The sequence below is a fragment of the Balearica regulorum genome, chromosome 2 (genome assembly GCF_011004875.1).
Source record: "Balearica regulorum gibbericeps isolate bBalReg1 chromosome 2, bBalReg1.pri, whole genome shotgun sequence".
Taxonomy (NCBI): domain Eukaryota; kingdom Metazoa; phylum Chordata; class Aves; order Gruiformes; family Gruidae; genus Balearica; species Balearica regulorum.
The window spans coordinates 8,691,213-8,815,750 of record NC_046185.1 but is presented as its reverse complement, the minus strand read 5'-3'; the positions used below and the strand labels follow the sequence as shown (position 1 = coordinate 8,815,750).

General features: G+C 44.4%; 1 protein-coding gene across 1 annotated transcript; it reads right to left on the bottom strand.

Moving 5' to 3' along the window:
• Positions 1–40,666: 40,666 nt before the first annotated feature.
• Positions 40,667–121,504, bottom strand: ST3GAL1 (ST3 beta-galactoside alpha-2,3-sialyltransferase 1). Its single transcript, XM_075743269.1, has 8 exons — positions 121,369–121,504; positions 67,247–67,504; positions 66,688–67,215; positions 57,355–57,551; positions 53,951–54,130; positions 49,207–49,252; positions 45,993–46,112; positions 40,667–44,183 (listed from the first exon to the last, which is right to left on the bottom strand). The coding sequence occupies exons 3-8, from the start codon at positions 66,982–66,984 to the stop codon at positions 44,010–44,012; spliced, it is 1,014 nt and encodes a 337-aa protein (XP_075599384.1). The 5' UTR covers positions 66,985–67,215; positions 67,247–67,504; positions 121,369–121,504; the 3' UTR covers positions 40,667–44,009.
• Between the last annotated feature and the right edge of the window lie 3,034 nt (positions 121,505–124,538).

The following is a 124,538-nucleotide window of genomic DNA, read 5'->3' as shown; positions in this document are numbered from 1 at the left end:
AGAGATCCAGATGCTACAATTTTTTCTCCTGTTACTAACAGCTGATTTCAGTGATACGATATAATTACTAAAAGCAGAACATCACTCATTAAGCATGAGTAAGGTGACCAGCGCTGCGTATGACACAGACAGTCCCTGCCCCAAATGCTTATGATCTCAACAAGACAGTCACAGAGCAGACAGTGAAAACATGACGAAGGAGCTGGCTTAAGGGACAAATAGCTATAAATTATTATAATAGCTATTATAATAATTTGCAATAATTACGCAAGAGACCGTTACCTGTTTGACGATACAGCAAGCATTGGTTTGTTCTCTGGTCAAAAAATAAGTTAGGGACAAAAGAGTATCCTAGCTGTCTTTCCTGGCTTGTAATGCCAACGGTATCTATTCAGCAGCTGACTCTAATAAAGTCATCTGGCTTTTTGGAAACAAGCAGGAGGGGAGGGCAGCAGCTTGATGGGTGACCTCAATTCACTGAGCTGCAAGGCCAGTTTTTTAGACTCCCCTTTTATAAATGCTGCAATTATCTTCTGTTCATAATTCCAGTTACAATTCTGATTGGAAAATGGAGCTGCTTAGGGGAGCTTACAAGACGACATCTGTTCAACAACAGACATCTGTGCCAGAACAGCAAACCAGGGCTGCCTGAGGCGGGATGCTCGAGTGAGATACATGCACAGACCCACATCTGTATCTGCTGCCATGGACCAATATTTGTTCTTCTTCCAGCAAAACCTGTTTGTAATCCAGACCAAGTTCACTCACACTCTCTGCCCCATCTCAAAAGGCATCCTAACTTCAGTCATTAAGGATTTCTTTTAAAAAAATCTTATAAAAGAAACCTCCTTGACTGTCAAGTCCAGCGATTCCTTAAACAAAACTACTTCCACAGATAGCTTTCCCTATCCAGAGAAGCAGCAACAGGCTTTTACAACTAGTTTTCAAGTATCTTTTGCTGAGTCTTCGAACTTATTTAATCCCTTTTTGCTGGTAGATGATTAGTGAATGAGTCCTGAGCTTCTCTGTCTGTATTTTGAATCTTCTTGCTCATTGTAGTATGTCGCCTAAGTAAAATGAAACATATTCTGCTCTCCCAGTCTTTCCTCCTCCATCCCCTCATAACCAACAGAGAGAAATTATGCCATGACTGTTTGTCCTTATTCTGGCAAAAGTCACAAAATCTGCTCCTAAGCAAGCAAGAACTTTTAAATGAGGAAACCAAGGACAACCAAGGATAAGGAAGCAGAAAACCAGAGAGAAACACCTTTAATACTAATGCACTTTTGCATAGAAATATTATAAAATGGCCAAAATTGTTATTTATATGAAAAGACATTGATCTAAGGACTCTCATCACATGGGATCAATGAGTTTCTTTTTCAAGGCTAGTTGAGAGGTGCAGTCTAGAGCACACTATCATGCACAACAGAGTAGTACTTGGTGTAGTGGATAATATGAGGAAGTTTCATGATGTGCACTGTCAAGAAAAATTGTTTAACTGCCTGAAGAGTCTGTCCTGCCCCACACCCTCTCCTTAGAACCAATCAGCAATGAGTGGCTCTAAAAGTCACAAATCATGTCACGGCACATATTCTATCATACCTGACCCACCTGCTCTGCTTCAGGTGTACTGCTGGCTGGCAGTGAACATGAAATTCAAAATATTGGAGAGACTTGAAATGTGAAAGTGCATCACTGGACTCACCCCTGCACTACCTGCTCAAATAAATTCTTTCTGAATGCAATGTGCCAAATTTGGACAGATGTTTGCTTATGCCTTCTGGTGGACCTGAAACCTCCTGAACACAGAAAATGGGGAATGGGGAAGGAAGGAAAGATTGTCTTTCAGTTCATTTTAGTCTTCTTCCCTGTCTGTTTGGTGCTCCTACAACTGGGTACAGCCAGGGCTGCGAGACCAGTCTTTGGCCAAATGTCCATGTTGTCTACATGCTTCTGTTTCACTTTAGTGGCTCTCCTGAAAAGGTCTGTTTGCTGCCATTTCCCCATAGTATTTACCATGGGCACTACAATTGACCTTAATCAGGACCAGATCCCATTATATTGGGCTCTGTGAACACCTACAAACAACAATTCAGGACTGGAGGAATTTGAAATCTCTGCCAACCTGAATGCAAGGTTATCTGCTGCCAACAAAAAGTGAATTTCAAATGATGGTGGTCTGGTTTGCAAATACAAGCCCTCTGTCTCCAAAAGTGGGCAGATCCCCTTTCCTAGCACCTAACCAACCCAGCCAGTACTACTCCCTCCAAATTTTGGAGCAGGATCCCCTGCAAAGCCAAGTGCAAGAGTGGCCAAGACGATAAGGTCTCTCTGAATCTTACCTCTGCCAAGAGACTGTAGAAGATTATTTGTGGACCTGAACTTCAGATGAGTTAGATGTCAGCCAGCAGATTCACTGTACTTTTTGGCTGGACCATTGCCCAGTTGCCTGCAAGAAACTGGTTATTATACTGTCCCTAACTCAGCCTCAAGAGTTTGGAGTGGAAGTGATTAGACATGCAAGCCGTGGGTTGGGAGACATACTCGCTGTCTGCCAAGGGACGTGCAGACAATCACGTAAAGCAGAAATGCACACACTCGCGCAGCACTGCGGTTACCGAAGAAACTCCTATTGCAGCAACTCCTATTGACTCAGAGCAGCATTTGCATATCCTAGATGAAGAAAAAATAAAAAAAAGGACCTCTAGCCGAAGAAGGGCGGGATGATTAGGGAACAACCAAGAAGAAGAAAGGCATATTTAGAAGTGGGTGAGGCTTTCCTCCCCTGGGACGTGCTGCTTTGCACCTGGAAATGTCTGCCTGGGGAACAGCTCACTCTCCTCCCCACGTGCAGTACTCCCGTGCAGGCTGATACAAGCAAGCAGGGGCTGCGGGATCTGGCTTTACCTTGTCTGGGTGAGGTGTGTCTTTTGGGATCTGTATTTCGGCAGGAGGGAATTATGCACATAATGACAGTTATCTACACACATATTTTTATACCATTAAACTCAAAGATGGATGTTTAATTTCCCCTTACTCTGGTTCCCAGGAGTTGGACATTATAAGGCTGTTGACTTTTGAGATTTGCTGTTAAAGGCATAATTGCTGAAACCGCATGAGGTTTGAAACAAGATACCGTATTATTTTCACACACCCACATACACACAAAGCAATTTTACTAACTGAAATTAAGATTGTTCCCCTTAATTAACAGAGCCCATAAAAAGAAGGTTACTACTTAAAGTGTAAATTGAGACGGGGTGAAAATAACCCCATTTGGAGTCACAAATAAATGTTGCAATACTTTTAAAGGCAGCTCATTTGTTTAACAATGAGATCAGGATAAAAGGGACACTTTCGCATCAGTGGAAATTCTTTCTCCCTTACCGTGGTGACAGACACATATGTCCAGCTACAGAAACATGTAACCGAAGATGCTTATGTTGAAAGAATTCATGAGGAGCAATGAAGCATGTTTTGTTTCTGTTCCTAACAAAGGGACTGAATCCAACTTACAGCTGGAAATCTCATCACCAGCGATGCCTTTCGGAGGAAGGGTCCAGCCCTGCCCTGAGGGGGAGGGAAGGATAGACAGTCATCCCAGAAAGGTTAATTAAAGCAGTCTTCTGAGGAAGGAGAGGCAAAGTCCAGTGAAGAGGGCATCTGAGAAGTTTCTTTACACCACTAGTATCTTAATGCCAGGTCTGGATGGAGATGTCTGCCCCAGAGTGTCCTCACATGCCCCAAGATGAAGCACCTTGCATGTCCCAGGATGAAGCGCCTGAGACCTGGACTAGCTAGAGTGATGTCCGGGGCGACAGGGTTAGCTGGGCAGCTGGGGAGGCTAAAGGACACCTGTAGAAGACCTGAATAGGTTGACCTGCCTCTCTGTGTCCTTCTGGACTGGCTAGTAGGGCTGCATGCTAGATCCCCTTATAATCAGGGAAAAGGGGCTTGTGAAGTGCCTCAAGCCTGTGGTCACTGTCAGAAACCATGCGAGTCCAGCAAGAGGCTCCAGCTCCATGCTGCAGCAGGTTTCATTCCTGCAGAATAAGCAGTGGTTTGCACATGCTGTCAAGGTTTTCTGGGTCAGGACTGGGTGCTCTGTGATAGAGGTACCATGTGAGGGTTTCAGTGAATCCACCTCAGCTTTTTAGATCTTCTCCAGAGATATCAGGAGACCACAGCCCTTAAAAAAAGCAACCCTCTGATATAAATTGGCATCCTACAGCTGCTGTGGTGTGAGGGCCATAGGGTCAGACAGCTTTCAAAGCACTCTTGGCAAAAAAGTGTACAGAGCAAATGTGAGAAAATGATTTTTTAAGCTATCCTAGAGAGTTTATCATGGTAGTAACTGAAAACTGGCCTCACAGCCTTCCTGTGAGATACTGATTTTTTTCTTTTTTTTTCTTTTTTCTTTTTTTTTCCTCAGATGGCCTTCTCAAGATCATCTTACACATCCATGCTGGAGCAGACAACAAAGGTTTTATTATTCCCACATTCTCATTTTTGCTGTAGGCCCTGGACACACATTCTTTTGCCTCCCAATTTAAGTAGGTTAGCTTTATTTCGTAATGTTAATGCAATCTTTGCTGTAAAGGAATGTTGCAACTGGATATTGGTTTGTTTAAAAGAAATAGGACAGGTCATTTCTATTCTTCATAAACCTCATCTTCCCTGTTGCTTCAGCAGAGCTGGAGGATGGAGGATCTCCTCTTTGTCTCACCACACTCCATGTTTCTTCTCAGCCTCCTCTGGTGTCAATCCCTTCACTCCACTGTAGTAATCTTTCTTATTTTTAGTGGTTTTTTGATGGTCTCTTCCTTTTCTGTGGGTGGCAGGCCTATCCCTCTCTGTTCTCTTTCTGTTCTTTTCCTTCTTTCCCTTTCTAAGGCCTCTGAGAATAATTTTGGCTGAAGACTTCTACAAGAAACTCAAATTGAATCTAAAACCTCAAGAAAAACAAACAAAAACTCTTAAGATTCAAAGCTCAAGGTTCAGACTCATTTAAGGCATGGAAACAACATGGAAAATTGCAGCCCAATGCCCTGAAATTTAGCAGCATTCCCAATAACTGGAAAGAAGGTTTTAGAGCAAAAATGCCAGGTCAGTGTGAAAAAACAGAAGTGGTCCCAGCTCAACCCATCACTGTTTCCATGCAGTTCGGTGGAAATGCCTGCTCTCCTGGGTCTGATCACCCAGCACACGAGCTGCCTAATTTTACTTGGGAAGCTGAAGCAGAAACTGTGACAGTTCATTTCGGCACCTTATCGTTCTCATCCTCTACTTGTTGTTTGCTTCAATTTTTTTCATATATAACAGTCCTTTCCATTAGACTTTTCTGTTTGTCATGTAGGTACTTATTAACCAGTCAAAACTAATCATTTGGACATCAGCTTGGTTTTTTATCTTGTACATATATTGTGATCACATTTCACATGAGTATACGAATGCACAGCAGAAAAGCCGATCTTGCGAAGTCTGGAAAAAATACTTCCATTTACAGGCAACGTGCATGCAAGCCTCCCTACTAACGCACGTTTTCACCACAATTTTGCCACAGTTTCTTCACAAGAGGAGAAAAAGATCTGAGGCTGCTTCCTTTTTAGATGCACAGTTCCCACCAAGGACTCAAGAGCCACAGACCAGTTAACAGTCAGTCTAAAAGGCAGCTGTGGTTTGTTAGTAAATGTCTGTGTTTCTGCAAAATAGACATTGTAAAAATAGCACTGTGCACGTGGAGTTTTGTCAGCAGATGCTCTGTACCATAAAAGCACTTGCATGCTGGTGGTCCTCAAGTCTTGCCCATCCTCCATCAAAATAGTCAAATCTCACAGCCTAGGCCAAGATTATGGACTTCTCCCTTGTAATGTCCCATACTCCACCATGCATTGCAGCACTCTACTCTGTTCTCATCCTTTTATCTCATGTGCCAAGATAATGGATCCTGTAATTAGGCCATCAGCCACCCCAGGGAGTCATACCTGACTAATCAGGTAGGTGGTCACATGCAAGGTGTCATCTCTTCAAGCTGGGAGGGAACAGGGCAGTGTGCTGCAGGTGAGACCTACCACTTCCAGTCAAGCCCTTTGCATGAACCAACCCTTCACACATCTGCCTTGCCACATGGCTCTGTGTCCCACATGCCACAGTGGGTCCTTTGGCACCTTCCATCAAACTCTTCTGCATGGTAACTGAGGCTCAGAAAAACTGCTCATTACGGGGACAACCACAAAAAAAGTGGAAGGGTGTGAGGGCTGAGGGCTGAAGAGAAAGATGGAGAGGGCACCAGAGAGGAATGCCAAGCAAAGCACCCCAGACAACATCCATCAGTGCTAAGATGTCCAGAGATGCTCTGCTCAAAGACGTGAGCGGAACCAGATCTGTGGCTGCTGCAAACACAACTCCCCTCCTGATGGATACCCAGCTCAGCCAGGTCTGGCAGGAGGCTGCTGAATAGGTTGTGAGTAAATGGGAGAATTCAGCATCTCTAGTTGTCTACCAGGCTCCTCTTGCCGAATTCTCATTAAGAGTGGCAATGCTTTGGCTGCCTGTGTGCTCGGGAAGAGGCAGCTGGTGCTCCGAGGGCTGGCCAGACCTGTTGGGGCATTGCAAACCTGCCATCACATGGAAATCTTCCCTCTGAGGGAGGGCACGTCTGGTTGCGCCTCTGCTCTCTGATTCCATTCTCCACTCAGCACTGGTTCCTGAAAAGGGATCACATGTGTGTGAAGGTATTATTATTAGTAAAGCTAACTACATTTTTTCCAATTAAAAGATTCCTTTGAAAAACCTCCTTTGCACGCACACCTCCCCCTCTCTACATATCTTTGATCAAAAATTTTCAGTGATTTTCTCTTCTTAAATAGCAGAATGCTTCATTTTCAATTCTGGAATCCCAAAGAGTAATTTTCATTACATTTTTAAAACAAATATAATAGACAATGCAGATAATATTGGGTGCCAGATCTGCTTGTCAGGATTATGTTGTATCTGTCCTGCAATAGCTCATTTATGATCAGCCTGAGGATACCTCTGAAGATGGAAACTGGTGGTCCACTTAAGCTCTTTCACAGATGATTACGGCGGTACTGCTGAAAGCAGGATCTCAAGGTCTAAGCTAACAAAACTCATTTGAGTGAAGAAAAGCATAAAGAGCAATGTGACACAGAGATTGCTGTTTATTCACTAGCGCTGTTCAGGCTAGTCAAGCATAGCTGTTGGATTTCCATGATGGATGCAATCAAGACGGCGGATCCCATCAAGCTGTAAACCAGAGTTGTGCAGACTGAGCTGGCTGCTGCTGGCAGGTTGAATCTGTGCAGCCCTTGGACAATTACCCACCTTCCTACAACCTTCAGAGCATCAAAGGGGGCACAAATTAGTACAAAATACATTGTCTATGCAGAACTAATAATAATACAAAGAATGCAAATGTTGACCTCAGGTTTCAGACACCATGGGGAAAAATAGTAGTGTCAATGGGAGATGTAGTGTCTGATCGATATCATTTCAATCACTGTACTAGGAGAGCAAAAATAAATCCATAATATTTGCTTACAGCGGTTAGTCAGGTACCAAATAATAACCACTTTCAACCTAAAAAAGCACATCATCTGTGACTGCAAAGGCACATAGCTGCAACTTTGAGGCTCATGCTTTTGAAATACTTTGTAATTCCAAAAGAAAAGCAGGAGGACTAGCCGACACACACAGACTTGGTTCATTTAGCCAGTGATGACACAGTTCTTGTTGGCAAAAACATTTGATCAAATCTCCTCCCATCTTGCATCAGTTATAAATATATATCTATAAATTTATATATATAAATATATTGCCTGTATATCTTGCATCTCCATGGAGAGCTTTGCGGGTGATACTGCTATGTTAGTTCACACTATGATTCTTTCCCACTCTACATCAATACAGTGACATCAGCAAATCTTTGTATTTTAGATCTGCCCTAACCTGGAAGTGCTGGGGAGAATGGGGATGTCTCCTGCTGCGCGTGGATGCAAGCCACGTCTGGTCTGGCCCCAGCTTAGATGTGCTGGCCTTTCACTTTAACCCTGCAGTTGCCAAAAGTCAGAGTTTTGGAGACTGGGCGTAGCTCTCAGCTAACATTGAAATTTCAGGTAAATTTGTGCAGACAGTTTCCGATGGCGTTTTGCTGTGCTGTATGGATCCAGGATGCTGGCCAGACAATGTCCAGCATTGACCAGAAGACCAACCCCTATGCAATGATCACATGATTTGAAAGCGCTCACTCAAATCTATTTGTTACATGAAGCATCAATGTGTAATTCTGTTTCTTTTGGATTTTGCTCCTCATGCTGTTTATAATGAAGATTAAGGAAAGAATACCGTTTTAGCCAGGCCACAAGGAATCTGAGATGCTTATTTTTATCATAGTCCTCCCTACAGGTTTGCAAATATTTTTGCTGGCAAAATTTGATTTCAATTTTCTTTTTAATGAAAGAAGGAAAAAGCCTATTGCACTTCATATTTTTCTTTGGAAAGTGTCAAAAGCCCATTATCTTGTTCTACCTTCCTGCTACATGCTGAGTGTTCATGGTGAAAAAGAGTTGTAGAATATCAGATCTCAGGGAGAAAGTGAATTCCAGGTGCCTTAAATACTTTTTCCTCTTTAAAAGTACAAACCCATCCTCTGATACATCATTTCTCAAAACAGGATAAAAAAGTTTTGGATGTACCATTGAAAAACTTCAGCTATTACCTCATGCTTTTCCATGCATCAATTAGTTTGCTGATCAAAAGAAATTCACTTTTTATGCAAAAACTGTGTCTTGCGTAGGATGTGGAGGTTTCTCAAATAGGCATGAAAAATCAAGGTCCATCATTTTGCTTCCTGTCAAGTGACGGGGTCATTTAAATACAGGAACAGCACTTGCAGACAGCAGCCAAAAAAGTGGCCCTTATCCGAGCTGAGATGTGATGGAGATCGTGTCACTGGCCCCTATTCAGGTGTGTTCACTGTGGTTTGCCATGTACTGGCAACGCAGAGCATTGCTTCTTGGGGAGGATGGGTGCTTCCACAGCCTGTGATGTCCCCGATTTTTGACTTGGTGAGCTGATGACATTGTCAGTCTGGCAAACGTCACCGCTCCTCCAGCTGTTCAGCAGTTTAACCATTGCACAATGTCACCTTCTACTCCAGATGACCTCATTTGGCTTCCCAAAAGGATTTGCTCCATAGAGTGTAAGAGAGAAAATAGCCAAATAGCAGACCAAAGACTACCAAACCAATGAATCATAATGTCAAGCTCTCTGTTTTAATGATAATTAATTATTGCATGTACAGTGTTACTGATTAAACACAATTGGAGCAGTTGTACAAGGGAATATCCTGTAGACTACTAATTAAAATACTCTCTGGGCAAGGGTGAACTCTTCTGAGAAAACAGGCGCACAAGACTAGATCACACTAATCAGTGGGCTTCTGATTAAAGAGCAATGGCAGTTTGGATGTGATTAATTTCCGCAGTGTTTGACCAGCTTTTTAAGCTGGCATCGAGTTTCAAAAAGCCAAAAGAGAGACATTTCAATGTGATGATTCATGCCAAATTGAGGAGAGCAAACAGACCACAGAAATGAAGGGGGAGGTAAGAGCAAAACAGAGAGCAAGAAGTGAAAGGGACGAGGAAAGGGGCAGAGCCAAACCGTAGGAAGCTTTAATTCCAAAAATGTCACAGGGCAAAGTAGGAGGATCAACCATGGAGAGGTCAGGGATCCTGGTTGGGCAAGTCCCATTGCAAACTGCCAATGTACGGCTGTCTCCTGCATGGTCAAACCCCACAGCTGAGAAAAGCAAAGTGGGTCTTCATGGGGCTTATATTTGAAATGACCCACTGAGCCCCTTCTGAGCAGAAGTCTAAATCGGACAGCAGATAGATCGTGGAAAGCATCAAATGCCAGAAGCTCTAGGTGTCTTCAGACACAGAAAAAAAGTTTTTGAGTGTCTCTTGGCACTTGGACTGTGTTTTCTCCTTGTGTTTATAATCAATAAATTGAAAGAACATCTAAACTTTAAAAAATATCAGTAGCCACCCTAAACTGTGGTTGCACAATCCCGAAGGCAGGCTTTTACTGTCGATGAAATAAACAGCTTTGCTAACTATAAACCCTCCCTTTACAAAACACTACCAAGAATGAACTGTTTGTGGCAGCCCTCGGGTCAGGTGAATCTATTTAATGAATAACAGCTATAAATATGCACTCAGCAAAATTTCACGTAAAGGCAAAGGGTTTAGCCCTTCCCAGGACAGAGGCAGTGGGGGAGTTGTAATGTTGACAAATGATACATGGTCAGATGTTTTTCCCATATACTGCTGAGACAGCTGAGCTGCAGTGCAGAGTTGGGAGAAGTGAGAGTAGCTGGGCATTGTCTCTTTTTTGGACCTCATCTGTGTGATTTAAAAGTGGGATTCATTTCTACTAAGAGACAGATCAGTCATTTGCAGGAAATGTGGAGACACCCATGCAAGGTAATCCATCCCACCCTTAAAGAAGTGTCTATGAGGGGTTGAACTGTCCTCCCATGTGTTTACTTTCTCCACTGATTACAGAGGGAGAGTACAAGATTAGTTTGTATTAGATATCACACATTTAGGTAGGCAAAATTAGGTAATAGCATCCTTGAGAGTCCTTCTATGAACTACGGAGGGAGATAATCTGAACCTCTTTTGTGAGAGCAGATGTTATAGTCAGACCTAGCAGCTAGTTTATAAGAGGTGTGTGGAAAGCCTTTACCTACTCTGGCTTAAAAAGTCTGAGCATCCCACAAAGTGAGAACAGAGTGAAGCCCACCAAGTCCTCCTCTGCATGTCCACAGTAAAGAAGCACACTGTGCCAGTCCAAGGGTGCCATCCTTCAGCATTTTCACGACAACTAGGAGAGCCAGATCCTGGGCTGTGGCTGGAACTGTGAGGCATGACCTCAGTACAAATTAAAAATTAAGATCCAATCAGCCACGGGCTCCAAGTATCTCATAAAGAAACCAAGCATCCCTTTCGTAAAGTTAGAAAAATAAAGAAAAGCCCAAGTGATGATATTAATACTTGTTTGTGCCTGTATTGCTACTGGCAAGAAAAAACAGAATCTGTCTGAATCAAGCTGCCAGAAGTCAGACTGTTTTGACTTTGCGCAGCAGGGAGTTGCGTGGATTTTTTGTGTCTCTGCATGGAAACTTACTTTACTCTCAAAAAACCCAAGCCAATTTCAGTTGCTCTTCTTCAAGTGCAACACTGCCCACCATTCAGGAAAAAGTAGATGAGCTTCTGTGTATTGACCATGGGATAAAAGTCACCATCTAGTTGCCACAGAGGTGCTGGAGTGCAGCACCAGCGCACACCTACATGTGCCTCCAAGTATCAACCTCACACGCCCACCTGAGCTTGTGGCTACTGCAGGGCCAGGTGTCGCGTGGGACCTAGGGATGAACGTCTGCTATGAATTTGGTGCGGTATCTCCTGGGAGGGGTCTGTTTGGGAAATCTCCTGCCACAGTCCCTTCGAGATAAGTGGCTAGAATTAGGCTGCTGAAAGTCCTTCAGAAGCATTTTTATGTCCCTCCTTTTTGCAGGGAGGGCAGAATTCCCTTCCCCTCCCACTCTCTTTATGGTATTTGCACAGATGCTTGAGATGAGGGTTTTGTTAGATGCCACCTCTATTAAAAAAACACCCAAGAGTACTTATAAACTCAGTAAAGTTTAAAAAAGAGGAAAAAAAGTAAGCCTTTACCTGGACAAAATTAGAGTAAAACATTCCTGTATCTTATCTCAGGTAATAAATAAACAAGCACTTTCTTAACTTAATATTTTTAAGAAGATGAACAAATTTGAACGATAATGGCAGTTTGTTAATTTGTGATGTGTAATGTTTTAAGAACAGTCTAAAAACAATTGTTATCAAACCTCATTTTTTTAACAATAGATTTAGTTTTTTAACTACATTTTGTTTTTATAGTTAATTTGTTTTATTTAAAGTATATTAAACACAGGATTCTCTAGTCCACTAGGAAAAAAAAAAAACAAAACCAAAAAAACAAACCACACGTAAAATTAAAGCATAGTAAGATTCCAAATGGTTAAATTAAAATTAAAGATGGACATGAACTGAAATCTTGGATCTGTATATAATAGGCTGTAAGTAATTATTTTGGCTCCTTTTTTTCAGTAAAGAAACATCAGAGCAAATATCCTGAAATTTGAATTCCTTGATCTAAATATACCTAAAAGCCCCTCATACCTCAGACACTAAGACTGAAGAAAATTTGGATTTAGAATCATAGAATCATTTAGGTTAGAAAAGACCCTTAAGTCCAACCATTAACCTAGCACTGCCAGGTTAAGTACACCACTAAACCATGTCCCTAAGCACCACATCTACATGTCTTTTAAATACCTCCAGGGATGGTGACTCAACCACTTCCCTGGGTAGCCTGTTCCAATGATTGATAACCCTTTTGGTGAAGAAATTTTTCCTAATATCCAATCTAAACCTCCCCTGGCACAACTTGAGGCCATTTCCTCTTGTCCTATCACTTGTTATTTGGGAGAAGAGACCAACACCCACCTGGCTACAACCTCCTTTCAGGTAGCTGTAGAGAGCAATAAGGTCTCCCCTCAGCCTCCTTTTCTCCAGGCTAAACAACCCCAGTTCCCACAGCCGCTCCTCATAAGACTTGTGCTCTAGACCCTTCACCAGCTTCGTTGCCCTTCTCTGGACGCGCTTCAGCACCTCAATGTCCTTCCTGTAATGAGGGGCCCAAAACTGAACACAGTGCTCGAGGTGCTCAGGTCATCCTTTAATATTGTAATCCTGAATGGATACCTCCTTGTTTGACCAGTGAATGACCTCCCACTCCAGCCCAAACAAGTATGAAGTTTTCATCTCTGTGGCAAGAACATTTACTATTATTAGTGCCTTAGAAATGTTGCTTTTGTTGTGTATTTACTTAGAGGTACAAGCAGAAGGGTGTGAGCAGGTATATGTGGGTTTGCATGTGTGTGCATGCAAGAGAACTCTTAAAATTAATTGCCTTGGCTCACAAAACCTTCTGGATCTATTTACATTCCTGAGGCAACTTCCATAATATATCTAGACTTAAACTGTTCCACAGCCTCTAAATGCATGGCTTTGGTATGGTACCCACCTTCCCTACGCAGGGAATTGCCGAGAACATTTAGTGCCTGCTGAGAATAAACGTGCCCCTGATGCAAACACAAGGCCAATGTGTTAATACGCTTTGCTAATGCTACTTAATCCTTTGGATAATGTATGGGATTTTCTGCATATGATCTTAATATAGCATGGGAAGGGGAAATTGTTTGGTTTGGAGAGTAGAGAGGTGGGCAGGATGAGGAGGAGGGAAGGGAGTCAAAAGTGTTTAAATAGCTTCAGTAATGACCTCAGTGCTGATGGGGGACCCCCACTAGCATAAGGAGTTATTCCGAGTGTTTGAATTGAGCAAGATTTGGCCCAACGTGTCAGATAATTTGTAGTGTTATGGGCTGGGCAGTGCTCATTCAAGATAGCGGTTAAGAAGCAGTTGTACTCCTACAGGAGAGCGGGTGGGGGGCTCCTTCCCCAGCCCTTGAGGCCATATCAGTGCTGTTTCCAGGGACCTTTCAAGGCCAAAAGTATTAGCTGAAACGTAAAGGTTTGGAAAAGAGCAACCAGCCTTGCTCATGCATCCCCAATTTTCTCACAGCAACCTGAGAGCTGACCCTTTTCCATATGGATTTGCAGATCAGGACAGGGCAGTCCCATGAGGGCCATGATGTCCTATGGCCTTAAATAACTGAAATGGGGACCTCCATCTGCATGGCTGTTATATGCGCAGCACAGGACAAAGGTCCATATGGGTTCTCCTGGGTCTGGTGTGTGAAAGAAAACAAAAAGTCTGGAGAAGATGAAAGAGAAGCAAATCTACAGCTCCAAACAGTGGCTTGAAGAAAACGCAGGAGACAGATGCTTTTGGCAGAGTGCTGGGCTGGAAATGCAAACATGGGTCTGCACCCTTTCCTTTCTGACTCCTCTTACTTTGATATGTAGGATCACCTCTCAGGAATACCTTGTTCCATCATCAGTGTGATGAATCACATCCCCCATTTGGCCAAACCTCTCAGGTAAAGCCAGTAGCAACATGTTACAACCTCTCAACAGAATGTATATATATATGTCTGTTTTCTTTTCCAAAGTAAAGATCCCATCAAAAGAGTCAGTTACGCAAGAGATATTTCAAATGTAGTAGCAATGTACTGCTGCAGATTATTGTATTCAGCTTACCAGGCTTCCTGGTGTTGGAGGCTAGAATTTGGAAATGTGATGTTCACCAAGATGGTGAGTCACTGGAGTTTATGCAACAAGTGCTTTACGTAACACCTTGCCTGTTTTTTTCATGCAAGGTAAAGAAATGAAGAAATCACTTCAGCATTATGGATGTGTATATTTTGGGGAGAAAAGGTCACTTATATCTCAAGGGTTTTTTTGAGCATTTGTGAGACTAAACACTTTTTTACTTCGTATCGGTTATTTTTGTACTGGCAGAGCTCAGAAACTCCCACACTGCTGAGGGCTTCATGGTGCAAACTGCAGGAAGGGCTCTACAGTATCTCTCCAGGCCTTTCTGGTTGCTCCACTCAACATATTGCAAATCCATGGTCCCATCTTCAGAAGCAGTGGCAGCCACTGGGCCTTTCACATATGGTTACAGCTCCAAGCTGCTTCCAGCAGCTCCCTGTGCCTCCTTTACCCCAGCCTAGTGCTCCTTCCACTGCATCATGACAAAAATTGAGCCAGATTGAACATTACCTGTTCACAGTGATCACAGCTTGGAATAGCACCATGAGGAGAGTGGTTGGTCATAGAAAAAATACCACAGAAGAAAAATAAGCAACCAGGCCTTCAACAGTGATGAAAATCAACAGAACTGATGGACCCTAAATGTACCCCATGCGTACCTAAGGGAGGAAAGCTTCTCTTTCACAAGATGTGTGTTTGTAGCCACAGCTTAAAGGACCTGTGCAAAAGGAGGAGGAGTTGACTGAGATCATGCTAACTACAGACTTGAGCCTCCTCCTTTTGGGACCGACATCTGCATTGCACATCTCCAAAATTAGAGCTGCCATCTTGACACCAACCAGGAACAAACTACTGTTCCTGCTACTGTTCAGGAGACACTGTTTACTAGCACACTTGGACTCACTTTCTTGCATGTGTTTATTCAGAGCAGTCATGTGCTTGAGCAAAGATCAGTGGTGATTTGTGATGTCTGCTGAAAACCCCCTGAAAATCAGTTATTGATTAAATTCTCATTATCATTTGTAATAGATTGCTGTGCTGAGGGAGCTCTCAGGCACTCAATGCGATTTGCCTGGGGATATGGCAAAGCTTGGTCAACACCATCCTGAAGTTAAGTACTGCTTTATTGTACTTTGCTTTCTGCTCAGCAGGCATTTATGAGGTTCAAAATGTAAACATGAAATTTTTACTTCAGATAAGAAGACCTATCCAGAAATACACGGTAACTACTCAGCCATTTGTGTGCATCTGCCATCCTGTTCCTTTGTCACTTTGAAACATATGTCTTTATCTCTCCTTTATGTTTTAATAATGGCCATAATAGTAACCGCTCAGCTCACTGCATAGAGCTGTGTGCAGGGAGCACGTCGTTCAGTGCTGAAACACACACAGTTGTGCAACTGCAACACTGAGAGGGATGAATAAGATGATAGCAGAAAAATTAAACTCTAGGATAGATTTAAAATGCCACAACTCCGCCACCGGTGCTGCAACTTGGACCTGTTACCCCAGGACTCAAGCTGGGAAGGGATGAAGGAGGAAACAAGGTCAGATGGACTCCAATCTGAGCAGAAGCCAGGTTCACATCGGTCAGTGTCCCTGTCACAATGCAAACAATATCAGCCTGTAGTCAAAAGCCCACACCGCTTACCCAACCAAACTGCTCAGCTGCACCATTTGCTGGGACAGCGCTGCCTCCAAGGTCTCCATCATCCTGCACAGACTGTCAGGGTCTGACCAAAGATAATCTTTCCTGAAGGACACTAGTATTTTGAAACCTTAGACAGCTGCTTGGTCTGCCCGCTGACCTTTGCTGAGAGGCCTCTTGGGAGCGGACACACATTTATTGAGAGCTTGCGCTGCATTTCTTAGAAGCTGCAGTGCCCTGTAGCACCATTCACCATTCTTTAAAAAAGCTGCCTCAGGGTGACTCAGTTAAGGGGAAGTATTGCTTCCCCCATGCTATTTTTAACTAAAACAATGAACATCATTATACCCTGTTCTGGCTCTGGTAAGTATGAGTGGGAGAAAGCAAGTCACAAGTTTTACGTACTAGACGGATTGTTTGATTCCCTCTTAAAAACACCCCTAAAGCTAGGATAGCAAAGCTGCAGCCACAGCTGTCTTTCAGGTTTTGCATTCCTCCAGAAGAGGAATTATCACTTGCGCTGACAGCAGATGGACAGGTCACCACTGAGACCCGGAGGGTTACTCCTTTTGCCTTGTTTCCCACAAAGGCACAGGACTAGGAGGATACTTTATGTTTTAAAGTGTGCCTCTGTGATTTGATTTCTAAGGTGTATTTTAGAGTTTAGAAAGACAAAAGTAAATAAGTAAATAGATAAACAAACAAACAAACAAATAAATAAATAAAACCAGAATGCGGGAAGCAAACACACCAGCTGAAGACTTCACGTGTGGCCATGCTGGTGCATTCATTTCTAGGTAGGGAAAGTGCTCTTAGGAGTTTCTGTGGCTACAAATGTCGGAGTGTCATTTCAGAAGTGATATGACATCCATGCAGGTCTTTGAATATGAGTGAGACAAAGTCAGTATGAAGAGGTTACATTTCTACCTAATGCAGTTGGGTAAACCATACCAACCTTTGCAGTCCAGAAGAACCTTCTACCTTTTCCAGCTGTGTCAACTAACCTGATAAAGCCCGTCTGCCCTTACACTCCTTGTCTCACAGTCTAATTTTGTTGTTCCAGCATCCTTCAAAAACAGCTGCAAGGCTGATCTTCCCTATTTACCAGTCCGTGCCCTTTCCCCCATCCCTCACCCCATCTTCACGCTCCTGCCCAGAGGTGTCCTGCTTCACAGGGCAGGGCAGGCTGAGACAGGACCTCGCCGTGACAGCTGTGTCAGTCTTGTCTCTGCTCCTCCTCCTCCAGCTGCACACCAGTTGCCTGATGAGTCATGCTTGTTCTACACTAACAGGCTGCAAAATGCTTCTCTTCCACTCCCTTCTGACAGTTTCTACCCAGAGGTCCCCCAGGCTGGAAAGTCTCTGCTAAAGTCTCGGTGCTGAGACATTGGCCAAAATTCAGCAGGGGAAAAGGTCCCTGGATCTCCTGGGACCTGGGTCTCGATCTTTGAGGGCTTCCTGCTCAGGTGTTGCACAAAGCATCCCCAGCTCCACCACTCAACTCTGAATTATGAGAGAAAAGGCCATTTGGAACTTGGAATCCTGATTTTTTTCATTAGAAAATAAAAAAAAAAACTTTTCATTTGAGGTGATGGGTAAGGGTTTTTTTTCTTGGCACTTCTGTCTGAAATGACAAATTCTTTAATCACCCTTTCTGAGGATACATTTTGAATTTATTTGCATGGGTATTTTCCCATGAAAGATGAACATTTCTCAGGAGATTATCAGCAGGCTGTAAGCACAGCCACACAGTACCTGAGGTCTGTTGCAGGTGCAGAGTATAAGCACACTTCCCCCAGCATGCATACGCATACACACACACTCCCCTCTCCCCCACCACCCCCCAACAAATGGATATTTCTCCTATACACTACAAAGAAAGATATTATTAATATAAATTTATTATCAAATATCAATAATTAATATTTAATGCCATGTCCTTGTGGGGATGGAACTAGCCTTAAAAGAAGCTTGGTAGATGTCTCGTGGTAGGCTGGATTAGGAGTTGATGCTAGTGGACACATCCCACCCCAGTGGGATTCTTGGGGAGCAGTCACTGGAGGGAGGCATTACCCTGGGTAATATGGCACCAGCAGCATCTTCCTGGCTGCTCCCAAAGAGTAGGAAATCCCAGATAAGGTACGAGAGGAGAGCATAGATACCATACCCTACAGATACCATACCAGATAACGCTGGAATCCTTTACATATTCAAGCAGGATGGACCCCAGGATAAGTTTGATCCACCCAACAAGTATTTCAGGAATGCACTTGGGATCCTGCAGGGAATAGCCCAGCCCTCAGCAGGGGAGGCCCAACCTGCTTTTAGTGGGAAAAAAACCTGAGACAGAGTCCCTGGGTGGGAGGCCAAGGCACTGGAGCCTGAAGAAAACATTGCAATGAATTGCAAAGGATTGCTCTCGGCAAATAAATCCTGTAAGGTCTTATGGAAAATTATACACCTGAAAGGAGGTTTTGAAATGTCTTCTAGGAATTTACCTTCTTGCTATATATTTCACAAGAAGCTGGATAAGGTACTGCATTCTTGCCTTGCTGCAGAGAAATGCTCTTGAAATCTCTTGGAGTTTTGTCAGGGAGGGCAGAAAGATAGGATTTTGTATCAAGTTATCATCTTTAGTGCACTACACAGTGTCCACAGAAGTGACTTGTTCTGTCACAGCTGGGCTTGGTAGGATGCTTCATGCTAGAAGGCGTGGTAGGACCTGCCTGCTGGTGCTGAGTAGGACTGAGATGTCCCAAGACCCTGGATGGAAGGCAAACCTGCAGAGGAGGGTGGGGAAGAAGGATTTTTTCCTTCTCTTGACACAGCTTTTCAGTTTCTTTGGGTGGAGCTCTTAGGAGGGATGAAAACAGCATGGCTGCCAGAAAACTTGTGAGAAATCCTGCTGCAGGCTGGATTTACTTGCTAGATAACATCTAGTGTAGGTAACTTGCAGCCTTCCTTACACTGAAGGTTAAACATTTCTCTGTCTGTCACTGAAATTCAATTTACAGGAACACTAATTAATCCTAACTGGGACTCTCAATGCAAGCTGAGAGACTTGGGGCCATATTTTATATCTTTTATGCTCCCAGAGAGTATTTACATTGCAAAAAGGTCAGGCTTCTAACAACTAACACTGAGGAAGCTTTGCATTTCTGAAGGATTTGAATAGTGCTATTCTAGCCCATTTGCTGCAGGTTTTGTTTCCACAAAAATGACATAATCATCATAAATAGAGTTTTTTGTATGGTATTGTGTATGCCGTGGATTCATATGGTAATTCCCTGAAGCATCTGTTCCTCCATATTCATAGGTCCTTTAAAGGGTCCCTGTCTACATGTATAGATCTTTGCATCCTAATATTTCCTGAATTCTGCTGTAGCTGAAGAGCATATTTCTCATATGCATATCAGTGAAATATGGAATATATTAAAGACACCTCAGCTAGACATCCTCTGAAAGATATTCCTAACTCTGTCCTCTTGAAAGGACTTTTTGGAGGACAGGGTAGAAGGAGTATGTAAAGTACTTTGTGAGGAGCTAGGTGGTATTAAGTCTGCAGCTGTCTTGGGAAAATCTGGCATCCAGAAGCAGTGTTGGCAATGCTGACACAGACTGATGCTCTCCAGAACCTGGTTACAGTGCTTTTCCTCTCCAACAGACCTTTTCCAGGCATAATTTAGACTGGAACTACTTGCATATTTAAAAGAAATCAGACTGCTGTGTAACAGCGACTTTCCTGACACTGGTTTCCAGTACAACTGCTGATTTAAGACCTTTGGTAGGGTTTGTCTGGTTTGGAGGGTTGGTCTGAGCTGGGCCCTGCAGTGCTTTAATGAAGAAACAAAAGGAAAGAAAACACTTGGCAACTGAAAAGCTCCTCATACATCAGTTGTTAAAAGAGAAGTTTTATGCCAATAGCTGAATTAATACAATTCATTGTCCTGGGCTTCAACTTGTCTTCAACGGAGTTGGTGCTGTAGTTATGTGTTTGGGCACTTGTAGAGCAAGGGGAAACCTGGGCTTCAGCCTGGGTTCCACTGAGTGCTGTGCAGTTTCACATTGTCATTTCTGAATTACAGTAACACCCAGTCACTCAACTAGTCTGGTCACAAGGCCAAGACTTCCCACCCCAACTCACACAGGATCTCTGCTTTTCAGTAAAAAAAGATTTTTAGTGCAGGCCAGCAGCAAGAGTGATAACAACATGAGTTTCATCTGGAGAACATCTGCTTTCCTTTCAGTATAAAAGGACATAGAGCTGGGGATGGGAGAACAGACACATCCTCTTGCTCCATGTCTGGAACATCAATAATTTTGTTATGCTCTTTTTGGGGATGGAGCATATTCAAGACTTGGAGAAGCCAAGAAGGTATTTTCTTGGTATGTGGAATCATGGCTGATCCACTCTAAACTCAGAGAGCTCCACTCATTCTACAATCAAATCTACAATGTGCAACTAATTCCTCAGGCTCTTCAGAAATCCCATACTCCTCTGCCATACTCAGTCTCCCTGCTGCTAAAGCAAGACCCTACTCCTAGTTATGACCCACCAGGAGGCACTGTTTGTGGGGGGGGTTCCATGTCTTCACTCTCCATTATCTTCTTTTTGTTGTTCTGTGAAGATGGCGCCAAACAGAACATTTCAGTTTTGCTCAACTGTTTTTCTATCAAGTGATCAACTGTACTTCTTTGTTGTGAACCCACAGCAGGGATTTCCCATTCAAATCCTGGGCAGGTCTAAGCTTAGCTTCTAATAGCAAGAGTGTTCAGAGCATTAAAGACAAGCTTTTCTTTCTTTCTTTTTTCTTTTTTTTTTTTTCTTTTATTATAAATAGCAGCAAAAAAGGAGATGGTACTGCTATGTCTATGTGTGAAGGGTGATACTCTCTGTTCACTACTGGCCCCTGTACAATCCCTATGATGTGGCTAAGAGACCTATATCCTGGTCCACACTCACTCCCTTAAGAAGGTGATCACCTCTGTTCCCCTTTGTCATGTACTCAGACAGATTTTTTTCTCTCCTGTCCTCAGGCCTGTAGATTTCAAGGAAGGGATTTTCAAAAGTGACTTAATCTTGAATAATCCTAACTCTCTTAGTCTGTTAGCTCTGAGTTGCAGTGTGCTGTGCTGTTTTGAGTATCAGGATATGTGCACCACGTAAATGATAGGAATGGTTCTGGTATGAGGAAGCTGATCTGTAAATCAAGATTTTTCTCCGTAGCCACCCTTAATGACAAAAGAGTGTCTTGCTTGCCTAGAGGAGCAAGGTGAGTCATTGGATGTGATGACTTCATTCCACACACACACGAGACAGTGTGGGCACAGGTCTTTTCCTTTCCTTGTGTGCTGGAAGGCAGCTTGGACAGTGAAATATCTCCCACATGAGTCAGGGGAATACAGGGAGTTATAAAATAGAAGAGAGAAGGAATTTACAGAGATTCATAGGAATCACTTAGCAGAAGAGGGAAGAGATGAATGTTCTTTTATCAAGACAACAAACTAATATTAGAGAAGGTGAAAGGCATCTGGGAATTCAGAGAACTCTCATGGAGGACATAACCTGAAGCCACCAATTTTTTACTTCCTTTGAGTCTTAGTTTGCGGTTTTCATCATACCAATACATGAGGAGAAATGACGAATTCAGAAACCTAGTGTGAAAGTCCTGTGTGTTGGTGCACGTGCGTGTGTATGTGTTGTATACTCCCCTTGTGCACCTCCCAGAATGACAATGGTGGTAAAAGCTACATTGAACGCACAGGGCAATCTGAGGGCTCCTCACCAGGCACAGCAGGTGGTGTATGTACAAATACTGAGATTATATTAGGCCTTTGCAGGTGTGCCTAGAGTCCAAGGCAAGGCTAATGCTGAATTTCTGCTGAGAATCCACTTTAGCCTAAATCAAACTGAGGTTTGGGGATACCTTGGATGGTGAGTGTCTGATCTGGGGAAGAGGATGAAAACTGGACCTGGAAATGCCCTTCAGGTTGTTATCAGGAGCATTCATTCCAGACTCCTGTTCTTGTAGTCCTAGTCCTTGTAGGTGTAAATGCACAGTTGGGAAGTTCTGTGTCTGGCATTGGCAGGAACTGGAAACTTGTTGGCTGATCAGTTTTCCCCATGTCTGTTTTCAGCTTTCCAGAAATAAAGAAATGATTAGTAGCACAGGAAAGGAAGCAAGGAGAAAAGTGCAGGCAAAGTTGAAGGTTAGCAGATTATAAACCTTGCTAAGCTTGGTGAGCTCAGGGCTGAGCTGTGTAGTGTTAGGAAAGTAAAGTAAAATTTTAACCTAGAGAAAAATCCCAGTGGTGAATCAGCAACTCATTCTCCAAAATCACATCCCTGCAAGCACGTCCATCTAAAACGTCCCTGCAAGCACGTCCATCATGTCTCAGAGGTGTGGGTGATACCCTTTCCTGGGACACACACCTTTCATGTGATGTTTCTGAGTTCAGTGCTAAAAGAAGAACAATGCTGCCTGGCGTGTTTTGACCTGCAGGAGCTCTGAGCACATCATTGCCTCTGATGAACTGTTCTGTGTCATTCTCCCTCTTTCCTTGATTGTTTTTGGAAATTGAGGTCTATGACCGTTAAAGGTGCTTATGCTCAAGTCCTTTGACTACAAGTCCGGGTGTGATTTGTTTCCATGTGAACATATTGATATACTCCTGGAAGAGAATGCCTTTTCTTGAAATGCAGATAAAAAGAGTACCTGTCTTCAGGCAAGGCAAGCTATGAAGCAAAACTTCCCAAACACAGCAGATTAGCTTTCCTGATTTGTAGGGATTGTGTGCATGTAACACCTGGATCTGCCATGAACACTGCTTATCAGAAGATTTCAGAACAAATTACAGCGTAAGGACAGCTATTTGGGAAAACTTACTGGGAAATCAGTTGGAAAATAAGGCACAGGGAGTTTACTGTCTTGACCCTTGGCTGTTGCAGCCATCCAGCCATTCTCCTATCTCCACTGACAGCATACAGTCCATATGTGCTTATCTGACCTGCAATCACGTGACCTGCCAGAAGTAATGACATATCAGTAATTGAGCAGAAAACATTAATTGGTTGCAAAAGCACTAGCTGAATGTAGATAGAAATGTACAAAGTCATTACTAGCTTGTTAACAATCATCAAATAGGGCAACACGGTGGTGGTTTAACCACTGGCCTTTCCCAGCCATCAGGAAGGCTGATGCTACATGCTCAGGGTCTGGGCACCTGGAGGGTCCCCATAGTTACAACCTTGAGTTTCTCTGTGCCCTTGGGCCAGGTTCTCCCCTCAATGCTGGGCCTCTCATTTCCTCCTGCAAGTCTTACTATGGGAAAGGAGAATGAGTGATCGGTTCTCCACCATCCCTGTACAGAAGTGCAGCCTCCTCTTCTCCATCCAAGTCCCCAAGAAGCAAGGAAGCTGCAGCACTGCAGGGTGGCTTGTGCATTGTCACCCTCTCTTCAGATACTCTGCAGAGTTCCTTGCAGTGATTTCTACCTTGGACAAGGAGGACACAGCCGGGAGCCTCCACAGTAAACACACCAGCAGCAGCAGCCACTTGGGATATGGGCTGCAAGCAGTCTGCGTTGGGGTGTAGGCAGCACAAAGGATTTCACAAGGGCCTCAGCTTCTGCTTCCAAGCAATTTCTGTTGTCACAGGAATGAGGTGACTGACCCAAACCAGTCAGGGTGCTACCTCCTACCCTAGTCCCAGGAGTGCTTGTTGGCCTTAGGTCCTGTCTTGCATTCACCATGCCTCGTTTTCCAGGGACCAGCCCAAAGAGGCAGGCAGCCACTTGCAGCACAATGGTAAGGCAAGAGATCTGCCTTTTGGCATGTTTTTGGGCACATGCAAACAATAAGGTAATTGCCAGTTCAAGCTTGGATGCCTCCATTCAGTGAGGTGCCACCTAGGTATATAATTAGAAAGCACATTTGAGCTATATGAGAAACTTTGTGGTGCTTTCAATGACATACAAAATACTGCACTTCAGGTAAATGTGCATGCCCTCACTGTTGTCTCTTACCACTATGAATTCAAATCTGTAGGTAAATATGTGAAGATAGAGGCAGCAACGGTTTTAAGGTTTAACACCTTGGAGAGCCCGTACAGCGTTTTACACCTGGACAACACCTCGGCAGAGAATACAGTATTTTGCAGTTGACCACTTTGCACCTGCAGAAGGCTGGTTCCCTTGATTGCCTGAAGCTTCGTAGAAAATGCTGAAGAAAACTTTTTATGCAGGGATGACTTCGGCTTTCATGTGAAGCTTGTTTTTCCTAAGAACAAAGCTCTTCAGCCTGACCAATGACTTTGTGTGGCATGTGGCTCAACAGGAGACGTGCTAAGGAAGACCAGTCCATGCAACACCATTAGCCTCTGACTGTGGTCACAGGTTTTCTTGGCATGTTCTGTGAAACCTGATTTCAGCTTATGCTGCAGACTATGGAGCTTTGCTTATTGTTTATTGTTCTGTTGTCCGTGACTAAATTGCTACTCCACCTCCAGAAAATAACAAATGGAAAATTACTGACCCCCTTTTTTGGTGGGACCTCTTCCTCTTGGTTCCCCTTTTCTTTTGCCTCTTTCACCTCACTGCATATTACTGACAGAATTAAGAAAAAAATTATAACATAAAAATATCATTCCCTCTTGTCTCACTAAGGAGCTTGGGCTTTGCAGGCAGCTTAATAAATAGTACTATGAACCTAGGGCTGTTTTTTTGCAATAGGTGGCTTTAATTAGTGTTTAATTTAGGCTGGAAGGAGAGAGGGAAATTTCGGAATCAGTGCTAGGAAGCTAATAACATCATTGCCAGGTCAAGAGAGTTTCTTCTCTTAAAAGCAACCACAAAATTTGCCCTGTGGAGTTCCAGATTTGTTGTTTCTGGCTGTGGTCAGACTTTTTCAGTTTACAGGAAGAATATGTCCATCAATCCATCCTTCAGTACCAGTCCTTTAAACTCTGCCTGGACTCTTGGCATCCAGCTGTGTGCTTTCAGGCACAGCCGGCATCAGCAGGAGTAAAAGCTGCAGAAGCACTGCTGCTCTCATTTACTTTTATGCCCCTGGATTTTACTTTCAGTGCGCTCAGGCCCATGTTCACAGCCTACTTCTCTGCTGGAGGTGAGATGGGTGAGTGGAGGCTTCAGGGCAAAGACAGCCCTAACTGGGAAGATGGAAGTGAGTTAAAGAGAGCAGCTGTAGCACTTCTGCTGGGCAAAGAGGAGTTAAACCTGGCAAAGCATGCGGCTATCAGTAGCGAGAAGAGTGGATTATGCATATGCACAGAATATGAACTTTTTTAGCAGCCACTTTAAAAGCTGCGTTTTGAACACACAGAGAGAAAAGTGACCAAACACAGCGAGGACTGTGGGAGAAATGAAACACAAGAAGGAATTGGAATGATAGGGTGGGAAGGGGCACGGAGAGGTCAGCACATCCCTTGTACAGGAAGAATTGCATAAAAAGATAGCAATGCTTTATATTGACTTAATAACGGTCTTTTATAGATGTCCCAAAACTTCATACTCAGCTGATTTACCATTGCAGTGCTCAGAGAGAGACCACATTGCTTCAGGTTACTTGTGAACAGGCAGGGTTGTGGACTTGTGCACATTCACACAGGTAGCAATGACAAAATTTTGAACAACAGCACTGTGTCCTCCCCTATAGAAAGTACCTAGTCCAAAATTCACTGTACAACAAGATTTGTTCACTTCCTTGCTCCTCTCCCAGTAAATAGAAGCAGTGGTATAGAGCAAAGGGAAGATATCTGGACCAGATAACCTCCAGAGATCCCTCCGCTCCAATTTTTTCTGTGGTTCTGTGTGAACAGGTGGAAAGGAAAGGACAACAGCAGGAGATGTTGAGAGAGCATACAAGGTGTAAAGTCATACCAGGGTGTACAAGGAGACGCATGCCTGCAGAGCGGCACTGAAGCTGGGAACATGCCAGACTAGGCAATAGTCTGTACTGAACAGGCTGAATTACTTTTTCTCTAGAAATGCTTGAATTTTCCTTTCTATGTCTCAATGAATGTGGGATACAGCTGCTTACAGTCAAAATAGCAACCACCAAAAAGTCCCAATATGTTGATAGAACAGGTGTATTTAATCCCCTTCCCAGTAGTTACTCATTAAATGAAGGTAAAAAAACGAGGCTGGTATTGCAAGGGAGGAATAAATAGTTAAACATGCAGGTGATAAACATCTGAGTTACTGATTAACTCCTGGCTTTTGTAACCCCAGCAGTTCTTAAGTTGGTTTACCAGGAGACCAAAACACAGAGCTCTGCCAAAAAGGCTTCAACCCTTAATAATAAGTATTACACTTTATCTCTACTTGCAACACGTCCCTGGGCTTGACAGTGAGGACAGCATTGCCCTCTATTGACAGGAAGAATTCAGACCTGTTTAGGATTTAGACGTGCAACATTGGGAGTAGAGAGTCAAAAAAGCAAGATAAATCCATGTAGGACAGTATGGATTCAAATATAACCTCTTCCTTGGAGTGTCAGCTGCCAGAGGTTGAGAAAGAAGAGCGGGAATAATTGACTTGCTCTGTGTGCACCTCTTCAAGCATCTGCTCCAGGATGTTCATTACAGATGGGGTGCTGGGGCAGCTGAGCCTTTGGGCTGACACTCGGTGGCCAGGCTTATGGTCTCGGGGTAAAGTCTGGTCTGGAAAAGAAAGGGGAGACTTAGACATTTCAGGAGCAATCACAGTTAGTGAAAGCAATTCGGAATGCTTGGCAGGATGGAAAACAGGCTGATGCTCATCTGTGAGTAAGAAAACAGTGATTTCAGATGTCTTATTCGGCTTCTTCCATCTGGAGTGGCTTGTTTACCCTCCTGCACCCAACCAGCTCCATCCAGTCTAGAGTGTCGCCTCAAGCAATATCTCTCCCTCACTGTCATTCTTGATGTTGTCACTTGTTATTGCAGTCTGTCACTTGGTTTAACAGAGAACATGCTGGTTGCCATCTGCAGGAAAGACTGAGAAGTAAGGTGGCAATAATCACTGCAATTGGGGGTTCAGTTGAGCCTCCTCAGAAGCTGGTTCTCCCTTGTGATGGATGACCAGGACATCCTGAGCTCTTGCAGTGATGTGAGGAAACTCCTGAAGATGTATGTCCCTAAAGAGGGACAGCTTTGGAGCAGAGGAAGTCCTTCCCAAGTTTAATAGTTGTATTTTTAACTAATACAGCTAGTGATTAAACAAAATTGCTCTGGCAAGGCACTCAGCCTGCAACACTCCAATCTTTGCTTCACTCAGAGGAATCCGTATTACATGTAGGACTTGATATATCCCCACCACGTAAAGAGGAAGGGAGAGGCTGCAAACTGGGAGTGGGTGATAGACCATATTGAGCTGAGCCAAGGAGGGCCTGGTTGTGTCTCTGGGGACAAAAGCTGCTCTGTGAATTGAGCTTGAAAGGATACAAGTTTGGTTTGGATTCTGTCTTATTTCTGCTCAGTCTTTACTAATACCCCTCATTGCTAAGGCAAAACCAACAACAGCCATTAAAAAATACCAACTCTTGTTCATCACCACCAGCTGTCACAGAAGGCAAAAAACACCCATTTGCTGGGACCAGCTCATTCTGCTCCTTGACCTGCCTTTGCTATGTTCAGCTTTAATTTTTTTCTTTAACAATTTCACAGTAAGGCTCTATTTTCCAGGTCCCAAACAAACAGCAGGGTGCATACTGAACAATAGTGAAGACTTTGGCAGCACGCAAGTTCCTCGGCTGTGCCAGAAAAGCTTCTCTGATGGCCCTGAGTTCCTCTTTATCCCCCTCTGCCAGGGGCTGACATCAGGGAAAGAGAAAATACAATTGAAAGCCATCAAGAGTAATGTCCTGTTTATTTTCCTGCTAACAGAATTATTTTCAGGACATCTCAGAAATGGGAATGGGGGTGGGGGGAGGTGGAAAAATCAGAACAAGCACATGTTAGCTGTTAGAAGAGACTAGAATGAGGACCAAAATGCAGGTCAGGGACAGGATAAATGGAGCTGTGCATATGTCATGTGTCCTTGTTTACCCTCCTGGGAGAAGACCGTAAAGAACTGGAGAGGTTTCTGTGCTGGAAGCAGGACGACGTAATCTGTTAATTATGTTTGTGACCATACACCAGTTTAGTTATTGCTGGCCCCTATAACTGCATGGGATGGCCACTCCAGAGTGGCTAACACCAGCACGGACTTAGCGGGGGAAAAATAAAAGGAGATTTGGGCTCTTCATAAGCAGTGGTTGCTGCTGTTTGCCCTTGTGTCAAATGTTGTGGTTGTGCAGCTGCACAGCCTCTTCCTTGCTATTAGGGTGAAGTTACACAAAATGGGAGAGCCAGGCTAGCATCTCTTGGCTGCTGAAAGAGGCAGGTCTCACACCCCCTCTTTTCACCTCTCCTCCTTCCCTGTCCATAGTTGCAGCAGCATAATCCTACTCTCTTTCACCAGCTCTGGCTCTGCTTGGATGGGAAGGGGAAAAAAACAGCATCGGTGTGGTCAGAGCTCTACCAGCTTCAGTAAAAAAAAGCTTCTTTTTTTTGTTCAGTAAGACTTCTGGGTTAAAACCTGCTTCTTTAGCTCTTAACAGTGAAGACCTTAGGCTGTTCTTGTTCAGTAAAACTGTTCTGACTTAAAACTTGCTTCTTTATCCCTTAAAAGGGAGGATCTTAGGATGCTGAGCTTTCTTATCCAGCACAGAGCAGCAGGACACATGGACGACCCAGCTCATCTCAAGGGTTAGTGAGATGTGCTGTGTGACACAAACGTCTTGTGTTAGCAGGGTCTTCTTGTCCAAATGCTATGCGGCTGTCAGACATGCTCAGTCCTGCCTTCCAGGACCTTCGATCAGTCCCTGGGAGTTCAAGGGTGTTCTGTGCAGGCCAGGAGAAATGAGGTGGGACACCCATGTGACAAGGTGTGGGGTGAGGAACATGGGGTGGCCTCTGTCCAGGTGTAGTTTGCGAAGTGGAAATCAGAGGCCAAGTATGCTGACCATGCAGTCGGTGGACCACCTCTGCCTACTCCTGTATGGGAGATGTGCCTCTTCTGGTAACCACCACAGGTTACGCTGTTCCCACTGGTCTAATTGCAACTCCCATCTCTGCAATTACAACTGCTGTAAGTGACGTGGATCGATAACAAACTGATGAGCATCAGCTTTTTCCTGAGGCTACTGCATGGAGCAGGGGACAAGGAATGGAACAGGAGCTTTCCAGCTTTCAGTTCACTACGTCCTATCTAGCCAAGGTCAGTAACAACCCAAAATCAGGCAGAGGGAAGGGCTGACTCAGCAGGGACCTCCCGCTGGGGTTGCTGCCTTCTCCCCTCTGAGCCTGGCAACAACCCTGCAGGTCTGGTGATGATGGGGAAGAGAAGGTATGGGTGGACCTTTTACCTCCTCCTGATGTCAGGCTGATATTGGCTATGGACTCAATTGGGGATGGGGTCAGGGGTAGGATGGGAGACTTGACCTCTCTCTCTCTTCCACAGGCCAGTTCATGGATGTCTTACCACAGCTAAACGTGCTATGAAATGAACAGGCAATTTTTCAACAGAAGTAGTCCTTTCCATAGGAAAGAGTGAATGAAGCCGTGAAATGACATTTCTGTCCTTTAATACAGCATTGAGACCCACACCTCAACTAACCTTTTAACACGGACAAACTGCTTTACTAATCTGTGTACTGTGAACTCCCTTCCCTTGCCCATTCCCATTTTGATAGAGACTGTGTTCATGGTATCTTTTTCTTTCTACAACTACTTCCTAGCATAAATCGCTTTCCATTGTTCCAGTCCAACCACCCAGTGGAAAAGCAAACACACACAGGCTTTGATTTTCATCTCTTGCTAGTATAGGAGAAATGCAAAACCTGGTCTCTGAGCCAAAGCTAACAGGAGATGGCCAACACCTGCTCTGCAGCGGAGAGAAATGGTGATGATGATGGTGACAAAGAACGTGAGGGAAGCTTTACCTTCCTCTAGCAGAGTGGTCTTTCTCATTGCTTAGGAGTGCGTAGGTGGGATTTGGGTTTGAGCTGCCTCAGGTTTGGCCCATACTAATAAATAAAACAACGCACAGACTGAAGCCCTGTCCCACAGTTGTCCCTTCTGCTTAGCTGCTTGCACATTTGCTGGCCTGGTTTTGGGGGTCATTCCCATGAGGCAGCACCTGGTACTTGGGGCTAAATGCAGCAGGCTGGGTGGATGTGAGCTCTGCTCCGTCTCGTAGCACCAAAGCCAGGGAAAAGTCCATGACTTCTGTTTGCTGGCATCACCTGCAGTCCTAATCCAAACCCACTAAAGAAAATGGAAAGATCTCCCAGTGACTTCAGTAGTGTCTGTGTCATGTCCTAAACTGAATTCAGGCCAACACGGGATCAGACCAACTTCACATAAGCAGCTTTAGGCTGATGTCAGTGAAGCTGTTGATACGAATTTTCAATAGCAGGGTTAGCATTGAGGGCTGAGGGCTTCCTGAAAGCCAAGTCTGCACGTGTTGTATCAGGTCTATGAATTTATAACTGTGAGCATGACGCAGTCCAGTCAAAGCAAGTTTTAGAAATGTGGCCTGGATAATGGTTAATGACTGACCTACAGAGCAAGAATAAATTATCGTAGGATGAAATCTCTTAACCCATGCTTAAAGCAGCCTTGCTGTACTCTCCCTCAACACATAAGGATTCTTTCAAAAGGAAATGGGACTTCATAAATCATTAATTTTTTCAAAGAAATTTTTCACTTTGCTCCAGTGCTTTTTGCTACATTGTAAAAGCAGGTGCTTTTTACTTTTCTCTAACTTTCGAAATTCTTCTTAACTCCTAAAAATTTGGAAGAGGAAAAAAAAATTGGGACGTGTTAAAAAAAAAATCCAAACCCAAAAGATAGGTGGATATTTGGTGTGTAAATACATGCATATGTTTATATGTGTCACTCTGTATATACATATACATTAAGTGTAAGATAATTTTGAAAATTGTCTTGTTATAAATGCCATTTCTTGATTATTCTTGGAGTGGACATATTCAATACTTGCCTTGCCTGTATATCTTTGGGAAAGGAATTAGTTTTGTCCTGAGTTTGTATGTCTCCTGGAACAGAGGACAGGTACTACGTTACTGAAACTCCTGGAGACTTGTGCTACCACAACAAAGACTCACTATGTCACTATTATTTTAGTGATGACTTGTGCCCCTGCTGCATGCCATTCAGTGACATGACTTTTAGGAACCTGTTGAGGTGCAGAAAAAAGTTGGAGTGGCAGACAGGTCTTGCTGGGCTCTTTTTTTTTTTTTCATGACTACTGAGCAGATCAAAACTCTCTGATCAAGGCTCAGACCCTCCTGTGCGAAGCACTAGATAGAGGTGTGACAAAAGACAAGCTCAAAGAGCTGAAGGGTGTGCCAGGGTATGGCATATCTATAAATCCAAGGCATTTACATAAATCCAAAACATAAGAAAGTGAAATTCACAGAGAGAGTGTTCAACTGTGCTTATTTTTTCTTCTGGGATGTAATGGAAAATCCTGCTGAGTGGTATAAACTGATGTAGCTTTGACCTCTGGGAAGAGGAGCTGATCTACATCCACTGAGAACATGGCCGGGTAATAACCTGCTGCCTTGATCTCTGCACTAAGCAGATCTGTAGAGCTGGTGAGTTTGGTTTGTTTGGGGGGTTGGCTTGGGTATGCTGTATGATTGCACAGGAGAGGAGGGTCTGAAGGGCACTGTTACCAAAGGAAGTGATTACCTGACACACAAAGAGCTAAAGCTGTTCTGTACCAGCCATGAGGAAAACCCTCGCTGTTGTAAGAACAGTAACATTTATGCCCTTCCTGAAAAATACAGCTTCTCCCCAAACAGCTGGATGCCAGGGACTCTTTGCTGATGGGTTTAAAGAAATCTTTCTGTCTTCTTTTCAAAACTCTGCAATTTCAGCTGGCTCACCAGATCGGGTCCACTCCCAGAGAGGCACACTGCCCAGACATAACCCCAGTCTTGCAAATCAATGGAAAAATACTGCAGAACTGCAGTTCACCAGAGATTCCTAGAAGCTTTGGCTGCAAGGACTCTCAGAAGGTCTCTAATCCAAATAGGAATCCCCAGCGCTGGATCAGATCAGCCATAGCTTTTTTTAGCCAAGTCTTGACATTGTCCAAGGACAGAGGTCCCATTTCTTCTCTTGGCTGACCTATTACCTTCTCACCCTCCTAGTGAGAAAGATATTTTTCCTAATGTCCAGTCTGAAGTTCCCCAGCTGCAATGCATGGCTGTTGTTACATCTACTGTCATTGGACACTACTGAAATGAACTTGTCTCAGCCATCTTTGTCTCTCCTTAACACAAGGGCAAGGACATCAATTCCTTCTCAGTATCTTTATACATTGATTTCTCTTATTGTAGAAAAGAAGGGACAGGGTGTGCAGACCAGGGACTATTTAGGATCAAGCCATGTCCTGAGATCATCCACGCTGTTTAGTTTGTAGTGTATTCCCTGGCACTCTTTTAGCCCCTGACATCTCACTGACAGTCAGAGGGCTGGAGCACGTCTCCTACGAGGACAGGCTGAGAGAGTTGGGGTTGTTCAGCCTGGAGAAGAGAAGGCTCCAGGGAGACCTTATAGCAGCCTTCCAGTACCTGAAGGGGCCTACAGGAAAGCTGGAGAGAGACTGTTTACAAGGGCATGTGGTGATAGGACAAGGGGTAACGATTTTAAACTAGAAGAGGGTAGATTTAGCTTAGATAGAAGGAAAAAAAATCTTCACTGTGAGGGTGGTGAGGCACTGTGGAGCAGGTTTCCCAGAGAAGCTGTGGATGCCTTCTCCCTGGAAGTGTTCAAGGCCAGGTTGGATGGGGCTTTTGGCAACGTGGTCTAGTGGAGGGTGTCCCTGCCCATGGCAGGGGGGTTGGAACTAGATGATCTTTGAAGTCCATTCCAACCCAAACCATTCTGTGATTCTCTGATTCCCTCCCAGAGGAAGCTCAGGCCCAGCGTGAGGCATAGCATGAGCCAAAGACTGTTCCCTAAAGGTAGTATAGATGAAGCCATCCAGTATTTTAAGACTCAGAGGTTTAGCTGTACAGGCATACTCCATGGTACATCTGTGCCCTCAGTCAGAAGAATGAGACTTGACTTATTATATCCTACTTTTGTGTTTATATATTTACATATACAAACATCTTCCAAAACATGCCTATTGTTAAATGCCAGCTGCCAGCTTACCCTTTGTGCTCTCCAGCACTCCCTTCATGCCAGTTCTGGGGATACAACATAAAACATTTAGTTTTGCATCATAGCAATCCCACTCTGATGGTGCTGCTGCAGCAGTCATGTTATTTCACACACTTTTACTTGAAATACCTATCTATTTTAGTAATAATTCTTTTTTAGATTACAGGGACAGTACTTGGGGCAGACAAGAGATGCAGGGTTAAGTGCTAAGCAGAATAGATGTGGTCAGTCAGCTGGAGAGTTGTCAGCACTGCAGGTGAGACCACCTCCAGGAGATGATGTACTGGCAGTGCTGATGTAGCCACAGGAATGAATAGTGGGTTATTCATGGACAGGTGTCTAGAATTGGTGAGTTGACCCTTATTGCGCTTTCCATCTTCATGAAGGAATCATTGAGCAAACAGCTCAGCAGGGTCACCATCATGCGTCCCAGGTGCCCTTAAATGCAGATGACCCAGGGCAGGATTATTCTGAATGAGGTATACACTCAGAAGGGAAAAAATCTCATTACAAACCTCAGTGCATCCTACCCGCTCTGTGATTTTGCTACTCATGGGCTATGAGCAAGGATACCACACCACTGAAAACAACTGGAAGCTGAGTAAAACAATAGTGGCTAGAGCATCTGCAAGCTGGGCTGGCCAATTTTGCCCTGGGCTGTAATCCTGCTTCACTCGTGGTCAGTTTTGAGGATCTGACCAATGAGATGGGAGTTTTTTGTCTTGGTGAAGGACCTCACACCCATCCCAGAGATGGGCAAAGAAGGAGAATAACAAATAAAACCTCTACAGCTCAAAATGATGAGTGGACTGTGGAAGTTATTCAGCAGAAGACGTGAAGTGGAACGGTTGTTCACTGTACTGATATCACAACGTTGAAAACCCAAGGCCTAATGAAGTATTTGAATAGGAAATTTTAAACTCAAGGCAGTGGCTGTTCAAATGGCACAATTTTAAACTGGACTTACTGCCACAGCCCCGGGAAGGGCCCAGCATTGCCGTGGGAGGTATGTCTTTCCTATGTGGGCTGAGCACACTGCACTGGGTCAGTCTCTTTAGTCAGTCTCTTGTGCTTGGCACAAGCACCTCCTCCCACAAGGTGGGTGGGAGGCAGCTCTGCATCCATGTGAGGAGTGTGATGGGTGATGCCAGTGCAGCCCAGCCAGCATTGTTCCTGGGACTGCCTGGGATGGGTACACTTTCCCCTGCAGCGGACAGGTGATGGGACTTGGTGTGGTCACCCAGCAGAGCCCTCCTGGAGCCCAAGGCAGGAGCCAGAACCCCTGGGTCACCACCAAGCGCTCTGCCAAGTCATCCCCACGGCTCCCCACGGGGCATTCCTCTCTGCGCCGGCTGTGGAGCACGGCTGAGGCATGAACATGCACACTGCTGGCAGTCAGCAACCAGATAGGGCTTCTGCTCTCATTGAACCCAGCTAATTAATTTGCAGCATTGATTGCTTTTCAAAATATATCTACCCCTCATTTAACATCTGGGTGCTGCAGCTGAGAACAAACAAATCCAAAACTACACAAGTTGATTGTATTGGTAGCATAACATACAAGTCCTGTTAGAAACAATTGAGTTGCCTTTATGGTCCACAAAGGACATTTTGATCTGCTATAACTAAAGTCTTTTACATCCCCAACTAAAAAGATTTGAGCATTACCACATAGCCAGGACTCCCAAATACTTGTCCCTGGTCAGGAAATTAAGTTTCAAAGGAAGAATAATTTTTTAATTTTTTTTTTTTTTTCAATTACAAACATTTCTACAGGGTCAGTATAAAAGACAACACATACATAGCTGGGAGTGTCATCCCCTTTCAAAGCAGGAAAGGAAAAATGCAAAAATGCACGGATAACAGCACTGATGTAAACCCTCAGGGCGTGAAGCTTTGCAGGACTTCTACCATCTCATGCTCCCCCATCCATTTCATGGCCAGGGGACTCCTGCATTCAGCTCTCATCCAGAGACCAAAATACATAGATTTAGCAAATAAATCCCAAGCCTTAGAGCTGTGAAGACAGCAGTGTCAGGAGGGAACGAGCTCTGAGCCCGTGATGTGACACACACTAGTATGAGGGAGCTGTGTGCTCCAGAAGCCACCGGATAACTCATGGGAACAGGAAAATAGCACGCTCTAGTGGGGAAATTATTAAAATCTATTAGAAAACAAATCACTGCACTGAGTGCTCCATGTGAAAGCAGCTGTTGCTTAGTATCTCTGTCCAGTGTTTCTTCTCCCTTCCCTGTGCATCTCTGGTCATTTGTCGCTCATACTCATTAGCCCAGGGAGGTGGACAATACCTCCAAGGCTGTCCCACCTACTGTCGTCCAGCTTGGGCTGATTTCTTCTCTCCCTCTGCCTAGCTGAGGTGTTTGGCAAATCCCACGTGTACCCATGCCAAGGGGTTACAAGGGGGCAGGGAGGACAGTTGGGTCAGTGACAGTGATGGTGAGGTGCCCCGTTAGCACAGTAATTAGAGGGCTCCTTCCCTCTCCCTCCCTTTCACCGTCACCCAGTGGAAAACTCCATTTCCATTAAGAAGGAGAAATCATTACTGGTGAAACAGAGCTGCTAATCAGATATTAGTTGTAACTATTAATGAAAAAGCTAATGTGCTGAGACCTCCAGCTCTGACTGAAATGAGTTAATCACATCTCACTGCTCAGAGACCCATTAATCTGCATGCATGCTGATATTTCCCATTCCTTTGCTTATTATAGGAAATAAAAACATTGTTGCAGCTTCATTTACTTGCATCTGCTGAATCTCCCTGTGAAGCTGTAAAGTAGCTGTGGGCCAGACTTGCAACCAGTGACAAGCAGTGAAATTCCCTTGGCCCCAAGGAGCCACCGTGGAGACAGCTATCACTGGTGGGATGGCGCACACCTTCAGGGAAGGAAGCATGGTGCTGACCCAGGGAGGCACGCAGCCACACTAAACAGCAATTTCTCATTGCCCCTGGCTGGTTGGAAATGATGGCATAAAATATTATTCCAGCTCCTACAGTAGCAAGAATTAAACTGCCACCAGTGTTCCTGGCTTCTTCCTCCTGAAGAAGCTCCTAATTTTTTTCGGTTTGGATCATGTCATTCCTGCTAGTGGTGATTAGTGATCTCATCTGATTCTAGTGGGTTATCTGTGGGAATAACTAGTAACAGAGGAAGTTTGGTGTAAATTTGACCTAAAGATTTATCTCAGGTGTCATTGGTATTACCTGCTCTCAGACTTCAGGAAAGGTCTTAGCACCCCTTGAATCCATGGACTTCTTTAAGTCTCTAGTTTATTTTAGTCTGGATGGAATGGAGTTAACTTTCTTCACAGCAGCGCATGTGGTGCTGTGCTTTGGATTGGTGGCTAAAACACCGCTGGTAACACCAAAGTTTTGGCTGTTGCTGAACAGTGTTTGCACAGTTTCAAGGCCTTCTCTGTTTCTCGCTCTGCCCCCGCCCCGCCCCCAGCAATGAAGCTAGGATGAGCAAGAGGTTGGGAGAGGATGCAGCCAGGACAGCTGACCCGAATTGGCCAGAGGGTTATTCCATCCCATGTACTGTCAACCTCAGCAATAAACTGGGATGGAAGGAGAAGAGGATGGGGGGTTGTCCTCCAAGGTGGCTGTCGCTCAGACAGTGGCTGGACATTGGTGTGCTGATGGGAGGTGATGAGTGATCGGTTGCCTCTACATAGCTTGATTTTTTCTTCTTCCTTTACTGATTCACTCCTGGCTCACCTACTTTGATGGACCAAGCAAATGGTTCTATTGACTTTATTTTTCTTTAGCCTGTCTTGACCTTTACTTGGCTGGAGCACGTCTCCTATGAGGACAGGCTGAGAGAGTTGGGGTTGTTCAGCCTGGAGAAGAGAAGGCTCCAGGGAGATCTAATTGTGGCCTTCCAGTACCTGAAGGGGGCCTACAGGAAAGCTGGTGAGGGACTGTTTATCAGGGAGTGTAGTGACAGGACAAGGGGTAATGGGTTTAAGCTGAAGGAGGGTCCATATAGATTAGATGTTAGAAAGAAATTCTTTACTGTTAGAGTGGTGAGGCACTGGAACAGGTTGCCCAGAGAGGTTGTAGGGTCCCAGTCCCTGGAAGTGTTCAAGGCCAGGTTGGATGGGGCTTTGGGCAACCTGGTCTAGTGGAGGGTGTCCCTGCCCGTAGCAGGGGGATTGGAACTAAATAATCTTTGAGGTCCCTTCCAACCCAAACCATTCTATGATTCTGTTTATTTATATTTTGTTATCTACCTGTTGAAATCAAACCCTCTAATGACAGAGCCTGTCACCTTGCAGAACTTCTTCCCACAGACAACTCTCTGATGTCTCCAGAGATGAACCATTGGTCAGCAGTTGCTTCCATGACTGTGCCTGTGACTCCACTGCTGCAGGCAGAAGCTTGATGCCTCATCAGCATCTTCGGGATCTTGCTCACAAATACCCACTGTCTGAAATCTGAACATGAGGATGTGTTATACAAAGGAGAAATAGGAGTGGAAATCACTCTTTGCATTATTTTCTACCATATGAAACCCACCAGGCATGTGTGCAGGATGAACATGTGAGGTAGCTGCAAACTGGACATGCTTCAAAGCACAGCTCAAGTATGGCCAGTCAGTCTGCGGGTTTGGGGTGGGGCTGGGGGAGCAATGTGCAGCTCTCCTGGATGGTGACAGCTCTTTGGGGCTGTCCTGGTTTCAGCTGAGAAGATTGATTTTTCTTCATAGCAGCTAGTGTGGGGATACATTTTGGATTTGTGCTGGAGACAGCATTGATAATATAGAGATGTTTTTGTTCTATGGACCTATTGTTGAGCAGTGTTTACGTGGGGCCAAGGCCTTTTCTGCTTCTTGCACTGCCCTGCCAGCGGGATGGCTGGGGGTGCACAAGAAGTTGGGAGGAGACACAGACAGGACAGGTGACCCAAACTGACCAAAGGGATATTCCATACTATATGACATGATGCTCAGTTTATAAGGAGCTTGGGGGAAGAGGGGGCGGGGGGCGGCAGCGTTCGGAGTGATGGCGTTTGTCTTCCCAAGTAACCGTTACGCGTGACGGAGCCCTGGTTTCCTGGAGATGGCTGAACACCTGCCTGCCCATGGGAAGTGGTGAATGAATTCCTTGTCTTGCTTTGCTTGTGCGCGCGGCTTTTGCTTTACCTATTAAACTGTCTTTATCTCAACCCACGAGTTTTCTCACTTTAACTTTTCCAATTCTCTCCCCCATCCCAATGGGGAGGGAGTGAACGAGCGGCTGCGTGGTGCTCAGCTGCCGGCTGGGGTAAAACCATGACAGGGCCCAACCCCAGAAAAGCAAGGAGGGGAACACTACAATCCACATGGGGAGAAACTGCTGTAAGGGGCTCCTCGACGTAACACTTTATTTGGAGGCATCCTTGGAGGAAGGCAGGATGCAGCGTTAGTGGTATAAGCCAGGATGCTTTCGTTACTGATTTAGTGTCTCGGTGGCCAGGGAGGCAGCTGGTAGTGCAACTATTGGCATGGTGTGTAACACTGGAGTCTCCGAATATGTGGAAAAAGTTACTATTCTGGGAAATGTCATGTCTTAGTAGGAGTGTTCATGTCACAGGTCTGGCCAAAATCCCCTATAGCTGTATTCATATTCTAGCAGCCAAAAGTTACTGTAGAAACTAAAGAGTAAAGCAGCTTGCTACATTTCCTATAGGAGAAAATGAAACTGAACACACAGAGATTTACCTTTGCACAGAAGTACCTAACCTTGAAGAACTTTTCACTGTGTGAACCACATTTTATTTCACATTGCCTGAAGATAACTAAATGTAATGACATCTCTTCCCTGAAAGTCTGTAGGAAAGACGAGTGAAAACAGAGATTTTAGAGGTGGCAAGGGACTACCTTGCCTTTTCATCTGTTGGGTTTAATTGCTATGCTGAATGTGAGCCATCAGAAGAACCCATGCCATGAATTGCAGCCATATTGTTCCCCTATGGGTACTTTCTTTCTTCATTTGATGGTATAAGCAAAGTCCTTTGTCCAACTCCTGTGGTCGGTCCATCTGTCTGGATGTTGCTGTTGTCGCTGCTGCATGTCTTACTGATCTCAGGGGGTCTTCAGATTGTGATTCTATGCAAATTACTTTGCTGACAAAATAATTTCAAACCTGGAAGCTGCATTTCAGTGTGCTTCTTGTGAGTGGACATGAAGCAAAATGATTTTCAAGACCGAGCTGTTCCCCAGTATTCTTTTGCTTTGCTGAGGATGACAGAGGATCAAATGCTTTGCACCTCCTCTGCACAGTGACAAGTCTGAAGGTACAGAGCCACTGTGAAGCACAGTTCAGTTCCGTATCCATCCTAGGTTAGCACTCCTACTTTCTCTCTTTGGAACAACCCTGTGACCAGCCTGGTTATAGAAGCTCTGGGCAGAAACCAGGTTTGGGAACCTGAAGTGACTGGGATAGCTCTTCAGACTCCTGTGCCTCCACTTCCCACTCATTTTCAACAAGTGTGATGTTGGCCGGGCTGTATCCATTAGTGGTAGTTAATATCTCAGTGATGCAGCTTGTTTAGAGCCTAGGTTGAAAAGCAAAGTATGAAGCAACTCCTGAGAGCTTGGTCTTCTGAAGGTTCCACTGGAGAGCAGTTCTTACTGTGACCATCAGGCCTTTGCCTATAACTGAACAGGAGCTTCCTGAGCTGCCCTGTGATAACTTCTTGAGCTCCTACCACTAAGCAACCAGGTTGGTTGCATTTCAATGGGCAATTTGCATCCTTGCTAGTCTGTGTACCCCACTCACTCCCTTAAATAACGAATGGAAATGATGCATAAGGAAACCGAGCAGCTTATGAAGTTCACAAGAAGTAGTTAAGGTGGAGTGTCCCCAAGTAAAGCCATGGTCACACAGATGAGGCAGTGTGGCATGCTGAAGTGACACCTGCTGACACCAGCACCCACTGAGGGCTGGGTCTGTAACACCAAAGATGTCCATCTCCTGGACTGGGTTCTTCTAATGGACAGCCATCCATGAGTACAGTGCTTCTGTGATCATAGCAGATAAATTAGGCATTTAAAATAGGGACCTGGGGTGGCTCCTCAGCATCTCTCCTATGGATGGAGCCAGGTCTGTCAGCCCCAGTGAACAGGTAAATCAAATCTCTTCTCAAGTCACTGATTTCTGAGTCTACCTTAATTTTGCTTATATGTAACCTAAATACAGAATATATCCACGTGGAGACCACAGGTATATAAAGTTTGAGTTTGTTCTCCAGAAAGGTCTAGAGCTGCCATAAGCTGAGTAGTGTGATGCCTATGACCACAAGCTTTCCAGCAGCCTGAAGCACATCGATGTCACCTGAGGGATGGGTAGGAGGGAAGTGGAATAAGCGTTCATTACACTGTTATGTGACAGAGAAGGTTCTGGGACCCAATGGAAATATTCTGGGAAGTAGAAGAAGTGTGCACAGAAACAGCTTTGATTTGATTGCAATAAAAAATTTATTTTGATTCATATCATACTGAAAAATTAAATAAATAAAATGTCAGAGAATGATTGAGTGTAACTCCCCACCATCAGAGAAAAAAAAATTATCATAATTGATCATGTAGTCAAAGAAAAATAGGAAAAGAACTGGTTATGGGAGAAAAAAGTGCTCAAGAGATTTGGCTTTGGTAAAAAAACATTAACACACACTCAAGGAGTGCTTCAGAGACTTTACAGTGGTGGCAAATACAGTCCAAAGGTTTGAAGCCTTGACGTGTTGCTAAATGTTTTCCTTTGTTATCCGTTTAAATAAAACAGACCCAGAAAGTTTCTAGCAGGAACACAGACAGTCTTCAACATTGGCAGTGGGAATTAATTCTTCCCTTTTAACATCATCTGTTGATATCTCCTTATTCTGAAGGTATTTGAATGAGCAGCAAAATTGTGCAGAAACTGTGCCAAAGATCTAACACGACAACAGTCAGTTGCCTAAAGGACTCTAGAAAAAGTTCCCCTGGAATAGAAATGTGATGGCACAGGCTATCCCTCATCCTAACAGCTGGCAATGTCCACTCTCCGTTCTCCTCACACTGAAAAATGGACATCAGTGGTACACATTTACTGCTTGCTGTCGGCAAGAAAATTAAATGGGAATTGCAGCTTGTTCCACGATGAAGGCGCTAAATCTATCCACAATAGTATAAGCCACGATGCTTCATATGTCAGATGCAGAATATTCAAGGGAAAATTGGAAATTTTAATTTGGACAGCAAAAGGAAACTTTCAGATCAACACAGGATGGAAGATAGCTATTTTTTTTTACCATTGTCTTTGATCCTAAGCTGACACCCTTGATTTAAAAAAAAATAAAAATCAATGGGATTTGGGTACCAAACCGCCACAAATTCTCTTCCAAGTCTTTCTAAAATTGACTGGAACAGCAATAAAATGTTTCTGAATTACTGATATTTGTCCATGAGGAAAAAAAAAAAATAAATATTTGAAGCTCATGATGAAAAAAGTATCTCCAAAATCTAGTCACAGGGTGAAGATACCACTGAGGTCTTCCATGGAGGCTTTTTCCTCTTAAAGTTGCTTTGCTTGTATTACTGTGACATCTCACCAGAAGCATATTGATTAACAACAATTTAAACAGTGGGAATGCTTAAAACAAACAAACAAACATGGTTCAGGTAGAAATGTTTCATTCTTTTACAAAGGACATTGCATTTGCTGCAGGTGAGTTTTGCTGGCCACCATGCTGGGAAAGGGCTTCTTGACATGAGGATCGTGAACAGGTCTCAGCGTGAGGATTTGAAAATCCAGCCCTTTCCATATTGCTAAACTGAAGGGGCACATGTGTACAGCAAAGGGAGCTCAGTTCCCTGCGCAGACGTTGGGTATCCTCAGCTCTTTGTATGCTGCAAGTCGTCCCATAATACTCATGTGGGAAAAGCAGTCCATGTTGGCGAGCGGTGTTGTGGCCCAAAATAGGGATATTCCACTTGACCGTGCCATTGTGCCGTGAATCGCTGCCTTGGAAGGGAGCTCACTGTTAACAACTGGCACGGAAAGACAAAGGGATAAATCTTGGACTGAAGCACATTGTTGGTCGAAGGGCTAGGCTTTCTCTGAGCTCAAATGCTTATCTGCTTGGACATGCTGCCACAACTGGTGCATGAAAGAGGAGTAATTTAATGATGATTTCTAAATTGTCACAAACCCCAACCATCGCAATACATTAAAAATGAAATATGCCTTTTTTTTCAAGCCTGATCTAAAGTCCCTTGAAGTCTGTGACTAGAACTCCATTGGCTTCACCAGAGCTGAAAATGGGTCAATAATCCATGTTTTCATGATATCGGGAAGAAAAAAACCACTATTCTCCATTCTTCACTACCTGAACTTTGTTCTTGGATTCATACTTTATCTGTCCTTGAGGATTAAATGCGTTGATTCCAGCAAAAATCTGTGGATATAAAATCTCCACTGTCACTTCTCCTCTCACTGCCTAGAGGTACTGACATTAACACACTCATTCCTCCAGAGATGCACATAATTTTGAAGTCTGGCTTACACTATAGGATCAGCTTGCGTAGATTGTGTCCTTGTAGATGCTGCTACAGGGCAAAAGATTCCTATTGTATTACTAGCTAATATCCCAACCCACGGTATTTCTTCCATTTCAAATAGAGACGTTGTAAAGAGATATCAGTTTCTTAATTTGTAAAAAAATAAAAAGAAAAGTTTCCTTGGAACTTTTGGATATTTTCCCATAAAAAAGGGTAAAAGTTACCTTTAAAAATGTCTTGTTTGTGTTTGCTCAAATACAATATAGGAACTGTTGTTATTGGTTTTGACTACAAAAGTATACCACATGGAGGCTAAACTTTGGCTAATTTTTCCCCCTTTTATAAAAAAGTTTAATTTAGGGTTTATCATCTTAAAAAAAAATCACATCTGTTGCACAATTATAAAAGGCACATATAAATGACTGAAAGAAAAAAGTCCACTTTCCAACAGTAAACTGATTAAATAAAAATGAGCATTATAGAGTATTTTCCACCCAAAAACAACAAAAAAAAAATCATATATAACCAAACAACACAAACAAACAAGTGGCTAAAAAGGCCATGTTTTTGCTGGAGTTTTCAGTATTGTTTTCTCTCTCATTACGGCTGTATAGGAAGCAATATTAAATAATATATGATCAGAGATGATTTGATCCATATTTTCTAGACACTATCAATGCAGAATGAGACAATGGTTGAAATATTTACTACTCCAGGCAACATCATCATGTTTTTCCTTAATATAGCATGAAATCAGAAGTAATAGAGGGAACAGAAGAAACAGAAGATCAACAGCAGAAGTGAATTCATTTCTTTGAGGTAATCCTTACTATGATGTTCACAGCTGCCCTAATGGGTCTCAAGTCCCAGAAGTTGTTTTCACTCTTCTTCGAGGATCTCCAGCCTTATTCGAGGAAAGAATGGACACGCAAACAGCAGTTCCTGTGCCCAGGTTTCCCCTAATTGCAACAGGCAGATCTTTCATCAGAAACTCAAGAATCAAGCCGTAGAGCCTAAGCAGAGATTCATTTATTCCCACAACTGATTGGTAGTTCCCAGCTATCTGTAGATAGGAAATCACGTGCAGCATGGAAGCCGGTCCTTGGCCGAGCTCCCTGCGGTTGAGCATTGCAGCAGTAAGACGCTCCGAATCCACTGCAGATTCACGCATTCAAACCTGGCTGGCGCCCAGATCATCTTCACTGAGCTTTGTTCTGCTGCATGTTGGAAATTGCAGCCCCACTTCTCCCCGCGGCCAGGGTCATCTGCCCTTGAAAAAATTTATTTTTTCAATGGAGGCAAGAGTCAAAGATACATTGAACTCAAAATCCCCATCATGAACACCCGTCTTCCGGAAAGCCCCAGCTGAAGCGTTGTTTTCCCAGTAGTGATGCCAGTGTCCTTTGCTGTTTGCTCCAAAACCATAGACATTTACCTAGGAAGTAAGAGAGAGCTAGTGTTATGTCCTGGAAAGCAATTGGTCTTCATGTGAGATGTTGAGGAAACTCTCTTGATTCTCAGTTTATCTATAGGCAGTAGCCTCAGTGGTGTGTCAAGCTATTCTGCTGCATGAGACGATGCAACCACAGAATAACGGCCCAAGGCCTACTCAAGGGACATTACATCCTAAGCCATGCTGAGACCACCACCATACCTGAACTCAGACAGAAAAGGAAATTTCTATCCATGAATTCTTGTTTAGCAATATGAAAAACACATTCCTGTCTCCTAAGCATGATGTTTGACCTCAGGATGTCAGTGGCTTGGGATGGAAACCTCTTCTTTAGCTGATTAAGGCCATAAAGAGTGGAAAAATTTTAGTTTTGCTCCTAGTCTTCCAAATGATGACCCATGTCAACCTCCACTTATATGCTTAATTATATAACATTTGCAGTCACTTCAGAAGCAAAGGGACATTATCTTCGTTGTCTGTGTATATGCCTATGGCCTTTCCTCCCCCAAAGGCTCATTCATCGATGGCTGGGTCTGTCTCCTCTGGTGGTAAATCAACATCACAGTTGATTTATTTAAACTGTGTGGCAATATGGCTGGGTTTGATTTGGTCATAGCCCAAAAAACAAGCGCCCTAACCCACCCACACCTGTACCTACCCAAATACGAGCTGGTTTTAAGTTATTTTTGGTAACGTCAGAGCCTTGCTCATTGCCTGCTTACCAGAAAGCAAGCTCCACCCAAGCCACCCATCCTATCTGCCGTCACTATGGTACAGTTTCTGCCAGCATCATTAGGAGTATTTCCATCACCTCTCCAGGCAACACAGGCCTAGGTAACAAAAGGTCTCTTTCATCAGCAGATCTGTGGCCAGGACAGGGATTTTGCCAGCATAGTGATTTTTATCCCCCATGCTGACAAGCCCACGTTTGCAGGATTTTGTAGAGCTGACCCGGCCTTACACTAACTAGTGAAGTCTCCAGTCACCTAGGAGCACCTCACATCACTCAAGTCAGGGAATTTCCTCAAGTAACTGCTGGAGCAGAGACATTTACCATAACCAACTGTATAAACCCACAAGCTTGGGTTTGAAAACAGACCATGTGCATTCCCCAAATTAGCTATGTAAAAGCTGGTCATCGAAGTTATTCAGGTGGGATTATGTTTAAGACTTAGATATCCAAATGGAGGTGTGTGAGTATCCATTACACTCAGTGCCAATTCAGGCAGCACAGTCCCTGGATCTGCTCCTCTCTTGTCTCCACTGATTACACTCAATGCCTTTGCTCAAACATAAGTGCCATTTGAGATGTCCTTGAGTACTCAATACATTGACTCAAGGCAGGCAGATGTCACACAAAGTCAAGAGATCTGTACTTTTCTGGCCTGGCAGCTGGAGGCAGAGGGCATGCTCAGGGCAACACCAATGTCTCTTGGTGCCTTAACAGTGAGATAAAATGTAATTGGGACTTCCACTAACAAGATGGGCACAGACACCATCCATATTTAGATGTCTTTTGATACCAAGTGGAATCCCACTCTTTATGTTTAATTATATTCCCCTGGAATGCATCTTAAACCCTACCACTTGCTGACATTAAAAAAAAGGTCTGTCACTGTCAGTTGAGCATATCTCCAAGTTACTGATGACTCTGTATCTCTTTGAAGAAGCAAATGTCAGAGAAGATGGAAGGGGGAAAATAAAGGCTGAGTGGCCAGGGCATGTTCCTGACACTTCAGTGTGAAACATTCTGATTTTTTAGCCATATATGCAAACACAACCAGACTTTACCTCATCGCATACATGGAGTGCAAATATCAAAGTCAGAAGGCCTGTGGAGGGGTATCTCCCATGATTCTGGAGCCAGTTTTCATAGACGTATTTCATAAAAGCTGGATTATAAACCAGGATCTAGGCAAAATTGGAGAGAAAGACTCATTAGTAAAATACCCTGGGAAAAAAAATCAGTAACATGTTATCCCTCAAGGACACTGGGGTAGGGGAGTAGGGGAGAAAGGAATAATAGTTATTCCCTAGGGCAGGTGAAAGGGGAAAATAAAGCTCCATAGTTAAGTGCATTCAAAAGTACTTCCCATGTGCAACTACACATGAATATTCCTTCCTTTGTCTTGATACCCCATCTGCTTCCACTAATGTAAATCCTGGGTGATTCCTACTGAAACCAATGCATATGAAATCAAAGAATCATAGAATCATCGAACGGTTTGGGTTGGAAGGGACCTTAAAGATCATCTAGTTCCAACCCCCCTGCTGCGGCAGGGACACCCTCCACTAGACCATGTTGCCCAAAGCCCCATCCAGCCTTAAACACTTCCAGGGATGGGGCATCCACAGCTTCTCTGGGCCACCTGTTCCAGTGCCTCACCACCCTCACAGTGAACAATTTCTTTCTAACATCTAATCTAAATGGACCCTCCTTCAGCTTAAACCCATTACCCCTTGTCCTGTCACTACACTCCCTGATAAACAGTCCCTCACCATCTTTCCTGTAGGCCCCTTCAGGTACTGGTAAGCCGCAATTAGATCTCCCTAGAGCTGCCTTTTCCCCAGGCTGAACAATCCCAACTCTCTCAGCCTGTCCTCATAGGAGAGGTGCTCCAGCCCTCTGATCAGCTTCGTGGCCTCCTCTGGACTCTCTCCAACAGCTCCATGTCTCTCCTGTACTGGGGCCCCCAGAGCTGGACGCAGTACTCCAGGTGGGGTCTCACAAGAGCGGAGTAGAGGGGCAGGATCACCTCCCTCGACCTGCTGGTCACACCTCTTTTGATGCAGCCCAGGACACGGTTGGCTTTCTGGGCTGCAAGCGCACACTGCCGGCTCATGTTGAGCTTCTCATCAATCAATAACCCCAAGTCCTTCTCCTTGGGGCTGCACAAGTGAGAAGAAAATCAGACATTCACCTCGCCCTGCAGTGTCCTGCTGTAAGGCAGGTGAGCTCTGGGGAGTTGGAGGCCTGAGCAAGGCAAGCCAAGGTGCCATGCCAGATTTCATAGAATCATAGAATCACTTAGGCTGGAAAAGACCCTGAAGATCATCAAGTCCAACCGTAATTTGCGTGGAAAGGTAGGAGCAACTCTATCTTCTGCACAATATGCCAACCGTATCTTGGAATGTCTATAGGTACAGATCTCAGGAAACCAGGGGTCGGGTGTAATCCATCAGGAAGCCTATCAGGTTGTGTCAGCTGTATTTCTCCTATTTACCAAACTTGCTATTTTCATATGCTGCTTTTTTTTTTTTTTTTTTTCCACCAGACATAAATTGCACTTGGTTATCTCCTGGGGAATTTATTAGGCCATCTAATGGAGACAGAGCACTTCAGATCAGACCTGACTGTGCAGTAAATCCAAGGACTGGTGGGAGCCCTTGGTTTCAACCCCCTTCCCTGAATCAGGCGGAGAGGCTTTTCCCTCCGTGCTGCGTTTGTAATTAGAGTGACAGCGTTTCAGTGCTATCTGGGTAGCTGCAGGGCTTTTCCTTTTACAAAGTCAGAGGCTAATTGCTGATATTGTATCTGTGTGTAATCGCTTCTCACAGGGTGTTTTGCATTGCAAGATGTGGGAAGAACTACAAGCTTCTCATCTCTCCTCTCTATCAACAGCCGTACCCTGGGCTGGTGCTGCTCAAGTGTGATGTGAGCTTAACACCCTGCGGTAGTGCATCTCACAAGGGTTTTGCAGAAGTTATTGTGTTCCTCACAACAGGTAGGGATGAGCCAAGTGATTATTTAATACCCCTAGAGGTCCTCGCTTTGAAGCACAGGGATATAAACTGATACTGGTTAAAGGTCTCATCTGAAGCCTTTGGCAAAACCTGGCCTCCTGAATGAAGGATATGTGCTTTAATCTGCAATTTTAATGCTATGGGACTAATGTCTTACTTTACCAGCCCTTGAGACATCAAAAGCCTGAGCTTTGAAAAATCAGCCTCTCCAAAGGCTGAGAGAATGAGACTTTTATTTTGCTGGAAGGTCTATAGAAGAAGAAACATTTTTCCTCTCCCTACATGGTTTGCCTTGGTTATGCCCTCAAACCATGCAACTACAACAACAGAAGTCTTTGCATGGTGGCTAAAGGTCCGACATGGGAATAACCACCCTGTCACATGGGAAATCCTGCCTCCAGCAGTAGGGCAGGTCTGTTAAACCTCAGCATACTTGGGCAATGAGTCAGTATGCATGGGATGGACACTCTTCTGACTGCTGTAGGATGGGCACCAGGTTTGCCCATCTTTCTTCGACCTTCACAGAGAAATGAGGTCCTCCTGCCTCCTACACCTCCGGGCTATGAAATAAAATGGGTCAGAGGTGTTTTGTTAGCCTTGAGGGAAGTGGCATGGCACAGATCATGTCCACATTGCTCAGTTCTGTCCCTGTGCAAAACAGAATACTCCCTGGTCTGTGCTATCCTCCAAACCTGGCTTGAACATTGCCTGGGAGAGCATTAATACACCTGAGACAAAACCAGCATGGACTTGGTCTGAGCCCAGCTTTATTTGTTCAGAGTTCCCTTAGCTCCTTATTACAAGGAACTGACCCGGGAGTGAGAAACATCCCTGGCATTCAAATAGTCAAATTATTTTAAAAAAACTCCAAAGGCTCTCCACAGCTCAAAGTGTCGTTACATCCAAATGACTGCAACGGGTGGGAACAGAGCAACTGCTGTGGAGCGTGAGCACCACTGGCCAATGGTGCACCTTAAATCTCCCTGAGCAGTACCAGAGGAAGCAATGCAACCTTCAGAACAGCCATACCGCAATAGCATAGTCACAAGAGCAGTTTCTTTCCAACCTCACTTACTTAGTGGTTGATCTATGTCCTGAATGGCACACAACCTTTAGCTTAGCTGAGCCTTGTAAAGTGTGTGTATTTTGGTTGCAGTTTGTATGAATGTCAAGGGGTTCCTTGGATTCTTGCAGTCTCCCAAAGAGGCAAAAGACCTACAAGTGGATTAGCAGAACAAATTCACAAACCAGCATTGCTCACCTTTTCTTTTTTGACTTTGATTTTCCGTGGAACTGGAACATACGTGCTGTTAAAAGAAAAAAAAAACAAAACAAAACAAGACCAAGATTAATAAAAGCCCAACATATTTATATTTTCATGTATTTCCAAAGAAAGAAAGAAAGAATATTCTTCATGTACAGTATCAAATTCAAATTATTTGAAAGTAATAAATTCAAGAAGATGTTGGAAAATGAAGCTACAATTAAATAATACAGCATGAAAAGAACTAAGCTGTCACTGAAGCAAGTTTATAGGAAGCGATTACATTATTAAATTTTAAAGTTAATTATTGACAGTAGGACACCAAAGATTTAGCTGACAATATACCGTAGAGTCAATATTATGTGGAGCCCATGACTTCTAATTCTTGGATTGTGACTGTTGCAGTCTTTGCACTTTGCTAATGGGAAGGGCTACCTGTTTAATTTCATGGCTGAGAAACCTTTTCCCACCAGGGGGAGACTTTTCCCCTCCTAATACTTGTAACTACTCCATGATTTTCAGAGTAGGCGGTAGTAGAGTTCATCATTTCTGTGCTTATGTGCAACTCGGGCACTCCCAGAACACAGCCCCTCACCAGCAAGCTATTCCCCTCCTCCTCAGGGGGACGCTGAAGGCTTCCTGCAGTGCCCAGCATAAAAATTCCAAGTCATACCTTATGACTGGGTTAAAATCACGAGTCATGTCTTGAAAACAAAAAAATCTTTTCTTCCCCATATCTCATGCACGGTGCATGCTAGCATTGCACAGCTCATCACGAGTACTGTAAAAAGAAAACTCCCTGATTTTGTTTCAAGTGAAAAAATTCTGGTGAACTGGCCTTGTAATTGGAATACATCCCAAAATATACCCTGCATACTTTTTAGATGGGTTGTGATAAATCACCAAAGTCTTCCATTAGTTCAATCTAAATATTTTTGCTGGATTTTTTGGTAACAACAGGATTCCTGTCATTAAGGATTTATTTCTCTTTGAACCATGGACCATCAACACTTTGAAACATTAGTCTAAGTCTTCCCAAACCAATGGTGACCTGGCAACATCGTCATCTCCTTAGGTACTTCTGAGCACCGCTGACCTGTGATCCTTGCTCTGGGCTGGATGCAGTGGGAGAGGTGACAGGTGGGTTCCAGCCCTCCTGAGATGTGACACAAGATGCTAATGGGGAAAGGGACACCCATGCAGACTTCTTAATCTGCTCTCAGCAAATCTGCCCTGGCAGCTGCTTCCCACACCTGACCTTGATTAGCGAAGTCAGTAGAAGTAGGTTTGGTGATCCCATATCCTTTTTGTGGTTATGAAGACAAAAAGGGTTTCTTTGCTGGTAAAATCTCCTCATTATTATATAAATAAACAGCCAATCTTTTCTAAAAAGATGATGTGGAGGAAACAAGGGGGCCATATTTCATGGGACATCCAGCTAGGTACAGTAGAAGACCGAAAAGAACAGTATGCAATGTTCAAGACAGTGTTTGCAGACAGCTCTGATCCAACCAGGAGACTACTGTAGCTCTTGTCAGATGACATGTTAGCCATTTTTATGATGGGATATTTCATTTTTTCAGAAACAATACCCAAGTCCTGCTGTCAGCTGGCTGCAGAATTGCATGCAACTGCACAGAAAGTATTGGCGTGCTGATTAAGACCAAATGGAGACCTACACCATTATGATCATGTAAAACATGGGCCGCATAGCAGCCAGGGAGTTAGTGACCCAGTAAGTACCACGGAGGAGTGGGACAAAGAGTGAAGCCTGTGATGAAGATAGCGACAGGTGGAATACGTATAATTTGGAAAACATCTTCTACGAGCCACTTTGCAGGGCTGTAGTGAAGTCTGCCATTACTACTGGCCACTTTGCACAGGACATTTACTGGATCCTTAACCCAAGTGGAAGATGTGAAACATTTTAAGGAATACGAACATTGCTCTTTGCCAAACCAAGCGGAGATACATGGAGCTTTTTCACTATGGAGATTCCTAAAAGACTTGCAGAAGGCAAGTTAAGGCAACTAGGCTAAATATATGACTGATGAGGGCTGAAGGTTTTTCGTCCCAGAAGGCTTTTCTTGTCTTTTTCTAGAATAATGCTCAGCCCTTAGAGAGCCACTTTGAAAAGGGACATCCATCAGTCAAATGGGACATGTCTGAGAGAATCATTCAGCTATCAATTCAATCTAATATTAAAGCCATCTGCAGTTTGGCTTTTGTTTCGAACCATAAAAATTGCTTGAATAATAATACTACTGGGGGGAGAATATGATTAATTCACAGGTTTTGAGTCTTAGGAAATTATTACTTCATTTGAATGGGATACAGGAAATTAAACATTGTGTAAAATTCTAACCAATAGAGGATGCTTATTATTTTTAACTATGAATGCACTTAGGTTCTTGTTAACCTAAATTCAGTTTATACTATGCAGCCTGCACACAGGGCATGATGGCCATGCGGGTCAGGGTGAGGAGGTGAGTATTTCTTCTCTTCTAAAATACCGAATTTCAGATGGTTTATATTGTTATTTCCTGCCTTCTCTCTTCTACAAATGTACAGTCAACAATTTCTTTATACATTGTATCTGACACTGTGTGTTTCATGCATGCTTATAGGTTTATTCTGCTAGCCTAAAATTATGTTACATATATTATTATGATTTGTGTTCTTATGATTTTCTGGTTTTATTATTTCAGCAAGTACCAGCTTATTAAATGTGCAATTTCTCTGCTTTGAGTATGGCAAAAATCTTAAAATACTGGTATTTCTTCCATGTGGTTAAATACTCACACACTAATTTATACCAGATCCTTACCAAGCCCATGTATACAATCTAATTATAAATATATAATATATTCTGTAATTTATTAAGCAAAGATGTTTTTCCTTTCATATGCTGTGACTGCCTTGTAGTCAACTAGTTATATCTTCCTGATAGGCTAAGGGCTCACTCAACTTTACCACTGCAAGTTATTTGCTGCCACTTCTGGAAGTAAATACTCGACAAAAAGTAGTTAAAACCTTTTCAATCTGGGCACAGAGCAGTCACAGTGATGGAAACACGGATGGGTGATGATGGCAGCAACTGGCCCTCTATGGGCTCCTCTTCCTAGTGCAGGCATGGACATGGCAAAGATGCAGCAAGGGGCTTCATTCAAAGCTGGGAGCTTTCCATTGCTTCTGATAGGATTCAGATCCTAGCTTATAGGCAGAAGTTCTCCACCTTTTTTATCTTTTTAGTTTCTAAAAGAAAAAAATAATCTAAGCCCTGCAAAAAAAGCTATATTTTTTAGCCAGTTTTCTAAGTGGGATGATTTTTCCAAGTTACAAGTGTGTCCTGAAGATGGATTTTTTTCAAGACAACTTATGACTGTATATACTAAGTGCTGGTGACAAAAAAGGTAAAAAGAGACTAAATCAAATTTTTTTACAAGTTCAGAGAATCTTAATAAAAAGTGAAAAGAATCTAAAATGCATTTGCAAAAAGAGAAACGAAAAAGAAAAGAAGAAATAAAACTCCTTTTGTTGTCCCATCAAAAAGTTTTGCTTAAAAAAGTGAAGCAAGTCTTATCCCCAGTCAATATGGACATACTTTTCCAAGTTTTTAATCTTCTGAAATTAGGAAAAAAGTTGAAATGTCTTGAAATGCTTCTCTGGAATAAAGTAATCTGATCTGCTGTTGCTGTCTATGTGTAGCAGGGACCACCAAGCAATCCCACCAGGTTGTGGCTTTACATCCAGCACATAACCTCACACACAGTACAAATGTCACGTATTTCATTCCCTGGATTATGAAAAGCCAGTTTATAGGAAGGGAGAGAATCTGCTAGCAGGCGTCCAGAAGAAACGTGTTTTGTTCACATTTCTAATTTTAGTGCTACCATAAATGTATTAAGCAGGACAACATTTACTTCCAAAAGCACAAAGAAGAAATGGAGAAAAACTACCAGCGTGGCACTTTATTGCCAGGTAAAACATTAATTAAAGATAAGGCACACAGATGACACATGAAACAACAGTGTCTCCTCTGCATGGCTCTCAATCACCTTCCTCCAGGAAAGACAGACAGAACTCCTGACTGACCTGTCCAGGGGAGGATGCTGTGGATGAGGGACTAAGTGTCCGAGTCTGCTTCTGCTCTCACTGCCTTCTGTGAGCAGCCTGCGCGTCCCTCTCTGCCTCCTTGTCCTCTTCCACAAGTGGGATAATATGTGTTGGAAGACCGCTTGGCCACCTAAGTGTCTCAAGTGGGATAATCCAGGTGTCTAGGACCACCACCGAATGAATAACCCAGCAAACATCGGATTCTGCAGATGGCTTTCTGATGGGTACGCCCGGGTACGGACATGCTGGCTGCACCCACTGTACTTCCAAGGGACTGGAGAGGAGGAAGGATGAGCAGAAGCCCAAAGTGAGGCAATGAGCCCTAAAGCCCACGAAGCCACTGCTCAAACTGGCCGCCTCCAGCAGCAAAAAATCCCCCTTTCATTTCTCTGAGACCACTGTGTGAGGCTGTGAAGAGCTGGATCTGGATCTTCATCTCAAAGACTGCACCATAACATTAAGCTTTTCCTAGAAAGCAAGCATTCAGGACTGAACCCTGACCTGAGAGGGTCTGTAAAGGCTTATCAGAAGTGGGGATTTGCCCAGTGTGGGCTTTTCTGTCCTACAGCAACATGTGGGGGCTCCCACCCCTTCAGCTTGCCCACTCACCGCTGCCCTTACTCACAAGTTGATGGTGCCTGTGGTGAGAGCGGTGACAACCCAGCGCAGGTCCAGGGTTTTGAAGGGGATCAGGATCATGCTCACATTTTCTGCCAGCTCTTTGTAGCTCTCGGGGTAAACGAAGTGGTGAGTGGTCTTGCTCCCAACATCGGATTCGTAGCCAGTGGTGGGGGCACGGTTCATTCTGCAGCCCAAAAGTAAGAAGTGAGAGAGTGAGTTGAAGATCTTAAAGGTCTTTTCCAACCAAAACAATTCTATGATTCTGTGAAGTGGGAGAGGAATTAGGTAGGTACAAATATGTGTGATTCTTCCCCAAATCATTTGCTGGAGGTGGCAGGAAAATGCTCCCATGGCTAAGGAGAGTGCTGTGTCTTCAGACAGCCTTGACAGGGTGTAGTGGTCCTCAAGTAGGCTGAAATGACCATTACCCATAGTGAATAAATCAAAAGTAAATGAAAGCTCAGCTTTAGTGTGAGATTCCTCAGACTGAATGGGAGTTTCTGCCAAGCAAGTGTATCTCTGAGCACATCCCTGGGTTCCCTTTACAGTCAGCGGAAAGCTGGTCAAAAGACCAGCAAGGCCATGAGGACACATCTCCTTTCATCCTAAAGCTGAAGCCTCCAGTAGGTGAGAAAAATATTGTCCTGAAGTCCATCAGCTTGATTTCTCACAGTTTTAATCCCTCCTTCTGTACAGGTGTATTTGGACGTCCAGGGTCAAGGTAACAAACCATGTTATATGTGATAAACAGCAACAAATATTTCTTATGTCCTCCCATGAAAAGGCACGAAAGCCACAGTGACAAATCCAGGACCTACTGCTGACACTTCATTTACTCAAAATTTACTTAGTAGTATCTCCCCCAACTTCAATACATTTACTTAGAGTCAGTCTGCACACACATGGTGTGATTTCAGTAACCCTGGGGTCAGTGCCTGAACTGCCCAGGGCCCACCAGGGCTCAGTCAAAACGTGTTGGCCAAGAGGGCTACCTTACGTTGGGTGTATCGGGGAACAGAGCAGGGGTTTCTGAACTCAGGACTGCAGAAACGCCTCTACGCTTGTGTTCACTTCTGGAAGTAAATTGGGGACACATCAGCAATTCCTTCCCTGACGCATTAGCTCACTGCTCATACAGATTTGCGTATTTCTGTGGTGCAGTGTAATGCACATTAGAGATCCCCAAAGTAGCTGACTGACTTTGCATGAATCCATGGTGCTGTGCAACACCATGGAGAAACCCCCAAGCTGGGTCTGAGCAGAATGGGGGTTCTCTGCAACCCACTGGAGTCTCCTGAGAGACATTAGCTCAGGTCCTGTCTAATTAGCAGAAGTGCAGGGAGGACAAGGAAGGATGTAGCTGACGAGGTGATGAGGAGCCTCGTACATTACCAGACAACACGCTGCCCTGGTCACTGATAACAGGGGAGATAAAATCTGTTTATCAAGTCTATGCCAGGCTGTGTTATTGCATTACTCCCCTAGGTGAATTAGTTAAGTTTCGTCTAACTCCCTCAAAGGAAGATATTAGCGTGGGCAGACTATCCCAGCCTGTGTGGATTCGTTATCGAGCTAAGATCTTCCCTGCCAGTGACCCACATCATACTGTGTAGAAATACTCAGTAAAGCATGAGACCATGTTTTATTTTGAGATTACTCAGTCTCAGGTAGAAAATATGGGATTTTCTTTCTGTCAGGACAAAGCATCTCAGTTATCTTACTAACACTCTGCCCTCGGGTCTGTGTACCTTCCCCATCGTCCGTGGTGGGGCTGGCTGTGTGGCATGGCAGAAGATAGGGCTCACACCCAGTCTGAGCAGGAAGGACTGAGCAGGAATTTCCTCCTATCATCAAAGCAGATAATTAAACAAATAAAAGTGGGCTGGAACACAGTGTTTGGAAGGAAAGGTGTCCCCTCAGAATCCTTGGCTCTTCCCCACGCTTGGCTGTACTGCCAGAGCACGTGCAACTGAGTATCAGTTCACTAGAGATTTTGTTTGTTAGATTAACACACAAAGGGGTCACCTTTTCCGCACAAATTTCTACGGTGAATCCTAAAATCTTGTGTCATCCCTTCAGATACGGCTTGAGATTGCTAATATATAAATCTGAGACTGGAAGGTTCAATTCCAAGTCATAGAGAGTTTCTCCCTTGTCAGGGACGCACAGCTATGTGAAGGGTAAGACCTCAGAGCAGAAACACACATCTGACTGTGTTACTCATTAGTTACTACTGAAAAAAACCAATAGTCTTTGAATCTAGCAAAGCATTTTCTGCATGAATCTGGGAATGCAAGCCAGGCAAGATAAGAAAGTCCACACAGGAACGGGGCTGTCTCCCCAGTGAGGGACACGGAGTTAAGCATAAACTCACATTTTGAGGCACCTCAGCTGCCTCACATTTGCAACCCGCAGGACTAATGTCGAGGGCTCTTCACTTCCCTTTTTGTATCTGAAGAGCAGGTCGGCTGCTCTGCCCTTGGGGAAGTACTTTTGGCAGAGGGCAAGGCATGCAACTGACAAAGCAACTCCTGAAATGATTGATCATGAACATTTAGATGTCATCTAAAGACTCCACAGCGTGTCCAAGCCACATTGGAGGCTAAGAGGCTTAAGGTGGCTTAACAGTTCAAATAGTGCTCATCTGCTGCTGATTCAGTCTTGACTTCAGTGCACAGCTTCCCACCAAAGGTTATGTTGTTTCTGAGAGTATAATCCCACATGTGGTACTTCCAACAGCAATCCCTCTGACCTGCCCTGCATTGCTCCTCAAATTGTGCTGTACTGGCACCTGCAGTATGAAAGCCGGACAATGCATTACAGATGAATTTAGTCAGCCCAGATATCTTGGCTGCACTCTGGGTGATTAGCTTACCTAGTTCCTGCTGGTGTTTCAGTGGGACAAAATAGCCAGCAGGAACTTGCCTTGAAAGGAAGAGGTGATGCGACCCTTCAGAAAGTAGCTGCAGCCAACCAGTTGTCTCCTGTCCATTGCAAAGTGACTTTGGCTTTCCCACCCCACTGTTGCTTAAGCATGAACCGGTGCAAGTAAGTCAAATCTGATACAGTCATCAATTAAGTGTGTAAAAGATCACTTGTGAGTGAGCTGCAGAAATAACTTTTACTCAAAACTACAGTTTTTTTCAGGGATATTTTTTAACACAAGCAATTATGGATGGTGCAGAACAAGCTACAGTATCAACACCTATTAATTTATTTTATTTTTCCAAGCTCAAACATGAGGTTGTACCTCCAATGCACATAGTTGATATCCCAGGAACTTAGTTTTGACCTAAGTACCAGATTTCACCAAATAGCCCCTGAAATCTTGTTTACTCACTTGTCCCCCAAAATACCTATGGATCTTAAACAACAGAGATGTCTGGAGCCAAGGTAGTGCCTACTCACCTGAGTACAAAGTCATGGGAGTCAATATCTTGGCCATACTGAGACTGCAGAAGGTTCCCAGAGTTGCCCACGACGGCGCACCGTCTGCACGTGTAAGTGCCTCGCTCCTGCAGTGGATCCCCATCCCCGGGAATGATCTCAAACAATTCCTTGAGAGTAGCATTAATATTCTTCGGCATTTTCTCTCCTTGCAATTTCTGTTAGAGAGAAAAATCACCCCAGGTTACTGATATAGCTAGCTTGTCTGTGAGCAAGATGTAGCTTCAAATGTCTTCTCAAAGACCATTCTTGCATCTACCTGCAGACACTGTCTCCTGCAGCACGCATTGCAAGGCTTCGGGTTGGGAGCAGAAGTGTGAAGACAGAAAAAAAAAAAAAAAAAGTGGAAAATCCCTTCTCATTAACTTTTTTAACTTGGTTCCCCTTTTCCCTTCCTTTTTCTCAGATTCCCTTACCTCCTCAGTCTATCTAGCCACAGTGGAACAGATCGTATGTTCTCCCCAAGGCTGACTCTAGCAGGATAAATGTTCCTCTGGTGTCTGTAAGCCTAATCCCACCTTGGGCCAGATATCTTCTCTTAGGACATGCATACGATTTTTTTTAAAACCTCCTAGGAAGGAGAGAATCTGATGGAACGCAGATGTGGCCAACATCCCTTCCACAAATTTTGGCATATGCCAGAACTGGAAGTGGGAGATCTCATTGCTGCTTTTCTGGAGTGTGGAGGAACCAGCTGCTAGTGCACAGGAAACTACGGTAGAGTTAGCCCTGAGGGCTGGAGATGTAAATCCATCTAAAAAATGCTCCAGGATGAAGAAAACCACCCGGACCTTGGTCATTGTGTCTGTTGCCATGGAGGGAAACTCTTTTGTAGCAGCTCTGTGGTGCATGGTGGAAACAATGGCTGGATTGGAAGGTACAGGCAAGGTGCAGGGCAGGTGATGGCGAGACACTCCCTTTCTGGAGTTCTGCTCTCTGAGGGTTACTAAAGAGGTTGGGAGTGCTGGCAGGCTCACAAAAAGCATTGCCCACCCTTTTGGTGCCGCTTGCTTGCAAGTTCACAAAAGGAGTATGACTTCTAACACAAAATCTGCCAAAAGGCTCTGCCCTTGCCCTGCCAGCCCAGGGCAAGGAGACACAGGGAGGGAGGGAGGGAGGAGAAACACCTTTTCCCACAACTCCCAGCAATGGCCTGAGGTAATCTGGCTTTAGTTACTGATGCATTTCCCTTGACTGCACCAGGAACTGTTCATTTGTCCTGCTATCTCTCTCTCTCTCCACACTCAAACACACACACAGATGTATCACTGTAATTTTTGTTTAAATTTTGTGCTGTCTCTTTGCAGACCTAGGTAAAGCAACCTTATTTGCACTGAATTGAACAATAAGCCCGTGGAGCTCAGAGCTACAAGACAACAGCGGGGCCAAGGACTTGAAACAAAGATGACAAAGAAATGTTGCATACAAAGACTTAATCTTACTGCTAATCCTTGCTAGCCTATATACTCAGATATGGACAAGGTGATTAGGATGTGAGGTAATTAGGATGCTCAAACAAGCACTGTCATTATTACTGCGTATGTCACTATTCAGTGGATGGCTCAAAGTGCAAAATGTTATCTTCTAAATTTGTGTGTGATGCTACAAACACATGTTCACATATTTAAACTCTGGTATATTAGTTATGAATCCGATCTAACCTGTTTTTAAAACTCTGAGTTTATGAAAAAGATTTAATGTTAGAAAGTCTGCAGCCTTCAAAATAAATGAAGACTTTTAATAGATATCATAGAGTGTAGGATCAGGTGTATAATCAAACTTTTGAGAAATCAAACTTTTTTTTTAAAAAAGGAAATTAATTTGAATTATTTGAACACCTATGTGCATACACCCATGTATACCCTCTCTCTGTATAGGTTAACTGACATTAACTGTCTTTATCAAATGAAAGGGAAAACCACCAAACGTGCACCAAAATACTTTAAGAACATAGTTATTCGGCTGGGGGGGGGCGGGGAGGGGGGGAGAGGGAAATCCAAACAAACCCAAAATCTATTCTGAAACTTATTTTACCTGAGAAAATTCAGATGAAGATGGTAATTTTCAGAATATCCTAAGCACTTGAGCCCTCTTAAGTTAAAATAGCCAGAATGAAGGCATACTTAAAGGGACTGGAGTATTGACTTCTGTTTGATGCATTAAAATGATAAGAAACGTTATCATGGATAGGCACCTCCATTTACACTGAACAGGGATCTGCCTTTTCTTTCTGTTGTGCTGCTATCAGTCTCGAGTAACTCCATTGCAACCAAGCTAAAACATTGGCACCAACACCAGCCAGAGACCAGGACACCACTGTCCTACAATCCCTCGGTTGTACACAATTTCCACAGCAGAGATTATTACTTACATTAGAGATTCCTTCAAAGACCTTAAATAGGATGATGACCTTACTGCCCTGCATGCTGAACATTCATACAATAAGACATCCATCTTTAACTCATTAAAAATGCCCTGTTTTAATTTCCTCAGTGATTATCTGATTGAACTACACTTTTCAGGCCTAATCTTCAGTCAGCACTGGTTGGTCTTTGACATTTCAGCAAAACAGAGCAGAGCAGGCAATGAAGCTGCTTAACTCCAAGGCAGATACAGCTTTTCAAAGTTCAGACATAATGTGCAGCCAGTTCCTTATTGCACAATGTTTACTTGACTTCTTGAAAAAGACCATTTTAATAGCATTACAATTACAAGCCCATTATAGCTCACTTTCCCCCACCAAATTTTTGTCTTTTTTTTTTTTTTTTTTTAAGTAATGTTTTCTTTTTGTTTTAACAAGCTCCCACCAGTCTGGCCTTTCCCATAAATCAACAGAAGCACTGGGTGAAAGTCTGTCCATGCCGTGCAAGGCAGAGCCATGTCAGTGCCATGTGGTTCAGCTGGGACAGCACCCTTCCTCCAAGTGCCGTAGCTGTGTGCCAGGGATATGTGTATGGATACAACTGCTAGAAATGGGCTTAAATACACTGGAATACCTGACCCCTGTGTCCTGAGTGAAGTAGCTGCTTTCCTCAGAAGTCTGTGCAAGCAACAGTCATGTGTAATGATGCAACTTAACCTCTTGCCCAAGTTCAAAAATCATCTTAGCTCACCTTGTGTCCACATACAAAATATCACTAGATCACTTAAAATTCCAGCTCTCCTCCATAAAATATTTGTCTGGCAATTGAGAGAGAATTCTTCACCTTAGGTTGTTAAAAACTATAACTGGGAGTCCAGATTGAGAAGTTTCCTAATCATCTTCACAGGGAAGACAAACTACCCTGTCCTCCAAGCCTTAGAACCTCCCCACTTCACATACAGAAATTTAATAGCTGGTTTTGCATATTCTTATTTAAAAAAGCAAGAAAAATAAATAGCAAGACAAAAAAAAACCCTCAAAGTTTATGTACTTCCTTTCTTTACCCATGAGTGGCTTTCCAAGGAAGAACTTGTTGCTCCTTCTTTCACGCCTCCGTTAAGGATGACAAATGACTTTTATAAACTTCTTGGAAGGCTTCCTGGGGCTCTCCAGTACCATTACATCACTAGCGATCACCAAGACGCAATCCCCAAAACTCAAGGGTAGGATGTGAATTCAGCCAAGGCTGCCCAGAGCTCAGAGCCTGGAGTTGCGAGGACACAGCTACAGTCAGGAGAGCCTCAAAGGAAAGCTCTCCTGATGCCTGTGCATCCCACATCCACGGACAAATTTGACAGCGTATTAAATACACCTTCAAAATCCCAACTTATTAGGTAGAAAACATGCTGCATAACCTGTAATCACTGGTGTGATGCGGATGCAGATGGAGCATGGATCACGACACAGCCATCGTGGTGGACAGGCAGGTAGAGGCGTGGGTCTGGCAGCAGGAGCACTGCTGGGGCAGCCCTCCTGCAAGCACACAGCCAGGCAGCCTGGGCAAGCTGGTGTAGCAATACTGTTTTTCATGGCTTTTCTAATTTTTTTAAACTGTTTTTAAAAGATAAAGAGGGAATAAAGCCCCATGAGAATCTCTTTTGCGCAGCTACTAATTGCCTCGCTGCAGCAGTTTGGAGGCATTAATGCTCATGCAGTGCTTCCCAGCTATAAGACATTGTATAAAGATTAATCCTAGCAACAGCCTGGTGGGGCAAATCCAGGTAATCTCCATTTTGCAGACTGAAGGAGAGGTTAAAAGGAAACCATCAATTTTAAAAATGCCTCCTTGGTCTAGAAAATATGGCATTATTATTGTTATATTTAATGTCCTGCAATTACTATGCATCAAAGAGATTAAGGGGAAGAATATAGGGGCTTTCAAGAGTTCAGGCTTTGTTTAATGATTTGTGCCTGTCAAAAAACATGCATTCTCAAATATGAATGTAATGTGCATATATTATGTAAATAACACACAATAATATGCGTATGCCAAATTGTATGATTTCTGACTTCCACGTCAGGTACAGGTCACCTCCGCACTACTCTACGGAGCGAAGACCCTGCCTGCACCAGCTCTGTGTGCCCTCGTTGCTGGCTGCAGGATGCTTGCAGCTCGGCAGAGCGCATCGCAGTACTTAGAGGGACCCAAGAGCTTGGATCACCTTCAGATCCATCTGTCCTTGCCGTAGGAGACCCTGGAGCTGCCGCCCAGCAAGACACACGTGGGGGCTGCCAGTGGGGATAAGAGGTAGCCCAGGCTCAGGTTCTCTCTCCCAGTATATCCAAGGTTGGTCTGAATATCACGCTTGCACCCAAGCAGTGCACCAGCAGGTGGGACTGGGCATGTAGCAGGCACTGGGACTAAAGCCTGGGACCTGGGCTGGATTTGGTACCACCTTCTGCTGTGAACACGCTACCTTCAGAGCGCTGAGCCCTTTGTATTGCTTTCAAAGTATCGCAGACAGTGTCCCAGTTTTAAAGAAGACTTCTGGTGATCAAAGTATTTGGGCAAATTTTCTACAAAGAGCATTCAAAATGTATGACTCGGGTGCCAAGCAGCTCTGGTATTGTCTGAAAAATAAGTGCAGCTTCCACGATTTCCCCAATGCATGTGTTGGGGATGCCCTTTTGTTCGCCGTCTGGTTAGCAAATCTTTAAGCCATAAATTTATATTTTTTTTCCTACAAACAGAAGGACTAAAAGCTAACATTTTCTTTTAGATACGCTAATCACACGGCATTAAGAGCTGAGCTTTTTTTTTTAAAAAAAAAAAAAAAGCAAAACCCTCAAATATCATAAGACTCGAGATAAAAATTGTTATAACGTGGTAGTTTATGAACAATGTGCTCCAGATAAGATTGCCAGAGAACTCTGAGCCTGATTTTACTTATCACAGCTTTAATCCATCAACCTCAACAGGGTTATTTTGGATTTAGAACAGCAGGTTCTGATCTTCTATTTTTTATACTTTCTGACCATCAAAAACAATCCCCAAAAACCCTGAGAATAAACCAAGAAAACTATAAATAAATGCTATGCTGTGTTACAGCATATAATTCTTGTCCTGTTTCCTATATACAGGTTACTAAATTTAGTGGAAATGTCCACAGCGTTTGTGTCATGGAACAACAATGAAAAACTTGCAGGTGAACCAGCTCAAGGAGGTGGGAAAGAAAATATAAACAGAAAGAAAGGCATCACGTAACATCAAGTGCCAACTTCCAAAACACTGAGATTCTCACAGTCTCTGAGTGTAAGATGAGGGGAGGCAGATGGAGGGATGGATGGAAGGAAGGAAGGAAGGAAGGAAGGAAGGAAAGTTTTTCTAACAAGCTGGTTACAGTCCGAGGAATTTTTAATGCCCAGATCATCTCAGAGAGGAGGACTCCAATTTTAAGTCAGAAAAAGCACAGAGCAACTGCAGGGTTATACCCAGGAGGAGAATCTGGGCCATTATTTGTTACCTGACTAACATAACCATTGGAGAGTTTATCAACTGGGTAGATTGAAGCAAATGGAAAGCAAGCACCAGCCCTGACACCAGCCCCCTTGTTTCCATGAATACAGAAACAGCCAGGGACGTTTTCAGGTGCCTTCTCCAGAAGCAGTCCTGCCCCGTGCAGCACGTCAAGCTGCCACAGGGATGGTGGCACTGTGCTTCTCTTAGCTGCTTCTCCTCACCCACACAGGTGGTACTGCTAACTCCAGGATGGACAATGCAATTTTATTCACAGCAGCCAGGAATAGTTCCTTCCAAAAGACTGCATCCTACCAAACTGGAAGAGCTTAAACAATATATTCTCCTAATAAACCATGAGGCAGCCTGGCAGCCATGTGAAGAGCTTCAAGCAAGTGAAACCACCCCATCCTTTGCCCACAAATGTCACTTCATCTCACATACTGGTCATTGGGCACTGAAATCAGTCCTCGCTTTCCTAGAAGTGGAGGGACACTAATGCCACGGGACTATTTGGATGAATAATCCTTATTCACATATACAGCAACAGGGTTAATGGGAAGGGAGGGCAGACTGAGCGTGGTAGACAGGCAGCTCTCCGGCAAGGGCTCTGCCTATGTTTAGTCCAAGCACATCACATGTGTCTCCCTGTGACAGGAAAGTCATAGCCTTATAATAAATAGCTCCAGCACCGTCACCGTTGTCTCAGTTACAGCACAATGAAACCACCACGCTGTCTGAAGTCAGTTCCTGAGACTGAACACACAGTCATTTCTCCCCTGAAATGAAGTTTAAGCAATTTCAGGTCCCCCCATGGCTGATCTTTTCAGTGTAAATATAGTAAAAAGTCACAAATTACTGAGCTGGCAAAGCAAGCAACAGTAAAACATGGTCATGAGTAACGTTTTTGTTTTTTTTAAGACTGGCAGAAATCTCAGAATCACATTGAAGACGAACCTAAAAATGAACAGTGAAAAGGGAGTGCAGTCAGGATGCACCTGGGAATTACTTGCTGTAGAAAAGACACCAACTGTCTCAGAAAGGCTTACCCAAAGCAACACGTATATAGGAAACAGTTTTCAAGGCAAACTCGAGGCCATGCAAAGCCTGGGTTTAGCCAGAAGCATCTTTCAAAGGAGTCAAGGCACTTTCTCCATCTACCATAGACTAGGGCAAATATTTTCAGTAAGCAACTGTTTCCAATAAACAATGCAGTTTTGCAGGACACCAAAATATTTCACATGTTCTAGTTGAAGATAAGTTCTGGCTGAAACAAAATATGGTGGAAAAAATGTAGAAATCTTAGAAGATTTATTTTTACCATCTAAGAAAAAACTGCTTTGATTTTGTGTTCTGAAGTGGCGTATTCCCTTTGAACTTGACCTGAATTCAAAAAATGAATGAAAACACTAAGAATAGGGTTAGACAGCCCTGAAAATTAATGGACAGCTTTTATTTGGGCGGGGGGGGGGGGGAGGAAAAAAAGACTTTTGGGTGTCCTGAAAGTCACTTGGTTTTAATTTAGCTGAAAAAGAAACAACCCTAACTTAAAAAAAAAATCTGTTTCAGGTTGAGCTGAAGTGAGATATTAGTGCTTTTTTTTTTTTTTTTTAGTTTCACTACAAGAAGGAGAAACAGAATTTCAGACTTCTGTACAGAAAGTTTCAAGCTTTTTTTTTTTTTTTAAGAGAATGCGTTGAAAACTCATGTTTACGTCAGACTGGGGTCTGAGTGCAGAATGCTGCGTGGCTTTGCTCGGGGGTGATGTGCAAGCCCTCGGGGGGCAGACCCCCCCTTAGCAGAGGCACCCTGCCCACCCAGCCATGTCTCGCAGGACTCCTCCTCAGCCTGGATGCTGCAGGAGCGCAGCACCCAACACCGATGCCAAGATTTCGGATTGATCATCCCACCCTCCCACCAAGCGCTCCCGGTTTTTGTATTCATAGGCAATTGGGAGGCACTTCACAACCAGCCTCAACACTCGGGGTGTCCATGAATAACCTCGTCCTCTCATCTGCTGCTGAGCTTCATTTGGGGTATCCCCCTCCTCTGAAAAGTGCTGGGTGTTAGATCAGCTCAGCTCCCTGGTGAAACCTCACCCAAGGGCAAGGAGAACTAGGACCTGAACTTGAGATCTTCCCTTCTCAAAGCCCAGCTAGAAAAATGTTGGGATGAGAAGAAAAAGTGTATGGGACTGCAAGAAAATACAGAAGCAACGGGAAATCTAAATCATGGCCAAAGGGCAGGTGAAAAGATGCAACGCCTGGAGTATGTGAGCCTCACGGCCAAAAGGAGGGTGTGAGAAGAAAATGAGGATATTGCTTATGCAACAGTTAAAGACACTGGAGGCCAGTGGCATCTCTTTTCCACCAGTAAATGTAACAGCAAGCAGAGTGAGACCTGACAAACCAGACACAGGCTCATTCCCACAGCACTTGACACCTTCTCCAAAACCTAAAGGCCCCGCTGCAAAAGTAGGTGCTTGCCTGAGGCGCTTCCCCAGGGCACCAGGGAAGGGCTGAAAGCCCCAAATTCAACATCAAGGGTTGTGCTCCCTGCAGGACACCAAGTTGCAGGCTGTTGTGTGTTCAAGGGAAGGCACAGGAAAACTATTTTTTCTGAAGAAGGAGAAAACAAGTCATAATGAAACTGCGATTTGACAGGGGTGCTGCAGGCACAACCTGGGCGTTAGCAGCAGTTCAGGCCATGAACAATTCATTTAATCTACGTTTTGTTTCAAGAGAACATAAAAGGGGCTTTAATTAGGCAAAATGTCAGGATACACCTTCTTCCCTTCTGTGCTTTTTGAACAAGGTATCCGCTAGCTTTCATGACGCTTGGATTGGGCTCGTCGCACCACCTTGCTCAAGGATACGCAGGTGCTGCTCCTTCACAGTGAACTGCGGCCGCCCGCGCGCTTTACAGACCTGTTTTACATCATCGGCCACAACAGAGAATTAATCATTTTTTCCATTTAATCCTGCTAATTATTTACATGTCTTATTGTGGGGAGAGCCCTAGGGGAATTACACGCTTCATAGCGAGTTTGCTTTGCTACCTCGATGGATGGCAAAAGCCCTTTTTAGCATCTGAAGCGAAACAAGCCAGCTTATAAAGTCTAGTCTTTCGAAGAGAAGGGAGAAAAAGGCAATACTGACATTTGCAAATTTTGTATTCACTCTCTAACTCTGCCAGGGACTTTTCTAGCTTGGAGGAAGTGAACGTGCGTTCCGAGTCGCTGCGAGCTAAACAGCGGCACGAACGCCCACTTTCTTCCACCTCTGCCTGCCTCGTCAGCTGAGACAGCAAACGCTTTTTTGCAGGAACTATATTTTGCTATCTGCTCGGCATCGCTTGAAGCCTGACACCACAACCGTCGTATGAACACCAGGCCATACCCACCCCTCCCACTTACCAGCCACCACCTGTAACTGTCTTCAGGGATCAAGGCATTTTGTGAGGTCAGGAAAGGTTGCATAGTTGAATTAAATCGCTGATCGAACCAGAGGGAATGTCCCAGCTCGGAAATGCACGTGCGACAGCTGCAGGGTCTCCTGGGGTACTTGAAGAGTTTTGAAAACTGCATGACGACATGTCTCAGATCCCAGGTGGTCATGGTCATCTGGTGCGTGTAGTTCAGCAGAAATGACGTCACCGTGATGAGCAAAAAGGCGAAGGTAAACACTTTCACGTTCCTCTTCCTTACAACCATCTTTCCTGCTCGGGTTCTGCCGTTGCTGCTCACCAAATATGATGTAGGGTCCAACGTAAGGCAAAAAAGAAAGGGTGCTGCAGGTGCCTGCCAGTTACCACCCCGGGTTTAGGCTGAACATACCGACTCCACTACCTCCACCTTTAAGGGAAGAAGCTTCATTTCCCCCAAATGGGTTTAAAAAAGGCAAAGCTGGGTATTTCCTTTCACCTTCTTGCAGTGCTTCCAAATCTCTTCCACCTCTCCGTGACTTGCTGCTAACCTCTCCCACCAAGGATTCAGAGGAGATGGACCCTTGCCCTTCCGCGTACCAGAAGATTTAGAGGGGAGCAGTATCAGCGTTAAAATTTAGGTTTTCTGTGTGTGAGCAAGCCATAAATTAAAGCAAGCAAGCTGTATAAAGAATAGGGTGTTGTGGGGTTTTTTTCTTGGAAGTTAGCTCACGAAGGATCAGATCGTCCGGGGATGTACATTCCAGCAGAGAGACGTGCTTTGATGTCCACGGAGAGCAGTTTGCAGCCTGGAGACACGCACACAAAAAGAAAGAAAAATCATTGTCAGAAGTTTTTTTGCATTCCTCCCAGCCTAATTTCTCTGCTTTTCTCTGCCCGCCCTAAAACTTCTGACCAGCTCAGAGCCCTCGACACAGCAGCACCGGCTGCAATTTCTGCTGCTGTTTTTGCATACTGGGAAGTTTCAGGCTGAAATATCTGAAAGGTCAGAGCATCGACCTGCGGACATTGAGTCCTTTTGTATTGAATCAGCCCCAGCTCTCTGGCCTTATTTCAATTACAGTTTGTAGCCATTTGAATGGCAGTGACTCACCTCCTTTCCTTAGGCTGACCTTGATAGCCACAGGAACGTAGCAAAGTATTCATAACTCAAACCAAAAAGCACGCGGCAAAGGAGGGAGGAGCAGGGGAGGAAGAGAAATCAGTTCCTTTCTCTTCATCTCCCCCAACCGGCTTTGTTTCTTAAGGATTGGGGCTGGACTCGTGATTCAGAGAAAGCTAAGCAAGAACAGCTGATACGTCCTGGGACAGATGGGGGAAATCAAAGTATAGATGACCTTTGTTTCGCGCGGATTATTGGTATTTTTCCCGCCAACGAAGGGTACGTGAGGGCACCCTGTGAGCTCGGAGAGTTCCTGTGAGATCCCGAGCCAGGCACTGCTTCGCCTCGGCGAGGTGGGGACACCCAGGGACTGGAGCTGCTCTCTGCTCCCCTCCTGGTGTCCCCTGCCTGGCAGCAGTCATTTAAACGAGTTTTTAAAAGTAAAAAAAAAAAATGGATCCTTTCCTCCCACGATGCCATTGTTTTGTGGGAAGAAAAAAGTGTTGTGGTTTTTAAAACTTTGGATGTTTGTAAAAAGCCTCAAAAGTGCCTTTGCTTAAAGAACACTCTTTTGATTTTTAAACAAAAAAAAAAAAAGAAGAAAATCAGAGAAGCATCTACGTCAGAACATGTGCCGTTTATGAACAAGCAAAAGCCCAGCAAGAGAAATCTCACTCGCTACTCGGCTGCAGGCTTCAGGCCAGCAAACAAAGAGCAAAATGGAAACTGTTACCTGTCAAAACCCCTCATTTTAACCCATTCTGTGCATGACATATTGATGCAGGATCCCCCCATTTCATCCCCCAAAGCTGAGGTGAATGCGGGGGAAGCGTGTCTGGTGGCCACAGGCCTGGGCTGGGCGCAGCATCCCCGGCTTTGCTGCTGGCTTTTCTCCTGGGGATCCAGGGGGAGCTGCCTAAGGCCAAACCGCTTTTCCAAGGGGTTTGACATGGTGTCTTGGAGATAGCGCAGGCCTGGTTTTTAAAGGCGGCGTGCAAATATTTACTGAGTCCCGTAAAGGCAAAATCTGAAGGCAGGAGCCTCCGACCGCGGTCTTAAGCCTTTGCTCTGCTTCAGGTTTCTCATCGGCAGCACGTGACGGGTGGTGTGTGCCGTTCAATCAGCCGCTGTTTGCCAAATGCCTCGAGATTTATTTTAAGTCTGGCCCCTACAAATGCATTTACAGGAGCTCAAGGGCTCCTTGACGAGTTGGGTCAGGCTGGATAACCAAAGGCTTTATTAACCCCGGCTGCTCGGGCTCGCCTGCACCAGTAAATTAAACGGCACCAGGGAACAATCCTGCGCTCGCTGGAACTTTTTAGAGGGAAGTTTTGGAGCTAACCAGAAATCTTCCAAACTATTCCCGGGTACAATTCGGGAATCGCAACCCAAAAGGCAGTGGGGATGCTGCCGCTGTGCCTTGGAAAATTAGAAAAGGAGTTTAAGAGCACGGCCCCGTCCGCTCCAGCTGGCCTCTGCGCCGGAGAGCGGCCCCAAACACATTTGCTTTACTAGCCTGGATGTAGCTGTTAGTCTAAACAAAAACACAGCCTCTAAAACCCCCCAAAATATGCCAAATCCCAGAAGCAGATTGATTCTCCATTTATGGAGCAGATAACTGAAGAGCTGCGACGCTGGCGGGTCGAACCCCTCCTGCTGTTAACACTCGGCCAACTCAGTATTTGTAAACACAGCTCCGGCTCCTCTATTATTTTTTTAAGTGGAGGAGGGAGGGGGATTATCCAGCCTTTCTTGGAAAAGTCTATAAAATGGAGTATTGTTCATAAAAGAAACAGTTCTGGCCTCCAAAACAAACACCCATTTCACGAGAATTTTTTTTTTTTTTTTTGGTAACTGAGCTAAGGTTAAACTTATATTTAGAATTTGAAATAAAACCCCAAACCAGTGCTTATGTAGTGGATTGCAGTGTCTCCAAACTCCTAATCATCCTGTCTTTTATAGCTCATGATGGGAAGGTGAGAAACGAGAACTCCCAAGGCCCTTTTCCAGTATGGAAATAAACACCGGATGCTCTATTTTAATTCTCACTACTTACAGTTTCCTATGAATATTCGTGTTTCCTATGGATACTCATATAAAAAAATTATACATATATATATATATATATAACACCTGACAGACAGGCTCTGGGGAGTATAAATGTGATTTAGGGACTGAGGAAAAGGAAGGCTGAAATGAATGGAAAATGTTTTCATCGAGTTCACTGTGCCTTGGACCAGGACCATTTTTTTCCTTTCTTAAAACACACGTTAGATCCAACCCATACATCAGCACTTTCACTCTTCCCAGCATCTTGCACCACATCTCAGACCATCTCTGCATCTCTCTGTGTTCACACACATTCATAACTCTTTGCAAAAGGGTTTCCATAGGATTTGCCAAGGTGCCGGCAAGGGGGAAGGGCAAGGACGATGCCGAAGCAGCAGCTGATGTGGGAAATCACGCAGGGCTGCCAACCCCAGCTGTTGGGATTGTGCTTTACCTCCTGATACTATTTGTGGTAGTCAATTTAAATCATTAAAAGTACGTTACGTGATACCAGCCACGGTCCTTATCAACATACCTTGGTGCGACCTTGGCATTAGTGCAACTGTGAACAGGATATTTTGGCCTCAGACCCAGAAATAATTTCTGGGGACTTCACGTATGGAGATTTAAATTATGTGCCCAGCCCTCGTCCCAGCTACGGTGCCCTGATAGCTAAACAGAGTTTAAGTACAGTTAAACAGAGTTTAATTACAGTGTGCGTGCGGCTGTGGGCAGCTATCCCAGCTCAGCTCATGCAAGCAGCAGGTTAAGCTACCTTAATTGATTGGGTGTTTAAGGTCTTATTTGTGGTCTGGATTTCTCCTGCTACCTTCCCACCTCCTCCCACTTCCTACACATACCCTCGTCCCCATGTAAGACACCCCTGCACGTGCCAGGATAACTTATATTTATGCTGCCAACTCCCAACGCCCACTGACACGCAATGCAGGGAAAATGTGAAATGCTGCTGCCCTGGCAAGAGCAGAGAGGGGCAGGTTCAGAGCAAGGGGCAGGTTCCTCCAGCCTCTGTCCTGAGTGTAGGAGTGGGTCCAGTGTGATTAAATTGTCATAAAGGAGAGCAGAGCTTAGTCTTTCGTCTATGTTTTACATTATAAAATATACCGGGATCAATCCATTGTGATTATATGTCTTCATTGTCTTCTCGCATTTTAGAAAAAAGGAACAGAAAGAGCTTTTCTTTCTTTCTTTCTTTCTTTCTTTCTTTCTTTCTTTCTTTCTTTCTTTCTTTCTTTCTTTCTTTCTTTCTTTCTCTCTTTCTCTCTTTCTCTCTTTCTCTCTTTCTCTCTTTCTCTCTTTCTCTCTCTTTCTCTCTTTCTCTCTTTCTTTCTCCTTCCTTCCTTCCTTCCTTCCTTCCTTCCTTCCTTCCTTCCTTCCTTCCTTTTGTATTGTAAACTCATGATCTAAAGAATGTCCCTTGTCCCTTGCCAATTTGGCAATTAACAGACATGGATAAAAACACATCAGTTAAATGGACTAATATAAAGCAATTCTTATCACCTTCAGGAAATATCTTTTTGACAAATCCACCTACAAATGCAACGTATTCTCACTGCACTTGTTGGGTTATGTGATGATAAAAGCTCTTCTGCACACCCACAAAGAAGCACAGAGAGATAATGGCAGGAAGGGGAGCCAAAATAATACCCTGTCCCGAAGGACACCCAGGTCCATCCCGGGAGCCATCAGCCCATCAAAAGGCCTGTCTGCAGCAGCCCAGAAGAGCACAGGGGCACAAAGGCAGGTGGGAACCTGAAATAAGGACTCAGAAGAAGGGACACCCTGCTCAGGTCCCTCCCAGGGCTTGCCCAGGACAGCCTCGGCCCCAGGCATGAAACTCACCCAGGTGAGTCAACATCAGAGTGCCTTTGGGACCGTGATGGGTTGCTGCCTGGAGGCATGGGGTGCAGGAGAAGAGCATAGTCAGCCACACGATATTATCAGTATTCTTGATTTATTTTTTTTAAAATATGGATCTTAAGAAATTTCTTGATTTTTTTAAAGATGGGTCTTAAAAAAAAGCATGTAGAAAATAAAGAAAAATATCACTGCACTTCTTCTCATCCCCCCAAGTTGTAACTGTCCCTCTACACTATGATCCCTTTTTGATGCCTACTTTGCTAGCAAAGAAGTACTTAGTACCAGCACTACTTTGAGGAGATCCTTGTTAGCTCATGCTAGATGCTGACGTTTCAGGATCCAGCTTTTGCCTTCTGGTCTGTAACTCACATTAAAACCCCAGTGTGAAACACACTTCTCTACTTTGAAGTTGCCAACATTTTCCAGATGCAGCGTATCGGGCAGAGCAGCACAAAGGCAAGAGGGAAGAGCATCCCTGTACAGAGATATTTCCAGCTTTTCATTCACTGCCTGAAAAGTTCAAAGGTCCCAAAGTCCTTTAGACTCAAAACCCACATACCCACCTGCCCCGGCAGAATCTGGGGAAGGACTACGTGACCTGCTGCAGTTCTCTCATGACTGATGGCGGCCATTGTACAACCTTTCTACGACCCGCAGTCTTTTACAGCTGGAAACCGTATACATCAAGGAGTAGAGATTTGCTGCAATTCAACTTCAAGAAACTGTGCTGTGCTAGAAAGGTCTTGGCAGGAGAACTGCAAGTGCCCATTTTCAGCAGCACAGCTCAGTTCCCCCCCCCCCCGCCCCGCAAAACCTCCAATGATGAATTAGTTTCCCAGCTAAGCCACTGACAGCTATATTGTTATAAAGCCTTTTGGCAACACAAACAGTATGTCCTCAAGCATCCTTCCTGCTGTTTTGGGACTTCCTTCCCATCCACACTCCTCGTGAGTAACAGCTTGAGCAAACCCGGGTCTCAAAGCCCTGGCCTGGGAGAGAATGGAAGGTTAAATGTTGCTTTACTGCACCCACGAAGGCCCAGAGCAGCCTTGGAAGATGTCATCTTGGGGCAGCAAAAAGCCTGTCTCTGGAAAAATACACATAAATTTCCGCCCCAGGTCTGTGCTTAGGCCTGGAGAGGAAAAAAGGAGACTGTTTCACTCCAAACCACAGGCTTGTCTGCCCTGCCCTGCTCATCGCTGGCTACCTCCCACTGCCCAGAGCTGGCTGACATTTAGAAAGAAACACTTCATTGGTCTGACACTTTGCCAGAAACCTCTGAGCATGAGGCTTTTGCTACATGAGATAGATTGTGCAATTACAAGACCGCCTGGCAACTGTCAGAGTTTAACACAGGGCAGAAACCTGAATCTCCCTTAACCGGACGATGCTGGGACCCCGTGCAAGACCTGTGGTCCATCTCCTCCACCTCCAGGAGATCAGTCTCACCAGGCACCGAAAGCCACACAAGCGCTGGAGACAGGAGGGGATGCTGCCCGTGCCCCAGCACTGCCTTTGCTGCCCTTCACCCTGTTTGTGGTGTGACTTCCCACGTGCCGCTGGCACGCGAAGGGGAACACTGTCCTTCTCAGACACCAAAATCTACCGCAGGCTGCAATTTTGGAAAAGTACCAGCTGCTACATGATTTTGCTCTTTTCCATCCATAACTTAATTAAAATCAGACTGCATTTTGTTTCTCAGAGCTAAGTGGCTCCTCTCTCCTGTCCATCACAGGGATGACATAGGTGCTGCTGTCCTGTGTGTCCACAGCCATGGAAGAGCAGCCTCAAGGCCCACCTGCCTTTTAATCAGGGAGAAAATCATAGAATCATAGAACCATTTAGGTTGGAAAAGACCTTTAAGATCATCTAAAACCTAACACTGCTGGACTCAATGATCTATATAATGATCTGTAACTCTTCTGCCCCATTCCCAACCATACTGTGAAGCATAAATCTGTTTGACTGCCACTGTCAAATGGGGTCACAGCATCCAAGTCAGGCAAACTGGTTCATATATCACTCTTGAATTTATTAAAATGCTCATCCTGAGCAACTCCAATTAATCATACCAACATTGCCTAGAAAACAAAACCATTCAGGAACATTTAAGCCATGAGAAAAAGTAGCACTGGACAAATTTGAAGGCAGCAACTCTTCCGTGCTTCTTGAATTTGGAGCCAGCTCTTGGGCAGTGTTTCATCCATCACAGTGAATAGACGAAAAACTGGAGATGGTTTATGGAGCGTAACTGCATGGCATTTTAGGTCCCAGCGATCTGAAAAAAAAATCATTACATACTTGTATCTTATCAGTGAGCAGGTTTGCTGGCAGGCTCAGGCTGGCTGGGTAGATAGATCTCCCTGGTACGCTAACCCAGCCTGCCCTGCCTCCGTGCATAACAAGTCTGTGCAGTCAGGGTAAGCAAACAGCTTTTTGTGCAAGATTAACAGAAACTTGGGTGGGGAAGTTGCATTCTGTTGCCTCAAAATAGGTTTTTATCTTGGCTGGCAGACATTATCAGGCATGTTGCTGAGCGATCTGGAAGTGAAAACTCCCCCTCAATGCTTAAGGAAAGGGCTGGACAATCCTGTCCGTACCCTTGGGCACTGAGAGCTGCCATCCCTGCCTCATCCCACCAGGGTGAAGCAGCAAAATCCTCCTCCTCCTCCCTTGCATACCAAAAGTCGATTCCTGCTAGGGATGTTTGGTCCAGAGAAATTGCAGTGTTAATATCCAGGTTAGATTGTGCTGTCCTCCACGGGCTACAGTTCCTACTGTCTTCAGGCCAAGTGGGAATTTTTGCTCTGAATGTGACTTGACGTGCCATGAAAGATGGTCTGGCTCCAAAATCTCTGCCCTTGCCTGTCCACCACCTCTGTGGCAGAAATCATCTTAGGACCTGAGCATGGAAAAGGGTGGATGGTCCAACCACCTCTCCTGTGGGACTACAGGACAACTTCACTCAGCTCCTGGGGAGACAGTGCAGCCATAAATGGGTCTGAAACAAAGTTTGCTCCGACCAATAAGGCTTGCATCACACTCTAAATGAAGAACCATCAGGGAAAAAGTGAGAACCTGGGCTTAAGTCTTTGCTCTCCTGGTTGATCCCAAAGGTCTCCTAGATTAATCATACAGATATGGAGATTGGTAATGAGTGGTGTCCCTCAGGGGTCAGTACTGTTTAATATCTTCATCAGTGACATAGGCAATGGGATCGAGTGCACCCTCAGCAAATCTGCAGATGACACCAAGCTGAGTGGTGTGATTGACCTGCCTGAGGGATGGGATGCCATCCAGAGGAACCTGGACAAGCTCAAAAAGTGGGCCCATGTGAACCTCATGAGGTTCAACAAGGCCAAGTGCAAAGTCCTGCACATGGGTTGGGGCAACTCCCAGTACCAGTACAGGCTGGGAAATGAAGAGATTGAAAGCAGCCTTGAGGAGAAGGACTTGGGGGTGCTGGTTGATGAAAAGCTCAACATGAGCCGGCAGTGTGCACTTGCAATCCAGAAAGTCAACCATATCCTGGGCTGCATCAAAAGAAGTGTGACCAGCAGGTCGAGGAAGGTGATTCTGACCCTCTACTCCGCTTGTGTGAGACCCCACCTGGAGTACTGCGTCCAGCTCTGGGGCCCTCAACATAAGAAGGACAGTGAGCTGTTGGAGAGAGTCCAGAGGAGGACCACGAAGACAATCCCAGGGCGGGAGCACCTCTCCTATGAGGACAGGCTGAGAGAGTTGGGGTTGTTCAGCCTGGAGAAGAGAAGGCTCCAGGGAGACCTTATTGCGGCTTTTTGGTACTTAAAGGGCCTGATAAGAAAGATGGGAACAAACTTTTTAGTAGGGCCTGTTGCGATAGGACAAGGGATAATGTTTTTAAACTAAAAGAGGATGGATTTAGACAAGATATAAGGAAGAAATTTTTTACAGTGAGGGTGGTGAAACACTGGAACAGGTTGCCCAAAGAGGCGGTAGATGCTTCATCCCTGGAAACATTCAAGGTCAGGTTGGATAGGGCTCTGAGCAACATGATCTAGTTGAAGATGTCCCTGCCTGTTGCAGGTGGGGTTGGACTGAATGACCTTTAAAGGTCCCTTCCAACCCAAACTATTCTATGATTCTATGAATAAAAAATGCTGATGCTGCAAATTCATTCCAGGACCTCAATCAAATTGCCACCTTTTTGATAAATGCTGCGTCCTCTACCGCCACCTCTTCATACAGCACCTGATATTCAGCCTTGACAGAGGAGCGAAACTGGGTTTGGCGTGAAGGGCAAAGGCTGTGGCGAGCCCGGCTCCCTCCCCTGGTGGCACCAGCCATGCAAGGATGACATTCACCTGGTACCACTTATCACTGGGAAACACCGGGATGATTGTGACTATGGAGATAAACTCATGATCAATGTATTTCCAGTGGGAGCTATAATGTAAGTCACTGTTTATATAATAGCCCTTTGCTACTGCGGCCAGGCTTGGTATCATGCCAGGCTTGGTGAAAAAGCCAACTGATAATGTACCAAAACTTCCCAATGTAAGCCTAGTCTTAACTTTTCCAGGTTATTATGGTGCCAAGGGAGCTCTCAACCACATCTGCAGACCACGAAGCAACCACCCCTTGCAAACTGGTCCCTCTGTGTCTTCTTCATGGGATAAACTGGGAGAGGCCAGTGAAAAGGGTGATTAATTCAAACTTACAGGCAGCTGCACTGCTGACCTGTTTATGGTCCACCCTTTGACTCAACACTCAGCTCAAGTATTTGCACGATAAAATAGAAGCACCAGAAAAAGAGCACTGTCCAGCCAAGCTGTGAACCGTAGTGATGATGGCTGGAGGCTGCCAGGTCTCACCAAGGATGTGCTGAAAACCAACAGTAGAAAAATAAGCTGCTGGTAGTACTGTCTTCCACAGCCTCTGTCTTGCTAGAAAGTGATTTTGGAGGAGTCCTACATCTTTATACACACTCTATTAATTAAGAAATGGCACCCCTGTTTCCTTGGTAGTACTTCATTTTCTTTCATATATTCCAAATCCCTTTCCCAATAGACACATCAATGTTTTAAATAGGAAATATATCACTACAAGCTCTTAAATCATAGAATCATAGAATGGTTTGGGTTGGAAGGAACCTTAAAGATCATCTAGTTCCAACCCCCCTGCCATGGGCAGGGACACCCTCCACTAGACCAAGTTGCTCCAAGCCCCATCCAGCCTGGTCTTGAACACTTCCAGGGAGGGGGCATCCACAGCTTCTCTGGGCAACCTGTTCCAGTGCCTCACCACCCTCACAGTAGAGAATTTCTTCCTTACGTCTAATCCAAATCTACCCTCTTTTAGTTTAAACCCATTACCCCTTGTCCTATCACCCTATGCCCTTGTAAACAGTCCCTCTCCATCTTTCCTGTAAGCCCCTTCAGGTACTGGAAGGCTGCTATAAGGTCTCTCTGGAGCCTTCTCTTCTCCAGGCTGAACAACCCCAACTCTCTCAGCCTGTCCTCATAGGAGAGGTGCTCCAGCTCTCCGATCAACTCCGTGGCCTCCTCTGGACTCGCTTCAACAACTATTGAAAACATTGTTTTCCTTCTTAATCCTGAAGTTTGCAATGCTGGACAGACACATAGGTTTAACCTGCTGGGCTATGAGAGCTCTTCTGTGGTGAGCCAATATCTACCAATAGGTTGGGAAGGGGCTTCTTGTGTTGTCTTTATATAGGCTGGCACACCAAGAGGGCAATGAAAACAATAACTCTGTGGTGAAAATCCTAAACTAAAATTTGTTCACTGAAATTCATTCATTTTATCTCTGCGAATTGTTCTACTTCAAAGAGTTCTTAAAAACATCCAGGCAGAGAACCGGATACAAAAAAAAAAATTGCAGTTTGATTCTTGTTGACATCCTTTGATGGCAGAGTCCATGGAGGACAGAGTGTCCTTGTACACTCAAATCCTTCCTGTGCCATGAGGTGATTTGTAGGCTGGGATCAAAGCTCTGCTACCCTTTGCTTGGGAAAAGGGAGCTATCAAAGGGATTTCAGGACACCCATGTGTGTTTACACCTAGCATAATTCTTTAATGGTTCACGATAAGACAACCCTAGAGCTGGAGTTTGCAATAAGTTTTGTAAGCACAGTTTCATTTTTTTGTTGTTTTATTTTTTTTTAATCAGTTTGTCAAAATTGAATCTTTCTGTCGATAAAATTATCTTCCATCTTCATTTTCTGTTTCAAGAAACTTTTTTTAAAAAAAGAAGGATCTTTGACATTTTAAATGAAAAAAACCTGATTTTCATTTTGCAAAAAGCCTTCATCTAGTAAATGTGTAATTTATGGTAATTAAAGGAAAGCAAAACATTTAGAAGTTCAAAATAAAATAATCATAATAAAAAAAGCTCTATTTTCATTCCTGCTAGGAGAAGGCTGAAAAAAAATTATCACCTCTTCTTTTTTGGTTTGACTTCGTATTGGGCTATGTTTGGGGTTTTTATAAAGTCTTGCTAATTCCCCCAAGACAGTCAGAATGCTACTTTCAGGTAATCCAAATACAGAAAGACAAATTAACAGTGGCAACAGCAGTAGTAGAAATAGAGGCAAGCTAAAAGCATTGTAGAAGCAAATTCCTGTAAATGCATTAGTTTCAGTTTTATAGGATTACAGGCGAGGATATAGGATTATTTCAGATTATAGGATACTCTAAACTAAAGGTGGAACTCAATCACATTGACAGCAGGTGTTTTGCTAGCCTGTCTATGAGTATCCACCTCAAAAATATTCACCAATCTATTTCTTGGTTAAAACTGTAGGGAAACGTATGTGACTATAAATACAGTTGTTCACATGGAACAGACTTCAAAGAATAAGCTGTGAGGAATCCTGATTTCTGATATTAAAAGAGTGATTAATACACCGCAGGGAGCCTCATGGCATTATAATTCTAAATGCAAAGAAAGATCAGATGATGATGATAATATTGATGGTATTGGCAATAATCCCCAAAATCTAGGAAACATGTTTCTGTGCCCATGTGAGCATCTCTGACTCTCTTCGTTGGGATTCCTGCCTCGAAGCAATACCAAGCAGTTGTTGGCACTGTGAGGTTGTTAACTCGTGTTCACACTGACGGGGTCCTCGTTAAACCAACAGCGTTTCCCTCACAATCAATGACACCAACTGATACGACTCTGCATTAAACATTTATTCATCAGACAGACTGAATTCACTCTGGGGAAGGTTTAATGACACCACAGGCATTTTCTCCTTCATTAACCTGGGATTTACATTTAGTCGTTCCAGTGCTAGGAAGGCATAGGTGTCAAGCTGCCCACAATTAAATTCAGAGGTGTTTCAGCATCTGTACCTATTCTGCACCTGGTAGTCAGTGCAAGAATACTTTGAGTTTTCCATTTACTGTGCACACTTCTGAGAGTTTGGCAGCCACAGTAAGTTTATAAGAAGTCAATAAATAATACATTAAAAGTATATCACAGATATAAGTAACGTATTTGATAATTAATATACTGTGTTACAAGCCAGAATTGCAATGCCATTAGGCAGCTACTTTAATTGATTGATCATTTATACTCCTAATAGGAGTACTCGGCTTATTTGGATCCAAACGCACTGTGTGCTTTTGGTCCCACCCTGGGCATCACCCAGCCCCCATGCACATGGTGACGCTCCCATTGCAGCTTTTGCCCTACATCTACAACGGTGTTGACAGTCAAGAAAGAAATGAATGATTCAGACTGCTTTTTATCCAGAGAACTGCCAGATGATTGGAGGTTGTTTCTAATACCTGATGGATAGAAATAGCTGCCCAGAGCAGGCAATGGTCCTTTGGCGCTCCATCGGTGGAAGCACTGCTTTGGACTATGTTGTAGCTTGGGTACAGAAGAAACATAGGATTTCAGTGAAGATGATATTTTGTCTTTTTGTCTGGACTTTTAAAGTGTTTTTTTAGAGAAACAAAGATTAGCATACATTGGAGTGGCACAGAAAAGCCTTCCCATAATCCTGAATATGAAAATATGTCAAGAGTTGCATGCAAAATGGATTTGCATATATCAGAGCTGCACATACAGCCACTCAGCTGAGCATCCTGAAGTGCATTAAAAATGTTAATACTGAATTATGTGGATGCTGATAATTGAATGCTGGAGAAACACACACAGACATGCACAAAACGTGCATCTTGACCACTTCTCTTACTTAGATGGTTAAAACATAAATAGGGAGATTGCTAAGGTATCCAGCAATCCTTGAATATTTAAGGGATTTCTGGTTCAAAGAGAAATTAAAAGTAGCACTTATCCATACAGAAATAATTAGTGGAGGAAGATTTAATTTATTTAGTATAAAATTTTGAATTCTAAAATTCTATCCCTACTATAGTCCATGGATTTTGTAAAAGCAGAAATTTTAACACAAGAAAGTGCTGTCAACCACATCCTACCTAGAAATTAAGCTGTAGCAGGCCAGATGCTGGACACATCAGCCTGGATTTACTCTTTTACCTCAAACAAAGAGTGCAAGAGGGAAGAGCTGTGTCCTTGGGCTCTGATTATCGAACTAGGACAGGGAGCCCCTGCTACTTACTTTTTCCCAACAATAATTTCCAACATCTGCCCAGTTGGTGGTGCATTAGAAAACCAAGAACTTTTTGTCCTGCATCAACAAAAGAGAAATACCAGTCCTACACGGGCTGTTTTGGTGCTGGTCAGAAACCTCAGCTTCAGCCCTGGGGTCACTGTCCTTAAGTGACCATAACCGTATCAGCACTATGTCAGCACAAACCCCGCGGAGGAGCAATGTCTAAAGCTAAATCCTGTCTTTGGGTTCAAGATCACGTCTCCCATTCAAGCGTGGAGAACAGGATCCCACATTCACTGCAATATCCTTTTCCCATCTAAAATATCCCCCTGTTTTCAGTGGGACAGGGCAGCTTTTTCTTTTTGTTGCAAGCTTTTGTATATAATACTATTGCAAAGAATGTGGGATCCTGTTCTCACTCTGATTAAACGTTTCATGGTAACGTTTAAAACGGGGCTCACAAAAATGTTACCGCTTGCTCTAGCAATAAAGCTCCTGGCAAGTTTTAATGGGCACAGTGTTAAAAACTAACAGCCCCCAAGGACTGCAGGCAGCAGAGCCCTGGGGCTTTGGGTTTTCTTTTAAATGAGCCACCAATTTGTGTCAAAAAGTTTGCTTTGCAAGTGGAAGCCACAGGATTTTTATTTGTGATTTGCTTTTATTAAGCAAAGGAAAAAAGAAAAGTCATTTCACCTTTAATTAAAACCTCTCAAGGATTTGCTGGGAACTGTATACCAAGAAACTCTTGAAAATATGCTGTTCTGCTTGGCTTGGTTTTAAACAGGGTAAGATGAGTCTTTAATCTCTTTTATTATGTCTCTCTTGCTCAAAAAAAAAAAAAAAAAAAAAAAAAGTGAATGCTGAAAAATAATGACTGCATCCAAAGGGAAGTCATTACAAATAGAGCTTAAATGTTCCCAGAGAAGAACTGACCTCTGACTTCTTATGGAGGAGATGTAGCATCGGCTGAAGGGCAGCACTGGTTTTAAGTTGCCCTAAAAGGGGACAAGAGTCCCCAGCCCCAGAAGCGCTGTCACACTCAGCTACAAGGGGTTGATCCAGTACGTGGTAGTTGTTTATGCTGGGGTGTTCACACCCTTAGGAAAAGATACTGGATACCAGGGGATCCTGTGCCTCAGCAGATTGCTGGATCACTCCCAGATCTTTGTTTAAAAGATGAAGTGACCAGCCTCACTGCTACAGAGACATTGCCAAGCTTGCAGCTGATAGAAATTGTTCGCATTTGACAGCCTCCTGTATTTCGTACTTCTGAATTTCATTGACCCTGCTCTGATTTACGTGCACGGCAGATTCGGTGCGTCGCTGATTTGTATGAGAATCAGTGAGGAAAGTGTGGGAGACAGACAGCGACGGGGCTCACAGTGACAGCACACGGCATACGGAGGCAAAATGAGCTTGCCTGAGTTTTACAAATATTTGCAGTCATTTCTGTTCATGGAACTATCAGCCAGAAAGGTAGCTGAGAAGAGGACTGCTTATCCCTCGCACCCTCTCAGTGAGGCGCAGCTCCTGGCTGACACCCGAAACTGAGACGGTTTGGCTGTAACTCTGGACATTCGTTCACAGACTCGTAGGAAGCTCAGCGGAGGTGCTGAGAGGTTTCCTCCTCTGCACAGGCGGCACCAACCAGTTACACATAACTATTTTAATACAAGTTTGCCTAACTCCTTCTGCAAACATCCAGTAGAGGAAATTCTCCTGCCTCTCTGAGCACTTTGTTACCAGTACAAGATCATCCCTGGCTCAGACAATAGCAAAAAAAACCCTTCCCCAAACTCCCATTTGAGTTACCACTGTTAAAGAAAGAAATTGAAACAAGCCCAGCCTTCAGATGAAACACTACGCTGTGAACCTTCCAGCCTGGAATCCAAACCAAACTCTTTCAGAAGACCACAGAGCATCACCCTGTAGCATCTGTGAGCATCCACCTGCTGATGAAGCTGCACCTCAACTTGCAGAGCGATGCAGGGGGGCAAGGATCATAGAATCACAGAATCACTTGGGCTGGAAAAGACCTTTAAGATCATCAAGTCCAATCGTTAGCCTAACAAACACTACCAAGCCCACCACTAAACCATGTCCCTAAGCACCACATCTACACGTCTTTTAAATACGTCCAGGGATGGTGACTCAACCACTACCCTGGGCAGCCTGGTCCTATGATTGACAACCCTTGCAGTGAAGAAATTTTTCCTAATATCCAATCTAAACCTCCCCTGGCACAACTTGAGGCCATTTCCTCTTGTCCTATCACTTGTTACTTGGGAGAAGAGACCAACGCCCACCTGGCTGCAACCTCCTCTCAGGTAGTTGTAGAGAGTGATAAGGTCTCCCCTCAGCCTACTTTTCTCCAGGCTAAACAACCCCAGGAGGAATGTCCCCCTGCTTCCAGATACAGGCGTGCTGGCAAACAGCAAACAGCTTCAGCCTGTGTCCCATCCCTCACGTACAGGACGTGTCACTATGCTGGGAACAATAGTAACATTCCTGAGATGCTGTGGGCCAGGTGGCCAAGTGGGGAGGACTATGTAGGTTGAGCAAACTGCACACAGCCATATCCACGTAGCCCATAGGGACAGTGGGGGCTACACTGTACCTGGGGGAGATTAATTTTGCTGTCATAAAATGGTTAAAGTGTGTTTCCATAACTTTCCTTTGGCCCCACCTTTTTACTCCAAGGTAGCGGGAGAAAGAGGAGAAGGTACGAGGAAAGAGGATTTGCCGGGATTAGCTGGGAGCAGGAAGGGTCTGGGAGCAGGTTTACTGCCTGGCTGGCAGGGCTTACAGCTGGACTTAACCCTCATGTGGGTCACGCCACTGCGTCCAAGGAGGTGGGGAGCACGCAAGGATCTAGCCACTGTTCAAATTTCTGCTGGTTTGACCCAAACCAACCTCCTGTCATGATAAAAAAGGGCTGAAACAAATGAAAGCAACATTCTCCTCATGGCTTGTATTACGGATACCCTCTCTAACTCATCCTCTGCAAAGCAGGACTGGGGCTGGACAACATCCATGGGGTGAAACATGATTCACAGCTCAACCTGCTCAACACAGGCAGGATAAAAATGGCATTTGCTTTCAAAAACAGCTTTACAAAATACATGAAGGTGAGCTGCATGTTTGGTGGCCAGACTCCCCGACATCATCACAGCAGACGGAGGGAATGAAGAAGTTTTTGCAGCCCCACCAGTGCTACTGGGAAGGAGTAAAGCCCCTTTGGTGCCCAGATGCCCATCAGCAGCGTTCCCCTGCATGCAGGTGAGGTTCCTGCAGGTGATACCTGCTCCAAGCCCAGGCAATACGGCTTTGTGAGAGCACCCATGGTGTGTACATGTTCTCCCAACTCCAGTCTATCTATCCCTGATGTGTAAAGCCCTTGGCTTGACAGGTGTTGCACGTCACTTCAAGTTGGCCAGACATCTTTAAATGACTGTAGAAATACCAAGCTAACTAAGAAATGAAAATAGAGCTGTCTTTCTGATGAGCAATCAAAAAAGGAAAAACCCTAATAACTCTAGACAAAAAAAAAAAAAAAATCCTCAGCAATGCCAGACTTGAACTCACAAAATATGGGTGGCATTTGTGGCTGCATGATGACAAACAAGTGACGGCCAAAGCACTCACTGATGTCATTTGGGGTACTCCACCTGAGACATTTGGGAGCTGAGTTTCCTGAGATGCCGAGCATCCACCCCTCACTAGTTTCCACAATTTTAGCCACTCAACAACCCCAAGAAGCCAGAGCAGAATCCCTCAGGGTTGCTGTTCCTCAAACTGAGAAACCCCCAATTTACCCCTGTTTTCATAACGTCAGCTTTGGTCTGACTGCAGCTCTTCCCACGCTCATTCGCGGACTCGCACACACCCTAGGTGAGAGAGGGCTCCACTGCTGGTTTTGAAACTTGTTGGAATGGTATCACAAAAAAGGATTTATCGTCTCTGTTTTCATTTCCCAACCCACGAAAGCTGGTTTGCTATGGGAGGATTAACCTGGGATCAAACCCTCGGAGGGGCAGGTAGCACACAAGCCGGTTATTCAACCCACAGGACAACTCTTCACCACAAGCCTTTTTTTCCATGATCCCTCCCAATACTGCTATGCACAAGATATACAGCTGCCAGCTCTGCTTTACAAATGGGGAAGGGGTGAGCGAGCCTGCAGGCATCCATCTTATTCTCACCCTTACAGAGGTCAAGGCAGAAATGGAACATCCATCCCCGGCTCCTGACTCTGCCCCCGACTCCGCTCCTTCCCTTTCCCACTGCTGTTCAGCATTTCGAAGGTAAATCATTAGGAGGGGGGAGCTGGAGCAGTACCAGAAACGTTACTTTGCCCTCTGCAGCCCCCTTCACACTTCCGACCCGCAGCTTTTTCAGGGCTGTGCTTCAGCCTGGGTCCTCCGAGCACTTGTTAGGCAGCCGTCCCTGGCAGGGGTAAAAATTAGTTTAAGATGGAGTTGGCTGCTGTTCCCACCGCTCTTTGCCAAGCCCGATGCCGCCCTCAGCAAATTTTCTGGCATAATGGGCCGCAGTCGGACTGAAAAAAGAAGCACAAGCCATGCAAGGTCTACTGATAAGGGCAATTTAGTTTGCAAATGCACGGCTAGGTATCTTAACACCAAGAAGGTAATAGGAGATTCAAAGTATAAAAATGTATTTTAAGGCTTCTTTGGTCCAATTCACATCCTTGTGCATGTGTTTGTGCAATTCAGGCTGAGTTTCGTTTACATTCATTGTACCAGGAGCGCCGCAACCCATCTGCACTGCCGGCAGCGCGCAACCTGCAGTCACGGCGGTCGCTCCTCCATCATTAGCGATGGGAGCTTGGGGATCCACCGGAGAGCCTGTGCCCTCCCTGTCCCCAGCTGCGTCGGGACATTAAGCCCTATCGCCACTGCCGAAGGCGCTCGTTTTGCAGTGGCTGCAATGGCCCCTGCTGCAGAGCTCTGCCATTCCCACCTGCCTTCGCTGCTAATTTGAGTTACTGCCCCCCATACAATAATCCCCATTTATACAAACCCTAGAGTTAAGGGGTCACATGCTGCTTTTTATAACTTTACCACCAACTCAGTTTTTAAAAGCCTTTTCTTTCACTGTCCTAGACAAGATTAGCCTCTGCAACTTGACTGTGTTGCTATGGCAGTAATAAGAAAAAAAAAGTAATTTCTTTTTCTAAAAAAAAAAAAAAAAAAAAAAAAAAATCAATAATTGGTATTACTGTGTAAGGTCCCTGACATTAATTATAAATAAATGTTAGACCTACTAAAATAAGAGGGTGAATTTACAGCAGCAGGCTGCATGCTGCTGCTGAAGCCTGTGCGGCTGCCATGATACAGATACAAAATATAAAAAGTATTGGGGACTGCAGTTCGCATTTTATTGCCTAGGAAAATGAATGTGTAAATAGCAATAAAATGCACAATTATTTAGCACAAAGCCAAAATACTCCGCAGCATTTATAGGCTGATGGATGGCTTGCCTGCCTGCTCTAATTTACCATAAAACAAGGAAGACAAGGACGGAGGAAAATAAACAATGGCTCCTGTCAACATGATTAGCTGCAAGACGCCAGGTGAGAGCAGCCGGTCTCTGAAGAGGGTAACACTGCGCTGCTTCAGCTGGCTTTTGCTTCGGTAATTTAGCCCGGATTGCCATGCCGCTTGGTAAAAGCAGCATCGCGGGAGCCGAGTGAGGAGGCAGGGATTGCTGCGCCCAGGGTCTTTACGTGCCCCATCCCTGGGGCCTCCGGCAGAAGGATGGAGCAGCCGCTCGGGGGGGGACGAGGGCTTCGTGCCTGCGGCAGGAGGGGGTTATTAAGCAGCCTTGTAACAGATTGGTTTCTGGACAAGAAAAAAAAGCTTGTTGGAGCAGAAGTCAGCGGTCAGCTGTCAGGGGCATCACCCGTGACATGACGAGAGGCAGGGAGAGCCTAAAAAAGACTGGGGGGAAAAAAGGTAAAAGTCCTTCAATGCCATCTGTTAAAAAGCAAGGAGAGAGAGAGAAAGGGAAAAAAAAAAAGCATTTGAAACACTTTATGGGATAAAGTAAACTGCAGACAGAGCGAGCGCTACCAGCTGGCTTGCTGGCTGCGATTCAGCGACCCGTGGCGATGCCTGCAAAGGAGCCGCAGGGTCCCAGGCTGGGTCCCGGCAGCAGGAGCCGGTTTGCCCGGCACTGGCCACCGCAGTTATCTGCTGCCTCCACCTGCATCTAGGAGACACTGTGCTATTGTAACCCACCCTATTCAAGAGCATTTTTGATTGTGACATGGGTATATTAACAGGTCAAGGTGTTTATACGTTTATTTTCTAGCTACGTATCTCCATGTAGGAATATGAGCCCAAATTTTACATGCTCCCTTTCTCTGGGGCAGGGAAGCCATGTGCATCTACTCACATTTCCACAACCCCTTTTAGGTCACCGAGGTTGCAGAGACGTGAATCTGGTGCTTAGCGTGACATTACACGCGGGTTCCTTATGCAGGCAGCGGTGCTCCTGCAGAGGAGGAAGTCACCTAGGGATGATGGAGTGGGTGAATGGAGGTGGGTAAGCTCCTGGGTCAGACCCCACGAACAGCCAGGATGAGATCCAGGATGTGCAGCTCCAGCCCAGCGCTGGGACAGACTCCTTGATCTCACGCTTTCAACTCACACTTGCAATTTTGAAGTTAAATTCCTCCACTGAGCAATTGTGGTGCAGGGGCTCGCTCCCTCTGTTGGCAATGTCTCGCCTTCTCGTTTACTGGCCTCCTAATTTAGACATCAAAACTGATGAGGAGGAGAGGCAGTGTGAATAACCGAGAGTGCAGGGGAAGGATACATCAGCTGACAACAAACACAGAGATTTTGTTTTTCACTGCTGGACTTGTCCGTGTATTTTGAGTCTGCTCCAAGTTCACATAAAGCCAGCTGAATCTTCCAAACAATTTCCACCAGATGTTTTATCCAAAGTCTGTTTTTAAAAAAATTTAGGATGAATTCTAAGACTGCTCCTATTTACAACAGTGGACATTACCTGCAGGACAAGTCCTATATTCAACCAAATCAGGACAAAAAAATACAAAGTCAGAGAATGAAGATGAGCGCTTTCTATCTGGATCTACTCCATTCACTTCAATGAGAACTCCAGAAACAGGTCCTGCAAGAAGGGTCTTACTTGCTAGAGCAAAGGTCCTGTGAAGGACTCCTGATGTGGCTTTCAGACCTGGTTCAAAGCACAAAGCCAAAAGAAAAGCTTCTAGCAACATGTGCCAAGATCTTTCATCAACTAGCAAGCTGCAATGTAGAATCAAAAGTAGAACGATAAATACTGAGTTCTGCCCTTTGTCACATGTTTTCCTTTATAAGACAAAAAAAACCAAAACCAAAACAAAACAGTAATCATCAGTATGACTGCCTACTTAGATTTGCAAGCAGATAATAAATAGTACATCCGTCTTTTAGTTATTAACATAACTAAGCTTATTGCATAATATCTGCTTATTTTTGGAAAACAGCCCTTTCTACCTGTCCCAACGGCATATTACTCAGTTGACAGGACGCAGGAGCTTTTGAGTGAATAAAACGATTTCTTCAGATCAAACTCACTTGCCAAAAATTTTGTCTCAAAAGTCTGGGTCACCAATTACACAACTTTTGGAAAGAGTAAGTCTCCTTGACTTAAAAATCCCCTTGTTATAGTCCCCTTGACCAGCTTTGCCATAGTTTCCCTTTCATTTGGCTGTGTGCGATGCTTGCAGTTTATTTATCTCACAAATGATTCCAAAGCAAATTTTGGTATAGAGGACTCCTCTCCCAGATCACACACTCAGAGTGGCGAGATGACACATCTCCTCACATCTTTCTTTGCTCAGGACAAAACCTGTTGCTCCAAACCTGGGGTTACACTCTCCAAAAATGGTCCACGATGGCTGTCATCCCTGTGCCTGTTCTGCTCCCTGGAACTGGAGGCTTGATCTCGGACCATGCAGAGGACAAACCCCCCCAGAATACCCTGATTGGGTTTGGGCCCCAGGACACCTCATCCCTGCACCACTGACAGATCTGCAACAGCTGAGGACTTCTTGCAGCGTTTTAATGGCTTCTCTCTGCTGTTCTGTGCTGGCTTTCAATAACTGGATAGACTGGTGGTATAGTCTGAATAGCCAGCCCCATTGTGCCTGTCATCCAGTGTTTATATTCCCTAGTTCAAGTCTCATAAAAAGCCCAATTGCTGGTCTTGGGATGATAAATCAGCATTTCAGAATTTACTCTTGCTTCCATGCAGTGCTATCAATCACGTCCAATATACATTTTATAGTGCTTCCCTTTGACTTAACTTTATCATTGTACAAAACATAGTGTTGCGAGGGAGAACATCACCAGCACGTAATTGAATACGAACAACTACAACATTTCGGAGTGTTGTGCTGGATCTGTATCTCTAAGTGGAGTTCTCAAGTTTTTCTGAAGACAACAGAGCTCCTGCTCCGTGCCTTGGGATGCCTCAGCCGTCTTGTACTCAGAGCCCTGGTAGAAATGGGCCAAACCCATCGACCTTTCCGGCTCTTCTTAGTCCGGTTTTGTCCCAGCAAGGGAGAGTCAACACTGCAGGAATGCATTAGCACAACAAATAAGGCACTAGTTGGCACTTTAAGTGGCTCCTAATGTCCCTCCACAGAAGTGCAATGTGCTGTCATCATGAAAAGGGAAGCACCAGATGCCTTTATTTTTAACGGCACTGAAGAGATACGGTCTCATCGCAGGCTTTGCCCAAAGGCAAGACTGCTCCGAGTCCTGTTCCTGCGCACTGAAAAATGTTTCTAGTTCATAAATTCATGGCGTGGGTTCAAATGTCTCCCAGAAGCTCTTTCAGCCACAGCCACAAATATGGTTTCACTCTTCAAATGCTGCATTGGCAGCAGAATCAAAGCTTCGCCACTGCTCGGCCGTTCCAGTTTGGAAAGGATTCTTTTGGCTAACATTTCTCCAGTCAACCTAATTCCCATTGGCCATCAATCGCAACGGTCCGCTTAGATGAAGACAGTAATCTGAATGTTTTGTCTACAGAGCAGTAGCCCCTCGGTTTTGGTGCTCACTTGAGTTTTTCCTCAAAGGTGAATTTCAGTACGTGAATCATTTAGAACAGTTCTCTCTCCTGGCTTGCTATTGAACTGTTTAGGAGACAGCATTTAAATGCAAGAAGGCAAAACAATAGTATTGACTGTCCTTTGTCCGGGTTTATTTAATTCTGTAAAGCAAACAGTTTGTGCGAAATGCACTCCTGGTAATAAAATCGTATTGCACATTTGCTTATAGAGGGTCACCAGGGAGAGCAAATGCGCCTGTACTCAGCAATAAATGTTTGATTCTGTGTTGCACAGCAATTATTCAAAATGAGAGGGACTATTGGATCCGAGACTGCTGCCCTTTAGGACTCAGCCTGTCAAGTTGCATTGCTCTGTACTTTTTATCCAAGCGGATTTCATCTCCACACTCTTATTGCTTGATGATATTCAGATCTTTAAATCCAAGTTGCATCAAGCTTGAAAAACAGCATTTGACTTTCAGGCCACCCTTTCTTTATTAAAAAGAACATTGTTGGGTTTTTTTATTATTATTATTTATCAATACGCCATAGCATATTAAAAGGAGTAAAATTTCAAAAGCATAAATGGTTTATTCTGAGGAGACAGGGAAAAACAGAGATTTAATTTAATCACTCCTAAAACTGCTTCTTCCCGAGTTTTAAAATGCTGTAGCTTTAGTCATCAGGAGGAAATTATGTTGTTATCATATATTTATTTTCTCAGTTTTTTTGTACACACTTTGAAATTTATCAGGAAACAGGTATTTTTCACTCTTCTGAAATTAAACAAGGAGTCATTAATATATTTTACACATACATCTCTCTATAGGTACTTTCTCGACATTTATTACCTATCTAGCCTTGTACTTGATAGACTTTTACATATTGCTCAGCGAAGAGAAATATAACGAAATTCCACGGAGCTTAAGCGCACACAGAGATGTGTGCCACTTCCCCTTAGAGTAAGATTTAATCAACGTGGTGCCACCTCAACCCTGACCAGCTGATCAGTCAATGCAGCTCTGAGTAATATCTTGGAAAGTCTGAGACTACAGACAATTACAGACCACTTAATCACAAAATTTAATCGAGATAATAATTAGACGCTGCATCCTGTTTAATGCACAAGGATTTGAGCCTTCCAGCTCCTGCTGCCAGATCGGAAGTGAACACAGCAATGTGGGAAAGAATCGGCGAAGTCAGACTATATCCTTGATGATAGATGAAAAACTAAACTGAAACATCTTGCCAAATCCTTAAGAACTCCAGAGCGTTGTGCCAGTCGAAAAACCAACCCTACAAGATTCCTTCAAAGATCTGTTTCTTCAGAAGACCAATTTATTATTTTTTTATTTGACCAGGCTTGCGAGATAAAGCTCAGGGTTCTGGCACAGTAGGTGCTCTACTGATGCTTAGTAAGCACTTTTTGCTCAGATAAACCTTGCCCTGCCGAATGGACACGGGTGGAAAGAAAAAGCTCTATTAAGTGGCTTTTTCAAGGTCAAAATGAAGAATATAAACTTGTCAGTCATCCTAGGCACTTACTACGGTGCCTCTGTTGGGTCAGCTTTGTAGGTCTAAGCAGAGTTACAAGACTCTGTAGTTAATAATTTTTTTTTGAAGTACCTCATATTTACTGTAAGCTAAGCAAAGTCACTTTCTGGGATAGATGCTATTAAGAGGATTTTTCTGTATTTTCCTCTAACTTCAAAGTGCCACGTGAGTCTCCTTGTTAGAGCCAAGTGACATCCACATATCACTGAGCTGGAGACACGGCGGCAGCAGCAATGCATTTGTAAACATTAAAAAGCCCAGAAACACAAAAACTTGGAAGAAAGAGTGGAGTGGTATAGAAAATGGACTAGAAAACCCAGCAGGTCACTTCCATTTCTAAATTCTACAGACCCTGTAGGTTAAAAACAGGATGAAAAGCAGATTTTTCTCTTTAAACTAGTGCTATGTTATAGGTTGAGAGGGTCATGAGTAATTAGAGTGTCACAAGTAACTATAAATGCTCTGTCTGGGACAGGGTGCTAAACACCGCCTTGTCCTCTGAGCAAGGATGGGCATGTTTTAAAGATCTGTTGGATGGCTTTATTTATATTAAAGTTCATGTTAGTCACAGCAGCTGGAGAACAGGAGCCAAGTCATTTGAAACAACATCCTAATGTTACCTACATGCTGTCTTTTCTTCTGTCTACGCATGGTTTGCTGTGAAAGGAAGAGGAGCCGAAAAACATAGGAAAGGTGCACACGTTCATCGCACGAGTCTCCACCTCTCCCGCTGCAGTGCTGGGACCAGTTTGCACCAGCTGGGGAAACTGGCTAATATTTTAAATTCAAAAAGTGAGTAGCTTCTCCTAGGGGCCAGCAGAACACAAACTCTACAGACTGATAGGGAAGTGAAATCCTTTCTTTACACACACGAGACCTTAAAAAAAAAAAAAGAAAAAGTAGAGCTGAATGACAGTAACATTTCAATCTTCAGAGCTGCTGTTAGCTGCGATGAATCCCTTTTGTAAATTCAGTGTCTTGAGCTGCAAATACTTATCAAGAGTGTTATTATCAGCCATTGTGAGCCTGCGAACAAGAATTCCCACTGTATTTTAATGGCTGCTGGCCATTTCCATCAAAAAGAGGACTCTAACAGACATACAGTTATCATTGTTCAAAATTTAATGAATATATGGCATTCCCATTCATTATTTAAGTGACATTCAGATGCAGTTTCAGTCAAAGATGCCTCTTAATAAATGTTATTATCTACAAATACGCCTTTAATAAAATATTACACTGTGGAAAAATAAAGTGTTGTACTGATAATCAAAGGAAAATGAATGAAGGAACTAAAACCCAGCACGATACAGTCTGAACTCCTTATTCACTCAAAAACCTCTTTGATTTTAACGGGCGATTTCTCAGAGCCCAGCACAGGAACGCAAGGTCAGGCCCTCCGGGCACACACAAAGACATGAGAAACACCTTCTCCAAACTCTTGTGACTCACACGCAGACTGCTACCCAATTACTTGAGTCAGAACAGGTCTATCTGTGGTCAGCTTGACCACAACTCAATAATGCTGTCTGCAAATCCAATATACATGGCTCTCTGGACAGCTTTACATTTGTTATCCAGTTGTTTGGACGGCACACTTTGGAAAACACTCTGTAAATTAGTGTTCGACTGTTGAATGTGGTTCAATGCGGTTCTGTTTTTCTCATGGGTGTTTGTATTTTTTGATGAACTTATGTGCTGAGGTATCTCAAGTTAGGCACTCAGAACTGAAACATCTTAAATCTAATCAAGTTGCAAACGCTGGCCCCAGACTGTTCGCTATCCAAGCCAGAAAGCAGCTATTTATTTTCTCTAAATTAATCCCAACTCAGCAAGACACTTAAGCGCACATCTAACTCTATAAAGACAGAGTGGGTTTCCCACTCACTTAAATAATACAGATGCAAACGCTCTGCTGAATCAGGTCTACAAAAATCCAATAGCAGTTGGTAATAAATACCGTGACATACAAGAGCAATCTCCGCTCCGCAGGCAGGAGGTTGGAGCGCACTGCCGGGATCTGTAACGCAGCATCCCTGCTAGTGCCGTGGGATTGCCTCCGCTTCCCCGCTCTGTTCCCTGGGCTGAGAGCCACACACACTCCTCCTCCTCTCTCTGTCTGGGATTAAGATGTGTCTCTATATAGAAGGCATCTATTATGCAAGATTTATCTTGGGTTTCCCTGCCCCGCTCTTCTAACCGTGCATTTCAGATGGAAATACTGTCAGCGCCTAGGCTAGATGTCTGAAGCAGGAGGGGCAGAAGCAGAGGTGGTTTATTTGCCAGAGCGGAAGGTTTTTCTTCTGCAGCAACTTTGTGTTAAATTGGGTTTATTTCTACCAGGATCAAAGAGCAAACCGACACTTCACTGGAGTTGGGAACCTGCCCCCACTAACAGCATATATAAAGCATGCTGAAGATGAAGGCGAAACCAGTCCTTGCTAAACCTGGTCAAGCTCTGATAGACTCTGCTCTAGGAAAGGGTCAGAGAGACAACAACAAGGGACTAAAAAAGGATGCCTGAGCCCAGACTTGCACATCTAACCCCTTTTGGTTTGCAGCTCTCTTCTCACACCAGCACCTAAACTCTGCAGGGGCTTTGTCTTAATGGTAAATAAATAAATATCACCATCATCGTCCCGAGGGTGATGTCCCTACACATTGCCTCTTGACAGGAACGTTTAGCATCTGTCTCATGGCTGCACACAACAGGCACCTCAAAATCAGGCTTTCCTCGGATTACACTTCCTTGAGGTCTCCATATTGTATGTGTTGTGCCCAACACACATGGACAAGATGGGCTTCTGCAGAAAAGTCAGCCACCAGCAACAGTTCTGTTGAAAAGGAGATTGAGGGACAACCTCCCTTCCCACCGCTGAGCACTCTGCTCAGGATCTCACCTGCAGGATTACTAATCTGTGCCCTGAAAGAAGACAGCCAGTAGTGCTTGTTGGGTTTTTTATTTGGAGAGGAAGAAGAGCTTGAGGGGTACTTTTGGGTGAAGGTTCAAGGTGAAGGATCTGGAGCACAAGAAAGGTAGCTAGCCTCCTTGTAGGCTTGAATAAGGCCTTCAAAAAGACCTGACTTCATGCACATACAGGTCCTGCGGAGGATCTGGCCCTGACTGACGTAAAACACGTAAACAATACTGGCTGAAGGCAAAAGCCTAAACCAACCCCCTGGCATTAGCCAATTTAATAGCTTTAAGAGATGGACCATCAGCATCAAGAAAGACAGGGCTGTGGAGAGTGCAGTTTTATCAGGGTAAATCTGAATTAATTCAGCCATTTTGAATGCATATTCATCCCAGAGAAACACACCTGTTTCTCTATGCATTGACAATTTTTTTTTTTTCCCTACACTTCAGGTAAGCCCTTCACAGATACCCACCATTTGATCCTGAAAGTTCAACTTTGTAAAGGAGTTGCAGTGGGAGGTGGTTATCCTCCAGCCTGAGTGGAATCTGTCACTGTTGTCATTTTAAAAGGCGATCGTGAGAAGACATCTTCCCCAGGCTGCAAGAAACAGCATCTAAATCTTGAAAGTCCTCCTGTTCTGCAGGATTAATTCCATGGAGCCAGAGATAAGCAGTACCCTCTCCACTTCTGCTCCTCAGGTAGAGTTAAAATGCTCTCCAAACCATACATTTATAAGCAAGGTAATTTCCCAATGCCTTTGCTAGATTTAAAAATGAAAATTAAAGCATTATTAGGGGCTACAGGTCAGGCATATACCCAGCCAGCTGGCTGGCAATGGCTCCACCTGGAACAAAGAGATCCCAAAATAAACTTTTTTAATGAGAAGGATGGCAAAAAGCCAAGCAGAAGTTGCAGAGGATACCTCATTAAAGAAATTGATAAGCCTAAGTCAGGTCAACCTGTTTAAGTAACTCAATGGCTTCAGTCAGATAGGAATAGATCTGTTTAATTTGCCTTCAGAAAAGCAGCAGCACAGTAGGAACGGAGGAGGAGACCTCATAGGGAGCCATAAGCTTTCCATAAAAGTTGGTAATCGCGCGGGAAGTCGCATCTGTGGTTTACTCACTTGGAAGAGAGACATCTCACACGAAGTGAGCTGAAACAGTTGCAGGCAGCGAGAGCAGCCACACACGAGGAGCAGATCTGCATTTGGCAATGTGTGCTAATACCGTGGGACCTGCCCGGCACAGCCACAGCCTGTACCAGGGAGCACGGGGCCGACTGAAAGAGCTGATCTGGCAAATGGAAAAAATTAAATTAAAAGTGTAAGCCAGAACCTGATTTCTTTTTACACCTTTGCAGCACTAGGAGAGCTTCAGCAGCAACAAGCGAGCTGATTTTCTGCTGGAACAAAAAGCTCAGAATACGGTTCTCGTTTCGAAAGTCAAGCCCAGGGGCCCCAAATGGGAAAATAAATTCTTGTAGTTCGAAAAGATTGCGCTGTGAACTAAACAGCACTGCCTGGCCTCTCTCAGGATGTCCGCTCTGCTTATGCTCGCCCATGCTGATGGCAGGGTTATCACTTACTTCAGGATTTCCGTAACGCTGAGAACAGCACAGCCACCAGTGGGCTGTGCATCCAGGCTGGAAACTGCCAGCAGCCAAACAGCATCTTGCTAATGATTGCTGCTTCCAGGGCACCATATCAGCAGTAATTAGCAAACCGCTGCTAAGCTCAGAGACCTCATTTGCAGGTATTTGGTTGACCCCACTGATATGACTTTGGAGCTTATTTCATCATTAAGCAGAAAAATAATGTCTTTAAGTAATTGCATGGCTCGGTAATAGGTAAATAAGAACTTTGCTTCAAGAAAATTAAAATAAACCTAATGTTGGTTTTATTGGGCAGATCTCAGCAGCAACCCAATAGGAGGTTTTGTCATGCTTGGACTTAATCTACCTTTTAGAGATTATTTATAATAAATTATCATAATGATTAAGAGCCAAATGCAGTGTAAATGGAGTCCCTGTCACACAGGCTTCAAACAAGCATTAAGCTTTATAATGTATGAGCGTACACAGTAAGGAATAAGTATGTCTCTCACAGGCTTCTGTTCTTTGCAGGCATACTGGTGCATGTCAGCAGCCCCAGCCATTAAACACCCTTCAGTCAGGCCTCAGAAATCATTATTTTAATCCTGGGAAAAGGTACTACATCCCGATTGAAGGCTCTCCTGATTTTCCTGAAGGGGCCATGTTAGACAGGTACTTGCCCAGGGATGTGGGGATCCCAGGGGTCCCGGACACTTCTTGCTGCACCAACACCACCTGCCCTACTCATGGCGTAGAATTATAGAATCACAGAATGGTTTGGGCTGAAAGGGACCCTGAAGATCACTTAGCTCCAACCCCTCTTCCATGGGCAGGGACACCCTCCACTAGATCAGGTTGCTCAAAGCCCCATCCAGCCTGGCCTTGAACACATAACAAGGACCCTCCAATACACCACACACACAAACGTTGTCCCCTTGGGGATGAAAGGAGGCAAACCCAGGAACTACACGGGTTGGAGGAATGAGGATATTTTAGCCAGGATTTTGGCTAGATGATTACTATAGACCATCAAGCTGTTCTCCTCTGGTTGGATTTCTTGTTGACTCAACAAAAGAAAGCACGAGGGTTGAGTACCTGCCAAGCCTGTGCAGAGCAGTTGCACCAAATGGGGAAAAAAAAAAAAAAAAAACCAGTGTAAAATCTGAAGGAAGCCACAGACACTTGTTTTCTTACACCTGCAAATCCAAAGCTAACTTCCCTTTTCTCTCAATGGAAAACCTGCAAATGCAGAGCCTCGGGAGAAAACCACCCCCCCGCGCTATGAGCACTTAAAATGATGTTTAAAACTCCCGTCCCCATCCCAAACTTCACTTCCTGAAGTGGAGTGCATTTTGATTCACCTTCTCTTAGCAAGTTGCAGTGCCTCTTCTAGGGGATCTGAACGATAAAGCAATGAGAAGGGGGAAAAGCAAACCTGACAAATGCCACGTCCCAACGGCAGCCAGCTCCGAGCGTGTGGATGCAGCAGGAATCCCTTGCGTCTCAAGAGCGGTGAGAAATGGGTGATCTGGATCAGCAGAGAGCTTGAGTTACTCAAATGACGTTTTCAGGGCTTTGTACCAGGATGAAACAGAGATAATCCACTGAAAGAATGCCGTATACAGCAGGGGAACGGCCAGATGCTTCCTGTGCATGATATGTCAGGGTAGCAGAAGATACATTGCAGGACACAGGTCTAGCATGGTCAGCAGCAGTAGGTAAGAGGGGAAAAAAGGGTAAAACAAATTTGGAATATGACAATGCAAAAGCAGAACTACAGGGCAAGTGCTCTGTGCTGGGAAGTTGTCACTCCCTGAGGTCTGGTATTGAGAAACAGCAGCGGCCAGAGCTGCCATCCCAGTGCAAAGCTGCACAGGGGCAGATAGTAATTTGGGGGACTGTCCAAAACCATATATGGGTCAGCACAAGCCTTGCAAATAAGGAAAGCATCACTGTGAAACAGACTTAGCATTCCCAGCAACCTGAAACACACCTTTTGATTTAAAAGTTACCAAAAAATTAAAAAAAAAACCACAAAACAAACAAAAAAACCCCCAACCAAACAAACGCCAAAAACCCCCAACCCCGTCAAACAAAACAGCCTGCTAAAATGGCATACAGTAGAAGGTTTTATGGAAGCATCAATATTTTGAAAGTCTCAGGATCATCCATCCCAGTCATTTTAGACCTCAAAAGAACTGCCCACAACTTAGTTGTTCTTTGTTTTTGTGAGGTGTTTTTGGTTTTTTGGTTTGGTTTTGTTGTTGTTTTTTTTTTTTTAACATAGTTCCTTAAACATCCAGAATTAGGTAATTAAGCAAATACTGCCTCTAACAGACATTTGGGGTTTCGGTGGTCAGACTTTCCAGTTGCATCATGTGCTCTTTAGCAACATCTTTCCTTGCCTTCAAGTATTTCAGTGTCTCAGGGGATTTGAGATCACATCATATCTAAGGCTACAGCTCTCCAGCCAGTCACAAATACTCAAAATATTATGAGTTGAACACACAGAGAGACACAGAGTGGAGCGGCAGAGGTGTGATGCAGAATTACAATCCAAAATCTTCTGAATGAGAATCATGTTTTCACATCCCACAGCTGCATTTGCCAGAAAGTGGTCCTTTTACTTCTCTATAGAATGACCAGTATTTTTAGCTTTATTCTTTTACATATTCATTTATTAGCAGGGAACAGAAATTATGTTTCTCTACCAAAGAAATTTCACTTCCGCTCCCCTCATCCCTTGCTGAGAAAAGCCAACAAAAGCGCTATTTTGCAATGACAACCGTGTAAGAGCAATGGGCTATCAAATTCAAGGCAAACATAACATCGGTGGTGACTTGCATGCACAGCAGAGCTATCCTACTGAAAAAAGAGCTCATGAATCCTCTGCTACAAACCATCAGGCAAACCCATCTGAATGGTGTGAACAAAGGGAAGCTACCCCCAAAATTACAACTGATTTCTGTAGGAGAAATTCCTTCCGCAGGTTATCACCAGCAACTGGTAGTTCAGAAGACGATGAGCAGAAAATTGTCAAAGGCTCTTTAATATGGGAAAAGCATCTCCTGCTCAACCTTTTGGAGACAATACAGCCCAAAGCATGAGATTCAACATGTGGCATATCAGAAACCCTGCTTATCTGGCTTACTCAAAACTGTAGCACATTGGCAAGCTTCAGGGTCAACTGACAGACTTTGACAAAGCAGCAACGCCTCACTGGAACTTAAGCGTTGCTATTCTTTCATTTCAGAAAAAGAATGTCCTATGGCAGAGGGCTCACAGCATCCTTTCAAGCAGAAGACAAGGCCAAGTGTTAAATACTTGAGGAAGTTGCTTTCTCATGTGGAAAACAAACATTTTGCCAAAGGCTTCACTCATTGCACACGTGGGCACCTGAGATCGGGTCAGTCTGGACCTCTCATCTATGGGATGGTACAGGGGGCATACGCAGTGGAAAGACACTGGCTGGGTTAGTGTTCAGCTAAGCCATGCATCTCAGCATGATTGATTATTTGGGTTTTAACTCTTTGTTTATATGTAGTAAGTTTTCATGAAAAAGAGTCTGGGTCCTGGGGCTGCAGGGCAGCTCTGAGTCAATGAGGACAGTAACATTTTTTTTCCTCCCTACAGAAAGAGGAGCAGATCTTGTTAATTTTGGACCATAAAGAAGCTTTCTCCATCTCTCATCTATGAGGGACAACACCTATGCGCTGGATGTTTTTTTCAATAGATAACACTAACATTTTTTTTTTTTTCAAATGGCATAAAAGGAGCAGGCAGGTGTAGCTCTCAGCTTATCTGACAGACACAGCCTTAGGGCTTCAATTCTCCACAGAAGAAAACCTCAAAACCAATGTTAGCTCCCTCGGTTCAGATGTCCCAGCCCCTACCCTATGGCACTTACATCCCTAGCAAAGAGGTCAACGGGATCTCGCTCCTAGCCGTGCTGGGGCAGGACCCGTTTGATCTAACATTACACCTCAACGCCTGACCAGTCGTCAGGGCTTCTTCATCTGTCAACAGGGACAACCCCCCACCTCCTATTTTTGAGATGTTTCTCTAGAATGAGATGAATCACATGCTAAAGTATCTATTTCTCTTTGCGACCTATAAAAGGAGGACGGATAAGCGGCTCTGACAGTGGCGCGTGCAGTGCAGATGCTTGCACTCTGTCGTATGCATCCCCCACACATCTCCTGCACTCTGAGCAAAGTCCCAGCACAGGAAAATGCTCCCTGCTCCACAAGGACCACGAATCGCTTCTCCCCTCCCCATGCCTGTGCTCCATGTACCCCCTTTCATTTCATTAGATGAGCAGTTTTCTCCCAATTAAAAGAAACCAGAATATTTTTGAAAGAAAATGAAGCTCCAATTCCCTTGGCGACGCCAGAGAACGGACCTCCTTCTGCAAGGTCATTTCTAAACTACGAGGTCGCAGCAGCATAATATTCCTGGTATCAATTCTGCCAATAGCGCTGTCAGCCAGCGGTGCCGAGACGGGGCAGATCAGCAGAAGCCTTGCCCATGAGGGCCACACGTGTGCTAGACCTGGAGAGAGACTTGGAAATCAAGCCCTACCCTCAGCACCGAAGGGCAGGGCTTGTCGCCAAAGACAAGCATGGTTTTCCTTCATGTCTTAGTCATCCCACATGTTTTTGCTCCCTGCTGTACTTCCTAAGGAAATGAGTCCCAGAAGCCAGGCTTTTTTCCTAGCTGCTTATTTTCTCCTCTGAACACCGACTCAGTTTGATGGCTTTTCCTCCCTGCTTTTTGTCCTTACTGCTAGTCCAGGACACCCAGGAGGACAGTGGTCTCAGCACTTTGTCACCTGAAAAGCCCCAGAAATGAAGAATAAAGACATGTCTGGGAACAAAATGTACTGGAGCTGCCATAGATAGGGAGCCCTGCGAACCCGAAACCACCTTCCCTGGCACAAGTACAACCACCACATCTCCATCCCCTTTCCCAATGCTGTGACCAAGAGGAGACAGAAATAACACTGTCCTGTTTACATCCTACCAGAGAAGAAAAGATGAAAGATGTAGTAGCACCTCCCTCCACTCTCCGTCACTGCATGTCAAGTGAAGTAGGAAAGTAATGTCTCTGAGCAGGTACCGGAGTAATTGCACTCCATACGGCACTTCAGATTACAGAGTTGCCTGGGCAGCAGTAATTTCTCTGCCCACCAAGGTTTTCGGCTTGAAAAGTTGACACCTTTGCAGCTACTTTGGACCTGGCAGCCCTCCAAACTACGATCCCATGGGGCACTGCTGTGCACCCAGACTGATCCATTCCTGTACCCATGCATCCTTCACTGCTCAAGGGTGATCGTGGCTGGATTTCACCTCTGCTTTCAGGGGCATACAGCCAACAGCATCCCACTTTGATACCCTCTCCAAGAACATTCCACCTCTTTACCAAGCAGAGTCACCAAATCCTGCTGAGAGATACCTACTCTCAACACACTGCCAACCACACGCTGCCATTTGCAACCGTGTCTACTACCTATCAAGAGCTATTGATGAGCCACATTCATTCTTCTCACCTTGTATATTAAGGATTACAAGGTTGTAGCTTACAAACCTAAAACCATTTAGTTAATACTCTCATATATTCAGAGCTCAGGTACCATAACCTACCTGTCCAGCAAAAGGAAGCACACTTTTATAAATAGGTGTAGTAAGCATTAAACTCTTCTTTCCCCATCCACAACAGTGGAGTCTCTAGGAATGTTACTCTGGCACATTTTAATGTCTCATCAGTCATGTTTGCACAACATGGGATATGGAGAACCCTTAAAGAGAGAAAAAAAGAGCCCATAGTGTTGTTTATGCTACTGGAGTCTCCTTATACTGCAAATTCAAAGGTTCCCCATACGTCTTCATTACTTTAATCTTCTGGTATCTGTGACTACCATCTGCATTTCAACTCTTCAGCAGTAGATGCCTAAGGACTGTCAATACTTCAGAACACTGTGCAGACCCACCCAGCTCTATTCCAAAAATTCTTAGTGTGATTGCACATTTAAAAGAGGGATAGAAAAGAAATATTAATTAAAACCAGACAAGCTCTGAAAGGGGTGCAAAGTAGCAGTTAGAGTCTGTAGATAGCAAAACCACATCAGCCAAAGTGGAGTTCCCAGCTCTTGTATGGCAGAGAGAGAAATTAAATCCTGACTTCAGTCCAGCATCCTATCCAAAGTCTATCCCCTTTTGCTCACTTTTAAAATGAGCAGAGTCTCTATTTACCTAATCTCTACAAATAGGACCCCTTCAAAGGCTGGAGTCAGAGATCCTATTACAGACTTTTGTTGGAACAAAGATAAAGTAAATGTTGCCTTGTTTCCCTGAAACTGTAGGTCACCAGTGCTCAGCCTGTGATTATACTGTAGTTAACAATAAGCTCAGATCAATGTCGTCACTGAAACCCATCTTTTCAAAGTAACAGCTATAGCAGCACCGCAGGTAGAGGGGCCAAGTGTTACCAGATGTTGGAAAGTGCAGTTAGGAGGCTGGTGATTCAGGCTCGTAGCAGCACCATGTGTTACAGACTGAATAGTCTGAATATTTCATGAGCAACAGACTTCAGTCAGACAGAACTGGTGTCCCTCGATCAAGGATGGGTAGTTGTCTATATACATGCCCTCACCTGCTCCAAGATGCACCTTGTGTAGGGAAAATCTGTGCTCAGTTTGCCCAAACGCTCCATATAAACCTGCCTCTATTTTTCTTTCCTGTACATTAGAAGGCAAGACAGGTGCTCCCATTTTTCTTCCTGCAGTTTGGGACCTCACAGTGTAGACCTTGCTAGTTTTTATTATTCCCACATGCGGCATAGTTCCCGTTCCTGTTGTTATCCACTGACACATTGTCACTGCAGGGAAGAAAAGGAAGGAAAAGAAGGTAATGACACGCAACACAAGGTTTTAACCTGAAGTTTACACCTCTTTGGCTGTCTGAGGCTAGCTTGAAGCATGAATCCAGTTCTGCTGCTTAAAAAAGGAATTACCCAAGTGACTCACCTCTTGCTGAGAGAGAGACCGCTGGCTTGTTCATCACGAGCCAGCGTTCAGAGCACGCCGCTTGTCCATGCTCACAGCAAGAACCTGATTCCTGCAATTTATTCTTGAGTCTGCCACAGATTGCGTGGCTTTGGGGAAATCACAACAAAAACTGGAAAACTTGACAATTTTAAACTGATGCTTCCCTTCCCAACAGACTCTTCCGGTACAGACTTGTTTAAGTTCAAATGCTGAAGCTGAGATTTTAAACTTGTGCTCACATTTCCTTCTCGTTCACACAATCATTAGCAGCATTAAATTGGGGGAGAATCTGCTATGAAATTTAGTCATCTGGTACCAAGAAAAAGTGCTGGCATGGTTATTTGATGTTCTAAGACAGGCTGGTACTCCAAACCAGGAGATACCAGGGCTTTTCAAGTCCTGCTCATTATTTGCTTTGCAATGACACAGGAAACAGTAAAGACTTTAATCTGTAATAATCTTTCCTTCAGGGATCTGGGAACAATCTGCAGCACATAGCAGTTGCATATTTATTTTTTTTCCCTCCATGATCTGCTTCATTAAAGTTCTGCTCACTTAACAAGTTTGGGGAGAGAAACAAAAAAAAAAAAAGAAGAAAAATAAGTGATGCAGTTTTATGCAAAGCCAAAACTCCTGCACCTCTTTGCTCTTGTTGTGCTACAAACAGTTTGCTTGAGTTGCAGGAGATTTGGCTTTGCATAAGAATGTTTCACAGAACAGGAGGGGAAAATGATTCTTAAGCACAAGGGAAAAATTAAGAGGGAAAATGCAAGATAAGACAGCCAGATGAACGGTTAAAGGCTCCAACACCTTGATCTTGGCACATCATATAGAATACATCTGCTTACATACAGACTATGCCCTTCTCCTAAAGTACACTCTCTCCTCAGTGCGCAGATATCCAACTTCAGATCAAAGCCCTCTCAAGGATTTTTTTTCTTTTTTTTTTTTTTTTTTCTTTCAGCTACTTCCATTCACTCCCTCCGGGTCACCCTCGCTCCTTCCTGTGCTCCTGGATACATGGGATACAGGGTAGCACTTCAGATTCGAGTTTTACCACTGTACATCAGCGAAAAAGATTGTGTAATGATAATTTCAGAGAGAGGGAAGATTAATTTTGGTGCGACACTGCAAATCAATCTTCATTTTAGAGTAATTAATTCCAGCAGCTACAAGACTGGCAACACAGACACTACTGCTGCAGGTACCCAGGAACAGTACTGCCCAGGTACCCCACAGCAATGCAAGCTACAGGCTTTGTAACTAAGGCAGATGTATGATGGGACCCTTCTGCTCAGTAACCCCCACCAGCGAGACAGTATTACTGCAACAGGTTGCCCAGAGACGTTGTAGATATTCCATCCCTGGAAACATTCAAGGTCAGGGTCAGGCTAGTTGAAGATGTTCCCGCTCACTGAAGGGGGGTTGGACTAGATGACCTTTAAAGGTCCCTTCCAACCCAAACTACTCTATGATTCTTCTACCCTGCCAGCCTACCACCAAGATCAGAGGCAGAGGACTATGCTTGCAGGTTATAGGAGCAGCAAATACAAGAAATACCTAAGGGAGCCACATTGTTCATCCAGGCAAAACAGGGTGAAATCCTGGCCACAGCAAATTTGGTAAAAGCTGCAGACAGAGGAAGGAACTCAGTAGTTTGATTTGGGGTGGCTGGTCATATTAAGGACACTGGAAGATACGTTGATGCTCCTGGCTTAATAATTAAGAACACGAAACTAAAACTTTGGGCCAAATTATGTTCCCATTTTAGTTCATTTAGATCTGTGAAAATGAATTGAATTACTCAAGATCTTCATCTACGTAATAAAGCTGGTCATTTTGGCATCACAGTCTGTGCGTACTCAGTACAGAAGCTAAACCACAGGCTCACTCCAGATGGCTTGTCTCTACAAAACAGCATACATCCAAGGCACTTCAGAAACTAATCACCTACTGATCATATCCCTTCAATTAAAAATTACTCAATATTTCCAAGTGCTGGCATCCATTTTAGAAATATCAGAAAATTATGAAGTACTTGGACAATAATATGCAGCTTTTCCTACATTATAGAACTGACAGATAAGCAACATTAACCAGTTCGGTAAGGCAGTATAGTTCATATCTGGCACATGGTGTATTTGGAAGTTTCTCCACCTCTACATCTGCTTTGGCAACAGCCTTAGTGGGACCAGCTGAGAGCAGAGACGAATAGGGAAAAAATGTTTGTTACTCTGCAGCGGGGATACAGATGGAGAGAATTTTTAGAGCAATTTGATTCAATCAAATGGCAAAAACTCTAAAGGAACTCCAGCATCGCTCCTTTTCAATGAAGCAGACCCAGGTTATTGCACATGTTGCTGCAGAGGAGGGGACGCAAGAGGGGAGAGCTTTGCCGAGTAGCGCAGAAGGTTTCATTCCCCCAGTAAATCATACATTTGCTTACATGGCTGTGACACTTACTCTAGTTTATATGAAGTGAATCATAGAATCATTTAGGTTGTAAAAAACCTTTAAGATCATTAAGTTCAACCGTTAACCTAACCGTGCCAAGTCCACCATTAAACTGTGTCTCTAAGCACCACATCTACGCATCTTCTAAATACCTCCAGGGATGGTGACTCAGCCACTTCCCTGGGCAGCCTGTTCCAGTGCTTGATAATCCTTTCTGTAAAGAAATTTTTCCTAACATCCAATCTAAACTTCCCCTGGCGCAACTTGAGTTCCCTCAGCCACTCCTCATAAGACCTGTGCTCTAAACCCTTCACCAGCTTCGTTGCCCTTCTCTGCACACGCTCCAGCACCTCAATGTCCTTCTTGTAGTGAGGGGCCCAAAACTGAACACAACACTTGAGGTGCGGCCTCACCAGAGCCGAGTACAGGGGGACAATCCTTTCCCTAGTCCTGCTGGCCACACTATTCCTGATAGAAGCCAGGATGCTGTTGGTCTTCTTGGCCACCTGGGCACACTGCTGGCTCATATTCAGCCAGCTATCGACCAACACCCCCAGGTCCTTTTCCACCAGGCAGCTTTCCAGCCACTCTTCCCCAAGCCTGTAGCATTGCATGGGGTTGTTGTGACCCCAGTGCAGGACCTGGCACTTGGCCTTGTTAAACCTCATACAGTAGGCCTTGGTCCATCGATCCAGCCTGTCCAGATCCCTCTGTAGAGCCTCCTACTACCCTCAAGCAGATCAACACTCCTGCACAACTTCATGTTGTCTGCAAATTTACTGAGGGTATGCTCCATCCCCTTGTCCAGATCATTGGTAAAAAATATAGAAAAGTAGAGAGTCATGGACCTGCAAAGATGACAATGGTGGGTTTTTTTGCAGAAAACAGAAAAATACTGAGAGTTCACTACACGGCTGTCTGGATTCCTTATAAACAAAGGTTTTTATTCTTAATGCAAACTCCTCAGAGCAGTGCTCATCAGCTATTTCAGTTTGAATCAATGAAGTCTCTTCTCCAGAAATACAGTCATTAGCTCCTCCAGTCTCAGCTGATAGACAGGCAGAGCTTACATTAGTCATGGCTAACAACTTGGAGCAACTAGCAATAAAGCTAAATTTCGCCTTTGATGAAGTAGCAGACTTCCTGACTCATTGTAAAGAAAATTAAGGGTATTCCCCAGTAAAACAACTATGCACGTCAAATTTGGTTCAGTATATTTAACGTTGTAGACACGCTTTCAGCCAGGAAAAAGTGGCTCAGCTCCACAGCAGAAGCAGATGTTTGTATGGCATTACTTAACCAGTGTGAGTAAAATCTCCCTGCACTGCACCTTTTGGACAAGTGTCCCAAAATTCAGTGGTTTTTGCACTACACTGGGTGAATTATGGGCTGTAAGTATCCTACAGGTCATAAACACTGGACCCTCTGCAGTCATCTAAACAACCTTGTATGTGCCTTGTCGTTTCCCTTTGTGAATACACCCTGCTAGTCTGCTGAGACAGTCATTTACCATCTCTTCCCAAAGACAGTCATTAAGATACTTGATTCAGTCACTCATGTCCCCCATGCTTTTAGTGTTTATAAATATTAACAACCCTGATTGCTATATAGCACTACCGTAGTTTAATGCTTGGAGCATCTCAAATAGTCATGGCAAAGAGACAGTTATTGAGAAATGAAAGCTGACAACAGAATTCAAGAATAATATTTTCAATTTTTCAATGGAGGCCATCACATGAGGTCACACATCTTGCTCCCTGACATTATATGGCTGTGTTTAGGTAGTTCAAACACTGTGCAAGTGTGTCACTACACCAAAATTGTGCTTTGCAGCAATGACAAATGTGACTTGTTCATTTGAGAATATGCACAAGTATATAATAACATACTAGTTTCCCTTAGAGCAGCCTTATGAAAGGTATATTCCGCTTTCCTTTTATCACAATACAGGCAGGTATGATATAAACACAGCCTTAAAAATGAGCATGTCAACAATCAAAATGTAAACAAAAAAAGTATATACATTTGAGGCTGTAAAGGAGTTGGCCATGATGCTCTAAAAGCAACCTGTGCTTTCCCACCCCAAAACTGTACATTTGCCTTTGGTGCTTGTCTCAGCGAACACTAGCTGAACTTGTGCTAATAAAGATCAATTTTCTTCACAGCAGATAGGTATGCCATAGTCTTCATTCCAGAAATCCCAGTATTTTCAGCTAACAGCTTCACCCTGTTCTAGGTTGCAGACCTTTTCTTACAGATGCCACTCAGGACCAGAGACCTAGTGTACTAGCTTATTTTTACTTCACTGCTAGTAACTGGAGCAACTGCAGGTCATTAAAGAGACTTGTCTGGTTGAACAGTTTCCAGAATTGCAATGAAGTAGTTATTTAATACCCTCAGACAAAAGGTATGATGCAAATAACGAGCACTGTGTTGTACCAAAGAGGGTCCTCTGCTTACCATCTTAGTCCACTAGAGGTAAATGGATTCTAGTCTGAGTTTTTGCAATACAGTTTCCTGGATAAAGAGTCTTTAGTTTAAAATAAACCCTGCTAAACAAGCTATAGTCCACTTAGCTTGACCAATTTAAACAATTAACCTGCAGGAAGCCAAGCTTCTTTTTCATATTTGCAGGTCAGCTGCCTTGAGACAATGTCTGAAGTACAAAGAGGCCTTCAGAGCCAGATTCTGATTTCATTCAGTATGGTGTAAATCAGGAATAATCCCTTTAGAGATTAGTCAGAGCAAGATCAGATTCAGGCTCTTGGAATTAAGAACCATGTGCTCGCTGGGCTTATTCTAATTCCGCTAAGCACAAAGCAGTTCTCCTTCAGTACGTCCCTCTCCCATTCCGTCTAAAGCACTCTGAGCTGAGGAGCAAAGGAAATGCTGCTGATAACACTCAACAGAAGATGTTCGTCATTGCAAAATACTTTTGCCTGCAAAGTTATTAAATAAGCCTTGCAATTAAAAAAAAAAAACCCAACAACAAAAAAACCCAACCTCATCAAATTACACAGGCAGAGCAAAGTTGTGTTTCAAGATCCCTCCTGACCCCTGAACCATGAAGTGAACTACAGTAACCATCTTTTACAAGAAATCAACACAATTACATTGACTTACAGCATCTGACTCTGGTTCTGGGTGTGTATCAAAGGAAAACATAAGCAGAGCTTTTGCCAGATGCATGTAACATCCGTAGGAAGCATCTCAACAGGAATTCCAGCATTGTTACGAATGAATGCAATGTTATCTGAAAGTCACTTGCATCCTTCCCCCTGCCACCATCTTCTTTGAAGTGTCAGGTAACAAAAGGACAAACATGTTAGTGAGTACCTTGCTTATTTTTAGGTAATATCAAAAACCAAGTCACCACCTTGATGAAACTGTGCATCACTGTGCAACCATACCAAAAGGTTATCACTCGCCATTCATCACGCTTGTGGTACATCCCTGCGAAGATACCAGTTTGAGTGTGCACCTAGAGAATCCTGGTGAAACAGGCTAAAATGTAAGTCTCCATCTCTCTCTATTTAGATCAAGATACAAATCTCACAAGTGATGGGGAGCTATGAAATTACCCTCTAAAAAGGATAGCATGAGTCTGCGTAAATAATATTCTCATTTGACGTGGAGTAGTCTCTCTTCCATGATGCTTACATCATTTATGCCTCCCAAAATAGCCTGCTGAACAGACTGAATAGACCTTTAATTCTAGATGCCAGCTGTGTGGCTTTGTTCTGCACCTCCTGAAAAAAAAACCCAACACTTTTAACTCTCCCAACACTGAAGTCATTTTACAGGTTCCCACTACATGCCTTAAAGATCACTCATGGGTTTAAAATGTTTTACCATGCACTGTTGACAAGGATCCCTTACCCTGTGGCCTTTGAGGAAGAAAAAAAGTCTAGTAACAATCTCATGTCCCAACAACTTTGGACAGGAAGTTGAAATTCAATAGGAGCTATAAGTGGACTGTCAAGGGCTGTCACACCTATGAAAGAATTTCCTTTGGGAAGGGGAGGGCAACTTTGTAAGAAAGAAAATTTTATCTTTATTTACCTTCAACTGAACTCTTGGACAGTGATGACTGATGGCTCTAAGAAAAGTACTCTGCTATACAGATTGAAGAGTCCTGTTGGCTTTGTGTAAGGAAACCACCAGCAACAAGCCTGTTCATACAAGCGCCATGTGTTTTAAAGATTATGAGAAGTCTCAAGCTTTGTAAGTCTCATTAAGCAGATGACAGCTTCATCAACGGATTCAAACGCATGTGCTGAGCAGCATCCCTGTGCTGACTCAGAGGGAAGCATGCTACCCACTCTGTCTCAATGAGATATTTTGGTCTAGGCTTCAACAATCTCTAGGTAATGAGCAGATCAAGCCCTAATGAGCTCATTAGATATGACAAGTCTATACTCAAGGTTACTATATATGACCCTATTCTCTCTTGGAGAAAGGTGAAACCGTCATGCAGCATTTGTTCCTGATGGAAGAGAGGATTAAAAACAAAACATAGCACTTGGTCCGAGATGTGCAAACACCTTAATTTCCTTGGAAGTCAATATTGTTGGTGCCAGCCAAAGCGATGCTGTCATGTACCTGCTCAGGAGTAGCAATCAGCTCAGAAGAGAGCATGGCAGCTGGAAGGGAAGATCCGAAAGATTGATTCTGACAGTTATAAAAGCAAGAGGGCTTTTAATATTCAGGAAAGTGTCAGTGCCCTAATAACAGAATTTCCATCTCTAAGAGCTACACTTGTCAAATGAAACCTGATTAGATACAAAAGTGAAAAAGGCATCCAGGCTTTGACAAATTCGCAACAGTTCCCTTTGTAGAGTTGAGGGACTGTGAAGATGATGCTTTTAAAAATGAGCAAGTCTTGCCTGGTTTTACCCTCAACTTGACCCTCGGGCACCAATGGCAGAACAGCACATTTCACGATTTAAGTGAGGAGGATGTCAGCAGCGCAGGACCAGGAGGTACCAGTTTCAGTGGCACTAACTTCCACCTTGTGGAAGAGCTGTCTTGAAAAGCCAGCTGGTTTCTTCCAAGAGTGGGAAGCGTTACACGCCACCCTGGTAATCCCACCCTCGGCGTGCACACCTCTGCCAAGCAAGCCTGAAACTCCCCTAAGAAGCACAGCAGGTTGCCTCAGGGTCTCTTGTTCCACCTCCAGTCTGTTCCATGAGAAGCTCCTAAGGACACACACCAACATCTTCTGTGTATCACACTCAGTAAATTTCCAAGCAAGACAGTAAACGCATAAAATTTTTACTGGAAGACATCAGCCAGACTCATAAAATTATTTTCCAAATTCAGAGACATGCCAAAAGTGTGGTTAGTGGCTCTGAGAACAAACTCAGGGGAGAGTTACACCTTGATGAAACGCTGTTTTCTGAAATCAAGCTTTTTTCATAAAATACAGAGAACCTCTAAGTTTGCATGTGATAAGATAAATCAGGGAAATGACATTTTGAGCACAGCTTCTTTAAGAATTCACATACACACAAAAGAAGAAAAGTTGGATGTGTGGGTCCCTGATAGCTTGCCTGAGGAAGATCTAAGGATTTCTTTCTGCTACATTAACATCTAACTCTTGGTCTTGTTCCCACAGGACAACTGTCCGTTTTCTAAAATAATAACTGTAAATGGGGCAAACTTCTTAAGATTGTTTGTCAGTTATCATGATGACAGTCTCCACAGACAGCACCTGGGTATTTTTAAGCTACAGGGACAAAGGGCCTAAACCGGGGTAGGGGAAGCTCTTCTCCAAGAAACAATAGAGGCAGTGACCGCACTGCGCACTTCCGGCTTAATCTGGTAAAATTTTAGCTTTATATAGCATTCTTCATCCAGAGCTTTCACAGCTACAGGTAAAGGAAAAGTACATGCCCTCCTTTTAAGCTGGCAGAAAAAAGCACAGCAAACGAGCCCCTTTCCTATGCCGACAACGGGCCAGATGGCAGCAGAGGAAGAGCAGCCTCTTCTCCTGGTGCTGCGTGAAACAGAGACATCCCCCTCTGAACGAGCCGGGATGGCAATTCTAACCTATCGATTCTTTTCTGTCCAAACCTCTCTATGAAAAAAAATCCCAAAATGAATTGCAATTACATAGCAACATCTTCTGCCAATACTTACACTCAACTCCCTATCGACACAAGACCTTGGCCTTGCAGAGGTGCAACTTATTCTAAACTCATTTGTTTCATTGCTACTAGCAAATGTTTTAGCCACTTCTGCAATTACCGTATCACCTTGTATTTCTCAGCAACCTTGTATTTTCTCAACAGCCAGCATCAATCTCCTGCTCCTTCACTCTTTGGCCTCACGACCACTTATGTAGCTGCTCAAGGCTTATTTCTGTTTGAAGCATTGGCCATTTTACACAGCAGAGTTACGGTGCTTGTGGAGAAGCCCAGGTAGGGCACAAATCAGTGTCTTAACTGGGCACTTACACCCAACTCTTGTTGGTGTAATTTAACTGTCTGAATTGTGAGCATGATGTCAACTCACAGCAACACTTAGAGGACCAATATATATATTGATTATTCTTTTTTTTGTTCCCTGAAAACTTCCATGATTTTAAAGGACCATTAAAGAAAATAGAAGTGGCTATCTCAATTTCTATCACATTTATTTCCTGTAACTTCAGTGAAATTCCCACTTGTACAAGACCTAACTCACCCTTTTTCCTCAGTCTGGAATATGCATCACAGTTCTCCAGCGTCATCAAATATTTTACAGTGCACATGTCCTAGAGGCGAATGAAACACTTCCAGTTTCTCAAAGGGGCAAAAAAGCACCTGAATGTTGCACACAATCATGTATATAGTTAAACAAGTCCTATCAAACCTTATCTGGTGATCTCGGGCAAAGTTTGTCTGTGATCAGAATGCTTTTTAAAGGGTTTGCTTTATTAGCTTGTCTCAGACTACGCATGCATCTTGCTGACCTAGCAAGCTAATGAAGTGGCCATTTGAGATGGCAGGATGGCTATGCTCCAGCATCCCCACAGTTTTATCACAGAGTCGTGTAGCTGCTGCTATTTCATGCGTCCTGCTACGATGATAGAGGCTTTCCATCTATCATTTCTGGTCTGAAGCAGTTTTTAATTTTGCATATATAGTTTTGCATATATTTTTTTGCAACACTCACAGAAAATCTGCTGCGACAGCCACAGTGAGTCAATGACACTTTATCTTCCTCTATAAGGTCTCAGGAACCAGGCGAGCAACAGCAGCACACCAACAGCCACATGGAAAAAGCACCAAATTGCACGATCCTGGCAGCACTATGGTGATAACCTCATTGGAGTAGACAAAGTAGAAATATAGGTGATTTTTGTTGCATCAGCAGTGCTTATGCGTATCTCTGATGACTGCACTACTCAATGGAGTGGCAGACAGTGACTCGCTAAAGCCAACATCCCATCTCTAAAGCTCTCCTGTCCATGCAGTTAAAGATTTTCTTGTACTTTCCCTGATTCAAAATCAAGCCGTTGGTCAAAAGGGCAGCATTTATCTTTACTGGAGTCTCCATGCATTTCACAGGCTGAACTCAACCTCCAGGAAACCCAACAACTGTCATTTGCAGTTGACAAGACTAGAGCTGAGATGGGATGGGGCTCGGCTCTCCAAGCCAACTCCATGTTCTCAGCCACAAGTGTGTCCTCCCACCACCACGCGCTTGTCCTCAGATGCAAAGTTCAAGTGTCCCTAGATCTCCCAACGTCTTGGTTCGCTCTGACCTCAGCATGTGGAGAACAAAGCACGGCGGAGGAAGGGGAGTGGTGGGAGCCATGGAAGTAGTCTGTTCTCCTCTAGCAAGGAGCAGTTGTGGAAACGGGACTGATAAGAGGGAGAACACATGCAAAAAAAAGGGACAAAAGTCACAGAAGAGTACCAGAACAGCAGGACTGAAAGACATTTCAGTGTCTGCGCAGGAAGGAGAGAAATGGAGATGAAACTAGGGAAACTTTCCCTGAAGCTCTGAAGCTCTCAGTGACTCACACACACTTTGTATTTCTATGGGCACCTCACACCACCGCATTGCAACCATCAGAGTAACAGTGGAGGTAAGTTTTTCATCTGGAGATGAGATCTTGAAGCAAAGACGTATCCTCTGGCCCTACAGCTGCACCTCCTGCCCAGGCGCTCCCCATGAATCCATCGGAGTCCCCCAGTTACCCGGGCAAGCCATACCATAAGCATTTCTAGCAGCCAAAAAGGAGCTGGCTTTTGCCAAATTTATAAAGCATCCCCACACTACCCTTTCAAACTGTTTTCCTCCTCTTAGCAACATAACAGAGGACTTTGATGTCCGTATGACACTATGTAAGAGCCAGTTTACATTTATTTATTGCCTTCCTAAGCAAGAGAAGTTTTTGCAAGGGTCTGTTTAACTATTAACCTTTTAGAAAGGCTAATGCATTTTTCCATGCATTTCCGTGTTGCCATTACAGCATAATCTCCAGAGCACAAGAGATAACTTCATCACAACTTGCATAACTTTATTGCAAAGGTTATGTCATCCTCAGCTGCTGAACTTGATGTGCCTCCATGCCCTGTCTGCAAACTTTGAAACTTCGTTATCTACCTGCTTTGTGTTTCCACTGGTGCTGCTGTTTGATCACCTAGAGATATTAGGTAGCCCTCGGCATTAACATTTAAAGTTTGATGCTGAACATTCATTAACAGGATTCAGGGCAAGCAAAAGTTCATTTTTACTTTTCAGGGTGAATTTTTTGGCTAGAATTAAGCCAACTATTTGGAAAGAGCAGCAGGTCTGTTTGCAGGACAAGGTGAAGCCACAGGAGACCTGATCATATGGTCATTGCTTCTCAACAAGAGCAAATTTTATCTGAAGGGGAAAAGCAAAGGATGCAGGAGGGGGAAAGAAGAGAGATCAAGAAAGAAGATTTCTAATTCTTCTAATAGGCATTAGATCACGAAGCAGGAGAGATCTTTTCTTCACTTGAAATGCACAGAATTGCCCCTGAAGAGAAGAGCTGGGTGAACCTTCTAAAGAACAATAACATCAATACAAAAATAGTTTCAGAGACAGGAAACAAAACCCCAGATCAGGTACAATATCAGTATTGCCATCAGCTGACATAAACCGAGTCGATGCAGGTCGCAGCAAATTCAGAGAAATCATTCTGACATTTCTGAAGGCAAACTTTCTTCTTGGCTCTTTCAAAATAAGTAATTTCAACCACCTGAGAGTCTGAAAGGGACCTGGTATTAAGACTGAGTGAACCAAAAAGCAAGAATGCCTCACTTGATCAAAACCATAATTATCTTGATCTGCTTTTGTTTAATTAAGGTTTGCTTCAATTCAATGTAAAACAATATTTTTCTCAGTTTTGTCACAAAAAAAAAATGTAAGTCAGATCATCTGCACAAACCGATTTAAATCAAGACTTAGTAAGAGAAAGCATTAGGTCCATTGAGCAATAGTGCTAGCAGCTCAAGTCTCGCACTAATGCGGGCTGCAGCCTGTATGCCTGCCCAAGGGCAGGTCCTGTAAAAGGCATCACCATATCCCATCACACTAAAGGAATTTAAGATATAGGCATGGATGGCCTTATTGCACCGACAGCTTTGGATGTGCAGTAGGTTGTCATAAAAGAGACCGTAAGGTCAGCTCCGATTCAAGTTACAGGTTGCCCTATACCATGTTCTTTACATAGGACTTCGTAGGAGTCTCAGGGTGAAACAACCAGGTCTCTGCTTCAAGACTAATCCCAAAGAACTGTCTGTAGGACTCAAACTGGTATGTTTCAACCCAAATATTCAGATGAGAACTTCCAATTTGATCTATGGGTTTGCATGCCAGGATGTAAGCAGGCACCTTAAAAAAAATAATATCTAAATCTGGCTACATGTAGTCTGCATTGAATTTGAGCTGGAGATAGGGAATCTGATTCCTACCAAAGAAACCTGGAGGTGACGCCTTATGCTTCCCTGGCAGGGTCATATTAACTGAGCTGGCAGATTTGATAGAATTAGATTTCTTTGTCGTGCTGGTACAGCACTGATGTGTCAGCACACACAGCATTTCAGATATGTAAGATTAAGTCATTGATTGACGATCCAGTCACCAGAAATAATGTAGTGTCCTTTAGAAGGAACAACCCTTGTTTTGTGTTGGTGTACCACAGCTTTAAAAAAAAATAAAATTAAAAAGTCTACTGAGTCTGGGTAAATGTCAGTAGCAATTATCTAGTCCAGAGACATTTTAAAATTGCATCCAGTTTAATACCTCAGCTTCACTGTGCCAGTTTTTGCTCTGCAGAATGGTCCTCTAAAGGGATGGATAAATACTGACCTGGCTCGGGGAAGTTCTGGGGATACCCAGAGTATGCGTGGTCACCTCCACGCCAGCAGCAGGCCTGTATCCGACACCAAGGTGGGGAACGCGATGTTTGGACCCTGTGGGCTCCAACCACAGCCTCCTCCTTCACTCAAACCCTTTGGAGTGGAAAGCTATGGAGGGCTGAGCCTGCATCGAAAACTACTGCTGGGAGAAAGGACCTCCAAAGAAACGGAAAATCTACTACAAAAACCAAATGCTCTATTGAGATGATGTCCTCAGAGCAAGAAAGCTGCACTTCAAACATTTGTCACCAGAGTCATGGTCCAACCATTTACACTGCGCCCCTTTTGCACTCCGCAATCCCCAGCGATCAGCTGACAGAAACAGCTGTGGGTTTATGAGGTTTACAGATTTCCTGCCTGCCCCTGGAAATAAACCACCCCCTCCTCTCTGCCCAAAGGCTTTGTTGTCTCTTTCGCAGGGCACAAGTCTTCTCCCAGAGGAACGACGTGCACATCAGTGCAGATGAAGCAACTTAATCAAGAGCACTTCAAAGCACAGCAGAGCCAGGAACGAATGGCTTTCCACCCTCCTTCCCCCCAGAACTGCATTTTAACAATTACTACAGGCTTCACAATTGATGACATCCCTAATCTTAACTCACGCTTCAGAGCAAGCTTCTACCGTTGTAATTGGGAGCTTCTTTTTAAAAAAGCCCCTTGTCTCCCAAGGCCCCCCATTTTCCACGCTCCACAGCTATTCCACTCTGGGGGTGTTGTGGAGCCCTGACTTACAGGAGCTTTTCAAAGCCTTATAGGACATTTTCCACAAAGTGACTTGAGTTTGCTACTTACAAACCAGAGCATGGGATGCTCAGCACCAGTGGAAAGAGGAGATTGGGGTAAGAGTAGGAAAGGTGACCAGAAGGGTAATGACAGTTCTTTCGTGGCTGCTGTTAATGAGTGTCAGAGTGGCCCAGAGCCCTTATCAGAACAAGAGGAATCACATGAGGTAAGAGACAACTCCTCTCTAAAGAACTTAACTCCTAAATAGGGGCCACTTAAGTTGTTGTGGTGGGTTGACCCTGGCTGGAGGCCAGGTGCCCCCCAAAGCCGCTCTGTCACTGCCCTTCTTAACTGGACAGGAGAGAGAAAATATAACAAAAGGCTCGTGGGTCGAGATAAGGACTGGAAGAGATCACTCACCAATTACCATCATGGGCAAAACCAACTCAATTTGCAGAAATTAGTTTAATTTATTAGCAATCAAATGAGAGTAGATTAAAATAAAATAAAACCAAATCTTAAAAACTGCTTCCCCCCACCCCTCCCTTCTTCCCAGGCTCAACTTCACTCCCAAATTCTCTTAACGCTTCCCCCCCAGTGGCACAGGGGGACGGGGAATGGAGGTTACGGTCAGTTCATCAGACATTGTCTCTGCCGCTCCTTCCTCCTCAGGGGGAGGACTCCTCACACTCTGCCCCTGCTCCAGTGTGGGGTCCCTCCCATGGCAGACAGTCCTCCACAAACTTTTCCAGCATGAGTCCTTCCCACAGGCTGCAGTTCTTCACGAACTGCTCCAGCGTGGGTCCCCCACGGGGTCACAAGTCCTGCCAGCAAACCTGCTCTGGTATGGGCTCCTCTCTCCACGGATCCACAGGTCCTGCCAGGAGCTTGCTCCAGCGTGGGCTTCCCATGGGCCACAGCCTCCTTCAGGTGTCTCCACCTGCTCTGGCGTGGGGTCCTCCATGGGCTGCAGGGGAATCTCTGCTCTGGCACCTGGAGCTCCTCCTCCCTCCCCCTACTTCTTCACTGACCTTGGTGTCTGCAGAGTTGTTCCTCTCACATATTCTCCCTCCTCTCCCAGCTGCAGCCCAGTTGTGCAGCAACTTTTTCCCCTTCTTAATTCTGTTATCCCAGAGGTGGTACCACCATTGCTGAGGCTCTATCAGACATGGAGAAAGCTTCTAGAAGGTTCTCACAGAAACCACCCCTGCAGACCCCCTGCTACCAAAACCTTGCCACAAAAACCTAATACAGTTGATAACGTTATCTATTTCATAAGCTAAAGGTTAGTGCCCAGCTAGCACATCTAGCTCCTGCAGGGTTAATTCGTTTGCCAAATGCAGGTTTCGGATGCCACTGGAGATGCCCTAGATATCAAAGCCACCTTCCTGGGGTCTCAAACATGACAGAAGGAGTCAGAGATTCATATCTTTCTGGAGCAGCTCCAGAAGGCCAGGAGAGATAATTCAGGGCAGTTCAAATGGCACTAAGTGACTGTGAATAAGAAGCAAAAATCCCCGAAGCCTGATACGTGATTCACAGCTCCCTGGAGCAGATACCTGTTGGCCAATGAGTTCAATCAATCTTCAGATACCAGGCTGGCCTAGAGTGGGGCGCAGACCTGCTCTGGATGGGCTGCAAAGGCATTTATACATCTCAGCGGTGTGACCAGGCGTACCGTACCTGCCAGGGCTCGAGAGGCAGATGGGAGCTACCACCCTCCTAGGCTCGTGGAAGCCTCTTAGCCTGTTGTCTGTTGACACAGGCACTACAGCAATAAGAGCAACACAAGCATTTGCAACAGCTATTTGTCTGCAAGTTCAGGTCTCTTGCCGTAGCTCAGGAAACATCTGTAAGGAACAAGGAAGTTGCTCACTGTTCTAAGTAGTTCCACTCTAAGGTGTGAGCTGATAGATAGTCCTAAAGTTATTTTTAGCTTGCATACCTCTGACTTACTCAGACTTTCGTTAGCAGCTAATAGGCGTAACATAAACATGACAGACAGGCTTTGATGCAGGACTACATCAGAGAGCGGCAAAGGTATCTCAGCCACACTTTGCCTTATTCAGTGGAATTTACACCCATGTTTTGGCTTATATCAATAATTTCAGATCAGTCAAAAATGCAGCTGCTTCTCTTCTTGCAAGCTTGGTTGTATGCAGGCTGTTTAGCAACTAGTTTAATAGAAATATTTCTATCTATCAAAATTATTAGTAAAAAGCAGACTGAGCTGGCGTAGCAAGGTTTCATCAGAGTGTCTTGGAAGAGGGGCTGGCTATTAAAAAATACTTCTGCTTAAGAAGTGCTCCTAGGTGAAAACAAATAGCTTCTGGATGCCCAGGTTAGAGTCATGTTCTATGCCAGCATCATATTGCCTTTGGGGGGGGGGGGGGGGGGGGGGGGGGGGGGGGGGGGAGAAAAAGAAAAAAGTGTGCTGCAAGGGAAAGACAAGGACAGGGAGGAAGGAAGTTCTCTCCTACTTCACCGATTCATCTATCTACAGAAGTGCTGTTTCAGATGAGACACTGACAGTCCTATGTTGCCTTCTGCAAAGTATAGAATATATAGAAGAAATAGAAAATTAATTAAGTCTGGTATGAGAACGAAAAAAAGTTAAAGAAACTTTACATGTAGCATCTGACAGTGTTGAAACACGACAAAAATTGCATCCTTATTCAGAGTTCCCTCAGCTGGTGCCATGAAAAGCTCCACCAGGTGGTGGGATTAACAGCACTTTAAATTTACTATGGAGCTGGGTTTGCTCTTACTCCTTTGCTTTTTAAAGCACATTTCTGCTTCACCACACTTTTGAAAATACTTCGAGAAGAAGCTCCTAATAAAAATGTATTACTATTATCATTTAACAGCAGCATTTGCAGTGTACTTGGCATAAAAGATGCTGTTATAATCTAGAAGATGGAACGGCCATCTGCATGGCTGTAACTTCCCCTCAAATTACTCCCAGTTTTACTTAAACAAAAAAGGAAATTGATAAGCAGATACAAAGTCTTAAGTAAAATGATGTTTAGTTTTAAAAGCTACCTTCCTCAACTGAGATTCCATCACCATTATTAATATCAAGCCTGGAAGAAAAACTGCAAACAAGGCTGCAAGTTCCTTCCTGGTCAGGATGTGTGAAAAAAATCATAGGAACAGGGCAACTCGCCGTCTCCATTGCACAATCAGGTTGTGCACCAAGTGAGCGAGCCAAAAGAATAAGGAATTGAATTTTTGTCGTCTTTTGCTCTTTCAGAGACCATGCTCTTTGATGCTACTAGCAGAAAGGTAAAATAAATGTATATTAGACAGAAGTGTACTTTAAAAGTCTAGTGGTAGTTTTAAAGCTGGTTTGGCAGGATTGTAGAGCAGGACTTTGTCTTTCTCGAGGTACGGATTTAAACCTGCTGCAGTTGAAACGTTATCCTACAGCAGCACCAAAATAGAGTAAATGAAGTGAGAAATTGGTAGAGGAACAGAGCACCAAGTTCACCATAGACCTATGCTGGTGTTTTGTTGTTTCCAGGATAATCAAGAAAACAGGTACCTTTAACTAATAAACAAATCCACTTTTTTTTATTCACATCCAACCATTCTCTCCTCCACCCAAACATGTGTTCAAACAGATTAAAAACCGTCAGGATCCCAGACGAGCCCAAAAGACCTCAGCACAGCCGTGTCCTGCAGATAACCAAAAGCAGGAAAGAGGACCCGGGGCCAAGCCCAACTTCTAACACGAGAGCAGCTCTGTCGAGACATTATGAACAGTGGGTATATCACCACCGGCTTTAGTTCAAGCCAGAAAAATTGAGGAGGATTGAACATAGCGGCTGCAGAAGGCACTGGCTGGCATGGGACGCTATGGATGTAGCAATCCAAGTATTTCAAAGCAGATGCTTCACACAGAGCCACCCCTCCAGCTAAAGCCATGTAAATAATATACAGGAGGAGTGCGCTGCTAATTGAGTATCTTCAGAACTGCCAAGAGGCAGGAAGACTCCAGTTAAAGGCTCTTCATTTCAACTTATGTCACTGAAGAGCACCAAGGTAAATGAACTCCTGCGGACAGGATCAAAGTAGAACAGGGACTTTCTTTTTTATATCCTTGAATTTCCTGTCTCTTTTCCACACTGAAATTTAATTTCCTTTTCAAAGACAGCTTTTGGAGCTTATGAAAATTGACCCAAAAGATTACAAGGGCTTTGTCACCCTTCCAATCTCTCTGAAAGATCCATAATTAGGGAGGTTTTTCCTTTAACGTGTGCCCAGCAGGCAAATATATAATTCAGACTTACAACTACATGAATTATTTCAGTGTATTGGATACATACAAACCCAACCTTTACAAAGAGTTGAAAAATCTTATGTGTCTCAAACAAGTAAATATGCATCAAGGCATTTTTTTACCGGTTTGTTTTCATTTATGCCAAAACTAAAATCAATCACAATAAGGACCTGGGATGTACGTTCGCTATAGAGACAAATCTATCAAGTACAATAAAAACACACCTAACAAGCAAACTGCTGACCTCAAAGATTAGTTATTTATACTCTGCTGGAAATTAATTCTGCAAGCAAAGATGTGCAAGCAGCTACCTAAGCTATCTGCTTTTTTCCCTCTAACAGAGTAATACTGGCTTTCCTCTCTCACCGCACAGCCTACCCAAGGGTAAAAAAAAAAAAAAAAAAAATAAACACAATAAAAAAAATCAGGGTGCAGAACTCCACCAGGCTGGTCCCTCCCGCTGCTCCTCGCCTGCCAGAGCCCACCCTGCACCAGAACGGCTCCGCCACGCAGGACACGGGGCAGGACCGGTCCCCCGTGGACCGGGGGATGCCGTGGGGCAGTCTGCGGAGGGGGGGGAGTGTATCGCGTCCCCCCGCTTTGAGCGCACGGTGCTGCACGGGCATCGCCCGAAGGTGCGCCTTGCTCCGGAGCCCACCTCGGCACCCGCAGCCTCTCCCTCTGCCCCCCCTCCACCGGGGAAACCCCGGCTGGATGGGGCGAAGCCTCCCCGCTCCGGAGTTCCGGGGCACCCGCCGGAGGATGCTACGAGCTCCGCCAGAGCCAGGGCCACCCCCCGCTTCTAAAGAATAATAATAATTAAAAAAAAAAAACCCTCAAAAACCCACGAGTTAACAGCCGAATGAGGAGCTGGAAGGAGGGGGAGGCTCCCGCCGTGCCTTTTGCAGCATGGGGGAGCGGGAGGATTTACAGGTAAGCGGGGAGGAAGGCGGAGGAGGAGAGAGGAGGCGGGGGGGGGGGGGTCCCGGGGTACTCACAGCAGGGCGCGGGGAGCCGGCGGGCCGCCAAGCCCCAGAGCCAGGGAAGGGCTAGCGGTCGCTGCTGCTGCTGCCGCCTCTCTGCCCGCCTGCGCTGCCCGCGGAGCGTCTCCGGGCGCCCCGTCCCTCCCCTTCCCTCCCCTCCCCGGCAGGGCTTCCTGCCCGCTCATATAGCGCGCCCCCAGCCACGTGGACGGCGCCGGGGCCCCCGTCAGCTCCTCCTCGGAGCGGGGCAGGGCGGTGCCGGGCGGCCCCCCCCTTCCCTCCACCGGCCCCGGGCCGCTGCGCCGGGCTGCGCGTCCGCGGGGGCTGCGCGGCTGCGAGGTGCGCGACGCGCCCGTCGGGGTTGCGGCCGTCCCCGGGGGACGTTGGGGGGGGGGGAGGTCAGGGCCGCCAACCCAAACTTCCCCCCTGAGCTGCGCCGGGATGAATTCCCTGCTCCCGACATGACCTCCCCGGAGGGTCACCGCCCAGAAATACCTGTGTCCTCACCCCCAGCCCGAAACTCTTGTCGCCGAAATTGGGCTGTGCGGGTCCCAGAGGTGATCACAGCAGGGAAAGTGAATAGAAATTCGGTGCTTCTCAGAGGAGAAAACGTATGTTGCATCATTAATAACAATGAAAAATAGCACACAGTAAATAATATCTTCTTTCGGTCTAGCCTCAGACATTTTTAAGGTGACTATAAAAAGCTGTAGAATTAAAAAGAATACAGTATCATTAAAGAATACCCCAGGCAGATAAATTCAACTGACAAAGAGTCCGCTAAAACTATTTAACAACATAATGCTGGCTTTTTTAGTGTTGATGTGCAAAGACTGGAGCCAAGAGGAGAAGTCGGGAGGTTTTAGCACCTCCAAAGACGCACATGGTCTCTCTGGTCTTCAGTCCTCCCGCAGGCAGCGTAACGTGCACAGTGAACATCCACAGCACATATCGGGGAGAGAACGTATTCCTGAGCTCTGAAAAACATGCTCCTTAACGCTGGACAGCCGGTGCATAACTCCCTTTGTAGAGCGGATGAGTTTACAGGTTATTAATCTACTTACCGAAACTGCCCACGTTGTGCGTTTATTACATCCAGCACAAAATACTTCCACTGGAAACTGTAACGCGCTACGTAGGAGCTGTAAGTCATCAATCATCACTGAGCTTGTTTCCATAGAGTTATATTAGTAAAAGCTTAAGTGTGAATTTAGACCGGTGTCACATCGTGTACCGCGCTGTGCAGATATTTGCATTCGGGTGCGAGTACCTGTGACAAGCTGAGCTTTCTGCTTAGGACCATAAACCCATACAAAACCTTCAAGGGACTCACCCCGTCACTAAATCCTGCCCCTGGATACTGCAGAGCAACATAGTATTATATCCTTCATAAACAGGGCTTGGAAGGGATTGAATCTAAAGTAAAGAGGGTAAAAACCCCTAGGCTTCTTTTACAAGGAATGTATCGACACAAGGAATTACTGTGTGGGGGAAACAGTGTATTAAATAGCTCCTCACTGCTTTTTCCCGGGAGCTGCTTGTCACCTTGTTGGAGGTGGGATAGGGCCCTTGAGGAGCTCAGATTTGATCGCCTGTGACAGTTTCCGTAACCCTCTCCACTTGATACTCTCATATCTTCAGGCTAATTGATTGAATTTGCTGCTTCATTTCCTTCCTGATGATCGTGGGTGAGTGCGTCTGTTTATGAAGGAATCACTGAGGAACAGCTCATCAGCAAAAGGCTATGCATCAGGTTTGGAGATCTCTCCCAAGCATTTTCGAGGTGATGAAGGGAGTGAGAGGGTGATGAGGGCTCCGAAGAATATCCTATAAAAGCAACAGTGCCTGGGGAAGGAGAAGTCTGAGCACTCTGCATTTCACTGCCTGTTGTACCACACCTGGTCTATCCATGAGTTTAAGAGAGAAGAAGGATGATTCTAGTAAAACAGGTCATTTCTTATCATACAGTGTATAAATTTTTACTAGTGTGTCTATAGGCTGTATCAGGGAAAGCACCCTGCAGTCAGGAGTGTCCTAATTAATGACAATTAATCAAGATGACACTGGAACAGGTTGCCCAGAGAAGCTGTGGATGCCCCATCCCTGGAAATGTTCAAGGCCAGGTTGGATGGGGCTTTGGGCAACCTGGTCTAGTGGAGGGTGTCCCTGCCCATGTCTGGGGGGTTGGAACTAGATGATCTTTGAGGTCCCTTCCAACCCAAACCATTCTGTGATTCTGTGATTCTATGACTGCAGAATAGGAGGGTGCTTGCCCTGGGGATGCCTCAGGGAGGTGTGACACAGTGATACGAGTGGAGCATGGAGAAGTCGCTCAGGTCTCTGCCAGTGCTTGGCTGAGCCAGGAACAGAGAACAAGACCAAATCTTCCTGAAACAGCAAGAATGGAACCTATTTCTCTTCATTATACTAAGGTTACACTCAGTTAACTCCTTTAGATGCTCTCAGCTTCACCGATGCACCCCAATGAGTGTGCAGGTGGCAAGAGCTCTCTGATAATGCCATGGTAATTACAGCAGGGTCCAACCTGGAGGGTTGGATCTGCTCGCCTTTGTACTGTAGCATTTCCCTAGCAAGTGTCATTTAGATGTTTTTGGGAAAGAATCCAGGATTTGTTTCACAGACAGTATTTCCTCAACAGCTCAGTGAATATGAAATAGTTTGAACTAACCATGCAAATCTCACTTGTCTTCTTATGTAGAAAAACGATATCTATTCTAAACTCTGGGCCAGGGCTTTCAGCTTCTGCTGCGGAATAGCTATGCAGACATCAAAGGAGCTGTATCAGCTTTCACCAAGTGGCGATCCAGCCCTTTATTCATATTTTAAAATTCAGAAACTCTAAGTAAAGCATTTTTCTCTATATTTTTAAGTAGCCAGTATTTTATTTTACAGCTGTTCGCTCGGTGGTAGAATTGTTTCTCGTAGTCAAAGTTTAAAGGCCCTTCAAGGCTGAAGGAATTAAAAATGAATAATTTAAAGCTGGTCTATGATGCAGAACTTTTAACATATGTTTTACAGGCCATGCAGAACAATTTCTTTTTGTCTTGTCAGTAGATATTTTACAAACATGCTGTGCTGGAACCGAAACCCTTTTTTATTTAAGACTCAGATTTGAGCCCTCCTATGCATCGACATAGTGGCATGCTGGAGACTACAAGCCATAA

Coding starts and splice junctions, on each gene's coding strand:
- ST3GAL1 (XM_075743269.1), bottom strand. CDS start 66,984: ATGGTTGTAAGGAAGAGGAACGTGAAAGTGTTTACCTTCGCCTTTTTG. Junction 54,131..57,354: donor TCCCATGACTTTGTACTCAG/GTGAGTAGGCAC, acceptor TTTGGGCTGCAG/AATGAACCGTGCCCCCACCA. Junction 49,253..53,950: donor ACCACAGGCACCATCAACTT/GTGAGTAAGGGC, acceptor TTCTTTTAACAG/CACGTATGTTCCAGTTCCAC.